Raw genomic sequence first — 121,896 nt, 5'->3', positions numbered from 1 at the left:
TAAGTGTATGTGATTACACACAAGACTGTAGTGTTTTGATTGGATCTTTTTTTTAAAACTGTTTGCCGTCTCTCCGACCCTCCTCTGCAGTTGTCTCAGCTTCATTCTCACCCTGCAACTGATGCCATGTGACGACCGCTTGGACTGACAACTGACAACAGCTGCTACATCCACCTTATAACAAACACGGAGTGTACAACAACAACAACTGACCCAGAGCTCATGAATGTGTCCATCATATTTATATGAGTTTACATTTCCATCTATGAGATATAAACTGATAAAAGAGTGTTTTTATTTTTTAAAGGGATATTTCACCTAAAAATGAACAGTCTGTCATCATTTACTCCACCTCATGTTGTTCCAAACTCATATGACTTTCTTTTTTCTATAAAAAACAAAAGGAGATGTTAATCAGAATGTCCAAGCTGCTCTTTTCCATACAAGTGGATGGTCATTTATACAGCACTATCAAGCTCCAAAAAAGGACAATAAAGCACCATACAGGTTTAAGGAAATTAGTCCATATGACTCATGCACTAAATTCAAAGTCTTCTGAAGTCATATGGTAGCTTTGTGTGAGGAACAGACCCACATTTAAGTTGTTATTCACTGAAAATCTTCCCCTCCATCTAAGATCTCAAATCTCATGTGCACTTGTTTTCAATTATATAATGGCATATTTACAAAAATTTAATTGCCGCAGATCAGGCAGGTCATGTGACTGATTGCAAGTTGGAAAAAATTTAATATACATGACCACACATTTTTAGATTAAAAAAATGTGTGAATAATGACCTAGATTTTGTTTGGGCAGATGCTCTCTCAAAAAAATTAAAAAATAAATATATAAAAAATAATTGCATTACGCATTTCAATTTATTAATAATAATTATTTTAAAAATTCATCAAATCTAATTTTTTAACAAAGTAAAATTATTAAAACTTAAAATATTTTGATTATTGTTGGAGCTTGAGCATATAAATCACCATATACTTGTGCTGTACAGAAAAGAGCTGCCGAACATCTCATTTTTGTGTTTCTCAGAAGAAAAAGTTTTGCAGGTTTGGAACAAGTATGGCATATTATCATCATCATATCATCATGATGGCACCTCGGATGGCTGCCTCGGTGTGGAGCTCCTCAGTTCTTTTGTTGTTTTTGTTTGTTTGTCCTGTGTTCAGTAATCTTTTTCCAGTCAGTTTTAACAGAGACGAACTGCAGAACATTCAACAGCATGTACCAGACAATCTTTTCCCGGTTTTCGCATATTCAGACGTTTTGCTAGACATTTTAGTTGGAGGCGCAGCTCTGCTGTTCAAGAGACGCAGGCGAGGGAGATAAGCCGGTGCGCTGGTCAAACTCCATTGGCATGGATTTCGAACAGCGCTGACGAGTATTCACTTAGCGAATCTCCGCTCTCTTCCTAACAAAATGGACGAACTACATCTCCTCATCCGCACAAACAAGGACTTTTCAACCTCTGCTGCCTTGTGCTTCACAGAAACCTGGCTGAGTGAAGCCATTCCAGACAGCTCATTACATCTGCCTGGCTTTCAGCTGTTCAGAGCGAATCACATCGCAGAGTTAATGGGGAAAACGAGAGGCGGTGGAACATGCTTTTATATCAATGAAAGTTGGTGTACAGATGTAACAACGTTAAAGAGGATGTGCTGTCCTAATTTGGAAGCGCTCTTTATTAACTGTAAGCCTTTCTACTCGCCGCGAGTGTTTTCCTCGTTTATTCTGGTGAGTGTGTATATCGCACCAAACGCGTGTTTGAACACAGCGCTGCAACAGCTGGCTGATCAAATCACAGACACAGAACAACAATACCCAGACTCAGATATTATTATTCTTGGGGATTTTAACAAAGAAAATTTCACACATGAACTGCCCAAATACAAACAACACATCACATGCCCCACCAGAGACAAGAACATACTGGATCATTGTTACACAACAATAAAGGATGCATATCGCTCTGTCCCTAGAGCAGCTTTGGGACTCTCTGATCACTGGCTGGTTCATCTTCATCCAACCTACAGGCAGAAATTAAAATCAACCAAGCCAGTAGTAAGGACTGTAAAGAGATGGACCAATGAAGAAGAACGGGAACTACAAGCCTGCTTCGATTGCACGGATTGATTTTGAGGTTGCAGCCACAGACCTGGACGAGCTCACAGATACTGTTACATCATATATCAGTTTCTGTGAGGATATGTGCATTCCTACTAGGACTTATTTAAAGTTCAACAATGACAAACCGTGGTTTACAGCAGAGCTCAGGCAGCTTCGTCAGGCCAAAGAGGATGCTTACAGGGGTGGGGATAAATTATTGTACAATCAGGCCAAGAACACACTGAACAGGGAAATCAGAGTGGCTAAAAGGAGATACTCTGAGAAGCTGAAAAACAAGTTTTCAGCTAACGACCCTGCATCAGTGTGGAGTGGCATGAAACAACTCACAAATTACAGGACTCCTACCCCCAACCCTGTGGTGGACCAACAACTGGCTGACGACCTGAATGTGTTCTACTGCAGATTTGAAAGGCCCAATCTCACACCCCACACCCACTCTGACCTTCAATTCACACAAACACCAACACCTCCTGCAACCCCCCTCCTCCCCCCTCCTGCTACTCAACCTGCACTTAAGATCTGTGAAGTTGATGTGACCTGCGTCTTTCGGAAACAAAAGACGAGGAAGGCTTCAAGCCCAGATGGCGTCTCACCAGCGGGTCTTTGATCCTGTGCTAACCAGCTGGCCCCCATCTTCACACAGATATTCAGTAGATCACTGGAGCAGTGTGAAGTGCCATGCTGCTTCAAATGCTCAGTCATTATTCCTGTCCCAAAGAAACCAATAATCACAGGACTTAATGACTACAGACCTGTGGCCCTGATGTCTGTGGTCATGAAATCATTTGAGAGACTGGTGTTGGCCCACCTGAAGAACATCACTGGACCCTTTCTAGATCCCCTTCAATTTGCTTATCGAGCAAACAGGTCTGTGGATGATGCAGTCAACATAGGATTGCATCATATCCTGCAACATCTTGAGAGACCAGGGATATATGCAAGGATCCTTTTTGTGGACTTCAGTTCAGCTTTCAACACCATCATCCCAGCTATACTCCAGAATAAATTACACCAACTCTCTGTTCCCTTGTCTATCTGTCAGTGGATTACCAGCTTTCTGATGGACAGGCAGCAGCTTGTGAGACAGGGGAAACTCACTTCTAGCACCTGTACAATCAGCACTGGTGCCCCCCAGGGATGTGTGCACTCCCCACTACTCTTCTCCCTCTACACCAACGACTGTATTGCCAAGGGCCCCTCTGTCAAGCTCCTGAAGTTTGCAGATGACAGCACTGTCATCAGCCTCATCCAAGATGACGATGAGTCTGCATACAGAAGGGAGGTTGAACAGCTGGCTATCTGGTGCAGTCAAAACAACCTTGAGCTGAACATGCTCAAAACGGTGGAGATCATTGTGGACTTTAGGAGAAACACCCCAACACTGACCCCCCTCACCATTCTAAACAGCACCGTGGCAGCAGTGGAGTCATTCAGGTTCCTGGGCACTACCATCTCACAGGACCTGAAGTGGGAGACCCACATTGACTCCATTGTGAAAAAGGCCCAGCAGAGGTTGTACTTCCTTTGCCAGCTGAGGAAATTCAACCTGCCACAAGCGCTGCTGATACAGTTTTACTCAGCAGTCATTGAGTCTATCCTCTGCACTTCAATAACTGTCTGGTTTGGTTCAGCTATGAAATCAGACATCAGAAGAATACAAAGGATAGTTCAGAATGCTGAGAGGATTATTGGTTGCCCCCTGCCTCCCCTTCAAGAACTATACACTTCCAGAGTGAGGAAAAAGGCTGGAAAAATCACTCTGGACCCCACTCACCTTGCCCACTACCTTTTTGAACTGTTGCCTTCTGGCCGACGCTTCAGATCTCTGAGCACCAGAACCGTCAGGCACAGGAACAGTTTTTTCCCTCAGGCTATCCATCTCATGAACAGTTAAATTGCCCCATTGAGCAATAACTATGTGCAATACACAGTTTTTCATATTTATCCAACACATCCAACCTCTTCTGCCATTTCATTCCTATGAAAAAAAAACAAAAAACAAAAAACACTTGCACTGTACATAACAGATTTGTATTTGCACTGTACATAACAGATTGTATTAGATTTGCACTACCCATGTGTATGTATGTATGTGTGTGTCTGTACGTATGTGTATAATTCATTTTATTTTTTTATTTTTTATTATTATCTATGTCTTGCTGCTGTTTTTGTATTGTTTTTGTATTGTTGTACACTGGAAGCTCCTGTCACCAAGACAAATTCCTTGTATGTGTAAGCATACTTGGCAATAAAGCTCATTCTGATTCTGATTCTGAAGTATGAGTGAATTAAGAGAGAATTCTCATTTTTATATGAACTATTTCTGTAAAAGTCTGAAATGTCTCACATCATGATACACATTGGCACAGTTTGTGTTAAAGTGCCTCATTCAGGTTTGCAACCACTTGAGCACCTTTGACTTTCTTCAGTTGAATGTGTTTTAGTCGGCGGTTTGGACACATGGAATCTATACAATCTATGTCCAAGACACAATCAACCGTCTCTCAAGGGAGATTAATGGAAATAATAGTCAGGTAATGTGCACCTCTGAGAGAACTTTCCACCAATTACAATCATCATGGTTACTTGTGTAACCTCCATTCCCTGATGGAGGGAAAGAGATATTGTGTCGATGTAGTGACACTAGGGGTCACTCTTGGGAGCCCGAGACACCTCTGATCATTGATAAAAGGCCAATGAAAATTGGCGAGTGGTATTTGCATACCACTCCCCCGGACATACGGGTATAAAAGGAGCTGGTGTGCAACCACTCATTCAGGTTTTATGCTGAGGAGCCGAGACAAGGTCCGGCCATTTCAGTGGGTAGTTCAGTGTTGTGGCAGGAGGGACACAATGTCTCATTCCCTCCATCAGGGAACGGAGGTTACACAAGTAACCATGATGTTCCCTATCTGTCACTCACTCGACGTTGTGTCGATGTAGTGACACTAGAGGTCCCTATACAAAACGTTGCAACTTGCTGAACTGTGTTACGTGAACTGGTGGTGTGTGACGGGCAGACAACTGTGTGCCTCGTAGCCAGCGCACCAGGCCGACACGTACGTAACCTCACCCAACATAGTTATGAGTGTCGAATGGCCCTTTGGGGACAAGTCGACTACCCAAAAGATAGAGACAGGCTAGCCCAGTCGTGGACTCTTTTCCCCTTTTTTTTCACCCCCTAAAAAAAAGGGGGAATATCTGACTGGGTCGACCAGGTCTAGTCGGGGGGTGTCCCTCCCAAGGGGAGGACACCGCGGAGACCACACCTCGCCCAGAGAGGGGGGGATATTTAAGTGGAAAATACCACATGGTCTTGCCGAGCTATGTCAGAAGTATGTCATGTGGAGAAGTCTCATGGTAGGTCCGACCCAACGGGAGAGGAGTTACTACAAACATGGAGACTGTGGCAGAGGGGCCTCTGCCCAAGGAAGACGCAGTTTGCCTACAGGGAAACGAATTAGCGGAAGATATACATCGCATGGGGTTACCTACAGGGAACCGCCACATGCGGAGCACCTACCCCAGAACAGGGCTTTTAGTTAGCACTAAAAGTAGTTAGTAGTGTACTGGGCTGGCTGCGAGTCTCTCCGAAAACTCAATTGGCACAGGGCTCAGAGGAAGACAACCAGGGACCATAGTTTGTGAACACTACTGGGAGTTAATGGTGCATGTCTTCAGCTCAGAGGAGGTGAAAGGCGCTATGTGCAAGCAATACACCTGGCCAGCTATCCCGGGCTTATCCGCTTGTATTGCGTGCCACTACCCGGGACGAAACCGGTTCCACCCGGAGGTTGTAGAACCTCGCAAAGGTGTTGGGTGTTGCCCAGCCCGCTGCTCTGCAAATATCTGTTAGAGAGGCACCCCTGGCCAGGGCCCAGGAGGCCGCTACACCCCTGGTAGAATGGTCTTGTAGCCCTACCGGGGACAGCACGTCCTGGGCATGATATGCCATAGTTATTGCATCAATGAGCCAGTGGGCGATCCTCTGCTTGGAGACAGTGCTTCCTTTCCGCTGTGCACCAAAGCAGACAAAGAGCTGCTCAGAGATCCTAAAGCTCTGCGTGCGATCCAAATAGATGCGTAAAGCGTGCACCAGACACAGCAACGACAGGGCTGGGTCTGCCTCCTCCTGGGGCAGCGCTCGCAGGTTGACCACCTGGTCCCTAAAAGGGGTGGTGGGAACCTTGGGCACATAGCCCGGTCGGGGTCTCAAGATCACGTGAGAGTAGCCCGGACCAACATCCAGGCAAGTTTTGTTGACAGAGAACGCTTGCAGTTCTCCTACCCTCTTGATGGAGGTGAGTGCAGTCAGGAGGGCAATCTTCAAGGAGAGTGCCTTAAGCTCAGCTGACTGCAAAGGCTCAAAGGGGGCTCTCTGTAGACCCTGAAGAACTACAGAGAGATCCCATGAGGGAACGCTACATACACCTTCAAGGTGGAAGGGGACAGCCACCCTTCCAACCTCTCCTGCAGGAAAGAAAGCACCAATCCGACTGCACATCTTTGGGGGTCTTCCTGTTGGGAAGAACACCACTTAGCGAACAGACGCCACTTAAAGGCATACAGGTGCCTTGTAGAGGGGGCCCTCTCCTGAGTGATTGTGTCTACCACCGCGGGTGGTAGACCGCTTAGGTCTTCCGCGTCCCGTCCAGGGGCCAGACATGGAGATTCCATAGGTCTGGTTACGGGTGCCAGATGGTGCCCCGTCCCTGAGAAAGAAAATCCTTCCTCAGGGGAATTCGCCGGGGGGTGGGGGGGGGGAGTCTGTTGCGTGGAGCGTGAGGTTCAAGAAACATGTCTGGGTGGGCCAGTAGGGTGCTACCAGGATAACCTGCTCCTCGTCCTCCCTGACGCATATTTGCGCAGGCCAGGGGGCCAGCTGTGTGCCAGCGTCTATACCGAGAGGTGCCTCGGTCAGGGCGTACCAGAGCGGGCAGTGGGAGGATTCTTGGGAGGCGAACAGGTCTACCTGTGCCTGTCCGAATCGACTCCAGATCAGCTGGACCACCTGAGGGTGGAGTCTCCACTCTTCCCTGAGGGTAACCTGCCATGACAGTGCGTCCGCTGCAGTGTTGAGGTCGCCCGGGATGTGAGTGGCTCGCAGCGACTTGAGGTGCTGGTACCATTGCCATGTTGTCTGTCCGAACTAACACGTGCTTGCCCTGGATCAACTGCGGAACCTCCACAGGGCAAGCAGAATTGCCAGCAACTCGAGGCAGTTGATGTGCCAATGCAGACGTGGGCCCGTCCACATGGAGGTGGCTGTGTGCCCGTTGTAAATGGCGCCCCAGCCCGCCTTGGAGGCGTCTGTCATGACCATAGCACGCCTGGAGACCTACTCTAGGGGAACGCCTGCCCATAGAAACATGAGGTCAGTCCAAGGGCTGAAGAGGCGGTGACAGACTGGTGTGATGACCACGCGATGTGTCCCACGGCGCCATGCCCATCTCGGGACTCGAGTCTGAAGGCAGTGCTGAAGCGGTCTCATATGCATCAACCCGAGCGGGGTGGCCACCGCTGAGGATGCCATATGACCCAGGAGCCTCTGAAAGAGTTTCAGTGGAACCGCTGTTTTCTGTTTGAATGCCTTCAAACAGGCCAGCACCGACTGTGCGCGCTCGTTCGTGAGGCGCGCTGTCAATGAGACTGAGTCCAACTCCAAACCGAGGAAAGAGATGCTCTGAACCGGGAGGAGCTTGCTCTTTTCCCAGTTGACCCAAACAAGGACAGACCGAAAGGGAGGACCTTGTACTGATACGCCCGACCCTCGAATGTTTGAATGCCTTCCGCAGGAAGGGTCTGTGTCGAGGTAGAATCGAGACGTGAAAGTACTACCTTCAGGTCTACCGCCACGAACCAATCTTGATGGCGGACGCTCGCCAGAATGCGTTTTTGCGTCAGCATCTTGAACGGGAGTCTGTGTAAAGCCCGGTTCAGTACTCGCAGGTCCAAGATTGGCCGCAACATTGGCCGCAACATTTTACATTGGGGCTGTAAAACCCCTTCTTCATCTCGGCTGGAGGGACAGGTTCTATTGCACCCTTCCGTAGGAGGGTGGCGATCTCTGCGTGCAAGGTAGCGGCATTTTCGTCCTTCACCAAGGTGAAGTGGATACCGCTGAACCTGGGCGGACGCCTGGTGGACTGAATCGCGTAGCCGAGTTGGACGGTCCGGATCAGCCATCGCAACAGATTGGAAAGCACAAGCCACGCATCCAAGCTCCGCGCGAGGGGGACCAAAGAGACAATCTTGTCGGACGTACCGGCAGGTGGGGCCTCGCGGCGGGGTGGAGCTTGAGGTGCCACACCATGTCGTGGCCGTGCTGAGTCTAGGGACATCGAAGCACTTACATGGCTCCTTGTGACCACCCCCATAACAGCCTGGGACGGGGGAGGAAGAGGCCTGTCCTCGCGACCCGTGGAGACTGTCACATCGGGGGTGGATCTGTGCCACAGCTGGGCACGCAGGGGCAGGGAGACCGCCGCTGGAGCGCCAATCCTGCAAGGATAAAAAGGTGGACGGTGGTCATGATGACGGGCATGCACACCGGGTATGTGACCCAGGGAACGAGGAAACCGCTCTTTTGCTGAACTGTTGGGTACCGCAGCTACTTGGGCATGTGGCGAAATCAAATGAAAAGGCAACAAAAGATTCTCCTCCCAGCCCTCCACCGGGGGATGGAGTGGTCTTCTTACCAGCTCCAAGGCAGTGGGTTTCGTCGACCCTGAGTCGCCCATCTCAGGGATGCTTTGAAGTATTTTGTGGATTCTTGGCAGCCTGCCATTTCTGCTTCCTACAGTGGGCTCCACGCCGGGGCCGGGCCGAATGGGCGGGCTGCGGCGGAGCCAATGCAGTCACCTCAGGGGGACGCCCTTGGCGACGAGCAGGCGGGGTGCGGGATCTTGAGCCGTGCCGAGGCAGGATATGCCGGACAGCCTCCGTCTGCTGCTTCACCGTCGAGAACTGCTGGGCAAAGTCCTCGACGGTGTCGCCATATAGGCCAGGCTGGGAGATAGGGGCAGCAAGGAACCGTGTCTTGTCAGCCTCACTCATCTCGACCAGGTGGAGCCAAAGGTGGTGCTCATGGACCACTAATATGGACATCGCCCGCCCGAGAGACCATGCCGTGACCTTCGTCGCCCGGAAAGCGAGGTCGGTCGCCGAGCGCAGTTCCTGCATCAGATCTGGGGCGGAACTACCCTCGTGCAGTTCTTTTAGCGCCTTGGCTTGGTGGACCTGCAGGAGAGCCATGGCGTGCAGGGCAGAGGCGGCTTGTCCAGCAGCAATGTAGGCTTTGGCCGTCAGGGACGACGTGGACCTACAGGCCTTGGATGGGAGCTTTGCGCATCTGCGCCAGGTGGCGGTGCACCGCGAGCGCCTTATCCACCAGGGGAAACACCGTATAGCCCCTGGCCTCCACCGAGGGTAGGGAGGGCAGGGGAGCTGAGAAATCGGAACCGGGCAGTAAAAGGTGCCTCCCACGATTTTGTAAGCTCATCGTGCACTTCCGGGAAGAAAGGCACTGGAGCGGGGCGAGGCTGCTTTTAGTGGCGTCGCGAGCCCAGGAACCAATCATCGAGCCGCGAGGGTTCGGGGAAGAGCAGAGGGTTCCACTCTAGCCCGACGCTCGCGGCCACCCGGGAAAGCATGTCCGTCATTTCCGCATCAGCCTGTGACTGAGCAATCGTCCCCGAAGGGGGGAGCCCAGCTGAGGCTTCTGCATCTGACTGGACAAGCCTGCTCTCCGATGCTGCGCTCGAGAGCTCATCAGCTTTGCGGGCTCCGAACAAGAGGTCGAACTCGCTGTGAGACGAGCCGGCGGACTCATCCGGAAGGCCGATCGGGGCAGACCCGTATGTCCGGGGGAGTGGCATGCAAATACCACTCGCCAATTTTTCTTGGCCTTTTATCAAAGACCAGAAGTGTCTCGGGCTCCCAAGAGTGACCCCTAGTGTCACTACATTGACACAACGTCGAGTGAGTGACAGATAGGGAACTATCTTTAACATGCATGGCAGTTTTTGAGTAATCCTGATGCTTTATAAAAATGACTCAAATGTACACCTTAAAGGGATATAAAGTGTCTCACCCACACCTATCATATCACTTCTGAACACATGGATTTAACCATTGGAGTCATATGGATTACTTTTATATTTCCTTTATGTGATTTTTGGAGCTTCAAATTGCTGGTCACCATTCACTTGCACTGTATGGACCTACAGAGCTGAAATATTCTTCTAAAAATCTTCATTTGTGTTCTGCAGAAGAAATAAAGTCATACACATCTGGAATGACATGAGGCTGAGTAAATGATGAGAGCATTTTCATTTTTGGGTCAACTATTACTTTAATCAACACACATGCTCATTGTGTTTTCAGTTTCATTATGAACGTTTAATTACACTTAGGTTTTAGTAATGCTTTAGTTAACTTTTACTAACAACACTTGGCCAAAAATGTAAATGGTGAATAGATGTCATTTATGAAACAAGAGCAGAACCACAGTGTAAACAATTGTTGTGCCATTCTGATTCACAATTTAAGCAAGAATGGTAATTTGTGCTCATGTTTCATAAAGAATGCCACTGTAAGCAAAAAAGTTGACCTGACATGAATGTTTTGTACTATTATGTTCAGTGGTGGATTTAGGCCTGGGCGACCTGGGCAGCACCCCTCCCAGTGAACAAATGTTGTTGGGGGGAGTGGGCTCTGTGGTTCGCCCAGGGCGCCATACAAGCTATGTCCTCAGGATTTGCTTATATTATTTTCAGTTGTAGTTTGTACAGTATTTGTTTTGTTTTTGAATTTATTTTTTTCTTCCTGAATTTATTTGAATTTCCGCTCACTGTAACAATGACCAAATACTGTATGAGCAATGGAACTTGTTTGAGGTTTAAAGTAGATTAGGAATATTTTGACATGCTAACTTTTATGCTAACATGCATTTAGCCTTCAATTGTATAAGTAAAGAATTTAAAGTTAATTGAAGAAATCTGTGCCTGTGATCCAGCTACTTTTCTCACTAGTGCTGGATTACTTGCATTTTTACTTAAGACAACAATAAAAAACACCATAAGAGTTCAAATATCACTTTTTTTTTCAAGAATGCGAAAGGAAGTACTGCATGTGCTACTGTTCTGCATTCACCAATTTTTTTCATCACGTTTTTGATGAGACTGCACATAATGTTAGATGTTACATCATCAAACATAAAACGTCTTTGACAGCTTGTTTTGTCCAGGACTATGTTTAATAAAAAAACAAAAAAGTGTTTTCAGGAGTAATAGCAGTAAAGACATTAGCAGTTTGTGATCTAAAAGTTTTGAACTGAAATGCCAGCTAAAAATCCCTAAAACTTCTGCCGTGTAACAGAGGTAAACAACCAAAACACATAGTTTTTCCAGCATGTTTGTATTAACGTTATCTGTATCACCGACAAACAGTGTCGTTTAGTGCGAAAAGGGGAGAATGCTGTGCACAAATTTACGTCAGAATATCTTTATACAAAAACACGTCGATTATCTCTCTTTTAGTTTGTTGATCCAGCAGGCGTAGGCAGTGTCTCATCTGAGCACAGGTGCCGATGTCCTCGATAAAGCCATGTTTGTAGGTGTTGCGAAGATTTGCACTGCCGTTTCAGAGGTTTGCCTCGAGGCACTTTAAAATGCCAAAGAAAATGACACATTAAAAACATGGAAAAGTTACTTCAAACATCAGACTGGAAGTCCGAGGGAGACGTTTGGCAGCGCAGTCATCTTGAAACAGGACTAGGTCACGGTCATGCTCGCAGACGCCTGGCGCTCCGGGGTTTGGATGTAGGTGAGAAGGATGTACGGAGGTATTCTTGAAGAGTCCAGTTCTGCCCTGCGCCCTTCAGTTTTTACCCTCAAGAGTCTGAACCCTCAGCGGGGTCTCGAGACCCCTCAGCTGCACTTGCAGGATTTTACGATCATGTTGGAGAGCTGCTCCACTTTTGGTGTTCGGCCCACGTAGTAGAGGATGGTGAGCGGCTCCAGGTCTTGAGGAACGCAGCAGGGGGAAGCCGACGCCTCGGGGTTCAGCGTGTTGTACAGACTCAGCAGCTGCAGACAGAGAGGAGATGATGCAGAATGTTATCCAGTGATGTTGGGTGAGTTGCTCAAGAGTAATCCACAACAAATTACTACTTACTTCTCTCAGATTGTAATGAGAGAAGTAATTACTAATTACTTTTAAGTCACTTTCGAAAACACTTGCCTCAGAAAATGTATTGTTTTTCTGCTCAATGAATATCCACTAATTCAGCTGTCACAGAAATGCAAACAGACATTTCTACATAAATAATATCATTCCAGAAATACACAACCAAATAAATGTTACAAGTAATTATGTGTGAAAGTCAGTAACAAGAATTTAAAATGTAATGCATGACATTATAATTTGCCTTTATAAAAGTAATTAGATTACAGAAATGTGTTACTCTGTAATCAGATTACACCTAACATTGCTGGTCATTGCATGTTTAAACACCGTAAACCCTAATGTTGTCATTACTGTAAAAAAATAAAGTTGTCTTTATTAAAAATTAATTGAAATGTCAAGTTTTGTGCAAAAAAACAGGGAAGAACCTCAGAATTAAAATGCACTTGACCCAGCCCATCTGCACGCACGATTTCGCCAAACCCAATTGCACCTAGACTTAACACATGCTTGCACAAAAATACCAAAACTTCATGGCCATGCATATTTTCCTCTGCACGTATGAATTATTGCATAGTGCTGCACTTCTCTCAAAATAGTGCCCAGAATCTTCTTTATTTGAGCTGTGTTATTGTATGATGGAAATTTGAGTCCCTTCAACAACATTAAAATAGCAAATCTGATTTAAAGAAATATTCCGGGTTCAATACAAGTTAAGCTCAATCAGCAGCATTTGTGACATAATGTTGCCACAAAAATTAATTTCGATTCGTCCCTCCTTTTCTTTAAAAAAGCACAAATCTGTGTTCCAGTGAGACACTTACAATGGAAGTCAATGGGGTCAATCTGTAAACATTAAAATACTCACTGTTTCAAAAGTATAGACATAAGACGTAAACAATATGTGTTAACATGATTTTACTGTGATTAAATCACTTACTATCCGCATCTGTGTAGTTATAGACAATATACAACTTCATTACCATGACGATGTAATGTCAACAAACCCTAAAACGACTGTAAAAATGACAATTAAAACAACTTTACAGCTCAAATAATACACGAGTTTCAACAGAAGAATTAATGTAAGTCTTTTATAAAATTATAATCTTCACATTTCTGCCTTTAAACCTCCAAAAATGGACTCCACTGACTTCCATTGTAAGTGTCTCACTGAACACAGATTTGTGCTTTTTTTTTTAAGAAAATAATTTTTTGTGGTAATCAACATTATGTCACAAATGCTGTCGATTGAGCTGAACTTGTATTGAACCCGGAATATTCCTTTATGTCTGCCTGCATCTACCTTAACTTATAAAGGTACGTTCATTCTATATGAACACCAAGCTGAGTGAACTTCATTACACAAGTTTTGGAAACACCATTACTCAATTCAGTTGAGAGAACGTGTTTACTCAATTAATTAAGTAAAGGCAACAAATAATGATTTTCAGTGAAGGAATAGTTCACACAGAAATAAAAATTCATCATCATTTCCTCACCCACATGTCATTGCAAACCTCTTTGTCATTCTCTCTTCTGTATAACACAAAAGGAGATATTTTAAAGAATGTTCAAACTGCCCTTTTCCATTTAATGAGAGTGAATGGCGACAGTAGCTGCTGATCTCCAAAAATGACAATCAAATCAATGTATCAATGTATTTGCTTTTCTGCATATTCAAACTTGGTGTGTGAAGATTAGGTTGTCAAACCTGATGCAGCATGACTAGACATGTGCCGGTATTTGGTAATACGGTATATATCGTGATCATGGACACTTCAAAATACCGTGAAATTTACCTATTAGCCAAATTGTTATGATTTTTCTGAACACAGTGTAGCTTCCATACACAAGTCAAGATTCATAATTAGGGACCAACATTACCACTTGACAAACACCAAATGGGAAGAATTATTTGCTTTGGCGAGTAAATAAATCAACAAAGTGTCTATTTGCACCTTGGTGTAAATAGCATCTGCCACACAATCTGATTTCATGTTTCCACTCTTAATATTTACTTTAATACTACATAAAATAATAGAAAAAAATGAATATAAATGTTGATTTCTTCACAGTGATTGGTCACAGTGAATGTCGGGGAGTGCAGAGAAGGATTTGATCCGGAGGCGGGGTCTGTCGATCGCGCTCATGTGAAACCATGGTTACTGTAGTAAAACCAAGGATATTTTTTCTAATGTAAGGTTAGGATTAGGTTTAGGGGTAGAGGTTAATGTAGTGTTTCTGTGTGACTCTAAATAAACACAATAAACACACTGCTCTGATGCCCATACTGTATGTTAGTATTTAAATATGGGTGCAAATAGTATCTGACACTATTTGCACTGGGGTGTAAATAGCAAATGCCATTATTTGCACCAGGGTGTAAATAGCATCTGCCATAAATAAATGGCAGTGTTAAACCAAACAAAGAACATAAGTCAAACTGCAAGAACATTCAGACCCTTGCTAATGTATTTGTGAGCTATTCAAATCAAAGACAAACCTCAAAAAGTTAACAGAGACTTTAAAACTTTATAAGGGACTGCAACAAAATAGATCATAACATAATAGAAGTCAAATTGTAAGATATTTTGTAAATTGTAAGCATCTGTTGTGTTACACATCTTCTAACAGCTTATTTATCATCAGAAGTTTATCTAGAACTCCTTGTGGCAACACATATGTGGAATATTCCTTACATTAAAACACCAAAAAAAAAATATGAGGAACAAATTCACAACTTGTCTTCACGTTTTTGTGTCAAAAAGAGACTGGCGTATAATGCGGTAATGCAAAATACGGTTTAATGGCTGGTAAGAGTTATCCACGGATGGTAAACTTTACAGTCATTTATAAATAATGTATAATATTTAAGAATGAAGTGTGGAAATATTTTAAGGCATAGTGACCACTTGATTTTATATATATATATATATATATATTTAATGTTAATTTAATTTTTTATTTGCTGTTCTAAAATGTTCAAGGTTTCAAAGTGTCTTTGTAATCTTTCAATTTCAAACGCAAATTATTATTTTTAAAAGCAATTAAACGTATCATTTAGAACAACAATAAACAATAATTTTTCAACCTGTTTTGTAATGTAATAAGCTACAATACCACAATAAAAGCTTCAGCAATTAACATGATATGAAAATTTTATAGTGGCACATGTCTAGTCTTGATGTGTTTTATCATACACAAATGCAAATTAGATTTAACAGCTGCAGCGGAGATTATTAATAAATATTGACTTGAAATTGGGTCTGTTCATCACACAAAGCTATCGTATGATTTCGGAAGACTTGAGATACAGAGCATGACTCTTATAGACTACTTTTATAGTACTTTTGCCATGCTTTTTGTAGTTTTGGAGCTTAACAGTGTCCGTCTCCATTCACTTTCATTGACTGAAAAAGAGCAGGGTGAATATTCTGCTAAATATCTCCTTTTAATGTATACATGTTTGGAACGGCATATGGGTGAGTAAATTATTTTCTATTCCATTCATGTCTAGTTTACAGTCTGAACGAGACACTGACCGAGCTGTGTGTAGTGTCAGCGCTGCGGAGGTACGGGCACGGCCCCGAGCAGAAGTTGGCGTGATACCCCTTTGGCTCGTGGATCCACCTCCAGCCCAGATCCTGCCGGAAATCAATGTACAGCGGCCGGACACAGCAGTTCTCCTCATAGTTTCTGAAAGACAAACAGAAGCCATGAGTTTCTGCACCTTTCTATTCTCATCATACCACTCTTGGCACGGATTCTGCATTCATTTAAAGACATTTCCATACACTCCAGTTATACGGCCAACTTTTGGTTTTGTATGCTCTTTTAAACATGTCAGACGGTCTTTTGAGTCCCAGAAATTCCACTATAAGGTGTGTCTTTTTCCCCTCCTGGATCAGACCCAGGTATCGAGTGCTGACAGAGAGCCACACACTATGAAGCCAGTGCACTACATAGTGAATGGCATCTCGAATCTGAATTCTGGGACAAATCTGAACTTGCAAGGCGTTGCAGAACCTTCCCCAACGCTTCAAGCTGTCAGGTGCCAATTAAAAGATTCATTCCTACATGGAAAATATCTATAGACAAATGTTGAGTGCTACTCCTTACTGGAATGTCAACTACGGCAAAAGGACCAAGGGCCTCCAGAAAAGTTAATAAAATGTCATGTTATGTCGTAGCATTGAGATTTGTCCTCAAATATTTTTCCGGGGTGTCTGCATACTTTTGGCCATATAGTGTACTTTCAGCATCTTATATTGAAGAAAACGGTGAGTGCTCACGAGAAGCAGTAGTTGGTGTCCAGAGCCCGTTTACGTCGTCTGGAGGTGGGCAGTACATCCAGGCGGTGCGGTGGCAACATCATCAGGATCAAATGAGGCATCAGCTGTTCCTTCTGCTTCTTCAGTCGACTCAAATCCAAACGGTACAGATCCTCGTACTCGCCGTCCATCCCTGAAAACATCAGAAAACTGTGAGTACAACAGCACAAAATGCGGTGTTTTGAGCAGGACTATTATAGGAGGATCTGAAACATTAGAAACCTTATCAGCCTGGCTCATGAATATTAATTAGGAAGTTCCCAGTAACTGACTGGCTGCAAGGCAGGTAAGTGGGCTCTTGCCATAGTAGTTCACATTCGTCCAGTCCACTGCTGAAAACGCTGATTGGCAAAAGTTGAAGATCAGGGCTTCAATTTAAAAAAAAAAGAAAGAAAGAAAAAAAAAAGAAACATTTAGGAGCCAAATGACTGATTTTAGTTGCCAAATTAAAGAATTGCTCGATTTAGATGGTTATTCAGAAACTGATGTCAGCCGATAGTTTTCAAAATCAAAATATGTACCAATATTAGGGCTGTCAATTTAACAAGTTAATTAATTGCATTTAATTTTATAAAAAATTCTGCGTAAAAAAAAACAAAAAAAAAACACAATTAATCATGCCCCAGGACCGTAATAACGAATATTACTACCATCGGAGCACTTCAAGCTTGAAGTAACACCTGTTTGTCTGTCCTAATTTCACATCCATAGCAACAACTTCAACTTCACGTTACTCTTACATTAACATTTCCATAGTAAAACTTGCTCTTAGCAGTGTTTAGCAAAAACTCTTAACTAAGAACTCTTTGGAAACTCCTAGTGGTAAATAAAAATCTTTGTGATTAGTTTCTTGAATCTTTTTGACTAAAACATTCAAAAGACCTGGTTCAAAAGAGCCATTTGTCCGTGAATCGATCATTAATGGCTCACGCTGTTTGTTGTTGCATGCAGCGAGCTCATCTGAACATGATGCGCTCTCTGAAGATGTAATTCCGTAACTCACAAGATGATATCTGATGAAACACAAAGTGTTTCAGACTGTAACCAGAGTCGACTATATTTTAAATTATTGGCATGCACCGATCAGCCACAACATTAAAACCACCTGTCTAATATTGTGTAGGTCCCCCTCGTGCCGCCAAAACAGCACCAACCCTCATCTCAGAACAGCATTCAGAGATGATATTCTTCTCACCACAATTGTACAGAGTGGTTATCTGAGTTACCGTAGACTCTGTCAGTTCAAACCAGTCTGGTCATTCTCTGTTGACCTCTCTCATCAACAAGACATTTCCGTCCACAGAACTGCCACTCACTGGATGATTTTTGTTTTTGGCACCATTCGGAGTAAATTTTAGAGACTGTTGTGTGTGAAATTCCCAGGAGATCAGCAGTTACAGAAATACTCAAACCAGCCCATCTGGCACCAACAATCATGCCACGGTCCAAATCACTGAGATCTCATTTTTTCCCCATTCTGATGGTTGATGTGAACATTAACTGAAGATCCTGACCCGTATCTGCATGATTTTATGCACTGCACTGCTGCCACATGATTGGTTAATTAGATAATCGCATGGATGATTGCAAAATAACGGAAAACTTTTTCTTTCTTTTTCTTCGGTAAAGTCTAGTGCACACTACGTGACTCAAGCTTGTCACCTTTGATGTTTTGCGCATTGGCGACTAGTGTGAAACTAGAAGTCTCAGATCACAGAGCATGCCCGTCTTCGATGGCTGTGTAGTGTGCGCAGTTCCGTGATGACGTTACAATGGATTTGAAACCTGTTTGAAATCTGGCCGACAAGTCATCAGGTGTTCACACTGTCCCAAAGCGCGAGAGACCGGCAATTAGCAACAGCGTTCAGCGAAAGAGCACAAGAGTAGACAATGCATTGGAAAGCATAAGTCAAGTCGGTTGCTATGTCCAAGTTTGTAAGAATGAATTTCAGAATTGTAATTTCAGTCAGGGACGAACATTGTGTAGATGACAGACACTTAGGGGCTAGGATTAATTGGCAATCAGTTGTGTAGTGTGCGCACCAACATGAAAACAAAAGACCGCGAGTAGTTAAGTGTGCGCTTGGCTTAAAAGTCATTTTAATGAAATCTCAGTTTAACATGGCAGTAGTTGACCCTTGCGGCAATGCTAAGAATGCAAAATGAACATGCGTTGTGTTATGAAAGCATTACACGACACACTGAGCTAGCATAACTAGAAGCATCTGCATTCACGCAGTTGAGTAGAGTATGTTTTTGCCGTAAGCTGCAAAGTGGACCAGACTTTGGGCCAATAGTCAAAAGTAAAATGTCTGGCTCCTGCGGGACTAATGTAGAAGCATTAGGTTATCTTCTTGCCGCATTTACATTTACACAAGTCCCAGTGTTCCTGAAGACTAGTGCCTTGACTCAGACTACAGCTTCACATACTATCCCATCAGCCCATGCTCACAGTCCACTCAAGCATTCGCTTATCCAATCTGTGAGTGATAGCAAAAGCAGCTCGGGTCCCAGGAGACGTGTTGCCAATGGATACGGACACCCCTCTTTCATTGAGAGCCAAGAGTCTGAGTGCCTGCCGCAGTGGCGCATACCTGCAAGCGCATTCCCAAAACCCCAGACACCCCTGAGGCCCCCAGAACTAAGTGAGTTTCCATAGTATACTGCACTTTATTCCCAGGATCTGACTCCAGGACAGAAGCATTATCTCCATGTAGAGACACATAACTGGTGCTGAAGACCTCAAGATGCGTTTATGTAATCACACTTCAAACGTGCGTTTCACAAAGGTAAGCAGAGATGAGGTGGCGCATCAAAAGAGCTTTGAAGACACCAGAGAAATCTATGCAGTGATTCAGCAGTTATAGTTCAGCATATAATTTTTGTGCCGTAACCTAATATATAATAATTTCTTTAGTCAATCAGCAGCTAAAAAAATTTAGGCAGCGCATGAAATAAACAACACTTAAGCTGGTACAATTACTTCTTCGTGATCTTCTCTCTCTGTGCATTGTTTGCATAAATTGCTTAACTGTTAGCATAACAGCGTTCATTCTCAAATGTACAATTCATAGCATTTTAAGCTTAAAAGTCATAGCCTAAAAGAAAGACGCAAATAAATATGCGACCATTAAGATCACACAACAGCAGAAATAAGACAATAAAAAAATCTGTTCATAAAAAATGAATTGGTATTGTCGTAAATAAAACAACATTGAGTGTGTTTACATGCACTTTAAAAGTTCGATTTCAGTCATATGAAAGCAACAATTCATCTTTTTAAAATGTCATGTAAACTTGTTAGTCAGAATAAAATCATACCAGTCCAGTTTTTTTTAAATCGAACTTACAGTCTGTAGATTGGTTCCATCCAGCATGTATACATGTCAATCAGTCCACAATAAGCCTCAGCGTTATGCGCATGCTCCAAAAAACTTGTGCCGTGCGACATGTATTTAATCCAGAAGTCGATCGCAACACAAAACTTAGAAGAAGAAGACTTTCCCTTTGAAGACTTTACCATTCACTGTGAGAGCTTTGGAGGGCTGAACAGTGTGAGGCTCAAAAATAAAGTTTATTCGGAACTCAACTTTTAAGTAATTTTTATTGGAAATAATTTCTGAAGCGATCTTAAAGCGTGGCTATTATGATTATTTTCCCTTCTCCCTCCTTTCCCTTTTGCAGTAGTATCAAATTTCTTCCTTTATAAAAAGAAACAAATTTGAACAAAACTTTTAATAGACTTTTTTCACACATTCAATCATAAAATACAAAAAGAGGTAACGGATGCAGACTATTGCCAAGGTTAGCAAGCTAGTGTTCGCATTAACGCCATGAATGCAGTAGGTAAACATTACTAATGACACATTATCTACTGCATATATATTACTTTCAATTATCATTGAGTGGTTATAACAGCTTCTTTTACTGATCTCATGTGGATTCCATACATAGAATGAGGTAGAAAACATTATATTTATTGAATATGCAGCCAGAAGCAAATGACAGCTACAGATGAGGAAATGTTTCAAGTATTCAGACAACAAGCCTATTAAATACCAGTGATCTCTAGGAAAATATAGTCAAACCATGTTTTCTTTACTGTCAATTTATTCATGCAATCTCTCCTTTGTGTAACGCGTAATAATAAAATTTAGACTGAGTTTATGAAAGTGAAGCAAAGCAAAGCTTGTGTAGTTGGGACAATTCAGGATCAAATAGCGTCGTCTTCTGAATTCGGACATCACCATAAGCACAATGGATCATATATCTGATATGCACCAAAATCAATGCGTTAAGAATGTAAGAAATGCACATGACTGTAAAGTTAAATGCACGTCTCGCTGTTGACAAGCTAGTTAGTTGACTTCTTCGATGCTCTACTATGACGCAAAAGGTCAACCGGAAAACGTCTCCGTCATTTCCTCAGCTGATGTCTTTTCTTCACCTAGTCAATTGTGCATGGCATACTTTATACTTGGACAGAGAGATGAAGACTGTAATGCAAAAACTGTAGTTTGATTACAACTGCCTATGTAAACGTACTCATTGGTCGATTTCTAGAAAAAAAATCTGAAAACAATAAAACTGTGTTACTTGGCTCACCTTTGAATCTGACCTCCAGCACCTCGTTGATGTTCTCTCTGATGTCACCGTTGGGGTTAAAGGTGTGACAAGGGCAGTGAACGCTGATCTCCAGACCAAGATTCGTCTCTGAGCAGCCGGAAAAACACAACAACTTAAGATTAGATTTCTCAACAAAGTGGAAACTTCATACGCTCTAACTGTGATTGACAGGATGCAAGCGTTATGATCAGCATTAGCACTGTTGAATGAACCACATGTGAGATAATCACTAAATGGTGTAGATAATTGAATTCACATTTAGCATTACTAAAGCATTACTTGCTGAATAAACATTTTTAAAAAGTGTTTGATATTTATCAAGTGAATCTGGAACAATGTCATTCACAAGCGAATTACTTTTACTTTCTGAATGTTTCCCTTGAATATGGGTTTTCAGATTCTCATGATTTTCAGAGAAAAGTGCCAACTCATCGTTGGTGGTTCACTGTCTCCTTTGTCAAGTTCTTAACTACCCAAACTCTCAAAGCTCTTATTAATCCATCCAATTAATCTAGTTTTTTGTGGTACAACATTAGGTTGGAAAGATTATTAAGACAAGCCTTATTTTCTTTAGAATAATATGCACTGGTCTGCATTAAAAAGAGTAAATAGGGTAAACTATCGATTTTAACACTGCCCTTTTGAGCCCCAGGATTTACCTCTAATGTGATTTTTTTCCAAGAGATACAGTATTTCACCCAAAAATGAAACTCACCCTCATGTCATTCCAGACCCCCATATGACTTATTTTCTTCCATGGAACAGAAAAGGAGTTTCTATGCAGAATGTTAAGGACTGACTGCCTTATTTATTGGGTGAGCCATCCCTTTCATTGAGTATTGCCTTGTGATACTGTAAATATTAATGTACCTCTGTACATGAGCCACTCTCGTACGGTGTCTGTAACATCAAAGGAAACCCACTCCGGCGTGCCTTTAGTCAGAATGTTCTTGCCACCGATGTAGCGCTGTTTGGCGATGTGCTCGTCAAGACGAAGAATCTGCCAACCACAATCAAAACACACATGCAGCATCTGTTTAAGTGACAAGATCAGTGTGTTGAATCAACACTCCCGGTTTTCTATTGGTTGCCAAAACAGTGATTTCCTACAAGCAGCACAAACTCACACTGAGAAATAAAGTGCCTCCTTGATCCAAAGAATTCAATCGCCATGGTAGCAAAAAAATGTGAGTAATTGAAAAAGCTCTGAGTGAGAAGAAAAGGATTTTGGTGATTCAGTCTACACTATACTGAAAATTTTGTGTGGCGGATCTAAAGGTGTCACAAGAGAGTGTCATGCTTGGGAAAGCCGCTGGCTTTGACGGAATAAACCCAGAGTCTATAAAGAACTTTGGTTTCAAAACCCAAGAATGGTTGGTGGCCTTTCTCAACTACATCCTGGCTTCAGCCAGTCTCTCAAGGTTCTCACCAAAGTCATCGCCATTTTGAAACCTGGTAAAGACAGTAGTGATCCTGTATATTATCCACCTATTACTGTAACGATGAGGTTAACGAAGAGATGATGACGATGACATGATGAACCCAAGTGCAGTTTTATTTTTCAAACGTGGAATCCAGTAACCCTAACTATAAACATGAACTAAATATAAATATTAACTAGACTTGACTTAAACATAACATGACATGACATTACTTGATTTCAAATGATACAAAGTTACATTTACAATACCTGACAACAGACAATGGTAAACATGAGGGCTTAAATACAAGGACATGGTTAACAAGTAAACAAGACAACCAATCACAAGACTAAACTATAAACAAGATAACAAGACTAAATAAACTTTAACCAATGAAAAGACAAGACTAATAACAAAGTAATCAAACAACGAACCAATGAAAACAAGACACATGAACAGGGGAAACACATGACAAGATCACATGAGGGACCAGGAAATCACATGACATGACACCACATGACCTGAACAGGAACTAAACTTGAAAATAAAAGACATGAAAACAAGAACAAAACACATAAACATGACATATCCCCCCTTTAGGGGCGGCTCCCGATGCCCCAAAACATAAAAGTTAATTAGGGAGCTGGGGGGTGGGGGGGAAATGTGGGGTCCTTGAGACATGGCCTGTCGAGACAGGGCGTGGGGCGTGGGAACAGGGCAAAGCCAATGGAAAGTGGGGACCTGAGAGCCTCGAGGGGCAGAGCCGATCGGGATAAGGACCAAGGCGGAGCCGCAGGGATGGAGGTCCCCAGTAGAGCGGAGGCGGGCCTGGACCGTGGAGCAGAGGCAGGCCTGGACCATGGAGCAGAGGCGTGACATGGCATGGAGCAGTCTGGGGCTTGGCTGTGACATGGCATGGAGCAGACTGAAGCTTGGCTTTGACATGGCATGGAGCAGACTGAGGTTCGGTTGTGACATGGCATGGAGCAGATTGAGGTTCAGCTGTGACATGGAGCAGACTGAGGTTCTGCTGTAACATGGCATGGAGCAGTCTGGGGCTTGGCTGTGACATGGCATGGAGCAGACTGATGTTCAGCTGTGACATGGCATGGAGCAGTCTGGGGCTTGGCTGAGACATGGCATGGAGCTGGCTGAGGCGTGGTTGTGACATGGCATGGAGCAGGCTGAGGCGCGGTTGTGACATGGCATGGAGCGGGCTGAGGCGCGGTTGTGACATGGCATGGAGCGGGCTGTGGCACGGTTGTGACATGGCATGGAGCAGGCTGAGGCACGGTTGTGACATGGCATGGAGCATGCTGAGGCGCGGTTGTGACATGGCATGGAGCAGGCCGAGGCGTGGTTGTGACATGGCCTGGAGCTGACTCTGGCGTGGCTGTGACATGGCCTGGAGCTGACTCTGGCGTGGCTGTGACATGGCCTGGAGCTGACTCTGGCGTGGCTGTGACATGGCCTGGAGCTGACTCTGGCGTGGCTGTGACATGGCCTGGAGCTGACTCTGGCGTGGCTGTGACATGGCCTGGAGCTGACTCTGGCGTGGCTGTGACATAGCCTGGAGCTGACTCTGGCGTGGCTGTGACATGGCCTGAAGCTGACTCTGGCGTGGCTGTGACATGGCCTGGAGCTGACTCTGGCATGGCGGTCATGACGTGGAACTCGGGCTTGGTGGCCATGACATGGAGCAAAGTCGTGGAAGGTGGAGCCATGGGAGGCTCGATACTAAGAGTCCTGGGTGACTGGGAAAAGACCTCAGTGGTCGTGTACATGGGCAGAGACTCGGAGACGACCTCTGTGGTCCTCCTCCTTTGGATGGCCGAAGTTGGCAACGCTGGCTCTGGGATGGACGAGGCTGGCAACACCGGCTCTGGGACAGACGAGGCTGGCAATGCTGGCTCTGGGATGGATGAGGCTGGCAATGCCGGCTCTGGGATGGACGAGGCTGGCAATGCCGGCTCTGGGATGGACAAGGCTTCCAGCTCGTTGGCCGTGGCAGGCGTGGGCTTTGGCTCGTTGGCCGTGGCAGGCGAGCGTTGGCTCGTTGACCATGATGAGGGACTCCAGCTTGGCATCCGCCTCCCCCACAGTGAACGTGGAACCAGTAATCTGCAGGGCTAGGTCGATATACTGAACCAGACTGAGGGAACTGCGACCACCAGGCATCAACGAGGAGATTGGCTCACTCAATCCAAAACGGAAACAGTCTTTGAGGGTGACCTCATTAAAGTCAACCTCGCTGGCCAAAGTGCAGAAGTCCCCCACATATTCCTCCAGGGATTGATTCCCCTGACGTAGGTGCAGGAGCCGGACCGCTGGGTTCATGGTTGGCGGTCAGGTATTCTGTAACGATGAGGTAAACGAAGAGATGATGACGATGACATGATGAACCCAAGTGAAGTTTTATTTTTCAAACTTGGAATCCAGTAACCCTAACTATAAACGTGAACTAAACATAAACATGAACTAGACTTGACTTAAACATAACATGACATAACTTGACTTAAACATGAGATGACATGACATGACATGACTTCAAATGATACAACAAAGTTACATTTACAATACCTGACACCAGACAATGGTAAACATGAGGGCTTAAATACAAGGACATGGTTAACAAGTAAACAAGACTAAACTATAAACAAGATAACAAGACTAAATGAACTTTAACTAATGAAAAGACAAGACTAATAACAAAGTAATCAAACAATGAACCAATGAAAACAAGACACATGAACAGGGGAAACACATGACAAGATCACATAAGGGAACAGGAAATCACATGACATGACACCACATGACCTGAACAGGAACTAAACTTGAAAATAAAAGACATGAAAACAAGAACAAAACACAAACATGCGATAACTCTCCTCAGCGTAGTCTATAAATTGTTTGAGAGAATGATCCTCCATTGCGTCCAACCCATCATCGATGAAGTGACACCAGTAAACCAGGCAGGGTTTCAAAAACACATACCAGCAATTACCACACACACTGGAGCTGGTTTTCAGCATCAACCCAAAACTGGAGTAGTGTTTGTCGACCTCACAACAGCTTTTGACATTGTCTGGCGAGATCGATTGAGGCTGAAATTCATGGAGATCATTCCTTGTATAAAACTATGCAATCTACTAAACAACATTCCTTCTAATCACTATTAGAGAGGCGGTGGGTTGCGACCAATCCTGGACCTGCGAGTACTGAACTGGGCTTTGCACAGACTCGCGTTTAAGATGCTGACGCAAAAACGCATTCTAGCGAGCGTCCGGCATCAAGATTTGTTTGCGGCGGTAGACCTGAAGGACATGTACATCCACGTCTCGGTCTTACCTCAACACAGACCCTTCCTGCGGTTTGCGTACCAGTACAAGGTCCTCCCCTTCGGCCTGTCCTTGTCACCTCGCGTCTTCACGAAGGTCGCAGAGGCAGCCCTTGCCCCGCTAAGGGAAGTGGGCATCCGCATCCTCAACTATCTCGATGACTGGCTAATCCTAGCTCACTCTCGAGAGTTGCTGTGCGCACACAGGGACCTCGTGCTCCAACACCACAGCTGACTGGGGCTTTGGGTCAACTGGGAAAAGAGCAAGCTCTCCCCGGTTCAGAGCATCTCTTTTCTCGGTTTGGAGTTGGACTCAGTCTCGATGATGTCGCGCCTCACGAACGAGCACGCACAGTCGGTGCTGAACAGTCTGAAGGTGTTCAGACAGAGGACAGCGGTTCCACTGAAAATTTTCAGAGGCTCCTGGGGCATATGGCATCCTCAGCAGCGGCCACACCGCTTGGGTTGATGCATATGAGACCACATCAGTACTGGCTTCAGACTCGAGGCCCGAGATGGGCATGGCGCCGCGGGACACTTCGAGTGGCCATCACGCCGATCTGTCGCCACCTCTTCAGTCCTTGGACCGACCTTGCATTTCTACGGGCAGGAGTTCCCCTAGAGCAGGTCTCCAGGTGCGTCGTGATTACAAAAGACACTTCCAAGACGGGCTGGGGCACCGTATGCAACGGGCACACAGTCGCCGGCTCCTGGACTGGCCCGCGGCTGCATTGGCACATCAACTGCCTACAGTTGTTGGCAGTACTGCTCGCCCTGCGTAGGTTCTGGCTGTTGATCCAGGGCAAGCACGTGTTGGCCCGGATGGACAACACAGCGACGGTAGTGTACATCAACCGTCAAGGCAGTCTACACTCCCGTTGCATGTCACAACTCGCCCGCCGTCTCCTCCTCTGGAGTCAGCAGCGCCTCAAGTCACTCACATCCCGGGCGACCTCAACACCACAGCGGATGCGCTGTCACGACAGGTTACCCTCAGGGGAGAGTGGAGACTCCACCCCCAGGTGGTCCAGCTGATTTGGAGTCGATTCGGTCAAGCACAGGTAGACCTGTTTGCTTCCCAGGAATCCTCCCACTGCCCACTTTGGTACGCCCTGACCGAGGCACCCCTTGGTATAGATGCACTGGCACACAGCTGGCCTCCTGGACTATGCAAATACGTGTTTCCCCCAGTGAGCCTACTTGCACAGACAAGGTCAGGGAGGACGAGGAGCAGATCATCCTAGTAGCACCCTACTGGCCCACCCAGATGTGGTTCTCGGATCTCACGCTCCTCGCGTCAGTGGCGTCTGTTCGCTAAGTGGTGTTATTTCCAACGCGAAGACCCCCAGAGATGCGCAGTCGGATCGGTGCTTTCCTTCCTGCAGGAGAGGCTGGAGGGGCGGCTGTCCCCCTCCACCATGAAGGTGTATGCAGCTGCTATTTTGGCTCATCACGATGCAGTAGATGGTAAGTACTTGGGGAAGCATGACTTGATCATCAGGTTCCTGAGAGGCGCTAGGAGGTTGTATCCCTCCAGACCACGCCTCGTCCCCTCGTGGGACCTCTCTGTAGTCCTTCGGGGTCTACGGGGAGCTCCCTTTGAGCCCTTGGAGTCAGCTGAGCTTAAGGCACTCTCTTTGAAGACTGCCCTCCTGACTGCGCTCACCCATCAAGAGGGTAGGAGAACTGCAGGCGTTCTCTGTCAGCGAATCGTGCCTGGAGTTCGGTCCGGGTTACTCTCATGTGATCCTGAGACCCCGACCGGGCTATGTGCCCAAGGTTCCCATGACCCCTTTTAGGGATCAGGTGGTGAACCTGCAAGCACTGCCCCAGGAGGAGGCAGACCCAGCCTTGGCGTTGCTGTGTCCGGTGTGAGCTTTACACATTTATTTGGATCGCATGCAGAGCTTTAGAAGCTCCGAGCAGCTCTTTGTCTGATTTGGTGGACAGCGGAAAGGAAGCGCTGTCTCCAAACAGAGGATCACCCACTGGGTCATTGACGCCATCGCAATGGCATATCAGGCTCAGGACATGCCACACCCTGCGGGGTTATGAGCCCACTCTACCAGGAGTGTGGTGGCCTCCTGGGCCCTGGCCAGTGGTGCCTCTTTGGCAGACATCTTTAGAGCAGCAGGCTGGGCAGCACCCAACACTTTTGTGAGGTTCTACAATCTCTGGGTTGAGCCGGTCTCATCCCGTCTATTGGCAGGCACGAGCAGGTAAGTTCCGGGACAGCTGGCCGGGTGTACTGCTTGCGCATTGCACCTTTCCCCTCCTTTGAGGTAAAGACATGCACTCTTGACTCCCTGTCATTTTCACAGACTGTGATCCCTGGATGACTTTCCTCCATAGCCCTGTGGCAGTTGAGTTTGCGGAGAAACCCGCTGCAAGCCCAGTACGTGCGCTAATGAGCCCCTGTACTGAGGTAGGTGCTCCACATGTGCTGGTTCCCCGAAGGCAACCCCATGTGATATCTTCCACAAAATTGTTTCCCTGTCAGTAAACTGCAGAGGCCCCTCCACCCCCGGTTGCCATGCTTTGTAGAAACTCCTCCCCCTTTGGGTAGGACCTACCATGGAATCTCTCCACATGACATGCTTCCGACAAGATTCAGTAAGACCATGTGACATATTCCACTCAAAATCCCCCTCCCCCCCCCCCCCCGGGCGGGGTGTGGTCTCCGCGGTGTCTTCCCCTTGAGATTGACACTCCCCCGACGTAGACATTTATGGCCCCAGTTGGTTAACAAGTTCCACTCTTTTTTGGGGGGAGAAAAAAAGAGGAAAAGAGGCCACGGCTGGGCTAGCCTGTCCCTATTTTTTGGGCATTCGACGTTCGATGCTCATAGTGGTGTTGGGGGAGGTTTATAGTGCATTATAACAGAGCCAAGTCTCTGTCATTTCAAAATTAGAGTCCCCAGTGTCATGTGGGCTTGTGAATAGTTAAAAGTCCCGCGTTGTACACCAATTTATGGATTTTGGTTGCACAATAAACTGCTTTTGTTTTTCATTTTTCATTTTGGAGCCTCAGTGTCCACGCCTTTCATAGTATGGAAAGACTAAGCATTTTTATAGCATTCTATAAATAAATTAAAAAAAAAAAACCTTTTGGCTGATTAATCGGTTATTGGCCTTTTCCACCACCATAGTAATCGGTATCAGCAAAATCCACTATCGGTCAACCTCTATTCACTACAGTTGCTCTATACCTATCAAATTCTCTGTTCTGGTTTGCAGGTATATTTGGATGTACTGTATGCATTATTTGCATACAGTATATTATTGCATATAACTGACTGATTTTCATGACGTTGAGTTCCAGTTCTTCAATGTCTGCATTCTTCTGTTGATGTGCACACTTTACAATAATGTTCCATTCGTTAATATTAGATATTGCATTAGGTATCATGAACAAACCATTAACAATATATTTTTTTACAGCATTTTTTAAACTTTGTTAATGTTAGTTAATAAAAATACAACTGTTCATTGTTAGTTCATGTTAGTTAATAGTGCATTAACTAATGTTAACTAATACAACTTTTGATTTTTTAAATGTGTTAATATACAGCTCTGGAAAAAATTAAGAGACCACTGCAAAAGTATCAGTTTTTGTTTTATTCTATAAAGCACTGACAATATTTCTCCCAAATTCCAAATAAAAATATTGTCATTTAAAGCATTTATTTGCAGAAACTGGTTAAAATAACGAAAAAGATGCAGTGTTTTCAGACCTCGAATAATGCAAATAAAACAAGTTCATATTCATTTTTAAACAACACAATACTAATGTTTTAACTTAGGAAGAGTTGAGAAATCAATATTTGGTGGAATAACCCTGATTTTCAATCACAGCTTTCATGGCATGCTCTCTACCAGTCTTACACATTGCTGTTGGGTGACTTTATGCCACTCCCGGCACAAAAATTCAAGCACTTTGAAAATGTCATTGTTTGTTTAGAGTGATCCACTTAGACCCTCCCCAACAACGTTACTCAGTCCTGCCCCCAACTCATGGCATTGGTTATCTCTTTGTTTGACCAACAGCAGACAGGGGGCGTTTTCAGAAATCTGTTTTGTGGCACTAGTGTTGCGGGAATAACATACTGTACTTCAGCTGTAACTTTTAGCAAATGAACACATTTCGAATTTACAGACTCTTTTGGAAATATTGATGATCCAACCAGCACTACACAAATTTTTGTCCAATCCAATTTAGCAGTAGCGGAGGGGCGCTTCCTTAAAAATACTAAAGGAATCATTAAGGTACCAGAATTGTTCAATTCCGAACAATTCCCGCGAATAGTCTTCAATGTAATTTCAACATAAAACCATTGAAGAGCCTTCAAAGTAACCCAAAGAATGCTGCCACACCATTTACTCTGTACCACGCTGTGTAACACTTCATTCTGCCAGATAAAATTGCCACACGCTGTTGTTTAGAGGTCTCAAAGCGACTCAGCCCATAAAAGCAGACTGGATAAGTGGCTTCTTGTGCGATGTGAGGAGCTAATCTAACTTCCTGTGAGACTGGAGCTGTGGGCGGGAGTCCACTGAGAGCACTCAAGCAGCCCACGGTAAGCTTCTCCAGGCCAGCATGTGGGGGCAAAACGCTCGATCTGCGCCCCTCCAACCTTTGCGACGGACCCTGTGGGGTAAAACCATCTGCGGGCCAATGCTTCGGCCTGGTTCTGATGGCGAGGAGAGGCAGAATACGAGACCCAGAGACAAAAGTCTCCTTTACAGGAAATGCTGGAACCCGTTCAGGTCTCTCAGCACCTCACAGGGGATTCACGAGGAAATGGACTGAAAATCCACCGTAAATACAACACTTATAGAATATACACTCAAAAATGGAGTTAAGAATACTCTACACTTATATTATATAACAAGTCTCAGAACTGTGAATCTTTTTTATTGTTTTAAATTGTGGTTAGAGTCATCGGTCTGTGAAAGTCAAGCTTTGACTTTCTCAGAATGCCTCTTTTGTTCAGTTCAGTGGTGCAAATGTTCTTCTGTATAATCCGTCCAGCTCCTGGAATTCAGATCAGACCCATAAAAGACTGAGAAGCCTGAGCGAACACACTTAATGTGAATTCAATACAGTGTCATTGTCTTTTTGTGTCTTAAATGTTCAGAATCCGAAGCATAACACTTTGGATATGTATTTGTTATAAATGTTTTGCAGCTTTCAGTTCATGTGCGTAGCTTTGAGGTCATCTACATGCTAGTGTACTCCTAAATGTTGACAAAAGTTGATAAACTCATTCAAAATTAACAAACTTTCATTTCCGGGAAAACAAACTGCACTCCTCATTTTGTCCAATCATATTCTCTCAAGAACAAAAATGCCCCTCCCCCTAATAACACTTGCTTCTGAATAGTGACAGCAAGTAGAAAATCATGATTCATGGTGGTGATGTAAACTAAAGGCTATTGGCTATTTAAAAAAGGGGGATGGGCAGGGCTGGACTGGACTGGGTCTGAAAATCCGCCCTGGAAAAAATTCAGTGGTGTAATTTTGTATTCGCACCAGCTCGAAAAACGCTTGCAAACTGCAACCATTCAGTCGCCTCAGTTCACTACTCGACTGACTGGCCCACCGGGAAAACTCCTGGTGCTCCCGAGGGCAAGTCCATTTATCCATCTATGATGGTAGCTAAAGCTCTAAATTTCAAATTGTGTCCTACATTATGCATTTTCATTTAGACGCAAATGTACAATGTTCAACAGTTTATCGCTTTCTACTGTATGTTATTTTTACTTAATACTGCTTTTTTATCTTACTCTGTTGCAGACCACACACACCCACAAACACTTATATAATACTCAACTAATCATTCAAATCCATTGGTTCTTACTGCAGGCTTTCTAGCAGACTATCTAACTAGCATTGCAGAGGTCCTTGGAATAATAATGGAATATCAGTCCATCTGTCGTACTGGACATTATATTGTTCTGATGCCTAAATTAAATTTTCTCTTCTTTTTTGACAAATTTGCATAATTTTAAGACATTGGTCAATTATTGCTTAGTGGTCATAATAATAATAATAATAATAATAATAATAATAATAATAATAACAATAATAATATCCAGTTTATCATTGGCAAGAATTGTAATATCAGTGCATCCCTACAAATTACATCCTGAGATTTAAATGCGGTACAAAGGTGAATTGCTTAAAGAGAAAATCTAACAGCTGAAAAATGTTAGTAGAGCAATTAAATTTTATATTTGCATGTTCTCCCCATGTTTGCATGGGTTTCCTCCAAAAACATGCAGGTTAAGTGAATTGGAGACTTTAGGTGTGAGTGAGAGTCCCCCAGCTACTAAGGTTGCGTCAGGAAGGGCGTAAAACCTGTGCCAAGTCAAATATGCGGATCACGGATGAGCATCCGAAAGAAGAAGAAGAATTACATTTTATATTCACTATAGAAATTTCCATGACTATTTCCATGTTATTAATTAAAGTGACATTTATGGGCCTTAAAATGTTACAATTCTTGGATATTTCCAGGTTTTGTATGACCACTGGCACTGTATATAAATGAAAGCACTTACGTAACATAACAGTTGAGTTTTCATGAGCGCACAAATGCCAACAGCCTCTAAAATGGATAATGAAACAAATCAACTAAAGTAAAGAAACACACCTGATAGAGCTCGATGCGCTGTTCGTTTCTCTTGGCGCTGGAGTTTGGCACCCGCAGGGCACGGAATTCTGCCCGGAACAGGTTGGTGGCGTTCTTCTCCATGCTGGAGACGTTGAAGCGGAACACTTTAGACGTTATTCCCTTGGGACAGTAGGAAAGGTCATCTGTAAATCGAGAGGTAAATGGTCAGTTCATTGTAGCTCAATTTTAAGGCGTGGTTACATTTGCCTTCGGTAGGTGAAATTCCATGGGCGAAATACAGTTATCTCAATGGGAATCCACTCAATTGTGAATTTCCCACGATGGACTTTTGATAGCTAAGAATTTACTCACAGAGTACAAAGTGCAGCATTAAAAAGAGGCTGCTTGGCAGTTTATTTTATTTATTTATTTATTTATTTTTTTGCTTTTTTCACATGCACTTAACATAGCCCACGCCTTCTTCACTCACGAAATTTCGCTGTGCAAAGGTAAATATGACCGTGCCTTTATATTGAGTTTTTGAACCTTGTGACAGATCTGAATTAAGCCTGAATTAAGTGTTAAATCAGAATTATTAATGAGTTAATGTTGATATTTTGTGACGCGATAGACCAAAGATCAAAGTCAAATGTTGATGGACTTAAGTGCAAAAGTCCAGAGGATAACAAATAAAATTTCTATACAAGTGCAAGATAACAATTCTCTCTCAAACATCTTATCAAATTAGTATGTATTTCCATACAAAATATATAATATACCGTACTGTATATGTCATATAATATTTCAATATATTTGCAAAACAAAATGATGTGCCTTCTTTCACGTTTCGCTTCAGTTTCATAGTGAAATGTCCGGAAGTGAAAAAAGGGAGTGAAATGGTGTCATAATCAGACGAGGTTTTTAAGGTGAATATTAGATGCAAGTTTCAAAGAGCAAAATGTTCCTTACTACCCTAAAACTTTATCCTAAAATTAACTAATAGTGATCTAAAAGCAAATGCACTACCCATGTGTATGTGTATGTGTGTGTATGTGTGTGTCTGTACGTATGTGTATAATTATTTTTATTTTTTATTATTATCTATGTCTTGCTGCTGTTTTTGTATTGTTGTACACTGGAAGCTCCTGTCACCAAGACAAATTACTTGTATGTGTAAGCATACTTGGCAATAAAGCTCATTCTGATTCTGAAAATTGCGACATGAAAAGCACATTATCTGAAGCAACCACGTCATTTTGTGTCACTTCTATGACACTCGTCTCACATTTCAACTTATGTACTTGACTGTCCTTGAACCGTGGTCTATCAGGTGAGCTAGCATGCATGCTAATCACATTGGAATATGTGTGTAAATGTAGGTGAGTCTGTAATACAAGCGTTAAAATGTGTCATTTTTTAAATGATGTGCTATAGTAAAAGTGTTTCGATATCGTAACATAGCAGTATGTGAGTAATAGAGCGAAAAATACGTGTTTATGAAGTCATAGTCAACTGCTGTAGTTATGATTTGAGTTTATGTCAATAAAACGCACAGTTGTAGCTCCTCTAGTGTTCATTTCAGCAGGAAACTGTGACGAAACGTAGAACGTGGCACGTAAATGTCAGTTTGCAAAAATGTAGTTATAGTAACGTTCATTCTATGAGACTAGGTTGATTAGTTTACTTGTAGACTGACAAATACACAGTGTCACTTGCTTTGATATTTAGTAATTTAATGCAGTGATATTCAGACAATGTCAAAATAAATTTGTAACTATTTAATGTCATATATAGTATAATTCAGGCAGAGGTTTTTTAATCTGTTTTAATCTGTATTCCTTTATTTAATACTTTAGTAGTAATAAAGATAAAACAGCAACTGTAAGGATTTTCTTTTGCTCTGTCTAAAGTCCTGTAGAATGTGTGCATACTGACGATGACAGGCCACAATCCATTAGCAATCAACCACATTCCTTACTGGCTGGATGGCGAGTCAAATGTGGAATATTTATGTAATATTAACAGATGATGCCAGCTGAGCTCCTGCAGTACACATCACACCAGACACGCCGTGCATGCCGCCTGCAAAACCACACGCTTATGCAACATTCAGCTGGCTTTGCTCTTTTACACTTCTACTTTTTTTACTTTTTTTGTGTTGTGAAAATCAATTTAGTACAGAAGTGCACGACTTATGCATCAAATGGTGAAGCGTGTAATTTGTTTAGGTTAAAATAATTTCTCGTATCTCAGTTTAATGTTCATAGTCATCTGTAAGCCATTGGTTGGTTGACTTTCTGAAGAGTTTAATCACTGTGTGGTGCTTTTAAAACTGTTCTCTGTCTGTTTGAGCAGTAAGAACATGTCTAAAACAACCAATGGCATTAGTTTGGGGCGGGACAATCTGTTTGACCAACCAATGAGAGAGGCTGTGTGAAAACCAGCCTGATCTCTATAAAAATTAAGTGTCTGTGGCGACATTTTTGCAAAATGATATTACATGGCTCTTAACATGTATCACGTCAGTTCTGAGGTGAAATATCCACTGTGTGGTGCTAAAATGAGTTCTCCCAAACAGAGGAGATTTTTAACGTTGTTACGACCCCAAGATGGTCTAGGGGTGTAAGGGTGTAACACTAAATATAGATATTAAATATGTTTGTGTGCTGGAAAACATGACAACAAATGAGAGAAAATATGGTGCAATAATCAAGAGGTTTATTCTGTACAAAGAGGTGTATGAAAGGTGCAATGGTGAAAATAAAATAAATATGTACAATATATTTACAATATTATATACACTGGTGGCCAAAAGTTTGGAATAATGTACAGATTTTGCTGTTCCGGAAGGAAATTGGTACTTTAATTCACCAAAGTGGCATTCAAATGATCACAAAGTATAGTCAGGACATTACTGATGTAAAAAACAGCACCATCACTATTTGAAAAAAGTCATTTTTGATCAAATCTAGACAGGCCCCATTTCCAGCAGCCATCACTCCAACACCTTATCCTTGAGTAATCATGCTAAATTGCTAATTTGGTACTAGAAAATCACTTGCCATTATATCAAACACAGCTGAAAGCTATTTGGTTCGTTAAATGAAGCTTAACATTGTCTTTGTGTTTGTTTTTGAGTTGCCACAGTATGCAATAGACTGGCATGTCTTAAGGTCAATATTAGGTAAAAAAAAACTCATCAGTCAATCATTGTTTGAGGAATGAAGGCTATACAATGCTTGAAATTGCCAAAAAACTGAAGATTTCATTCAAAGGTGTACACTACAGTCTTCAAAGACAAAAGACAACTGGCTCTAACAAGGACAGAAAGAGATGTGGAAGGACAGATGTACAACTAAACAAGAGGATAAGTACATCAGAGTCTCTAGTTTGAGAAATAGACGCCTCACATGTCCTCAGCTGACAGCTTCATTGAATTCTACCCGCTCAACACCAGTTTCATGTACAACAGTAAAGAGAAGACTCAGGGGTGCAGGCCTTATGGGAAGAATTGCAAAGAAAAAGACACTTTTGAAACAGAAAAACAAAAATAAATGGTTAGTGTGGGCAAAGAAACACAGACATTGGACAACAGATAATTGGAAAAGAGTGTTCTGGATCTTAACCCCATTGAGCTTTTGTGGGATCAGATTGACTGTAAGGTGTGTGAGAAGTGCCCGACAAATCAGCCACATCAATGGCAAGTGCTACAGGAAGTGTGGGGTGAAATGTCACCTGAGTATCTGGACAAACTGACAGCTAGAATAACAAGAATCTGCAAAGCTGTCATTGCTGCATGTGGAGGATTTTTTGATGAGAACTCTTTGAAGTAGTTTAAGAAGTTCTGAACATTGTTTTCAAATTGTAATAGTCATTTTTCATGTTATTAATGTCCTGACTATACATTGTGATCAGTTGAATGCCACTTTGGTGAATAAAAGTACCAACTTCTTTCTATATTTTCTATCTGTACATTATTCCAAACTTCTGGCTGCCAGTGTATATGGTGAGAAAGGACGTGAGTGGTGCCAAACAAATGAAATAAACAAAACAAAACACACTCTAGCTATATGTAAAATTCTAGTCTGACCAGAAAACAAGAGTAAAATAAAAAGTTCTTCCATACCTAAACTACTCCATCTAGCCAAAAACACAAAACGTACAGTGGATGGCACTCGCTCCTTACCAAGTGTTTCTGTACAGTATCTAAATCCTACACGTGTGCACAATGTACGTCACAAGACCTGCTTACCTGTCTGCTTCTCCCCGGTGTAACAAACAAAAATAATTAAAATTAGGCCAAACATAAACCAAATAATGAATAATAACGAAAATGGGACAAGGAAACAAGATTGTAGACGTACAATAACAAACAAAATGAAATGGTTTGAAAATAATGTCTAGCAATGAACAAATTGTAACATCTTAGCATTCACCTCACACTCCTCACCACCAGAGGTCACTGTCTCCTGGGTTCTTAGACTGAGTTGAACTCTAAGGTTCACTGCCTGTTTTACCAGATAAATAGTCTAGCTGCCCATGCTTGAATTGAGAAGTATTGCCATTTATTCTGCTTTACCAAGCCTTGTATCCTGTTATCTGTCTTTTGGATTATCTCGACCCTACTCTTGTCTCTTGGATTACGTCTTTGCCTTTGTGATTCTGTTTTGGATGCCTGGTTTTCAAATGTTTATCTGGTTTATGATCTATCTGCCTGTTTACTGGTTTGCCTATTGGATTACCCTCTGTTTAATAAAACTCTGCAAATGGATCATCCTCAGGATTCCTCGTCTTATAGCTTACACCAATGAATACAGTTCTTCAGCAGAACGCTGAAGTGAATGGATTTTGGCGGGGTTTTAAACTGAGCTGTCTGTCGGGATTGGTGGAGGAGATGGTGACGTCATAGGGGATTTCAACAGAACAACCAATGGGAAGAGTCTGGGAAAGGTGACAGTATGGAAAGCGGGAGACAACGCAGAATGATACACACGTAAGAATGTAAAGGTACAAGTGCAAAATACATCACAAGTGCAACGCTCTATCAGTTGACCGCAATGTGATTTAGATGTCATAAGATAGCACTGAGTGAGGAACAGGGCAAAAAGTAAGTGTTTATGAACTGATAATCTGCCTTTTTACTCGTGATTTGTGTGAATGAGAATAAAAGTATTTGTTATTGTAGCGCGTCTAGTGTTCATTTCACTAGGAAATTGCAGCAATACGTACAATAACACACATAAATCTAATTTTGTAAAAATGTAGGTATAGTAACGTGATTCTATGAGTCCAGGCTGATTAAAACAATTGCATTTGGTAATGCTATTGGCACAGAAAATAAACACTTTTTGTACATCTGTGGATAACAAGAATACCTTCAAAGGTTGCAGTGCAAGTATGCTGTCTTAACTTAGCAGCTAGCCATCAGATAAACTGAGCTCTGAGAAGAGAGCATAAACCTCTCAACAATGTCCACCAGAGTTTGAATTGAGATCTTCATCATTATTGGCTTCTTTCAGTGACTGCATTCCTCTGCAATATTTTCTAAATGTTGTCTGACAATGGCTGTGTTCACAAACCAAGTGAGCTGCCTACCTAGTTAGCATTTTAAGACATCATGGTTGCACTTCTGATGCAAAGGCTGTTCTAAAAGTTAGGCAGCAACGTTATGCTCCCTTCTAAGATACCTCGATCTACGCTAGCATCACATGTATCCAACATTTAATACCGAAAAGTATCACTAAATTTAGTTCTGTCTAATTGACCCTTCTCTAAGCCCTGCCTAAAAAGCATTTCTGACCAATCCTGTCTTAGCAATTGTTGCCCAGTGCCATTACTCTGACATGCGTTTGCTATTTTCCAATGAGAGTCTATGGGAGTAAAGTGTGTTTGAGTACTTTTAAGCGGGATTTTATCAAAATAAAAAAATTTAAAACACGTTGTTTACGGGTCATTTGTAATAGTGACACGAGTTACCCAGAGAGGACACACGCAGAGTTTTTCTATCTTTTTTTAAACAATCTTTAAATAAATCTGGAGAAGAGCATGTTATGGATTAAACTGTGTCAGTCCTCATTCCCAAATGAACATATAACATCTGCAACGACACCTACATTTGCTCCAAGATAAATGAAAGCTAATAACTGAACGTTAATTCATGTATGTATTGATTCATGTATTGAACAGTTCACTGCATCAAAATGAATGTGTTATGTGACATTATAAACAGCTCTATTCCCTTATGCTAATGTTATTAGATGTGTAATCAGTATTAAATTATGTTTTTCTCTTTTCTCTGATTCACAGTCTCCACAGTTTTTAATCAAATGACTGTGTAATTTAACAATTTCTTAGATAAAAAACTTCAGATGAATATGCATTAATGTCACTCTTCATACCAGCCCATGTAAAATATTATCCATTCCGTTTATGAGAATATTTTGTCAAAAACCGTGTCGTTCACAGCAGTCTCCCATTCATTCCAGTGGGGAGTTCTGTAGAGCTTGTCAGAGCGAGCAACAGTAACTAAGGGGGGTGGAGCTTAGCGAAGGGTCAATTGAAAATGGAATATTTTACCCAATATTTGTGTGTGCTGTGTTTTGTTATGCTTATTAGAAGTATCATGTTATTAGCTTAGCAACATGCTAAGGCCAAACCATAGACTGTTCAGGTCAAGGCGGAACACCCAACATGGCGGATATAGAAAAGCAAGTCTGGCCTTACAGGTAAAACAGCCAATCACCTTTTAGATACAGACATTGCCAGTTAACTCGAGAACGTGCATGTGCAATGGCTGGACCAGCCGGAAGAATAGCATTTTTTAGCATGATTTAGCAAATTTTACTGCTGTTTTGAAATATGTTTTTTGATCATAATCTTGACCAACCATTTTGGAGATTGTGGTATTTCCCTATTCAAGTAGATAGGAGCTGCACTTTTATGCCGCTTGTATTAATAGAAAATAGCTGGAAAGGGACTTTGGCAAAACTCTATTGAAATAAATTGAGTCGAGTCTCTTGTGCACTTCATGTGAGGAGCTATTCGTATGACACACAGAGATGCTGCCTGTAGAGTGCTCCAATCAGACACTTATGAGCTTCCATTTCATTTTGGATGCTGACTTAAAATGTAGCTGCCTATATAGACAGTAAAAGGAAAAGAGTTTGAGTTTTTTTGTCTCTCAGTCACCCTTTCATTCTGTTCTCCTCTCGTGAGTTGGAAAGCCCCACTCTCGGAGATTTGAAATGCTAATCAACTCTTTTGAGTTTTTTTCTGGATGATGTCATTTTTCCTACTGCAATGTTTTGAGGTGGATTTCACATTATGGCTGATGTTTGCCAGGACTCTAGTGTGTAGTTCATTTGTTCCATGAATGTTAGTAGAGGGATTGCTTGTATAATTGAAGTCAAATACAAAGATTAGTCTTGGGTTATCATACAGGTCAAATGGCAACAGAGTGACATCACAACTGTTGTAATACAGCAAAAAACCATCCAGGTTTTTCAAACTGGCCAGAAAGACAAACTAGGATAGCAATACAAGTTATTTTTACTAGTATTTTATTGTCTCAACCACAATGTGTTTTGTGTCATGAATTATCGGCTTAATAAATAAAAAATATACACATTTATTCATTAAAATGAAATCATTTAAACATATTTTTATTTTAAAAACATTTTTGTACTTTTGTACAATAAAAATATTTGGTGTTGTGTTGTGTCACCACTTGATGTCCAATGTAAAATCTGTATCCTGAAGTGAAACCAGTTGAGAACCACTGATCTAGCACAGGGGTTTTCAAAATGTTTGATGCCAAAGACCCCCAAATATAATGATCTTTTAGCGAGGGACCCATTTTCGAAATGTAAAGACAGCTATACCGCATATTTTCATGTGTAAAGACCCATTTATATATAGAAAAATAGTAAGAATGTTGTATATATATATATATATATATATATATATATATATATATATATATATATATATATATATATATATATATATATATATATATATTGTACTAAATCCACAAGAAATGAATAAAATATTATCTGTAAAATATGTTCTTTGTATTAAAGCTACACTATGTAACAACTGGTCTTCCAAACCATGTTTTTGCCTTACCCCGATTCACTATGGTAAACCTATAAAAATGATTTATATTAAAGAGCTGTCAGGACGGATTTGGCGGGAAACTTTGCATACTTCTGTCAGACATCCGTGTGTGTTTACGTCATGTCTGTAAATAAAGAAAAGAAGGTCTGGAGCTACTATAGGCTCATGTATGTGTGTGGTGATATGTGTGGTAGTTGTTTGAAGCTGAAAGCTTGTAGCCATGACAAATGAGTGACACTGACCATGGGTCATTCAAAAAGGCAGTCAGTCTGGGGAATCACCTGTTCCCTATCTGTCACTCACTCGACGTTGGTGTCGATGTAGTGACACTAGGGGTCACTCTTGGGAGCCCGAGACACCTCTGGTCTTTGATAAAAGGCCAATGAAAATTGGCGAGTGGTATTTGCATGCCACTCCCCCGAACATACAGGTATAAAAGGAGCTGGTATGCAACCACTCATTCAGATTTTCTCTTCGGAGCCGAACGGTCATGCTCATTGAGCTGAATACTACTGTTCATTCACCTGCTGGATCTGACGGCGCATTTCAGCGGCTTCTCCCTCCTCTGCACTGGTGCACTGCAGAGAATGCCCCTGGGCGCTTCGGCAGAAAAACTAGAGAGTATATTTTCTGAAAGAGCATTTTTCCCCTCTAAAAGAGTATATATTTCTCTAAAAGAGCGCACACACGGAACTTCTTTTTAAAGACGCGTCTTTTTAAAGATGCTTTTCCGATTGTGTGTTATTCCTGGTTGTGCTCGTTATCTCTCGCCTTCTAACGGTCACGATCACTGTCTTTCGTGTCTGGGCACTGCTCACGCGGAGACAGCGTTCGTGGATGGTCACATTCTCATTGCGAGAATGTGTCCATGGCAACGTTGCGGTCGCGGCTCGCCTTCGTAAGGAAGCGAGCCACCCCAGAGGCTCCCGCCTCGGTCCTTTTATCCACGGGTATAAGGCCAGCGCGGCTAGCACTGGGGGCGATTTGGGGACCCCAATGGGACCGCCTCCGCCGGGTATCCCCCCGCGGACCTCCCATTCCCCAGCACGCTCGTCTGCCCCGATCGGGCTTCCGGGTGAGTCCGCCGGCTCGTCTCACGGCGAGTTCGACCTCTTATTCGGAGCCCGCGAAAGTGATGAGCTCTCGAGCGCAGCATCGGAGAGCGGGCTCGTCCAGTCGGAAGCCTCAGCTGGGCTCCTCCCTTCGGGGTCGATCGCCCAGTCACAGGCTGACGCGGAGATGACGACATGCTTTCCCGGACAGCCGCGAGCGTCGGTTAGAGTGGATTTCACCGCTCTTCCCTGAACCCTCGCGGCTCGGTGATTGGTTCCTGGGCTCGCGGCGCCGCTCAAAGCCATGCCCTGCCCCATTCCTTTCTTCCCGGAAGTGCATGAAGAGCTGACAAGGTCGCGGGAGGCACCTTTTACTGCCCGGTCCTGATCTTTTCAGCTTCCCCGCTCTCACTACCCTCGATGGTGGGGCGGCCAAGGGTTATTCGGCAATCCCCCGGTGGATAAAGGCGCTCGCGGTGCACCTATGCCCGCAGAGCGCCGCCACCTGGCGCGGGTGCCCAAAGCCCCTGTCCAAGGCCTGTAGGTTCACGTCGTCTCTGACGGTCAAAGCCTACGGCGCTGCTGGACAAGCTGCCTCCGCCCTGCACGCCATGGCTCTCCTGCAAGTCCGCCAAGGCGCTAAAGGAACTGCACGAGGGTAGTTCCGCCCCGGGATTGATGCAGGAACTGCGCTCGGCGACCGACCTCGCTCTCCGAGCGACGGAGGTCACGGCGCGGTCTCTCGGGCGGACGATGGCCACACTAGTGGTCCAGAAGCGCCATCTTTGGCTCAACCTGGTCGAGATGGGTGAGGCCGACAGGACACGATTCCTTGCTGCCCCCATTCCCCAGGCGGGCCTATTCGGCGACACCGTCGAGGACTTTGCCCAGCAGTTCTCGATGGTAGAGCAGTAGATGGATGCTAGCCGGCTTGTCCTGCCCCGGCGTGGCTCAAGATCCTGCACCCCATCTACTCATCGCCGAGGGCGTCCCCCTGCGGTGACCGCACCGGTGGAGCCCACCGCAGGAAGCCGACGCCACCCGTCTCACAGCCGGCACCGAAGAACCCACGGAGGTCTTCGAAGCGCCCCTGAGACGGGCGACCCAGGGACAACGAAACCCGCTGCTCTGGAGCTGGTAAGCAGATCTTCTTTTTGTTACCTTTTGCATTTAATTGCGCTGCATGCCCAAGTGGCTGCAGTACTCAAGAGCTCCGCAAGAGTGGTTTCCTTGTTCCCTGGGTCACATATTCGGTGTGTACGGCTGGCATCACGACCACCGTCCACCACTCCATTTGGCAGGTTGGCGCTCCAGCGGCGGTCTCCCGCCCTGAGCGCCCAGCTGTGGCACAAATCCGCCCCCGATGTGACAGTCTCCACGGGTCATGAGGACAGGCCTCTTCCTCCCCCGTCCCAGGCTGTTCCGGGGGTGGTCACAAGGAGCCAGGTAAGTGCTTCGATGTCCTCGGACTCAGCACGGCCACGATGTGGTGTGGCACCTCAAGCTCTGCCCCGCCGCGAGGCCCCACCCGCCGGTACAGTACCGAAAAAAGGCGGTGGGTTGCGGCCAATCTTGGACCTGCGAGTACTGAACCGGGCCTTACACAGACTCCCGTTCAAGATGCTGACGCAAAGACGCATTCTAGCGAGCGTCCGGCATCAAGATTGGTTCGCGGCGGTAGACCCGAAGGTTGCGTACTTTCACGTCTCGATCCTTCCTCGACACAGACCCTTCCTGCGGTTTGCGTTTGAGGGTCAGGCGTATTGGTACAAGTCCTCCCTTTCGGCCTGTCCCTGTCTCCTCACATCTTTACGAAGATCACAGAGGCTGCCCTTGCCCCGTTAAGGGAGGTGGGCATTCGCATTCTCAACTATCTCGACGACTGGCTAATCCTAGCTCACTCTCGAGACGGGTTATGCGCACACAGGAACCTGGTGCTCTTACACCTCAGCCGACTAGGGCTTCGGGTCAGCTGGGAAAAGAGCAAGCTCCTCCTGGTTCAGAGCATCTCTTTTCTGGGTTTGGAGTTGGACTCAGTCTCCTTTATGGCGCACCTTACGAACGAGCGCGCCCAGTCGGTGCTGGCCTGTTTGAAGGCGTTCAAACAGAAAACAGCGGTTCCACTGAAACATTTTCAGAGGCTCCTGGGGCATATGGCATCCTCGGCGGTGGCCACCCCGCTCGGGTTGATGCATATGAGGCGCTTCAGCACTGGCTCCAGACTCGAGTCCCGAGACGGGCATGGCGCCACGGGACACACCGCGTGGCCATTACGTCGGTCTGTCACCGTCTTTTCAGCCCTTGGACCGACCTCTCGTTTCCACGAGCAGGTGTTCCGCTAGAACTGGTCTCCAGGCGCGTCGTGGTCACGACAGACGCCTCCAAAATGGGCTGGGGCGCTGTTGGCAACGGGCCCGCAGCCGCCGGCCTCTAGACGGGTCCGCGGCTGCGTTGGCACATCAACTGCCTCGAGTTACTGGCAATTCTGCTCGCCCTGCGGAGGTTCCGGCCGTTGATCCAGGGCAAGCACGTGCTAGTTTGGACAGACAGCACGGCAGCGGTAGCATATGTCAACCGCCAAGGCGGTCTGCGCTCCCGCTGTATGTCATAACTCGCCCGCCGTCTCCTCCAACGGAGTTAGCAGCACCAAGTCGCTGCAAGCCACTCACATCCCGGGCAACCTCAACACTTCGGCGGACGCGCCGTAACAACAGGTTACCCTCAAGGGAGAGTGGAGACTCCACCTTCAGGTGGTCCAGCTGATTTGGAGTCGATTCAGTCAGGCACATGTGCACCTGTTCACCTCCCAAGAATCCTCCCACTGCCCGCTCTGGTACGCCCTCACCGAGGCCTTCCTCGGCATAGACGCGCTGGCACACAGCTGGTCCCCTGGCATTCGCAAATATGCGTTTTCCCCAGTGAGCCTGCTCGCACAGACCCTGTGCAAGGTCAGGGAGGACAAGGAGAAGGTCGTCCTGGTAAGCACCCTACTGGCCCGCCCAGACGTGGTGCTCGGACCTCACGCTCCTCGTGACAGCTCCCCCCGGGCAAATTCCCCTGAGGAAGGCCCTTCTTTCTCAGGGAAGGGGCACCATCGGGCACCCGCGCCCAGACCTCTGGAATCTCCATGTCTGGCCCCTGGACGGGACGCGGAAGGCCTAAGCTGAAGGCCTGAGTAGACACGTTCACTCAGGCTAGGGCTCCCTCTACGAGGTGCCTGTATGCCTTTAAGTGGTGTCTGTTCGCTAAGTGGTGTTCTTCCCATCAGGAAGACCCCCAGAGGTGCGCAGTCAGATCAGTGCTTTCCTTCCTGCAAGAGAGGTTGGAAGGGAGGCTGTCCCCTTCCACCTTGAAGGTGTACGTTGCTGCCATAGCAGCACACCATGACGCAGTCGACGGTAAGTCCTTAGGGAAGCATGATCTGATCATCAGGTTCCTAAGAGGCACCAGGAGGCTGAATCCCTCCAGGCTACGCCTTGTTCCCTCATTCGGACCTCTGTAGTTTTTCAGGGTCTACAGAGAGCCCCCTTTGAGTTTTGCAGTCAGCCGGGCTTAAGGCACTCTCCTTGAAGACTGCCCTCCTGACTGCGCTCACTTCCATCAAGAGGGTAGGTGACCTGCAAGCGTTCTCCGTCAGTGAAACGTGCCTGGAGTTCGGTCCGGGCTATTCTCACGTGATCCTGAGACCCCCGACCGGGCTATGTGCCCAAGGTTCCCACCACTCCTTTTAGGGACCAGGTGGTGAACCTGCAAGCGCTGCCCCAGGAGGAGGCAGACCCAGCCCTGTCGTTGCTGTGTCCGGTGCTTGCTTTACGCATCTATTTGGATCGCACGCAGAGCTTTAGAATTTCTGAGCAGCTCTTTGTCTGCTTTGGTGTACAGCGGAAAGGAAGCGCTGTCTCCAAGCAGAGGATCGCCCACTGGCTCATTGACGCCATAACCATGGCATGTCTCGCCCAAAACATGCCGCCCCCGGTAGGGCTACGAGCCCACTCTACCCGTGGTGTAGCGGCTTCTTGGGCCCTGGCCAGAGGTGCCTCTCTAACAGACATTGCAGAGCAGCAGGCTGGGCAACACCCAACACCTTTGCAAGGTTCTACAACCTCCGGGTGGAACCGGTTTCGTCCCAGGTAGTGGCACGCAACACAAGCGGATAAGCCCAGGATAGCCGGCCGGGTGTATCGCTTGCACATAGCGCCTTCCACCTCCTTTTGAGCTGAAGACGTGCGCTGTTAATTCCCAGTAGTGTTCACAAAAGTTGTTCCCTGGTTGACTTCCTCCGAGCCCTGTGGCAGTCGAGTTTTCGGAGAGACTCGCTGCCGGCCCAGTACATGCGCTAACTAAGGCTAACCCCATGCGATCTATATCTTCCGCTAGTTCGTTTCCCTACTGGCAAACTGCGTCTTCCTTGGGCAGAGCCCCTCAGTCTCCATGTTGTAGTAACTCCTCCCCCATTGGGCAGGATCTACCTTGAAGGCTCTCCACATGGTTGGAAAGACCATGTGACGTATTCTTCCACTTAAATATCCCCCCCTCTCTTGGGGCGAGGTGTGGTCTCCGCGGTGTCCTCCCCTTGGGAGGGACACCCCCCGACTAGACCTGGCGGCCCAGTCAGATAATCCCCCTTCTTTTTTAGGGAGTGGAAAAAGAGAAGGGGAAAGAGGCCACGACTGCGTTAAGCCTGTCTCTATCTCTGGGTAGTCGACTTGTCCCCAAAAAGGGCCGTTTGACACTCATAACTGTGTTGGGGGAGGTTACGTGTCGACCTGGTGCGCTGGCTATGAGGCACACAGCAAGTCTGCCCACCACACACCGCCAGTTCACGTAACACAGTTCAGCCTTGTGGCGTTTTGTATAGGGACCCCTAGTGTCACTGGTGTCGATGTAATGTCGAGTGAGTGACAGATAGGGAACGTCATGGTTACTGGTGTAACCTCCGTTCCCTGATGGAGGGAACGAGATGTTGGTCCCTCCTGCCACAACGCTGAACTACCCGCTGAAATGGCCGGACCTTATATCGGCTCCTCAGCGTAAAACCTGAATGAGTGGTTGCATACCAGCTCCTTTTATACCCGTATGTTCGGGGGAGTGGCATGAAAATACCACTCGCCAATTTTCATTGGCCTTTTATCAAAGACCAGAGGTGTCTCGGGCTCCCAAGAGTGACCCCTAGTGACACTACATCGACACCAACGTCTCGTTCCCTCCATCAGGGAATGGAGGTTACACCAGTAACCATGACGTTTTCAAAATAAAGAAATAAAAAAGTACTTCCTTAGATAGCATTAGCCACTTTAATGGGCATTTTATTATGGATTGTGGTACTGCAGTGCTTGATTTCATTTTCGAGTAAAGACAATGGAACAAAAATAACTTTATGCTGGTAACAATGCCAATCTATAAACCAGTTACTACCTTAGTCTATTTGTCTGCTAGCTAAGTTATAACAGTTTCCACCGTTTGACTTTATCTGATATGACGCAATCGTTATGTCTAATGTCATCGTTGCATAACTTTTGTAAAGTCAAAACAACAGCGGAAGATACTTACCTGCTATTAAGATCCGTCTTGTTCTTCCTTTCGTTATTTATTTATTTATTTTTTTAGGGGAGGGGCGAGTTTTGTTGTTGATAGTGATGTTCGCTCTGATATAAGATCACCTGTAACCATGGTTACACCAGTACTCCTCAAACTATCAGATTCATCCGAGAAGAAGAGCAGAGCCAAATCCCGACTCACGGAATTACCAAAACAATGTTCCTCCGCAAGTAACTTGCAGTTTTACGCTTCAACCACTAGAGGGACAAACATCACATAGTGTAGCTTTAAGCTGACGTATCTATTTTTTTTTTTTACCCTTTGTTAGAGTACTGTTACATTATATAAACCTGAAGAAAAAAAAAAACTATTTCAAATTGAAATGTGTTTGTTGCAGGATGAAACAGGAATGACAGTAATCAATAATGAAACCCCTGATATAGCACACCTTTTGCAGTCTGACTCGGTTACATTGACAAGCTGTTCCACCGATGTGTCCTACAGTATATACCCACACTGTTCACTTCAGAGTTGGTTGTGTATCCATAAAGGCCATTTGCTGATTACATGCCAGTTTTGGGTTCCCAGTAGATACTAAGACCCCCATCCCCCCTCCACATCCCTCCTCACAGAGCTGTCTCCTGCCAGGTGACATTACCCAGAGTTCCTGAGAATTCTTCCTGCAATCAGAGCACTAGTGATGTCACAGGAATGAGGTAAACACAGGAAACGGAGGAGAGGAGTGCAGACGGGTAGGTGCAGGGCAGTTGTGCTCCATATTTAAGACATGAAACAGAAATAAGGGTGCCAGAAGATGCCGATTTATTAAAGTACAGCAGAGATTAGAGTTCACAGGATTAGCCTACTGTAGGTAAAGCCGAATACTGCAGAGTAACTACATGGAATACTTCAGGTAAAAATACAAATTCTGTCATTATTTACTCACCCATATGTTTTTCAAAACATGTACAACTTTTTTTCTCCCATGAAACACAAAACATGCAGTTACCAATGGCTTCCAAAAAGGGCAGAAAAAGCACCATTAAAAGTAGTCAATACAACTTGTACCCTATGTTCCTTGTGTTCAGAAATCATACTATTTATGACTTTTACAAGAATATAGTCATAATGTTTTGTTAAAAAGTAGTCGTTTTATTAAAAATTATAGTAAAATTATAATACAAAATTATAGTAGTAATATTTTGAGGATAATGTCAAAATTATGAGATTAAAGTTACAACATTACAATATTACATTTCATAATGCTACAACTTTATTTTCATAATGCTGACTTTAGTCTTGTCATTTTGACTTAATTCTCAAAATATTACTTCTTTAATCTCGCAATGCTATGACTTTATTCTCATCATTTTGACTTTATTCATATAATTTTTACCCTATTCTCACAATATTACACTAATCTTGTAATTTTCAGACTTTATTCTTGAAACTTTGACTTAATTCTCAAAACAGTAATTCTTTAATCTCACAATGCTACAACTTTATTCTCATAATGCTGACTTTATTCTCAAAACTTTGACTTTAGTCTCGTAAAAGTCCTATTATGAGATTATTCTCAAAACATTACAATTTAATATCCGTAATCTTTACTTTATTCTCGAAATCATAGATTTTGTTCTGTTTTAATGTGGCACTAAATTGCCATCGCAGGTTTGTGAGTGGAACAGACAAACATTTAAGTCGTTATTCACGGAAAAAATGTCCACTCCGCCTTAGCTCGTAAAATCTCATTTGCACATCCACATATTCAAACTGGCTTGTTGCGTTCAATTAGGAGACATATGAGAATCAATGGCATTTTTTGTCATTCATGCGCAACACAGCATTTGTGCATGCACAAATGAGATTTTAGAGCTGCAGCGGAGTGCAAGATTTTCTATATATAATGATTTACATTTCTGTAAGGCTTCAGAAGACTTGAAATATAATGCAAATGTCGTATGGACTACGTATATGATACCTTCATAGTGCTTTTTGCAAGCCCCTGGTCGCTGTTTGCTTTCATTAAATAAAAGAAGATATTGCGATGAATCTCCAAGTTGCTCATTTTTGTGTTCCAGTATGAAGGAAGTCATAAGGGTTTGGAAGAACATGAAGTGACTCTTTAAATAAATTCTAACCACCAAAAAAAAAAAAAAAACACAGAGATCACTGTAAATAATAGTAAACTGAATGCTAAGTGTCAGATTTAGAAGATAACTAAACTGAGAAGTCATAAAGTGTACCTTGTAAATCAAAGAAACTATCTGTGAGGCACGTTGTGTTTTCATTCAGGTCCTGTGCCGCCTTTTTTCTGCTTACAAATGGTATGTACAGTATGAAATGAGGTCATGCGGTTAATATTTTGTGGTCATTTCTACAAGAACTTCACTGCTGGTTATGATCCGTATTAAGTGGCCGTTTGACTGCATGATGCAAGTAGTTATTTTTAACTCTTTGAGTAGCACTCAGTGAATGTGGAAGCCCTCGAATAAATTACACAAATGACTAACGGGTTGAGACTTTGAGATGAGATAATGCTCAAAAGTCTCGTCTACTTCTCACAACGGCTCACGTGACCACGAAATAAGAGACGAAGATGTACGTGTGTTTTGGCCAACGAATGTGTTCTCTGTTTTGCTTGGAAATGACATCACCTTCTTACTATTACACAAATCAGAAATGCGGTGGCCTGTGACTCTGATTTACACTCGCCCCTCTCTGCTGATTTACAAACACCAGATACTGTTAACAAAGAGACTGTCACCATCTGCTAACTGACCCGCACCAAGCCCCGGCTTAAAAAAACAATCCTTAGCAACTTGCTATTTATCAAACTATCAGACATGCTTTTGTTCTTTTCTAATGCAAGTCTCGGGCAGTCCTGTGCATTTGGACTGAAAAGAAAAAAGAAAATATGCATCCAAGATAAAATTCCGATGGCAAATTTTTCACTGAGGCCAAAGTTCGAAGAAGAACAAGCTGCAAGCAAGTAGTGTTTTCTTTAGTAGACCATTTGTCAGACTCTCATTCTTAGAATTTGATATAAACCATTTAATAATACAGTTCCTTATAAAGGTACCAACCAAATGGAATTTTATTTTACTCGCCAAAGCCAATTTTTACTTGCATTTTGTGTTTAAGCAAGTGTTAATTCTGGACCAAACAAAGACAGTTTTTGTTTATCCTTGTGTGACCCCGTGTCCACATGTGTGGACATTGCATTTAAGCTTCGCTATACACAATGCATAATTTAAATGAACTAAAGCTGACTGAGTACTGTTCACAAGACTCTACACTGTCATTTAAGGGTTAAACTTCTGGTGCACCATGTCACGTTACACAAAAGCATGATGTCGATTTCCATGAAGTGTTTCAATCGGCGCAGCGCCAACAAAAGTGCCTCTGGTAAGAAACCTTTTTAAGTTTTTTAATTGAAACCTGTTTGGTTGTCAAGAGTAGTGTCTCTAGTAAGTGGGGGAGCATCCTATAGCTCTCTATGCAGTTAAGTGCATTCACTCCTAAAATCTGATCAAAAGTTCAGTTTCAGGCTGCAGATGATGTTTGGATCACTCAACATGTTTGACAGACATGTGACAATGATAATCAGTACATAGATTCAGAATTTATAATGTATCATTTTATTTGAACATGGTTGGCAGTGATTGGATGATGCTGGACATTACTTTGAATCAGAATTAATTATGCTAATTTCTGATGTAATGCCTGTAACATCTCAAAAACATGAATAATCAACACTCCTGGACATATAATAAACTATTTGATGGAAAAAATCTTTCTATAAGTATATATTTGGTATTTCTTAAAATTTCACAACATAGTCTCGCTGTTCACATACTGTATGTGCACATACATTTTTAGGAAAACTCTTTGCTCTAGATTCTAGATTTATTTATTTTTTTTCTTATTTATTAGGTGCTACTAGTTACAAATCAAAAAGGGAAAAGGAAAATGCACACAGCAGTCATACGGGGGTCTCAGGAGGTTAATATTTTTGTTCAGTTGTTGTGTTCATTTTGGACTCTGGCCATCAATGTGAACAGCCTTGGTTAATGGACAAATAAGTCTGGAATGGCAAAAATGCCATCCAGTAATGTCATTCACATTCCGTAATTTCTGGATGTAAATATACACAGAGATACAGGTACAAATGCATAACCTGCTGTGCTCAAAAAACCTTGAGAGCTGGGACACTTTCTTGACCACAGCTTCAATGAGAAAATGCATGGAAAAACAAAAATGTGTAAATGATTCCACACGCTGCAACCGTCCAAAGTGCAACTCATGCAAAAATCATTCGTTTAGCTGACGAGAATGGAACGTGAATATACATTACTCTATCACCGTGGTGACGGCCATCACAATCTCCCGTACTGGATTTACAGAAACTGAAAACCGCATAATGGAAAGGAAAGAGATTTCTCTGCCAATCCAGTGTTAAGGCCTCGAAAACGGCTCCTCTCGCTTGAGCTTACGTGCTAAAATTCCTCTTGGTATACTGCAGGGAAACGGCTCTGATGGGACTTTATTTAAATATATCATTCTGAGAGAGCAACTAGTTTGAACAAGGTTCTTTTTTTGGTCCACTTATAAAAAGTCTCCGCGTTTGTTCACATTATTAATATAGAGCATTATTTTATATATTTGAATTGGAAAAATATAAATGTAAGTGGCCAGTAAAAACTGGCATCATGGCTAGTGGGCAAAAAAATAATAATTTGCCACACTGGTGCCTGAGGAAGCAATATGAGGTACTGCAAATTATGTCTCAAGTATCTTTTTACAGTGGTAGAGTCAATGAAGACAATTTTAACAGCATAAATTCTACTAATGAATGACTTTAGAGAGTTAAACTGCAATAATCTGGTCGTTGAAAAACACACTGCTCTTAATCTGATTGGACTGTCTGGTACTGGACTGACTCTTGTCTCATCTTTGGACAGTATGACAGCTTCACCGTACTATCGGCCTGTCTAGAGCAGAAGACGTACAAAAAACTCACTCTGTCCTCAAATAATCTGGGGCCCATCTCAACTGGGACCAAACCCAGAGACTCATGGAAAATTGGTGGAGATACTTCTGCATTAACCCTCAGATGAACGAGGAGAACAGACTAATCATGTGAAATCATTTTCAGATGCCAAGATGTTCCCTTTATTAACAAGAGGTATTAAAAACTTGTTCTTTAGTTCTATTTCTTCATAGTGTGTGAATATGCAGTGGTGTAACACGAGCATCTCAACAGACCTGCAATAAACGACTGCTCTATTATTGCATACCTGTTGTTCTGATGGATAATACAGTCACAGTTTATTATATAACCTAAATTAACATAACATTAACAAACATTATGACATGATATAATTTGTGGTCGACCGAAATGGGTTTTTTAATGGCTGATATCCAGATAGCAGGGTGGCCGATAGGCCAATACAATGCCGATATGTCACACAATTTAATATAGTAAATAACATAAACATAAAATCGCTAAAAAATTTTATAATAAACTCTTATTTAGCACTATATTTACTCAATTTCACACAAAACTTTTTTAAAAAGAATCTAAAAAAATAATATTGCATTTTAAATTGTAGACAGCAGTTTCTTATGATTTCTGTTTAGTCATCAAATCTTAGTAATTTATTTGCTCATGAAGAAATTGTTAATATATTAGGAAGAAGGAAATAACAGTACACACAGGCCACTTCTATTAAAATGAATGGGAGAAATTAGAATGCCCAACTGCATCCAACAGTCACCGGATGTAGAAAGGAAGTCCCGCCTTACAGGTAAAAAAGCCAATCACCTTTTAGATACAGATATTGCCTGTCAATCAACTCGAGAACGGGCATGCGCATTATCTATAAAAGCTGGGAAAATAGCTTTTTTTTGTGTAATCTGAGGTAAAGAAGCACCATTTATGATACTAGTGTTGTCAGATTTTACTGCTGATATGAAATATGTTCTTTGATCGTAATCTTGATCAACCATTTTGGAGATTTCGGTCTTTCCCCATTCAAGTAGATAGGAGCTGCACTTCCATGACTGGAAATAGCCTCCCGGCCCTATTCCAAACAGGGCCAACTGTGAACTGACTTGCTAGAGAGACTTTGGTTGCACTCATGCGCTCGTGCTGATCCAGCACGAGCAGAAATCTCCTGACAGTTTAAACAGCCTGGATCATCTGCTTGGATTGTTATGATTGTCGTGACCTTCATGATTTGTGAATCAGAGGAACTTTTGATCTTGATCCTGAAGTTTTGATTCTGGCTGAAAGAATACGTGCTTCAGAGGAAGATATTAGATGAGAGCTCAACGGGAAGAAAACGCTGGATTTTAGTGAGGTTCGTCATCTGTTTAAACGAGATATCATCTGTATATTTGCAGATGGTATATGATATTAGTTTATTGATATTTGCCTTTTATCATTAGAAAAGAAAGTTAAAAGTGACAGGTAACTGTTGAGGAGAGACTGTTAGAATACGTGCTTTAGAGGTAAATAAATGAGCGCTCCACAGATGCTGGATCTGCTGAAGTTTTGTGAGGTTTGTTTATTACATCTGTTTAAATGAGATATGTGCATATTAGCAGACAGTATTTATGATATTAATGTTATTGATATTTGCCCTTTTATCATTAAACAAGATAGTTAAAAGTCACTTCACATGCAAGCAGGCGATTTTCACCGTCCTCAAGAAAAATTCGGCCAAACAGGAAAATGTATCGCCCGATGCCAACAATTAAAAAAGTCAGAATATCGTCCGATTTATGGGCCTTGGCAATAGATCGGTCGTCCACTAGATATAATGCTCAACGGATCAGCGAAAGTACATTCAAAGAATCTGAAATGTCCAGAAGCTTTCATTCAGATATTCTAATTATGGGTTTGTGTTGATAACTGTACATGGAAAGAAGAAGGACAATTAACAGAAGTGGTCATTTCAATGGATATTGGACCAATTTTAAGGTGAATTTTGAGTACATTTTGTCTAATATAAGTGAAGTTTATATTCAGCCATTTTATTTGCTATCATTAAATTGCATTATTTATATCTGCCATCGCCCATCCTGATCTCTTGAGGTGCATCCCAAACCACACATTTCTGCACTATTTTATGTCATTTTGAAGCGTAAGTAGTGTGAGAAGTATGTTTACACTGAAAATACAACAAAAAGAAGTGTACTACGAGTCCCTGGATGATGCACTTTTTCAACCATCAAAACGGATTGTGGAATGTTGGACACTTTGTGTACTCGGTGCTCGCGGCTTGCCGTATATAGCGGAAGGGGTGGAGTTAGAAGCAGCAATGCTGCTCTGGCAAAACAATTGTAAATAATGGAGAATATGTCAACTAGCAAAACTTCTGTGAAGACGGCACCTTACAAAAGTGAGTTAAACACTTTACCATCATACCATGCTGTGTGAATATGTATATTATTGAGAAATAAGTGTTGAACTGAGGGTGGATATTGTGCTAAAGCTAGCGACAACACAACGTTTGGGTTTGAAACGTCACTTCCATCAGCTGTTAAATGGTGAATGCTTTCATGTAGTAAAAAAAAAAAAAAAAACCTTAAGTGTTCCATTTGGGATGATACTACACTTCATACACTATATGGCTAAGTGCATAGTACATTTTGTTAGTGCATGGTGTGTCGTTTGGGGCACTGCATTGATATCTCCATTGGCCATTAATAACTTGTATCAGTTGACTTATAATAAACATTATAAGTCTTATAATAAACATATAATTAAACATAATTTATATGACTTATAATGAACATTTTAACAAACATTTCATGTTTAAATGTACATGAACTACTAATCACCATGTAATGTTTAATGGCTTATTATATAGTTATTATGCAGTTATTATTACTATAGTTGCAAGTGTTACCATAAATACACTACTGCTTCTCCATCTATTTTAATTTAAAACCTTCATGAAGTACTAATCTGTAAAGTATTATGCAATGTTTGTAAATGATTTGTTATACAGTTATTATACAATAATTAATATATGGTTATAATAGTGTTATAAAGTGTTACCATCAATACAATATCCATGTCTATCCATGATTTCATATGAAAATGTACATTAATTACTAATTTGTAAAGTATTATGTAATGTTTGTTAATTATTTTATAGTTATTATATTGTAATTAATATAAAGTTATTAATCAGTGTTACCATTAATATAATTTTCCCTGTCTGTCAATGAGTTCATTTTTAAATGTACATGAATTATTAAGCTGTAAAGTATTTGGTAATATTTGTTAATGATTTATTATATAGTTATGATATTGTAATAAATATTTAGTTATTATTAAAAGTTACCTTTAATATAATATCCCCTGTCTATCTATGATTTCATATTTAAATGTACATGAATTACTTATCTGTAAAGTATTAGGTAATGTTGTTAATGATTTATTGTATAGTAATTATATTGTAATTAATATATAGTTAACAGAAAGTGTTAGTAATTTCAATATCCCCTGTCTGTCTATGATTTCATATTTAAATGTACATGAATTTCTAATCTGCAAAGTATTAGGTAATGTATGTTATTGATTTATTAGATAGTTATCATAAAGGGTTCCCATAATAAATACCCATATCTCCAGTGTTAGAGCTCTTCATATGACTGCCATTAGTCACTTACTGTTTTCAGGGGAGCCCTGGATCATGTTGAACTTGTGTATTTCTTTAGCGTAGTACTCAGTCTCAGTGTTGTCTTGTCCGCAGCTCTGCTGTCTGTCTCGTCCTAACTCTTCCAGCAGTTCCCTAGTGCTGTTATAAAGGGCCAGCACTTGATATGGCACCTGACTAGGGCCCAGGGTCTGTGGCGGGCTGGTCAGTCTCAGTTTGCTGAGGATCTGACCCCGGATGGCCTCCACCCTCTTCTTCTTGATGTGGTCGATGTCCACAGTGGTGCAGGTTGATAGAGACAAACTCATAGTCACACTGTTCAAAAGAAGCACAAACAGCAGTCCTCTTCCCAAATGCATGATTTATTCTCTGCACTTTACACTTGACAACAATGATAAATAGAGTTCCAGATCAGTTAAGATAGGTTTAAATGCAAAATGAAGGTAAATTCCAGGTTTTCCTCAATATTTGCTGGAGTTAAATCAAGTGCTGAGCCTGTTTTCCCCATGAAATTCCATGCTGAAACCTTATTCCACATAAGCATCGCACAATAATCCCAGAACATCCTTAAACCTCCATCATTAGAACTTTAAAAGAACCCCAGTGGTCACTATCACGTTGTCCATTTGCATTTCCCCCTCAAACAAGCGCTCTGGAGAACTTTTTCAAGACTTCCCTGACAGTCACGCACACGCTGGAGCTTCACTGGACTGCAGGCTCGTTTCGCTCCAGCTGCGCTTTATAGTCAGAGCTTCAGTGACGTATGCGGTGGGAGGAGTCAATCTCACCCAAACTGCTCTTTGCAAGTTTCCCATTCATGCAATTACTTTCTACAGTTGCTAACGCATAACAGAAAATGTAAAAGCATGTTACGTAATTTACAGCAATGGAAACGAATCGAATATTATAGAAATTAGTTTCTCACACACACACACACACACACACACACACACGCACACACACACGCACACACACACGCACACGCACTTCCTAACAGCTGGGTTTTATAACACTTGTGCGTCCCCTGCTGGATGTTCTCACTAATTTGAAAAAAACAAACAAACAAACATAAAAGCCACTGATATTATTCAACATTGATTATCACTGACATCTTAATTGTATATACTAGGTTACAGGTCCATATAGTGAATAACAATCTGTGTGCACTCCAGTCTTATTTATAGTCATTCCATGAAAGGAGTTTGCAAATTTAAATAAATTTTATTAATTTAAACTAATTACTAATGTATCCTATTAATACAGTTTTCATGTGGTGATGCTGTATTGTATTATAAATATTTAAAGGAGTATTTACACTCACATAATGTATTTGTATAGCCAGTCACACAAATTCTATTTAGCAATAAGAAAGTCAACACTTTGCCAGGATTAAATGTGTATTGCTTACACATATGTACATACTGCATATATACTGTATATTTAATCATTTCAGTTAAAACAAAATCATTTATTTGTGTCACTAAATTTTTATTAGCACTTATTTAGCTCAATATTCCACCTGTCAAAAGTTCAGAATAACCTAACATATGACTTTTTATTAATTTAGCTTGAGATGGCACAAAACAATTATTAGCTCTTAAAGTAGGCTACTAAATATGTCCTTACTAAATATGTTACACAAATGTATTTAAATATCACCTTTCTAAAATGGAAAAGGCACCCATTTCAGAATAATTTAACAGTCGTCCTGAAATGATGTCTGTACCCTCAATGGTGTGTTATAAGGTTCTAGTGGAATTAATTGTGAAAAAGCACAAGGATTAGAAAGTATTCATGATTATGTTATGTCATCAATATTTATTATGCTATTTTACCCTTTAAAGTCACAAATATATTATTTGTGTCTCAAAATGACTATTTTACTCTTTGTTTGAGTAGACAGAGCTCCATGAAAATCTCTTCAATGTTCTACTGTTGTGTATGTAGATGCATTATTCCCGTTAAATGTAATTCTGATTCCACTGTCCATCACATGCTTCCGTTTGCATGAAATAACTGATATGAAGTAGCAATGGAAGTTGCAGCATATTAACATTTCTATATATGGCAAGGTTTAAGTCCCTTAAATCAACATCCATAGTTTATGACCTAGTAAACCATACAAGACCCCTGATTACTGGCAGTCATGCCACTGCACCATCACTTGAATACAATACAAATAAACTGTAGAGGACCAGTAGATGTCAAGGTTTTAACAGCATTATTATTATTATTATTACATTTCCCAGAATGTCAGGATGACAGAGACAAAACAATTAATGTCCAGCACGAATAAAAAGAATAAGATGACATTAAAAAAAGAGAAAACAGAGAAACAAAATAATAGTAATAAATAAATAAAAAGTTTTGGTACGTATTTTTTTTATATTGAATAGTTCGAACACATATATTCACATAGACTTTCAACACAAACAGTACAAATACAAACTAAAAGAAAGAAAGAAAGGGGCATCACAAACATATATCAAATTCAATTAAATAAAGACACACTTTTCCTGGCTTTCTTGTTTTTTGAAAATGTAAATAACATGCTTTTGTTGTTGTGGGACGTCACTTCCGGTACGAGGTTCTGTTAGAAATGGACGACACACTTCAGCTCGCGGACGGCGGATTCACAAAGAATGTGAGTTTAATGCGGATTAAACTGTTTTAATAGTTGAATGCATTACATGAACTACACAAACATGTTGTGTAGAGACCAGACGCGTCAGGTTTGCTTTTGTTTTTACGCCGCGTTTGAAACTAAACCGCTGGGGGATAAACAGTCCATTAAAACCGACGTCTTACCAAATTAACTAGTCCTGTCGATCACTCTATAACTCAGTTATAATAATCCATGATATAGTGTCGTTCCTGTGTTGAAAGGGACGCGTACATTGCGTTTATTTCTCCAATGACGTAAGGCGAGTGTAGAGGCGCGTCGTGTTGCCATGGCAACAGTGATGGCGTCTATTGGCCATGTGGCAGTCTTGTCACAGTTAAACATGCATGATTTGTGTTTGTCTGTGATATATTGTGCTGATTAGGTGGCTCGATCCGGAAGAAGAGCTCGTCAGGCTGCAGAGATTGTAGACTCTCGTCAGAGGAGATCATCTTCATCACTCACCACTGCAACAGAGGTCAGTATGCATTGACAATTAAAGTGTGGAATAACAGTAATGCGGAACACAGTGTTTGTCATTTGTCAGAAGAGAGAAAGATGCCAAAGATGTCAGAAGTTTACATACACTTAAGTTAACTGTGCCTTTATGCAGTTTGGAAAATTCCAGAAAATGATGTCAAGACTTTAGACAATTAGCTTCTGATAGGAGGTGTACTGAATTGGAGGTGTACCTGCGGATGTATTTTAAGGTCTACCTTCAAACTCAGTGCCTCTTTGCTTGACATTAGAGCCCGACCGATACCAATTTTAGAGAGGGAAAATTCACCGATTACTGATTTGGTGGCCGATATAGTTAATTTTTGAGCTGGAATGAAAACAGATCTTTTCTATGTGGATTTTGCACCGATATGACTATGAAAAGGTACTCAGAAGACTGCTTTATTAAATATTTTTATCAAAGAATATTTGACATTATTATTATACATTATCAACAAATTCTAGAAGTGAACACTGAGAAAATAAATAATAAATAAAAATACAATAAATAGCTAAATAAACATCAGTATTACTGTTTAGTATCAGTCAAATGCTGACTACCTTAATACTGCCGAGTCAAGATAAACAGTGGCAGCGGTGTTACACAGTATTCTGCTATACAAGTTCAGTGGAAACTTTTAAATATTATATTTTGTAAATGCAGTGACTGGAATTGTTTGATTGAAGGGGGTACCAAAATGTGAATCCTGAACAAAACAGTTTGGTGAATACATGTTTACTCATTAGCTTCCATTCAGCTGACAACAATGAAAGTAGCTACGTGATTAGCTAGTTAACTATAAGCTCGTCATCACGGAGAGTAAAAGACGGATGTTGTTTATTTTACTTTCCAGCATTGTGTCTCACCAACTAGGTAATAACATAGCATGAAATAAACACTCACCACACACAATCCACCACCGCACCGTTGTCTGCTGAGCTGCAAAAAGATGCTCTGATGTTTACCTTTCACTCTGCTACATTACTGACTGCACTGACAAACTATAGCTGGCTGACAGCAAACAGACATGAGTGACATGGTTGTCAGGGACAAGGTTAAACGTTATATTAATAATACTGAATAGGGAAAATGATGGGGTCATTGTTTATTAACTTTCCAGTATGTATTTCACAAACTAGTTAGCAACTTACCGTGAAGAGACACAGCTTAACTCCACCCTATCTGCAGAGCCACCGTCAGTTCACAGTCAGCTCTGTAAACAATGGAGTCGGAGCACGCTCTGCTGGACAAACTACGCTATGACACCAATTCTAAAGCATTGTTTTCTGCATTATATGTTCTGAAAAAAAGTTTTCATATCGGTAAACATATACGCCGATACCGATATAACGGTGAAAGGCTAATATCGGCCGACTGATATGTCGGTTGGGCACTACTTCACTTCATGTGAAAATCAAAAGAAATCAGCCAAGACCTCAGAAAAAGAAAATTGTGGACCTTCACAAGTCTGGTTCATCCTTGGAAGCAATTTCCAAATGCCTGTTCATCTGTACAAACAATAGTACGCAAGTATAAACACCATGGGACCACACAGCCATCATACCGCTCAGGAAGGAGACACATTCTGTCTTCTAGAGATGAACGGAGTTTGGTGTGAAAAGTGCAAATCAATCCCAGAACAACAGCAAAGGACCTTGTGAAGATGCTGGAGGAAACAGGTAGACAAGTATCTATATCCACAGTAAAACGATTCCTATATCGACATAACCTGAAAGGAAAGGCTGCACAGCAAGGAAGAAGCCAATGCTCCAAAACCACCATAAAAAAGCCAGACTACAGTTTGCAAGTGCACATGGGGACAAAGATCTTACTTTTTGGAGAAATTTCCTCTGGTCTGATGAAACAAATTGGCCATAATGACCATCGTTATGTTTGGAGGAAAAAGGGTGAGGCTTGCAAGCCGAAGAACACCGTCCCAACCGTGAAGCATGGGGGTGGCAGCATCATGTTGTGGGGGTGCTTTGCTGCAGGAGGGACTGGTGCACTTCACAAAATAGATGGCATCATGAGGAAGGAAAATTATGTGGATATATTAAGGCAACATCTCAAGACATCAGCCAGGAAATTAAAGCTCGGTCGCAAATGGGTCTTCCAAATGGACAGTGACCCCAAGCATACCTCCAAAGTTGTGGCAAAATGGCTTAAGGACAACAAAATCAAGGTATTGGAGTGGCCATCACAAAGCCCTGACCTCAATCCGATAGAAAATTTGTGGGCAGAACTGAAAATTCAAATTCATCATGTGCAAGCAAGGAGGCCTACAAACCTGACTCAGTTACACCAGTTCTGTCTGGATGAATGGGCAAAAATTCCAACAACTTATTGTGCGAAGCTTGTGGAAAGCTCCCCAAAAGTTAAACAATTTAAAGGCAATGCTACCAAATACTAACAAAGTGTATGTAAACTTCTGACCCACTGGGAATGTGATGAAAGAAATAAAAGCTGAAATAAATAATACTCTCTACTAATATTCTGACATTTCACATTCTTAAAGTAGTGATCCTAACTGACCTAAATGTCAGGAATTGTGAAAAGCAAGTTTAAATGTATTTGGCCAAGTTGTATGCAAACGTCTGGCTTCAACTGTAAATAGATGATGCAGTTAATTCTTGTCAACACTACTGCCACAATTAGCATACTGCATTTCTCACACAACATTAAAATAAGACTAGCTAACTTGGTAAAAACCAAAACAAGAAAATAATTACATTCAACCTCATATTTTGAAGACCTATCCCTCATAAAAGATGTATGTTCGAAGCCCTTTTTGTTATTACCAATAATCATGGGAATGTCGCTGTGGTGATGTCACAATCTCTATCACAGCAATGTTATCTAGTTAGCTAGATTTTATTATTTTTTTATTTTTAAATTAATGCCAGGGTAATGAAGTGGCAGACCAAGAAACACTAAATTAGACAGGCAGAGAAGTCTAACTGACATGTAAAGCGATCAATTACAGTTGATTTTGTCATTATGTGCCATTTACAGGTGGGGTTTTTGGAGATAAATTAGGCCTATACCAAAAATATACTGGCATGGCTTAAAAATTACTATATATAATGGCGCTGCAGTCCATAAGTGATTGCACAGAAAACACATGGAAAAATAGTGAAAATGTGTTGAGGATCAAGTACAGCACAGAAAACCTCAACATAGAGTATTTCACAGACATAACTAAGACAGCAAGTAAGGGATAATGTACAGTCAGCTGGTTGTTATCACACAATAAACACAGACAGGATGATCAGGACCCCAACGTGAAGTGTAAGACTCTTGTATCACCCTGAAGGTGTATTTTGTGATAACAACCGGCTGACTGTACATTATCCCACTTATTACACGACTACAAAACAAATAAATATATACAAGAACACAAAATATTGATTTGTGTTGAAATAATGTAATTATGTGAGAAGAAATAAATTCTGTTTTGTTGGTGTTTATTTAGTAATTAATGAATGCCTGACTCCTCATTCAGATTATTACAAGACTACTTGCCAAATTAATAAATAAATGCACATGAAACATTGATTTGAGTTTAAATTATTTATTAGCTTACTTGTAGAGAACACACAGTGATTGGAGAAGCAGGAAAGATGACTCACAGAACCCGGATAAGCAGTCTGATGTGTGGATGTGCGGTTGTTACTGAGAAATATCAGACTGCTAGATGGTGCCATTGACCAATCAGAATACAGTATTCAAGAGAGCCATGTAATAAAGCAGAATATGCAATTATTCTTGCTTTATATGCTACTGTGTGCTTCAGATGAAATTCTATTAAAGTATTTAAAGGATAAAGATTTGATTTTAAGAAACTGGCAAACACAGAACGTCTACACTATTTTTTCGCTGTTTTTATCTCCCCAACATTTCCTGAACAAATGTTTGTAAAGACTGTGGTGCCTTTTTTTTTTTTTTTTTTTTGGGGGTAGGGTTAGTGTTATGCTTTGTTTACTTTGTTTGTTATGTTTGAGTATTCGGGTAAAAATTAGAACATAATATACTCAGGGTGCTACACATTCTCGTTAGGGCATTAGTATGAGAAATCAATCAATGCAGGTAATATTAATAATTCCTTACATTTATATAGCGCTTTTCTAGGCAGTCAAAGCGCTTTACATCATAGCGGTGGACTCTCCTCAACCACCACCAGTGTGCAGCATCCACCTGGATGATGCAACAGCAGCCATAGTGTGCCAGAACGCTCACCACACACCAGCTATCGGTGGAGAGGAGAGAGTAGAGTGATACAGCCAATTCATATGTGAAGGGGATTATTAGGAAGCCATGATGGACAGAGGCCAATGGGCAAATTTGGCCAGGGGTTACACCCCTACTCTTTACGAGAAGTGCCCTGGGATTTTTAGTGATCACAGAGAGTTAGGACCTTGCTTTAATGTCTCATCTGAGACGGTGCCTTTTTACAGTATATATGCGATACATGTAGTTAGCGGCATATGTGATACACTTGTGTATAGTAAATTATAATAAATATAATAGAATTTTAATTCTAATACATACAATGTATGTACTTATAGACTGTTTCAGTCTGTTGTGAAGGTCTCAAAATTGCATTTAAACTAAAATGAAATTAGGCTAATTAAACCATAACAGCAAGTATAAAGGTTGATGCCCTGAGCATCGGTATCTATTTTAAGGAGTTTTCACTCAGTGAACTTTCCCTCTTACACATGAACTAGGTCATTTCAGGCATATTTTGCTGAGGTCTTCATGGAGCATTCTGGTGTATTACTGCAGGGCATTGGCATCTCTGGCATGCCATCTTTGGTTTGTTCCCAAGAGTGCTGAGAGCTGTACATGAATTCAGCCCAGAATTCCAGCTGTTTTTTTTCTGTTAACTTTCCAAATTAGGCTAAGTTTTCCGATGTAAAACTCAGGATTCTCGGCTCCCATGTGACCTCACATATACTGAAATACATTTTTCCTGGATGACGAGTGACAGGCCATTTTTTGATCATGTGTTAATAGTGACTGTTTAATCTTGCTTCTTATAAAATAAATATCTTTCACATAGCAACTACACATGAAAGTGATAAAAGTATAATATTGTTACTAGTAGTGTAATAAAATCATAAAAGTAGTCCACATGACTTGTACACTATTTTCCAATTCTTCTGAAGTCATACAAAAGCTTTGTGTGATGAACAGATGCAAATTTAAGACCTTTTTTTACTGATCATTCCCTCCACCGAAACTCACATCTAGCCCTACCATGAATTAAAAAATGAGTTCAGGGTGTCATGTGCAGCATATATTATCATATATTATTATTATATTATATTTTGGGCTGTCAGTTGATTACATTTTTTATCAAATTAATTACATGAGGTGCTGATTAATCAAATTAATCGCAATTAGTCACATATAGTGTTGTCATGATACCAAAATTTCAGTAGTCGTACCGATACCAGTGAAGTTTCACGGTTACCAATTGGTATCTTGGTTTCTAGATACCAATTTCAATACTACAGCAAAAATATGTTAATATGGTAATGTGCTGTTGAACACAGTCCTTTAGCCTATTTCAAGTTAAATTTCAATGTAAATAATAAATGAAAATAAATGCATGTTTCCTTCAAGTGTTTCTCAATTAAGTATGCATTGCTTAAGTGTTTTTAAGTAGGGCCCTACTGAAAGTCACACCAGCACAATTTAAATTTGATTAATTGTGCATTTCAGTGTAAAATGAGTAACAGAGCACACGCTCAAATAAAGATATGAACATTTGGAAGCAGTCGTGTGTCAGTCAGACAACGCGCTGGGACCGGATTAAGTCAGTGTTGGGTACTACCGGTGCTGCAGAAACACTGGTATCGTTACATCTTTTTTATTTTAGTATTGACATGGCACCGAAGTACCGACACTTTTGATATTGTGAATCGCATACCAATATTTACTGAGAAAGGCCCCCAAATAAAGGTAATTTATAATAATTAAAATAATTGTGAATTTAATATATATATATATATATATAGGCCTAATAAATATTATAATTCAGATAAATGCAAATAGATATAATAATTTGGCAACAGACAAGTAACACATTTAGACAATACAAAAAGTGGCTTTAAAAGTGAAAATATTGTTTGTTTTATTTCCATATCATTGAACATATATCTGCTCTATTTTTAATGGTTGGTCTATGTACTCGTGTGTCAGATGGACGCTTTTGGAGCGTCTCTCTTTGGTTGCGTCGCATCTCAGTTTTCAGCATCTCTAGTCATTAGAGCTGTGTTTTTAAGACACTGTGTTGAGTTAAATGTAGTTTGAATCTTTGAAATACTCGTCTCGAGATCCCTGCATTCTGTTGTGTTCGGTCCAGCTGTCTTTGAGCACAGGAGCGCATTATCTGTAGAAGGTGCTGCTGTTTCTCTTGTTGGTTTGATGAGGTGTGTTGTCTGTACAGCTGGAGTCACGCTGACTGCCCCCTACTGACACATCAAGCTGTTACATCAAGCTTGGATTGCTCTGATTGTAGAAATATTCGTTATTACAGAATTTACTTATGCTGTCGGGGGCATGATTAATTGCGTATTATTATTATTATTATTATTATTTATTTTTTTATGTGTTATTTTCCATATTAAAAAAATCACACTAAATTAACGTGTTATATTAACAGCCCTAATTATATTATGTTATAATATTATTAAATTTTTTTTTTTTTAAAAGTCATTTGTTATTGTGTCGTAGGCATGAGTGCTGCAGCTAGTCACAACTGTGACCGTGTTGATATTCAGAAAAACAGCACAATTGTGAGTTTGATATTGCTTTTAGACAACAATTCGACAAACAAGTGAACAAATATTAAACCAGAGGTTTTCGAACTGGGGTCCCAGGGGGCCGCAATGGTGTGCTGGGGGTCCGCAAAAAAAATCAGAAAAAAGGGTACAAAATATAGACATTATTTGACATATTACCATTTTATTCTGAAACCATAAGATTAATTGTGATTATTTTATTCTATTGACAGTCAATGTTTTATACAGTAAGAAATAAATTAAGAACTTGCGTGTCGAGCATCTTTAAAGGAAACACCCCGGCATTACATCTTTAATGCACTTATATTTAATGTGTTATAGCTTTATTAAAGTTCTAATAATAAGGAAGCAGATCATGTAAATAACTACAAACTCTGAAACTGGCATTTCTCTGTGCAGTCAGCGCCTCTTCTATGAGTTGTGTGAATGTCCCGATCTAAATGGGAGAGATTGAATCTGCACCCTGCTGATGCACACTCTGTCACAGGGACACTCGTCCCTTGAGCGCACACGCTTAATGCAGCTAGATTATAACGTGATGACTTGTGACTTATTGAATCATAATATATGTGTCACTGTGCATTTCTTATCTTGAAGAAAATTGTCAATATGCAGCTTTATTAATAAGAGAGAGTTTTTTTGAGAGTTAAAGATGGATTGAAGTGAACAGAAAGGTGAGGGAGGGTAGTCTTCACCCCATTATACACTGCAACAAAATATGTTTTTGATTTGTTTTTATTTTGGCTTGTTTTCCAATATAAATATCTAAAACTCCTTTAAAACAATGTACATTTACTTTAGCAGCTATACTGCAGAAGAAAAAATTGTTATCTGAGATCGTTGAATATAATATTTAAAATACAGATATTTTAAAATATCTACAAATCCTTTAAAAAAAATGCATTCCCCTGAGAAGCAGCATATAAGATATTTAGACTTGCTTTTAGAGAATAGATCTTGAATAGAAGTATATTTTGTCTTTACTACATTTACTGCAGAAGTATAACCAAGTGAAAAATACACTTATATACAAAATACACTTATATTTAAGATACATTCTCTTAAAGCAAGTCTAAATATCTCAAATGTTGCTTCTCAAGTAAATGTATCTTGTTTTAAGGATTTTTAGACAATTTTAAATGGAAAACAAGACAAAAACACTTGATAACAATAGGATTTTTTGCAGTGAATTTTTTACTGAATTAAATTTAATTACAAGTATTTTTTCCTTTAATTCAGTGAATGTCATTTAGAGGTATTTTTAAAAGATGATTTTGTCCTTTTTATTGTTAGTAAGCACATTTAATACAACCTTTTAACTCGGGCACAAGCTGAATAATCGGTTAAGAGCTAATGATTAATCGTTGCAATAATCACTGAATAGTTGAATAATCATTCTAATAATCGTTAGCTTAATTGACAACTTACCACGCGCCACATTGAGAGCAAGAACCACTTAATCGAGACCACGAGGAGGTTACCCCATGTGACTCTACCCTCCCTAGCAACAGGGCCAATTTGGTTGCTTAGGATACCTGGCTGGAGTCACTCAGCACACCCTGGATTGGTAGTCAGCGTTTTTACTCGCTGAGATACCCAGGCCCCCCCCAAGGTGAGGTCCCACTGAGATCCGTTTGTGGATTTTGATATATAAATCCACATATAGCACGAACTCTCACACTTGCGGCCGGTTGCACGTTGCCCAGATACAAAACTTGCTCTTCGATTTAGTGCTCTCACGAAAATTGGATAAGATTTAGCATATGTGTATAGGGCATACCAGTTCACCTAACAAGGGTGCGGAAATAGAGCCCATAATCTCGAGTATTTTTTATATTAATTGTGAAACTTTAATTGACATTATTTCAGTCACTCTTTTGGAATGCCCATTTTTCACTAATTGTATGAAATGACTTGTTCACTTGAAGCATGTCATTGCAATAGGAATGCACAGACAGCCGTCTCCAAATACTGACATCAGAATTTACAAATGGCCCTGCTGATGGACCCCAGGAACGGAAGTTTATTTGCTCTTGTGTGTTTTTTATGTTGAAAGTAACTGAATTCCTTTAGGCCTCTGGCTTCTTTGCAGACCCAATTTGGTAATGAGTCTTTTTTTTTTTTTCTAATGCATTTGTGGGTTGCCAACCCTCACTGTCCCCCGAGGAATTCCATCATTTAAAGTTGGACGGTTATTCAGTTGCTCACAGAACCGCCATCGTAGTTCAATTGACTATTTTCAGAAAGAAGGTCTTTTTTTTTTTTTTTTCAGGTCATGCCTGACTAGAGCAGTTCCCACACTTTTAACACCCCTCATACTCTTACGTACACTTATATACTGTTCAAAATCGTACAAACACTTCATACACTTCATACACTTATAGGGGCTAGTTGTGTCACAAGCGATATCTCCGTAATGGTAAGGTTTGGAGTCAAAAGTCCATTTACACAAATGTGTGTTCTCTAGAAGAGGTTTTGTATGTTGCTTTCAAACAACTAGTACAAGCTCTTAAATTAGAATAATTTTTGTGAATTCTACCCTCCATAGTAGATTTTTAGCTCTTGGGTAGACAAGAGAACACAATGAAACCACACTGGCATTAAAGGGATAGTTCACCCAAAAATGAAACTCTCACCCTCATGCCGTCCCAGATGTTTGTGACATTCTTTCTTCTGCTGAACACAAATGAAGATTTTTTTAGAAGAATATTTCAGCTCTGTAAATCCATACAATGCAAGTGAATGATGACCAGAACTTTGAAGCTCCAAAAATCACATAAAGGCAGCATAAAAATAATCCAGATGACTCCAGTGGTTTAATCCATATCTTCAGAAGTGATATGATAGGTGTGGGTGAGAAACAGATACATTTTTAAGCCCTTTTTTAATATAAATTCTCATCCCTGCCCAGTAGTTGGTGTTATGCATGAAGAATGTGAATCGCCTTAAACAAAAGACGAATGTGAAAGCAACAGTGGAGATTTGTAGTAAAAAAGGACTTAAAAATAACCTATTTCTCACCCACACCTCTCATATCACTTCAGAAGACATGGATTAAACCACTGCAGTTTTATGGATTACTTTTATGTTTCCTTTATGTGCTTTTTGGAGCTACAAAGTTCTGATCACCATTCACTTGCATTGTATGGACCTACAGAGCTGAAATATTCTTCTAAAACTCTTAATTTGTGTTCTGCAGACGAAATAAAGTCATACACATCTGGGATATCATGAGGGTGAGAAAATGATGAGAGAACTTTAATTTTTGGGTGAACTATCCCTTTAATACAAGGCTCAACTATATTTTGAACACAGATTTCTATCGAAACGATTAAATATGTCCTTAGGACAAAGGTATTTTTCATGAAAGTCAGGTTAGGGCATGTTGTCATGCGTGTTGTTGTGAATGAACTGCTAGAATGTGTGTTTGATCTCAGGGGCCGCCACCTAAACCAGCTCGCCGACAGGGAGGATGGGCAGAGGAGAGCACAGGAACTGCATCGGCCAAGTGAGTACATACTTAACTCCATTCCTCCGTTTCTCTGTAGGGTTTCCACGCTCATGCCAAACCTGGAAACATCAACCTGGAATTTTACATTTGTGATTTCCAGGCTTGGAAAAGTCCTAAAAAATGAGTATTATCTTATTTAAAATGTTCTTAAAGATTTTAAGAGCTGCTCTAAAATATTTAATCGGGTAGATGTTGCCCTTTATTTATGTTCATTTACATCCATTACATCTGCTGGACAGATCATGGAAATTCATTGTGGAACACAAATGGTGAATTTTGGGAAAATATCCTGGCCACTCTTTTTCCACATATCTCCGTGCGACTCTGCGTCCTCATGCACGTACATTGTGTTTTGTCTTCGCTATATGCTACGCATAATTAGGGCTGGGCAGTATATCGATATTAACTATATTATTGCAATAATTTTGCAGGCGGTGTAAAATTGACCAGTATCGTGAATATCACGATGATTTTACTGTGTTTTCATTTGGCCATTAAGTTTCATAAAGAGCGCATCAGTAGACTAATTTCACGATCCTTCAGGGCTGCACAATTAATGAAAATAACATCAAAATGGCTTTATGGGCATATGTGATTATTAATCCACAAAAGGCTGTGATTTAAAGACAGATAAACATGGACTGTGTGTGATTCAGAACAAACCGGTGACATTCTGATCTGTGTGCACGCGCATGGTGGTGCTCTCAGATCAGTTCAGGTGCATTGTGATATCAAAGTAATGCAGGTTCAAGCATTCCTGCAATTCCAAACATTAGTAACCACTACAATTTATTATACAAACTTACAAACGCGGCACAGAATAACAGAAAATGAGAGATTACCGACTTTCAGGAAAAGCAGGACATTGTAAACTGTCAAATACACACTTTTCTGTGTCACAATAAAAGCTCCTTTGGTGTCAAAATGAAAGCCCCAGGTGAAGGTGAAACAAGACAGAAATATATCACTTTTATATAACGCAAATCTAATAATCAGAATAATAATGATAATTCAGCATTATATTATAATATTAAACCTGATGTGTCCCAGTAATAATTTAGTATTATGCAATGTTCAACTGGGTTTCAAAAACAAGTCCTTGTTCATTCACAAAAATGTATCAGTAAAAACATTTGAAGGTAAATAATGTTTTTTATTAAGCTACTGTGAATCATTGTACATGAAATATAAATATAAAGTGCATATCAATGAAAATGATTGGACTTCATTCTCCCTTGTGTTTATTTAATGAAAAACTAATTATTTGAAACAGATTTTTATTTAAGGTCTTTAAAATATTGAATTGGCTACAATGGCTGTTTGGATGAAATGATGGTTCCTCTAATAAAAAAATAATAATTAAAAAACACGAGCCTTTTCAGAGCAAAATACACAATTATCGATATAGATATCGAATATCGTCAAAAGGCTGAAAAATATAGAGATCTCATTTTTTAAATCATATGACACAGCCTTACATGTAATTAAATTAAATTTAAACCGACTGATCTCAGTTCAGGACACTCTGGGCTGTCATTAAAGGGTTAAACTTTTTACACACCGAGTCATGTGACAAAACAACACGGTGCCGATCTCAGTGAAGTTTGTCTTTGGGAGAAACGGCAAGAAAATAACGACATCTGATTATAAACCTCATTAAGTTTTTACATTAAAACCTGTTTGCATCAAAAGAGTAACATCTCTAGTTTCATTTAATATGCCATTTCGAAAATGTCAGCGATTGTTCACGCAAGGACAATGAGCCTTAATTACAATAGAAATCTTTTATTTACTGTGTATTTTCACATTGAGAATAAATGGGTTCATCCAAAAACTGGAAAATGTTGCTTTCAGAGGCTTTATATGGAGTTGGGATGAAAATAAGATGCATTTCAAACTGTTCTGAGACCAGTGCAGACAGACAGCACACTGGAGGTTAAGTCATTCACTAAATAGGGAACAAGGGAGCATCCTATAGCTCTCTATGCAGTTAAGTGCATTCACTCCTAAAATCTGATCAAAAGTTCAGTTTCAGGCTGCAGATGATGTTTGGATCACTCAACATGTTTGACAGACATGAGACAATGATAATCAGTACATAGATTCAGAATTTATAATGTATCATTTTATTTTAACATGGTTGACAGTGATGGGATGATTGTGGACATTACTTTGAATCTGAATTATTTATTCAGCTTTATAGAAAATCAGCTGTAATGTCTGTAACATCTCAAAAACATGAATAACCAACACTCCTGGACACATAATAAACTATTTGATGGAAAAAATAAAAAAAATGTCTTTCTATAGCTTGGTATTATTTAAAATTCACAACTTAGCCCCGCTGTCTACATATTATGTCAGTGGTTTTCAACCTTTTTTTTTGATGAACACCCCCCTACTTCATTCTATAAATTCTACTTCATTTCTATAAAACAAAGTATGGCATTTTTGTAATTATAAACAGTAGGCCTACTCTAAACACACATAAAAACTAAAAATACAAAATAAATATTTAAAAGTGGATTCTAAATGTATACAAAATTGTATTCTATTCCCTCACTCCCCTAATGTAGCCTATGACAAATTAAATAGAGCTGAAGTAGTGATATGATAATATTTATTATCAATCTGTTTCTTCCTAAAGTACATTTAGTGTTACTATAGGAAATTCAAGGGTGGTGATGTAGAATTCTGTGCTGAATTCAAATGGTTTCTGCTTCTCACTGATTCTCACAGAGCTGCGAGTTTAAGAGCTCGAGCTTTAAGAGCTGCTCTGTCCATTGAGCCGTATCCATCAACAGAGTCATACAGGTGCATTAGTTGAGCTGTGTCTCTGTCTGTGTATTTGATGCTGCTAAACCAGATACTTCAGTTGCGTCACTAGACTTCAAAATCAAATGAACTGTGGTAGAAATGCGTACTAACCTGAATAATTGAGAACCAACTGATATACTACTCATCGCTTTTATGCAAAGAGGAACTTGACGATTGATTTGATTATTATGACTGATAAACACCCCCTATTTGTAACCTAACACCCACCTCTCTACTAATTTGCTCACAGTGCCCCCTGGCATCCTTTGAATGCCCCCTGGGGGGGGGGGCGGTGGTACCGCCCCTGTTGAGAACCCCTGTACTATGTGGACATTAAATTTTTTTTTGCATGTTTATTAAGGGCTACTAGTTAGAAATCGAAAAGGGAAATGGAAAATGCACACAGCAGTCACCCTCGGGTTTCAGGAGGATAATGAAAGTGGAAGAGCGGTGCTATCAGGCTCCAAAAGGACCATAAACATCATAAAAGTAGTCCATATGCCTGTTGCGCTTTATTCCAAGTCTTCTGCTGTCAAACAGGAACTTTGTGTAGGAATAGACCCAAATTGAAATGCTGTTCAGTGATAATCTTCCACTCTGCTGCAGCTCTCATACCTCATTTGAAGTTGTGCATATTCAAGCTTGCCAGTGACTGTTATTCACCACATGATGGCAGCATTTCCTGCTAAATGTGTTTTTCTAGAACGACCAAAACGCATCCAATGTAACGACCAGAAACATCCATATTTCTATATTCCAAAATGAAATTTCATCATCATTTACTGACCCTTATGACTTTCTTCTGTAAAACACAAAAGCATAATTTTTGGAAGTATATCCTGACTGCCTTTTTCTGGGACTGGATCTGTTAAGCACATTGCATTGTAGAACACATAAAATACACTGCACAGTATGCATACTATATGGATAGTAAGAGTATTATGTTAGTATGCTATTCCAAGCATATACTCACAGTCTCAGTTACTGGAAAATTAAGTAAACTCGAAATGTCTCACTAAAAAGGGTCAAAGTGTCACTTGCTGAACGTAGCTTGATTCTGTTGAAGGGCTTCTCAACACATCGATCCTTCAGAAGAACACAAGGACTTTCTTCATGTCAATGTCACCTCTGGCACTCAATCACCGGTGCTCTGCTCCCGTTAATCCCAGTGCAGAAATCCTGGGATTTGCAGATCTATCACTCCTAATTGACACTAAGTGATCTGTCAGGTTATTGATGAAGCTTTGAAGCCGGCTTGTCACAATATATTTTATCCAGTTTTAGCTTGTTTAATCATGATGCGTTACACAGGTGTTAATAGCGAGCGCAGTGATGAGGACGGGGCACATGTCACGGGCTGAAGCGTGAGTGGCCGACAACCACTGTCCCACTGTACACGCTAACACGTGTGTGATTTATTAGCATCTACAGTACTGTTTACATGTCAGCTGCTCTCAGTTGACAAAGACAAACAGCAGATTTTGTGCTTTAGCAGAAGCAGAAAGTGTAAATGTGATTTTGTGTTGTGCTATGCAAAAGTCTTAGGCACATTAGATGTTTCACAAAAACATTTGTGTTAAGATAGTTATTTTACATCTACTGCTTTAGTGTGACAATAGAAAATATTAATTTAATGTTTCCAAACATTTCTTTTGCATTATAAGTAGTCCTGCAACAGATGGATCTCAACATCGAGTCAGTTTGGGATTATATGAAGCTTACAGAAGCCCAAATGCATAAAACTGTGTTCTGCAAGTTCTCCAAGATGCTTGAACAACCTTGAAAAACCGTGCACAAATGTACTTATAGTAGGAGAATTAGTGCTGTTTTAAAGGCACAGGGTGCTCACACCAAATATTGACATTATTTTTTTATGTTTACTGCACTTGTTATGAAGTTAATTGATAAATAAAAAAATAATCAGCCTGCTCTCATGAACATTATGTAACCTTGGCAACATTTTTGCAAAGCAAAATTACATGTGTTATTTAATGTTTGGCTGCAGTTTCCCAGTGTAATGTCCAGCGAGTGGTTGGAAATTCATTGGTTAAAATTGTGGTATGTGTGCACTGCATTATAAGCATACAGTAGTTCACGCTCTGATTATGCAATATGACAATGCAGTGGCATCAAGATATAAATGCAATGGAAAATGAACTATTTGTGGATTAAAGTTCATGGTTATTATGTTGTGGTCAGTGTAAAGCATTGACTTTAAAGCTATGATTATGTTCATGATTTTGGTGTTTTGTGAGATGAATGGATTAGTGCGTTCCTTTATGTGAAAGCAAAATTATTGTTGTCAGGATCCATTAGGTGGAGCTCAACACCAGCAGAAAGATTGATCAGTCACCTCACGTCTCGTAGATAGACAGTGAGCTATTGTATGTGTTCAAAAGAACCAGACCTTAGTGCACATTGTGCTGTATTTGTTTTTTATTTGTATTTTGCATTGTAATGTACAGTACAATGAGAAATTGTGTGAATGTGCAAATGCATTTCTTAAAGGAATATTCCGGGTTCAATACAAGTTAAGCTCAATCAGCAGCATTTGTGGAATAATGTTGAGTACCAAAAAATTTATTTTCGTGTCATTCCTCCTTTTCTTTAAAAAAGCACAAATTTGTGTTCCAGTGAGACACTTACAATGGAAGTCAATGGGGCCAATTTTTTTTTATGTTAAAATACTGTTTCAAAAGTATAGACACAAGACATGAACAATATGTGTGTTAACATGATTTTACTGTGATTAAATCACTTATTAATCGCATCTGTGGAAAGTTATAGACAATATACAACTTCATTACCATGACGATGTAATGTCATCAAACCCTAAAATGACTAAAAATAACAATTAAAACAACTTTACAGCTCAAATAATACACGAGTTTCAACAGAAGAATTAATGTAAGTGCTTTTATAAAATTATAATCTTCATATTTCTGCCTTTAAACCTCCAAAAATGGACTCCATTGACTTCCATTGTAAGGGTCGCACTGAACACAGATTTGTGCTTTTTTAAAGAAAAGGAGGGACGAGTCGAAATAAATTTTTGGTAATCAACATAGTCACAAATGCTGCTGATTGAGCTTAACTTGTACTGAACCCGGAATATTCTTTTAAAGCAGTTCCTACAACAGTTATAACAGGCCCTGTCAAATAGCAATAAAAATTCTGTTCTACTTTATACAATTTTCCGCAGTCTTTCAGTCCATGGTGTATGTTCATGATAAGTTGGAATTAACATAATAACGGTATCCTGACTTGTAAAAAGCATTCACAACTTCTTTGAACTCATAATTGCAAGTTATAACATCTAAGAAAGCTCTGACTTGATCGTCATGACGTCACGTAAAAAGAACCAATATGGCAACGGCCTCAAGAGTTAGAGGTAGTTTACACATGGAGCACTTGCTTTGTTCGTGAACCTTTTGCGGTGAATTAATGTAGTGATTAAATATTTCACTGTAATCAACAACAAAGCCACACATGGATCCGTTTTGGCATTATGAGTGTTGCCATAGAAACAAACCATTTCTGAGGTTCCAGGATGTGAACAGCTTCGATTATTAGAGAAAGTAGAGTTACCATCTCGTAACTACAGTATCTCCAACATGAGGTGAATGCAGCATTATTATTCATCACATTAATGAGCTTACCAAATAAAAGCTCATTATATAATCATACCAATGCTGATCTATTTCAGCTGGTCAAATTATTCTGTCATTTATTATGTACACATGAATCAGAATAATAATACATACACATATTCATAATGACTGACTGAATTCATGATCATTTCTACCCAATACAGGAGTTTGTGATTGTGTTGTTGATTGTTTTAACCTTTAAATTTGTCGTGTCCTCTACAGATCAGGAAGACGATTGGCTGCTGAAGAGCTGGAGGAGTGAGTTTTGTTTTCTTCATGTTTGACTTGATTAACCCCTGAGAAATACAAGTAGAAACAGTTGAAATGTTTGTTTAGGCTTGAAATTGCCCTCGCAGTGAAGATGTCCTTGCTTGCGCAACTAATGCAAGAACAATCACTCTGATTAAAACTCATGATGGTGCAGTTTACACATATTACCTGAGATTAGAGACTAGATCACTGAGATTTGCCACTGGGGCCAGAAAAGTAAAAAATATCAGAAAAGTTTTCTGTTATTAGACTAGTTTTAGGATCCTTTCTTATTTAGCATCACACGAATATGAAAGTGTTAAAGGCGAAGTCAAAAGTCTGTAGTATCTGGCATTTTTTTCATTAATACATTAAAAGAATATTCCGGGTTCAAAACAAGTTAAGCTCAGTCGACAGCATTTGTGTCATAATGTTGATTACCACAAAATTAATTTTGATTCGTTTCTTTAAAAAAAGCAACAATCTGTGTTCCAGTGAGACACTTACAATGGAAGTCAATGGGGCTCCGTAAACATTCAAATACTCACTGTTTTGAGTCGAAATAAATTTTTTGTGGTAATCAACATTATGCCACAAATACTGTCGATTGAGCTTAACTTTTATCGAACCCGGAATATTCCTTAAAATGCTTAAATAAAAATAAATATTTACCTACATATATTTTTTACTATATTTTTTTATTACTAAATATATTGTTATATTTCTGCATATAAATACAAAAATTATTCAGTATAATTCTTTCTTGTGTTCATTTAGTGAAAAAACATGTGGAAAGCACAACTTTTATTGATTTATTTTTAATGCATTTTATTCGCATTCAACATTTGGAATCTACATTCTGACTGTTGAAGTGACAGTTCCTCTGATGGAAATACAATATATTTTTTGACGAGCCTTTGACAAGATTTTTTTACCGCTATATTGCCCAGAGCCATTTCTCACCCACAAACTGCACTGACTGATAGCTGTGTGTGTGTGTGTGTGTGTGTGTGTGTGTGTGTTTTGTTTAACATGGTGTCTATTCTCGTGTGAAGCCATCGGTTGAGGCCGCAGACCCCCGAAGGCTCTGACAATGAAAGTGGTGAGTAGATTAGACCACTCAATCACTGTATTTAACCAGCAGACACCAGCATCTCCACCACACACACAACTGAAGTTAACAGAGCTGATAAACTAATATACAACATTCTAGAGATTGATACATTTCTTATACATTGTTTCATTACATACACTAGCAACACACACACACACAGTAGTCTGTCTTGATAGTTTGAGGTTCAGAAACATATGCTGCTCTCACTGTATAAACTCACAGAATAAATGTAACAGACCACATACATATTTATGTTAACATTCATATTTATTTAATTTCATTAGATGTAGATCATAAGTATATTGGATTGCATAATATCCAAGTTATGTTTAATTGTTTGAGTGATTTTACTTTTTACATAGCAGTTATTCATGTTTAAAAATCTGCACATTTTCTGTAATTCTGTGAAGCTCTATGAGAGGGTACTCCTAAAAGTTGCCAAATTTCATTTTTAGCAGATTTTAGCTCATTTCAAATTTACAGTCTCTCTTTCAGACTCATCTTGCACTGAACAGTATTTTGTCCAATCAAAAGCGCCCTAGAATTAGAATGTCCCTCCCCCTAATAGCTTCTATTTCTGACTAGCAGTAGCTAAACCCTAATGGTCTAAAAAAAAAAAAATTATGTCAAACCACAATGTATTGTTTGAATAAAAGATACATCCTCACAGGTAAGAAAACTGCGCTCATCACACCATTTCATGGGGTCTTGAAGTGAAATACAGAACTACGGAAATACATAAATATTTGTTAAATATATGATCTGCTAAATTTATTTAAATTAATTTATGCTAAATATTAATATTAATAATTAGTATTATTATCATTAGCAGCAGCAGTATTTGTATTAATTAGTTAATTTATGTATTAGTTAATAAATTATACTAATAATAGTAATAATAATAATTGTTGTTATTATTGTTAATAATAATAGATTATTTAGTATTAGTAGATAATAATTATAATATTTATTATTATTATTATTAGCAGTAGTAGTTGTATTAAGTAATTAGTTAATGTATTAGTTAATAAATAATAGTAATAATAACAATTATTATTGGTGTCGTTGTTGTTTATACATTGTAATTATTATATTAATCAATTTATTATTATTATTGTTATTATTAATATGATGTCAAAAGCAGAAATGAAACAGTAATTAAAAGTCAGTTCTGGATATAGGTCATCATACACTTGAACGAAGTGGTTGATTTCTAACAAATGTCACCTAACACCAGTAGCTCATATGTTAAAAAATTGTATGTCCTATATGCACTTTTTCCAGATTATTCATAAAAAATCTCTCATGTTTTCTTTTTGTGAACATTGCTTTGATTCATGATTAAATCAGAGAATTATGTGATGATCTTGTAGAGACTGACACATGACTTTATGATGAAATAATCCTAACAAACGCTTTCTGCTACACGTCACCTTTGAGTCTCTCTTGACCTTGTGTAACAGGTCACAACCTCATTAAAAAAACGTTGTTTTCTCTCGCCACTTAATCATACCGCAAGCTTTACCTCTCCACGCATTACATTGAACTCCAGCGGAATTGTGTCAATGGTGCATTATTTGGCGAGATGCGGGGAGGGGCGCAAAAGTTCAAATCCAGGAAGCTGTTTGCGAAGGCTGGACGAAGAGGCTTTCTGATGTCATGCGCTAAGACCATTAAATGTGACTGGTGGTCCGCTGGGGGCCCGAATGTGCTGAACGCACCGCTTTAGAAATGAGGAGACAGTGTCACCTCACGCTCATGAATATGAAGCAGCGCTTGCCTGCATTTATTTATATATCAGGAGCGCAGATGAATCTTGTCAGTGACTAAACGAGGCTGGCATTTTTTATTAGCTTTAATTAAAACTGAGAGAAAGGGAAGAAGTTATCAATGCAGGATAACAGAGCTTGTTATGAGGGTCAGGAGATGAATTAAATGTGGCTTTTGTGACGACTCAGATATTCAAGCGAGGATGGAAGTCTGACAGTGAATTAAAAGTTGCTTCAAAATGTCCTCGTTGAGACTGTACAGAACTAATTTTCCATCTTTAAAGTATGTGACCTTTTTTTTTTTTTTCAAACACGCCTCTCAAAATTGGCACCATTTTTGGTAGTACTTAACTATAACTTATATATAAAAGTAATAGGCAAACATTAAATATTGATTAACAATTTTATTCAACATTGGCTTCGTTCACACTGCAGGGGATTTTTTTAGACTGACTGTTTAAACTGCAAGTTGTATGTGGCAAGATCAGATTTTTTCTGTCGCTTTTCACATTAGTTGCTATAGTAATGATGCAAACTTGCGTATGTTCTCCATGCATGTGAGTTTCGCTATAGATGTTTTGCATTTGATTATGTTTTTCATGAGTGCAGTACCCAAATATTAACACATTCATCACAGAGAGCGGCTTAAAAAATGGGAGGGTTTACAACTGTCCCGGGACTTCCCATATTTTGGCCAAAGTGACGAAGTCACAATAGACGGGACGCCTATTGTCCTGTATTTTAGCGGACAGCGAGACGTCATGTGTTGAAGCATTCTAAAAGGGTCAGGCGGCGAGACGCTGTATTGAAGCGCTCAAAATGCTCAAAATTTCTGTATTCGTGTAAGACATTAAATTCTTTATTGTGTTTTGGTGGCACCTTAGAGCATCTCTTTGGGTGGGTAGAGCCAATGTCTCTATTATTTTAAAATCGGTTTGAACTGCTTTGGCTGCCTTGTAATACAGTTCAAGTCAGAAGGTTACATACACTTAGGTTTAAGTCATTAAAACTAATTTAACCGCTCCACAGTTATAATATTAGCATGCTATAGTTTTGACAAGTCATTTAGGACATCTACTTTGTGCATGACATGAGTAATTTTTCCAACAATTGTTTACAGACAGATTGTTTCACTTTTAATTGACTATATCACAATTCCAGTGGGTCAGAAGTTTACATACACTAATTTAACTGTGCCTTTACGCAGCTTGGAAAATTCCAGAAAATGATGTCAAGACTTTAGACAATTAGCCATTTAGCTTCGGATAGGCTAATTGGAGTCACTTGGAGATGTACCTGTGGGTGTATTTTAAGGTCTACCTTCAAACTCAGTACCTCTTTGCTTGACATCATGGGAAAATCAAAAGAAATCAGCCAAGACCTCAGAGAAAGAAATTGTGGACCTCAACAAGTGTGGTTCATCCTTGGGAGCCATTTCCAAATGCCTGAAGGTACCACATTCATCTATACAACAATAGTACACAAGTATAAACACCATGGGACCACACAGCCATCATACCACTCAGGAAGGAGACACATTCTGCCTTCCAGAGATGAACGTATTTTGGTGCGAAAAGTGCAAATCAATCCCAGAACAACAGCAAAGTACCTTGTGAAGATGCTGTAGGAAACAGATAGACAAGTATCTATATCCACAGTAAAACGAGTCCTATAGCGACATAACCTGAAAGGCTGCTCAGCAAGGAAGAAGCCACTGCTCCAAAAAAGCCAGACTACAGTTTGCAAGTGCACACAGGGACAAAGATCGTACTTTTTGGAGAAATGTCCTCTGGTCCGATGAAACAAAAATTTTACTGTTTGGCCATAATGCCCATCGTTATGTTTGGAGGAAAAAGGGCGAGGCTTGCAAGCCGAAGAACACCATCCCAACCGTGAAGCATGGGGGTGGCAGCATCATGTTGTGGGGGTGCTTTGCTGCAGGAGGGACTGGTGTACTTCACAAAATAGATGGCATCATGAGGAAGGAAAATTATGTGGATATATTGAAGCAACATATCAAGACATCAGCCATGAAGTTAAAGCTTGGTCGCAAACGTGTCTTACAAATGGACAGTGACCCCAAGCATACCTCCAAAGTTGTGGCAAAATAGCTTAAGGACAACAAAGTCAAGGTATTGTAGTGGCCATCACAAAGCCCTGACCTCAATCCGATAGAACATTTCTGGGCAGAACTGAAAAAGTGTGTGCGAGCAAGGAGGCCTACAAACCTGACTCAGTTACACCAGTTCTGTTCGGAGGAATGGGCCAAAATTCCAGCAACTTATTGTGAGAAGCTTGTGGAAGGCTACCCAAAACGTTTGACCCAAGTTAAACAATTTAAAGGCAATGCTACCAAATACTAACAAAGTGTATGTAAACTTCTGACCCACTGGGAATGTGATGAAAGAAATAAAGGCTGAAATAAATCATTCTCTCTACTGTTATTCTGACATTTCACATTCTTAAAATAAAGTAGTGATCCTAACTGACCTAAGACAGGGAATGTTTTCTACGATTAAATGTCAGGAGTTGTGAAAAACTGAGTTTAGATGTATTTGGCTAAGGTGTATGCAAACTTCTGACTTCAACTATATATACATGACATACGGGTGCGTTCCATTCAGAAGTGATCATCCCTATGCCCTGTTCACCTTATAGACTTTACCATCCACTCTCGGAGGGCAGAAAGGTGTAATAAAACAGTCATTTTGAACTGACTTTAAGTCATTTTATTGAAAATGCTGTCTGTAACAATCCGACAGCGTGGCCATCATCGTTTCCCTTCGAAGTGGCTTGTGAAGGCATCATTTATGCCGTTTAGAACACAGTATATGCAAAAAATGACAAACAACAACAACAAAAAAAAAAACACATGAAATCCAAACTGACCGTTCAGACTGAGACGCATTAACAAAAAACTGATTTTAATCTGATTTCAAGCCATCAATGAATGAGGTTTGGATCAGGCTTGTAAAAATTGGATTTTATGTGTTTTTCAAATCAAATCAAATCACTTTTATTGTCACACAACCATATACACAAGTGCAATAGTGTGTGAAATTCTTGGGTGAAGTTCCGAGCAACATAGTAGTCGTGACAGTGATAAAGACATATACCAATTTACAATAAACATCAGATTTACAACACAATTTAAAATCTAATATACACATTATTACACACAACACAATATACAAATAATAACATACAATGTACAGTATACAATACACACAATATAGAATACACATTATACAATAAAAAAAGTATATATAGAATGTACAGTAGGTTGTATTGTACTGTATTGACATTCAGGCTGTCGGCTGATAGTAAGTTGTTAAGAGAGAATATAATATAATAATATAATTTATGACAGTCCGGTGTGAGATATAAGAGTACTAAAGTGCAGTGCTGATGTATTTGATCGTGGGAGATCAAGAGTTCAAAAGTCTGATTGCTTGGGGTAAGAAGCTGTCATGTAGTCGGCTGGTGCGGGTCCTGATGCTGCGATACCGCCTTCCTGATGGTAGCAGTGAGAACAGCCCATGGCTCGGGTGGCTGGAGTCTCTGATGATCCTCCGAGCTTTTTTCACACACCGCCTGGTATATATGTCCTGGAGGGAGGGAAGCTCACCTCCGATGATGTGTCTGGCAGTTCGCACCACCCTTTCACACAAGGGCTTTGCGGTTGTGTGCTGTGCTATTGCCGTACCAGGCGGAGATGCAGCCAGTCAGGATGCTCTCTACAGTGCAGGTGTAGAACCGTGTGAGGATATGGTGGTTCATTCCAAACTTCCTCAGCTGTCTCAGGGAGAAGAGACGCTGATGAGCCTTCTTCACAACGGCTTCAGTGTGGATGGACCATGTTAGTTCCTCAGTGATGTGGACACCCAGGAACTTGAAGCTGCTGACTCTCTCCACTGGTGCTCCATTGATGGTGATGGGACTGTGTTCTCTATCTCTTCTCCTGAAGTCCACCACAAGCTCCTTTGTCTTACTGACGTTGAGGGAGAGGTTGTGCTCCTGACACCAGTGTGTCAGAGTGTGCACCTCCTCTCTGTAGGCTGTTTCATCATTGTCAGTGATCAGACCTACCACCGTCGTGTCATCAGCAAACTTAATGATGGCATTGGAGCTGTGTGTTGCCACACAGTCATGTGTGTACAGGGAATACAGGAGTGGGCTGAGAACACAGCCCTGCGGGGCTCCAGTGTTGAAAGTCAGTGATGAGGTATTTGCTGATGATGGGGGTCAGAGCAACAGGAAGCCAGTCATTTAAGCAAGTTATTTTGGATTGCTTTGGAACAGGCACAGTGGTGGACATTTTAAAGCATGTGGGGACTACAGACAAAGAGAGGGAAAGGTTGAAAATGTCCATAAAAACACCAGCCAGTTGGTTCGCGCACGCTCTGATGACGCGGCCCGGAATGCCGTCTGGACCCGCGGCTTAGCGGATATTCACCCGTCGGAAGGATCGGGTTACATCCGCTACAGAGACGGAGAGTGAACTAACCTCTGTAGCTTGGCTGCGAGAGCTCTCTCCGTGAGGGTGGTATTATTTCCCTCAAAACGAGCATAAAAAGTAAAAAGCTCAACTGGGAGAGAGGCAGCGGTGTTCGCGGCGGAGTTTTTATTCACTTTAAAGTCTGTGATGATGTTAATTCCCTGCCACATGCTTCTAGAGTTGGTGCTGTTAAACTGTCCTTCAATCTTGTTCCTGTACTGACGTTTTGCTGATCAGAGGGCATAACTGGCTTGTTTATGCTCCTCCGCGTTCCCGGAATTAAAAGCGGAGGTCCGCTCATCAAGTGCCGCGTGAACATCGCTATTAATCCAAGGTTTCTGGTTCGGGTAGATCCGTATTGTTCTGGTCGGAACGACGTCCTCTATGCACTTTCTGGTGAAACACGTTACGCTATCAGCATAAATCTCGATGTCGTCATCAGAGGCGGACTGGAACATGTCCCAGTCCGTGTGATTAAAACAGTCTTGTAGAATAGAGTCTGATCGGTTCGACCAGCACTGGATCGTTCTGAGTGTGGGTGCTTCCTGTTTCAGTTTCTGCCTGTAAGCGGGCAGAAGCAGAATGGAAGAGTGGTCCGATTTGCCAAATGGTGGGTGGGGGAGGGATTTGTAGCCATCCCGGAAGGGAGAGTAGCAATGGTCCACAAACCGGTCCCCTCGTGTGTTAAAACTAATATATTGGTGGTATTTTGGTGCAACTGATTTGAAACTGGCTTTATAAAAGTCCCCGGTCACAATGAACGCGGCCTCGGGGTGCGTGGTTTCCTGCTTGCTTATAATCCCATACAGTTCCTTGAGTGCCTAGTCTGTGTCGGCTTGTGGCGGGATGTACACAGCTGTGATAATGACCGCTGTGAATTCCCTCGGTAGCCAGAATGGTCGACGCAGAAGCATGAGAAATTCCAGATCAGGAGAGCAGAAAGACTTGATAGAATGTAAGTTCCTCTGATCACACCAGGATTTGTTGATCATAAAACATGCACCACCACCTCTGCTTTTACCTGAGAGATCTTTCGCAATGTCCGCTCGGTGCACAGAGAATCATGCGGGTTCAGTGGCTGAATCTGGAATCTCAGCAGACATCCAAGTTTCTGTCTGGCAGATAATGCAGCAGTCCCTCGTCTCTCGTTGGAAAGAGATCCGTGCTTTCAGCTCGCAGAGCTTGTTATCCAGAGACTGAACATTTGCCAGTAGAATACTGGGTAGTGGGGGTCGATTTGTGCGCCGTCTTACTCTGATGAGAACGCCGGCTCTGTTTCCCTTTTTCCTCCTGCGTTTCCGCGCCGGGCAGCCCAGACAAAGGGATCCGCTGGCGTGTTTGTAAACAGCGGGTCGGCATTGAGGAATCGCAACGCAGCAGCCATACTCAGCGTCATCTTGAGTCTCTTCATATATATATCATATATATATTTTGTCCTGTTCAGACTACAAAAACCCAAATGGATTTGAGTCAGATAGGCCAAACAATGTCTGTCAACATAGCCATAGAGTGCAAGTTTGTATTAGAATATTGTTATTTTCAGAAGTGTCATGGTGTAAGTTGTGAATGTGACAAAAGTTGTGTTCATGTTTTAAAAGCCTCTGAATAACAATGTATTTTATAAAGGAAAGGCAAACCTTTTATTATGTTTTAAGCACTTTCAATCTGTCAAATTATAATTTTGTAAGCTTTAAGTAAATATTTAGCAGATTGTCCAACCTGCTCTTTTCCATACATCAGAAGTTACCTAAATCTTTAGTCATTAATAATGTAATAATTAGGGCTGCCGATATGATGCAGTAATTTAGTGTGATTTATAATATATGAAATAACGCATTAAAAAAAAATTACCGCAATCAATCATGACGCCTAACCTGTAAGTAATAAATTATGTGTTATTTAGTGCTGTCAGTCGATTCATTTTTTTTTTTTTAATCGCGAATAATCTCATAATTTTTGTAGTTATCGCAGTTCATGGCAGATTTTGAAAATCTGAAATTTGACACCATATTTACTACTTTTCCTGTCAAAATGCATTTATTTCCATATTAGCAAAGAAAACAAAATGATATGTAACAATATAATGCTTTATTAACATTTTCCAAACAAAACCTTCCACAATATATAAAGAAAGAAATGCACTAAAATTGCCCATTCAAGTAACATTAAACATTTCCCAAAGTATAAGTGGGAGGTTGACGTATTGAAAGAATTTGTCCCCATAGGTTGTGTATTCATTCATATTTTCATTCATTTCATATTTCTATATTCATAATTTTACATAAAAAATATTCACAACATTATGCATTTGCAACTGCTGTGTAAATGCATTTATTCCTGCTCTGTGAAAATACACGTAAATTACATTTCAGATGCAGATTCTGTGCCACATTTGCTGTGTAAAGGTGGCTTTAGTCCCCATAGGTTTAGTATTCATTGCAATGGGCATCCTCCACAGTATTAATCTGCTGGTAGACGGTGGCTATCCACTTTCCTAAAGCAATCGTGAAGCCGCGTTCATGATTCGCGTCAGGGTGAATCATGACGTGAAAAGTGCTTGCAGACAAAAACGTCTCATTCAGCGCTTTGGTGATTGTTAAGACTTGCTGTGCTTCTGTGGGAAGTAAAATGTGCCTTACTTAGGCTGAAAAATACTTTTCTGTCACAAGTCCCATATGGGCTTGTTTTGTACATCAGATAGCATTAAAAGTTCCTTTCTCCATAATTTTATCATGGACAGAGAAGTGCTGATATTGTGTGTATGTTAGTGTAATGACTCTGGTCGGACATATTACAAAGGTTCCGCCCTCCTAATAAGCGTGTGTGCTGGTTTATGCTCTATTAATGGAAAATGTGTTAATTGCGATTAAGAAAAATTAATGCGTTAAACTTTAATTAATTGCATGCATTAACACGTTAATTCTTACAGCTCCAGTTATTTTCCTATGGGAACAATACAAGTTTGATGTACATGTAACTTTGTGTTTTCATGAGACGCGTCAGCAGGGGGCAGTCAGCACATCTCAACAAGCCTCACAAACAGCTCAGCCACGGAATGAGAGCTGCTCACACAGCTGAACGAATCACAACAGAATGCAGCGATCTCAAGACATGATTTTCAAACTTTTGACATGACACAGCATTTTAAATATGGCTGAAAACCAGTGAGACACTCCTAAAGTGTCCTTCTGATGCACATGTACATAGACAATTAAAAAGTGCAGGTTTAGCTGTGAAACAAATCTGTCAACATGTCATGTAATCAATTTGATTATACATTTTAAGACCTAGTAATCTTTATTAATACTGTATTAATAAAGGTTATTACAATGTTTTAACAGTTTTATTCAACATTGGTTGAATGAGACAAAGTTTTGTTCATGTTTTAAAAACCTCTGAATAGGAATATATTTTAACAAAAGAATTTACAAAGAAAAGGCATACCATTTATTATGTTTTAAGCACTTTCAATCTGTTGAATGGTAATTTTGTTTGCGTGCATTCTAAATAAATCTTTAGCAGAATATGCGATGTCCAAGTTACCTACATCTTTAATCATTTGATAATATAATAATTTTTGTTAATGACTTTGTAATAAAATTAATAATAGTTATTATAAAGAGTTACCTTTTTTCCTCAACATTGTTTAAATGCAAAATAAATGCAATTTTATTATCGTTGTAGTAGAAAGACTTGACAATACTTTCCACTTGGGTTGTTTTTGAACTGTTGAATGTGAAAACTTTTAATTAATTAATTCAACATTTTATTCAGAAGATTTTAGAAGCAAAAAAAAATTATACTGTCAAACTATGTCTGAAGGTAATTTTGTAAATGTGATTTCAATGTAAATAATTAGCAGAATGTCTAAACTGCTCTTTTTACAGAAATTAACTATATCTTTAGTCATTTAATAATGTAACATGTAAGGGATAATGTACAGTCAGCCGGTTGTTAAACCCTGACAGGGTGATCAGGACCCCGACGTGAAGCGGAAGACACTTATTTTGTGATAACAACTGGCTGACTGTACATTATCCCGCTTATTACACTGCTACTAACCAAATAAATAAATATATGGACATAAAATATTGATTTTATGTAATTATGTGAGAAGAAATAAATAGCTGAACATCTGAAGTGCACCTCCGGTTTGCATCTGAGTATTTTATTTTTTTCATTCCACATTATTCAGATTATTACAAGACTACTTGCCAAATAAATAAATAAATGCACATGAAACATTGATTTGAGCTGAAATTATTTTCTTAGCTTACTTGTTGAGATCGCACAGTGATCCGAGAAGCAGGAACGATGGCTCTTAGGACACAGATGAGCGGTCTGATATGTGAATGTGCAGTTGTTACTGAGGAATATCAGCCAGCTAGATGGCGCCATTGACAATCAGAATTGAGTATTCCAGAGAGCCATGTAATATAATTTTTTAATGACTTATTAATGAACGTCATGAAATGTATTTTAGTGTTACCATTTTTGTAATTTATTTTTTAATTTTATTCAGTTCAATGCAAAGTGTAATATTTGTAGTTCTTATAATATTTGTAGTAGAAATACACAATACATTCCAGTTGGGATGTTGTAAGTTGTGAAAGTGACAGTGATTTTGTTCAACCTCTGGATAACAATTCCCTGCCACTGTCTGTTGAGGCTGATTTTTTTATTATTTTTTTATTTTACTTTTAAACATAAGATTTGAGAAATAGAACTGGCTAAATATTTTGATTTTACAATTTTATGCACATTAGATGAAAATAGAATGCACTTTTATTAACAGCCAGGTGTGGTTTTATTTATTCTTTGCAAAAAACTGGACATAGGAGATCGATTTAAATTTCTGCTGATCACTGATGTCTTTTTAGCTTTCTTCTCCTAACTAAAATAAAGTTTCTTAAAATTTGAATATAATTTGAATTTTGGTCATATTGAAATGAAAAAGTAAAATTCAGTTTATCAGCCCTGTTAACTGCACAAATACAGTAAAGTTGTAAATGTGACAAAGTTCTGTTCATATTTTTTAAACCTCTGAATACCAATCCAATTAGTTAAAGATTTTAGAAAGAAAATATACACTTTCAAACTGTCTGACGGTAATTTCATAAACGTGCGCTCTGCGTCTCGTGTTTGCGCGGCACTCCTGAACACACTCCAACACGATGTGTGTGGAGAAAGGAAGGGCTGTGAAAGTTTGTCCTTCTTTGGGAGCGATGCCACGCTCTGTCCTGTTGAGTTTTGCCAATTAAAGCGGGTTCCCACTGTTTGGAGCAGCGGGCGTGCGGCTCTTGGCACTGCGGCTCCTGCCAGGGCACTCCGTGACTTCCGACCTCACACAGATGGGCTCGTACGCCTGGAGCCCGGCCGAGTCTGAGTGGACGCGGAGGTCGGCGCTCTGGCCTGACGGGTCCTGAGGGTGGCCGCGCTGACAGGGCCCAAATGCTCGCCACTGGGCGAGCGCGAGTGTGTGTGTGTGTGCGTCTCTTTCTGGGGAGCCCCTGGCCCGAGCGCAGCCTCACAGCAGGAAGAGAAACCGCCTGATCACTGAATATTCATGGCCGCATGGCCACTGTGACAGGGGGCAGCGTGGAAGAGGATGTCCGCACGAGAGAGTGAGCGAAAGAGAGGGGGGGATCAAACGCCATACAAACAAACCTGCACAGGGAAGACAGACAGCATCTGTGATGATTACAGGGATTGTGGGATATGCTGCAACTTGCAGTAACACCCTGCAGTTACTGCAGCATATGGATGCAGAGCGCATGTGTGTCTCAAAGAAAAACTTTATACAGTTTGAAATAATACACAGAACTCTCCAAACCCATTTCTGAGTTGGGGAAGATACTTTCAAACTGTCGCTTTCCAAGCTAATTTAAAGTTGTTAAACTTCAGACAAGCTACCTTAAAAAGTATTTAACTAAACTACATGCTATTAAAACAAAAAGTAGCTAATTATATTGAAAAGCTGGTATGATAAAATGCAGTTTTCTATTCATGGAAAATAAGAAATGTTCTAAAATGTCCCAGAAAATAATTAGTTGTCCTGCAAATAATGTAAGTATTATATGTAGGGCTGTCAGTCGATTCAAATTTTTAATCGAATTAATTACATGATATTTCGATTAATTAGTCAATTAATTAATTAATTGCATATATAAATGTTTGCTGAAAAAGCCCCTCAAATAACAATAAAGAATTATAAATAGCTATTTAAATTATTATTAATATATATATATATATATATATATTTAATAATTCAGATCATTAAAATGCACTTTATTATTGTGGCAGATGAGTAAAGCATTGATAAGACAATACAAAAAATGGCTTTTGAATGCAGTATATTGATTATTTTCATATTATTGAACATAAGCCTATCATTGTCCACAGAAAAAAACATTTTGCAACTGAATTGTTCAATCTGTCTAAGATAGAATTATTATAAGGGCTTTTCTGAGAACGGGTCAATGTACACATGCATCAGACGGACACTTTTGGAGGGTCTCACTGTGGTTGTGTCTCGTCATAAGCGCAGCATTTTTAGGTCACTGTGTCAAGTTAAATGTAGTTTGAAACTTAGAAAAACACATCTTGAGATCCTTGCATTCAGTGTTTAAACAAGAATGAATTCTCATCTTGTGCTATCACTAGTGTCAATCAAACCTGAAGCTGCGTCCAAAACCGCGTACTGTCACAGTATGTACTGTGTTTGATGAAGGACGCACTTATTTGCTGCCAAAACAGTATGTTCTTTTAGGTATGCGTGCAAGTAGTATGAATAGATTTCTGACATACTTCATCCAGGGACGTGGGCATTGTATCGTGACCCGAATATATGAGGTAACAACAACAACCACGAAAACTATCTGCTCTGGTTTTGTTAAACAAGCCCCATTTCAGCACAAGGAACAATTATCTTGGTATATATAAAACTTACAGTTGAAAATAGCGATTCACTGCCATTCTTTTAAATCCAGTGTTTTGAAAAAGACATATCCTCAGCTCCAGAGGGATTATGTGATGGTTAAGTGTCCATTTGATCCGTACTTCAGAATCTTGCCAGAAATAGTAGGTCATCCGTGTATTCCTTGCTTACTGCTTCATGACTACTGTGGATTCAGACATACTACTCCATTGGCATACTGTTTTTGGCATACTATATAGTAGAGAAGTATGGATATTCAGATGCATCAAAAGTGTGGTTTGATCCCTGTACAGCTGCATGTTGCCTTTACATCTGGAGTTTCGCTAACTGCCCCCTGCTGAAAACAGGTGGTACTTCAAGGTTAAATTGCTATGATGGTAAGAATATTCCTTATTATCGTCCAGGGACATGATTAGTTAATTTTTTATATATAAATAATCACACTGAATTAGCATGTTAAATCTACAGCCCTAATTGTAAGATAATAATTAGTGGTGTGAATGTAACATATTATTACGTTTTAACATCGTACATTTTTTAACATGCTATTTTTTTATATAATTAATCGTACTAAATGAACGCTTAAAATAATGAATGCAATTAATCATACGCCCTGACGCGTATGTAAATTCCATAATAAAAGTACGGATTTTCCTACCATACGAGCAATTCAAGCTTGAAGTACATCTGTTTTTACAATCTGTGTCAATAGGTGGCAGCACGTCTCAAACCACGAACCGCTCGGTTAGGAAGAATCACAACAGATGTTGTGAAAATCCTTGACATAGGAAAACAATTGAAAAACCAGTCCAACTCCCCATCTCCACCTTTATATTTTATAATGCCTATACCAGTTATTTAAAAAAATGTCTTTCTATTTCATGCTTTAGTCAAATAGTTCCAGTCCTGTGCTCAAACCCCTCCAGAAACAAAACAGGAATTTTAAGGCATGATTTTCAAAGTTTCCACTACTTTTAACTTGTCACAGCATCCAAAGGAATCTGACAACAGTCAGATTACCATTATTAAAATTTGATGTAAACCATGCATTTTGTTGCAGTTGCTAATAAAGTTACTAGCCAACTGGCAAGTACGGGACTGTTCAGAACAAATGCATTCATCTGCTAAGAAAAAGCTAGACACAGTGCAACAAATAGAACAGAACTCGGGTTTCTCAAGATTATCTCGACAGTTTTTAAAAGTTGAAGTTGAAACGGCAAAACAATTTGGTGGTCCTGTGCGAGACATTGAGAAAACAGCCAAATGCATTACAATGGTCAAAGATGTCTGTTTAGTGCACTTTTACATAGGATAGGGGTTTTCAAACTTTCTGATGTCAAGGATCCCCAGATTTAATAATCCCTTTGCGAGGGACCCCTTGTGTAGGAAAGGTACTAAACATGAAATTATAAAAATCTTGTTTGCCAAATTATATAAATGACTTTTATATCGTCATTGTACTACTGTCAAAAGAAATTATTAAAATATTATAAGAAAAATCTTTACTTCTTATTTACTTATTAAGTTGACAGTGCCTTTCTTATGCTGGAGTAATGTTAGATGTATGAACTCAAAGAGAAACATTTACAATTAAATTAAAAAATATTATATAATAAAGATACTTGTATTTATTGTGAAAAATGCTATATACAGTTTGCATACCCTTGGAGAACTGGTAATATATGTATCATTTTTTAAAGAAAACATGAGTGAGCAGGCAAAACACATTTCTTTTATTTCTTATGGGATTCATATTCAACTGTAGGTTATAACAGAATGGCACAATCATAAAAAATAAAAAAAACAAGGCAACAAAGAAAAAAATGACCCCTGTTCAAAAGTCTTCATACCCTTAGTTCTTAATACTGTGTATTGTCCCCTTTAGCATCAATGACAGCGTGCAGTCTTTTGTAATAGTTGTCTATGAGGCCCCAAATTCTTGCAGGTGGTATAGCTGCCCATTCGTCTTGGCAAAATGCCTCCAGGTCATGCAAAGTCTTTGGTCGTCTTGCATGAACTGCACGTTTGAGATCTCCCCAGAGTGGCTCAATGAGATTAAGGTCAGGAGACTGTGATGGCCACTCCAGAACCTTCACCTTTTTCTGCTGTAACCACTGGAGGGTCAACTTGGCCTTGTGCTTAGGGTCATTGTCATGCTGGAAAGTCCAAGAGCGTCTCACGCGCAGCTTTCCTGCAGAAGAATGCAAATTGTCTGCCAGTATTTTCTGATAACATGCTGCATTCATCTTGCCATCAATTTTCACAAGATTCCCCGTGCCTTTAGAGCTCACACACCCCCAAAACATCAGTGAGCCACCACCATACTTCACAGTGGGGATGGTATTCTTTTCACTATAGGCCTTGTTGACCCCTCTCCAAACATAGTGCTTATGGTTGTGACCATAAAGCTCTCTTTTGGTGTGCCAGAAGCTGTGAGGTGTGTCAAGGTGTTGTCAGGCATATTGTAACCAGGCTTTTTTGTGGCATTGGCACAGTAAAGGCTTCTTTCTGGCAACTCAACCATGCAGCTCATTTTTGTTCAAGTATCGTCGTATTGTGCTCCTTGAAACAACCACACCGTCTTTTTCCAGAGCAGCCTGTATTTCTCCTGAGGTTACCTGTGGGTTTTTCTTTGTATCCCGAACAATTCTTTTGACAGTTGTGGCTGAAATCTTTCTTGGTCTACCTGACCTTGGCTTGGTATCAAGAGATCACCGAATTTTCCACTTCTTAATAAGTGATTGAACAGTACTGACTGGCATTTTCAAGACATTGGATATCTTTTTATATCCTTTTCCATCTTTATAAAGTTCCATTACCTTGTTACACAGGTCTTTTGACAGTTCTTTTCTGCTCCCCATGGCTCAGTATCTAGCCTGCTCAGTGCATCCACGTGAGAGCTAACAAACTCATTGACTATTTATACACAGACACTAATTGCAATTTAAAAAGCCACAGGTGTGGGAAATTAACCTTTAATTGCCATTTAAACCTGTGTGTGTCACCTTGTGTGTCTGTAACAAGGCCAAACATTCAAGGGTATGTCAACTTTTGATCAGAGCCATTTGGGTGATTTCTGTTATCATTATGATTTAAAAAGGAGCCAAACAACTATGTGATAATAAATGGCTTCATATGATCACTATCCTTAAATAAAAGACAGTTTTTTTGTTTTGCATGATCAGTCATATTTTCAAAATCAATGCCAAAATTTCACAATTTCTGCCAGGGTATGCAAACTTTTGAGCACAACTGTAAATAATTTTGTAAAAACAATAAAACAACGAATATTGTTTTAAAGCAGCTTTACAAAAGATAGTGAATTGCAACCCTTATTTCTTACAAATAAGATTTTATTTAACAATAAATGACATTATGTGCCAATTTATTTTTATTTCTGTTTTTATTTCATACTATGGCTTTTAATGAAAATAATTGTAATTAAACCAATGATTTTAGAATGAAACTGTAACAATGTCAAATAATATAAAAAATGTTACACCTTTTTTTTTTTTCTAAACTTTTCACGGACCCTCATCACCCCCTTGCGGCCCCCTGGGGGTCCCCGGACCCCAGTTTGAAAATCCTTGACATAGGAAAACAATTGAAAAACCAGTCCAACTCCCCATCTCCACCTTTATATTTTATAATGCCTATACCAGTTATTCAAAAAAATGTCTTTCTATTTCATGCTTTAGTCAAATAGTTCCAGTCCTGTGCTCAAACCCCTCCAGAACTATATGAACCAGTGAATTAGTGAACTCTCATTTGGTGTTCATGTAGGATCTTATAAGTGGGCACAGATCACAACTGTCTCTGCTCCTAGCTCCAATAAATACTGTCACATATATTTTTTTCTCAAACATTACTGCAGGGTTAACTACAAATGCACCGTTGAATTGTTCACTTGATATTTTAGTCAGGTCAATATTTTATTGCTGCTAAGTTAGCCAACATGAATCATGAAATAAATTGAGGTGTGCAGCTAACATTAGCTAGCTGTGGATTTGAGTGCTCAGTCCTCAACACCAAGAAGAACGTTTCACAGTTCCCTTGTTTGTTACTACAAAAGCATTCGATGACAGCAATCTATAAAAAGCCCTCTACTACAGGTGTAGTGCGCATAAACAGTCCTGTCTTGAAAGAGTGTAAACCCTCACGGATGATGAATATCACCTGTGTTTTCTAGATATCCCAGTGATTCCAGACCTTGAGGAGGTTCAGGAGGAAGATCTCACCATGCAGATAGCTGCTCCACCCAGGTACCAATAATCAGCAGTAAACCGACTCTCATCTCATAAATGACTCGACTCGATGTAGTTCAGTGCATTTTCATTTCCTCATGATCAGTGCTGCTCTTCAAAGGCAGAACTGTCAAAAAAAAAAATGGATTCAAAGTTACTTGGTTTTAATGTGAATTTTGCAATATCTGCAACTGCAAATCAATCCCAATCATGTAGTTTAAAAATCACTGAAAAAAATGTCTCAAAGTTAGTTTAGGAAAAAAAAGTCCTTTTTTATCTAATACAATGACGTTCATGAATGTTTAAGTGTGTTAAGTTGTACACTACAATTCATGGTTGTAAACACACTTGCAGTTGTTGTAAATGGCCCCTGATGGAGAACATCACTAAACTAGTGGATCCCGGCTTAATTAAGTTTGAGACCCCTGACATCCACACTGTTTATGATGTATTAGTTATGGGATGCACAGTATGCAAGATGTCTAAATGGATTCGTAAATTGGAACGATGCTGCTGAAACTCACATTCAAATGTTTTCATTTGGTTGTGTATCAGCAATGTCCAATGAGGATTGTGTCAGGAACTAGTCACCATGGGGCATATTACAGAAAACTTCTTTAGTCTTAAGTTAAGATCAGATCAGTTAAGTTAGGATTTTTCACAAATTCATATTACAGAAGCAAATCCTAACTGAAGTTAAGATAGGATAATGCATTTAGAAAATGTTATTCTGTGATCGCTTTTGTCATAAATGAGATCCTAACTGAAATTGCCATGGTTACCAAACAGATAAGATAGGATTCTATAGTTAGGATCTTTCTGTAATGCGGCCCCTGGGTCAGAAAATAAGGGGGGGCATGGGTGTGGCGTCAGGCCTCGGAAAGGTATTTATTGGAAATAATAATAAACATGTCCAAAAAGGGGAATAAAGGGTCCAAAATAAAAAGGAATCTGTCATCTTTGCGATTCACTGGGGCTATGTGAAGGCAGGGAGTGCAGAGAAGGTAAGGTCCAGCTATAATGGGCGGGGTCCAGCGATCGTGACACGCTCCCCTCGTGGATCTGACATGCATGGTGCAGCGGCTTCACTCGAGCAGCCCAGCTTCCCTGGGCCTCTTCGCTTGAGGTGAAAAGCGGCCCAGCATCGTGGCCTGTCGGCTGCGACGCGTGCTCCAATCCCCTGTGACGCATATTATATTAGTATTTATTTGTAATAATTTATTACAAACAGTAATGGTACATTTTGAACAGTTGACTAAGGGCGTACTCACACTAGGCCCGTTTGCCTTGTACCGTGCCCAAGCATGATTGTCCCCCCTCCCCACTCCCCCGCTGACCTGCACTCACATTGCACTTAATGTTCCGGACCTGAGCACAATTGTGTCATTACGATGCGACTTTTTGTTTTGAAGAAAACAGGAAGAAAAATGCTCTTGCACAGCACAACGGAGTCCATCATTGTAACGTTACTTTGTGGCTTATTTGGAGTCGTTTGGGTCGTGGTGACACACGGCCCTCTCACATGCCTAATTGTTGACAGCATCGTACCACTGGAATTTATCCTTTTTGTCCAATGAGCTGCCAGATTTACGGAGTGCATACCATACCTTCAGATACTGAACCCGCAGTTTTTTCAGCTTGTCACGTCATTGCTCAATGGTTCTTTGGTATCCACGAGCACAAAGATAGTCGCAAATTTTACCAAATATCTCGGAATTCTTGTGTGTTCTTGTGTGTTGTATCCAGTTGGTCCTGTATACTCTCGTCTGCCCAAATTTCCAGTAAACACTGCACCTCTGCTGTAGACCAAAGTGATCCCTTTGCCCAGTCGCATCATTGACGTCATGTTTCGAGTTCTGTGCTCAGTCACTGTTAGTGATTACACTAGATGCGTACCATGCCTGAGCCAACTGAACTTTGCCCCAGCCTACCTTTTCAAGTGGGTCAAGGCATGGTTCAGCGTACCGTGCCCAGGCATGGAGCAATCACACTAGTCAGACAAACTGGACTTTGGCGGTCAAACGTGCTCAGGCACAGTACAGATCGCCTAGTGAGTACACACTAAATTAATGAGGACTATTGCTATTGTTATATACAGTATTTATTATTGTTATTATATAATAATAAGTATTATTATACAGTGCATTCAGAAAGTATTCAGACCCCTTAATTTTTTTCACATTTTGTTATGTTGCAGTCTTATGCTAAAATGCTTTAAATTATTTTATTTTTTTCACATCAATCTACTCCCCACACCCCATAATGACAAAGCAAAAACCAGATTTTTGATAACTTTTCAAATGTATTAAAAAGAAAAAACTGAAATATCACATTGACATAAGTATTTAGACCCAAAACTCAATACTTAGTTGAAGCACCTTTGGCAGCGATTACAGCCTCAAGTCTTTTTGGGTATGATGTGACACCTGGACTTTGGGGATATTCTGACATTCTTCTCTGCAGATCCTCTCAAGCTCTGTCAGGTTGGATGGGGACCGTAGGTGGACAGCCATTTTCAGGTCTCTCCAGAGATGTTCGATTGGGTTCAAATCTGGGCTCTGGCTGGGACACTTAAGGACTTTCACAGAGTTGTGAAAGATGAGCGGTGCCTGGTTTTCTCCAGACATGATGCTTGGAATTGAGGCCAAACAGTTCAATCTTCATTTCATCAGACCAGAGAATCTGGTTTCTCACAGTCTGAGAGTCCTTTAGATGCTTTTTTATGTGTCTTGCACTGAGGAGAGGCTTCCATCTGGCCACTCTGCCATAAAGCCCAGATTGGTGGAGTGTTGCAGTGATGGTTGTCCTTCTGCAAGTTTCTCCCATCTCAACACATGATCTCTGGAGCTCAACCAGAGTGACAATCGGGTTCTTGGTCACCTCTCTTGCCAAGGCCCTTCTCCCCCAATTGCTCAGTTTGGCCGGGCGGCCATCTCTAGGAAGAGTCCTGGTTGTTCCAAACTTCCATTTAAGAATTTTTTTGTATTCTTCCCCTGATCTGTGCCTCAACACAATCCCGTCTCTGAGCTCTGCAGGCAGCTCCTTTTGTGCTTGTGGCTTGGTTTTTACTCTGATATGCATTTTCAGCTGTGAGACCTTATATAGACAGGTGTGTGCCTTTCCAAATCATGTCCAATCAATTGAATTTGCCACCAGTGGACACCAATCAAAATGTAGAAACATCTCAAAGATAGTCAAGAGAAATGGGATGCACCTGAGCTAAATTTCAAGTGTCATAGCAAAGGGTCTGAATACTTACGTCAGTGTGATATTTCAGTTTTTTATTTTTTTATTAAATTTGCAAAGTTATCAAAAATCTGTTTTTTTTGCTTTGTCATTATGGGGTATGGAGTGTAGATTGATGAGAAAAAATAATAATTTAAAGCATTTTAGCAAAAGTCTGAAGGGGTCTGTATACTTTCTAAATGCACTGTATATTATTATTATTATTATTTTGATTAAAATTTAATTGATTAAATTAATATTGATGATATATTTGCTGGTTTAATCAAAATAGTAATATTAAATACCCTTCTCTATGTAAAGTAGTATATTTAAAATACCATGAATACCATTAAATCAAAGATTTTTAATGACAGAACATTACAGAAAGCAGCTGGAAATCATTTGTAACAGTTTATCTGTGATTTACTAAATAGCTATGTGAAGTTGCTGATGGAGTGTTAACATGATAAAACATAGGGTTAATTCACTAAACAGTTGTGCCACTTTTGCGCATGGTATTTCAGCGCAAAAAGCTGCCTCTTATTCACTAACCACTCGCAATTTTGCTTAAGCATGTGCAATCAGTGCTGTAAGTGCACTGCACCTTGAGTATTTAAATGAAGTCACTGTCATTCTTTACCGCACAAACATGCCTCTCTTCTATTTAAATTAGACTCATTATAGATTGCTCTTCAATCACAAAACTTGCCCCGTGCAATTTATATCGCACTTATAACACTAGTTGAAAGCAGACGGTAACACAAATTTTATTTAAAAGAGCTGTTTGTGTACATTTTCTATCGATCAGCAGTAATTCATCAATTGATGGAGAAGAGCATTGTGACCTGGCATATATCCAGGTGCGTAATGCAGTCATTTTGGTATGTTAAAGAGATGATTCAGTCAGTGATGCTGTTCAGTCCTGCTAAAGTGTGTCAGATAACGGTGGTCTGCTGCATCCTCTGCTATATAGCGATCAGAAAGTGATTTTTTTGGGCGCATTTGCACCATTGCCTGATCTGCAAAATACCTTTAGTGAATTGGGTGCTAAACCAGCCGTGCAAATAACCAGTCGCAGTTAATTCTTCGTGAATTCCTCCAGAATGTGTGTTTGTTGTGTTTAGAGTTGTCTTGTTTTTCAGTATCCAGGTGAATAGAGTGATGACCTACAGAGATCTGGACAATGACCTCATGAAGTATTCTGCTTTTCAGACACTGGTGAGAAAACAAACACACTGTGAGCACGACTCTCTGAGCTGACTGACACGTGACAACAATATAACTGACATGAAACTACACCAGTGACTAATTTCAAACAGTCTACCGTTAATCAATGTTTTTCTCACTTCGGTAGACTCTATTAGATGTTTTGTTTTTTGTTTTTTTCACACAATTTGTTGCCTGTTTATCCCAAAGAATGGACTTAGAAAGCAGCACAACCTTGCCATCTTTTTGCCATTTGTGATGCCTTAAATCGTCACTAGGTTTTGGAGCGGAGCTCCTGTGCGGCCTGAGATATTTTCTGTAATTGTTTGATAATGTTTGAATATTGAATATATTTCAGGATGGAGAAATTGACCTGAAGCTGCTCACGAAGGTTTTAGCCCCAGAGCAGGAGGTGAGAGAGGTAAATGCTGGTGTAAATATTACGTCTGAAAGAGGGTCAGCATTTTTCATCTCTGTCCCCTCACCTCAGTGTAAAAGAAAATAGTCATTCCCTCATGTCATTCCAAACCCATTTGATTCCTTTCTTGTGTGGAGCACAAAAGGAGATGTTAGGCAGAATATTAACCTCCTGAGACTCTAGCGTGACTGCTGTGTGCATTTTTCATTTCCCTTTTTGATTTGTAACTAGTAGCACCTAATAAACAAGCATAAAAAATCAAATAAAAAAAAAAAGAGCAGCATTCTAGAGCAAATAGTTTCCCTAAAAATATATGTCCACATATGTGGACAGCGGGACTAAGTTGTGAAATTAAGTAATACCAAGCTATAGAAAGTCAGATTTTTTTTTTCATCAAATAGTTTATTATGTGTCCAGGAGTGTTGGTTATTCATGTTTTTGAGATGTTACAGACATTACAGCTGATTTTCTATGAAGCTGAATACATAATTCTGATTCAAAGTAATGTCCACAATCATCCAATCACTGCCAACCATGTTAAAATAAAATGATACATTATAAATTCTGAATCTATGTACTGATTATCATTGTCACATGTCTGTCAAACATGTTGAGTGATCCAAACATCATCTGCAGCCTGAAACTGAACTTTTGATCAGATTTTAGGAGTGAATGCACTTAACTGCATAGAGAGATATAGGATGCTCCCTTGCTCCCTATTTAGTGAATGACTTAACCTCCAGTGTGCTGTCTGTCTGCACTGGTCTTAGAACAGTTTGAAATGCATCTTATTTTCATCCTAACTCCATATAAAGACTCTGAAAGCAACATTTACAGTTTTGGGATGAACCCATTTATTCTCAATGTGATAATGCAGTAAATATATGAATGCATTTATTAATGTTAATGAATAGAACCATATTGTACAGTGATAAAATAATATATAACAAAATGCATATTAAAATGAAGCGAAACGACCCACAGATGTGTTCATGTTGAAAATTATTCAAAAATAAGGTCACATTTTCCACGTATGTGGACATCATGTTTATCATCGCGCTGACACACGAAAAATTAATGGATTTTTTAAAGTGGGATATCAAACGAAACTAGAGACGCTGCTCTATACAACCAAACAGGCTTCAATGAAAAAACTTAGAGGTTTCTTACCAGAGGCACTTTTGTTGGCGCTGCGCCTGTAGAAGCGCTTCACGGAAATCGACATCATGCTGTTGTGTCTAAGTTTAACCCTTAAATGACAGTGTATGAGAGTGTTAATTGAGAGTGTTGTGAACAGTATTCAGTCAGTTTTAATTCATTTAAATTATGCATTGGATATAGCGAAGCAAAAATACAACATCCACACATGTGGACATGGGGTCGCACGAGGTTAATGAAGCTCTTTTATCTACAGCAAGAGTTCATAGTGACCACAACTGTCAAACTTCAAAAAGCACGACAAAAACACCATAAAGCACCATAAAAGGAGTCCATATGGCTCATGTGATAGTCAAATGATAGCTTTGTGTGAGGAACAGACTCAAATTTAAGATCACTGATAGTAGTCCCCTCCACTGAAATGGTTAAATCTCATTCACATTTGCATTCACATTCAAAATTGGTGCATCAATGGCAAACATCAATTGGTTCTCGCATGTGTTGTAACCAAAAGCCATCACAAGACTTCAGAAGACTCGGAATATCACGCTCAACAAATTACTTTTATGGTGTCCTTCTGTGCTTTTTGGAGCTTGGCGGTCGTGGTCACTAAAAATTCTAGTTGTATGGAAAAGAGCTGTGTGAAGATTCTTCACAAATTCTCTTTATTTGTTCCATGGAGGAAAAGAACAGCATAACAACAGAATTTTCATGTTCCTTTAATGCCTTTTCCCCACTTTTCATCCTCCTGTGTCTCTCTGAAGCTCATGCTATGTTTGATGGTCAATCCGTAGGAGGATGTTGGCTGGGATTGGGATCATCTGTTCACAGAGGTCTCGTCTGAACTCCAGACGGAATGGGATCAAGGAGAGCGTGAGGAGCAGTCTCCACTTCCTGTGAGCTGAGAATAGACTTACTGTATGTGTTTGTACACTCAAGGATTGTTCACATTGAATGTGTTTCGTATAAAATCATAACAACTTTAAATAAATATCTGTAAATAATGCACAACATTATAAACACTCTTGCTAGAATACTGATCTTTACTTCAGATAATAAAGCTCTTTACTGTATTGGTCAATTTTAAAAGGGTCATGACATGAACATTTGTTTGTTTTTTAATTATTATTATTATTGTCTTCCTTGAGGTTCACTTATAATGTTAGTAAAGGTGTTTTTTTTTTTTTTTTTTTGCACAAAAAACAGTCATAATGTAGTATTGCATGAGCTTTTTTTACCCTGTGTTTAGCCCTCTGAAACGCTTGTTTTTCTGTGTACTTCACCTTTAAGACTCGCCCATTGTTATGATTGGCTAATGTCATTGAAAAGCAAATGCCCTCCCACCATTACAGGTGTGGAATTGTATTTTCCATGAACGGAAACTTTGCAAGCGATTTACAAAATCCACTAAAAGCACTCAGTCCACGCAATCATTGATATGAACTTATGAATATTTGTCCCAATTTATGTAAAGCACACAGTCAATCTACAACAGTTGATCGACTGAAATATCAATAGAAAACTGAACAAAATTGTCACACTGTTTCTCTCCAATACTTATCAGTGATAAAATAACACTATTTAAACATTGAAAATAGTCGAACACAAGCTGCGAATGTGAAGGGTTCATAAATGTGTATCAAGTTGTAAGGAGTGTTATAAGGGACTGGCGGCCCAGGGATTCCTCTGTCTGATCTCCCAGCTTCAATACGCATCCCGTGTCAGGAAATAAGCGATGTTCGCTGGCTGGGGAAACTCCCTCGATAAATTCGCCACTTAAATACGGGAAAATGGGCGTTCCGATGCGTTCATTTCAGCCAAAATGCGTGACATCTTGGCTATAATGAGACAGATGAGAAAGCAGGCAGCCTTACTATCCTATACTTCATCATTGTTTTTTCGTTGTGCTCTGCGTTCTTCTGCCATATTTAGAACACTTAATCTCAAATCAGTATTACGTGAGAAATTATATATTTCTTTGTTAAGTAACCATGTAATTAGCACAATCTGCTCCCCTTTGGAGTCGAGATCATGGTTTGTTTTGTGATAAAAACAGCTGACTATACAATTCTTACATATCAAACAAACACAGACAGATGAAACAGTAGAATTACTCTTGTTACTCATCAGCATTCCTGTCATGTCCAATATTGTTGGCACTGCTACATCTTTCAATACAATTTTCTTTGCAAAGCCAGAATCCTTGGTTCTCAGAAGAATTCATCCATGATTCCAAAGAATCCAAACATTTATTCCCAAATTAATGTGTTCAGGAGCTTTGTTTGAATAAGCCACTTATTCCTAATGATACAGTTTTTCCACCACCAGGAACACAACTTCCTCTTTTCACTGGTTAAAATCAAACTACATTCACTGATCCTTGAGATAAGGGACAAAACATGTCCTACATACAAAAGTCATCTTTATGTTAAAAATTAAGGAATTCATAATAATAAAAACACTGAATAAGTTAAATCTAAAGGAAATGTGTATAATCAGGGCATTTATAACTTATATTTTTTAATAATTTCATTAGAATATTTTAAAATGCATGCTCTATACTTGGAAGATCATGTAACTTAACCTGTCCTCATCAAGAGGTCACAATGTTAAACCGCCAAACAAAGTGTTCAAAAATGCAACAAATTCATAAATATAAATATCAAATGAAAAGTAGGGATTTGTAAGATATCAATCAATACATTAAATGAACTTTATAAGTTCCATAAAAAACTGCCTATCAAAGTTGTGTCCTCGCTTTGTGTCAACTCCGTCAGATTTTTTTAATAATCCTGAATAAATCAGACAATGTCATGGTCAGCTGTAACTCTAAGGACCTCTTTCACACTTCCTGCTCATGGTGGATGCAACAGTAGGACACGTGGTCTGGTCATTTTTCATATTTAAAACAAACAATGTTTAAGTCTCTGCGGTCACAGCTTCAACATGTCAACTCCGTCATTGCGATATTAATTATTTATTTAAAATACTGTTAGAACTGTGGGACAAATTTTGTCATTTTAGTTTAGGTTATAGAGGCATATTCAACTGAGGAAAAAAATTAATGTCTCCAGAGTACAACACATGGTTAAGTGTAAAATATTACATTTTCTCAACTCCATCAGAATTTTTAGAGTAGTATGAAAACAGGAAAAAAATAAAATAATGTATAGAATGTATTTTATCACTTTAAACACTATTATTAGATAATTAAAGACTTTACACTCTTGTTGGATGGATCATATTAAAATAGCATGCTTTTAGTGTGTCTGACAGAGTTGACACATATCACTGATCTGGTTGCTGCCAGCACGCTGCACAAGTGTAGGTTGCTAGCCTGCGTTGCTTATTCATATTCTTATACGTGCATCGTTTTATCCTTTGCCATTATACCATGTGCTTCAGGTTTTTCCGCTTTTCTACTGTTTCAACTGTATTTTATAGCGCGCGCCGATTTTCTCTCTCTCTCTCTTTTTTCTTTTCCTGCTTGTCTTCATCTCACGTCTCGACTGCGTGCATTTTGTTTTTTCCACTGTGTTTTCCACGGATTAGTTCATCAATCTTAAACATCTTCTGATCAGGAACCACATCGATCTCAAACCCTCACCGCTCAAGAAAAACCATAACAACAACAAACAATTGCGGTAAGTCATGGCATCCGCTTGTCATGTTGTTTCTTCCTGCATTGCATGCCACATGTTTACTATAGCTTCTTCCTTAAGCAGTGGGGGATTTACATGTGATAAATGTAAGGAATTAGTCAGGCTGATGGAGAAGGTTAATGAGTTAGAGACACGCATTGGAACACTAGTGGAGATCAGTGAGAAACAGAAGCCGATAGATACTGTTTCGGATACGGGTAGTACAGCGAACAACATACACACTTTGGCTCTGGCTGTAGAGCCAAAACATCTTGGCAGCATACTTGCTCAGCAAAGTGACACCACTCTCCCGTTCCTTTTACGGTTTCCAATCGATTCTCCCCACTCAGTGATGCACCCACTGAGAATCATTTTGAAAAATAATTGGTGAGTCTATTGTAAGGAACGTGGAAATAGAGACTCCAGACACTATTGTTAAATGCATTTGCAGGGCTCAAGCGTCTGACATCCAGTCAAATTTACAACTGCTGGCTAATGCTAAACGTAGATTTTCTAAGATTGTTATTCATGTCGGCACTAACGATGTCCGGCTTCGCCAGTCGAAGATCAGTAAAGATAATGTTAAAGAGGTGTGTGAATTTGCACAAACGATGTCAGACACTGTAATATGCTCTGGCCCCCTCCCTGCTCATCGTGGTGATGAGGTTTATAGTAGATTAGTGTCACTGAACGGAGAATAGCACAGGATTAATAGACAATTGGAAGAGTTTTTGGGGTAGACCTGACCTGCTAAAGAGAGACGGACTCCCTCCAGGGAAGGTGCCACTCTCCTTTCTAGTAATTTGGCTCATAGTCGTAATAATGATAGTATCTGACTAACTGGGGCCCAGGTCAGGAAGCAGACAAACTGGTTAATCTGAATGTCTGCTAGCTGCCTTGAGACGTCACACAGGTCACATAAACTACAACACATAGAGACTGTATCACCTAGATATCATATAGAGTCTGTTCCCCGAACTACCAAACACAAACCCCTTACTAAATAATTTAGAAAAATGTTGATTAAGGTCAAACTTGAACAAAAAATATTAAACATTCTAATTAAATGTTCTAATTAAACATTACATCTCTTTCTACCAAAGCACTAATTGTAAATGAAATTATTACAGATCATAGTTTGGATGCGCTCTGTTTGACTGAAACCTGGATTAAACGGGATGAATATATTGGTTTAAATGAATCTACTCCCCCAGGTTATTGTTATAAACATGAGCCTCATCTGAAGGGTCGAGGAGGTGTTGCTACAATGTACAGTGACGTTTTTGGTGTTACTTAGAGGACATGATATAAGTTTAAGTCTTTTGAACTAATAATGCTTAATGTGACACCGTCGGATATAAATAAAAAATCTCTGCCATTTGCACTTGTTACAGTATAAATATATCACCCGGGATGTACTCAGATTTCCTTTTCTATTTGATCTAGTAGTTAATGTAGATAGAGCTTTAATTGTTGGTGACTTCAACATTAACATAGGTAATGAAAATGACACATTGGGATTAGCATTTATCGATATTCTCAACTCTCTTGGAGTCAGACAAAATGTGACGGGACCAACTCATCGCCATAATCATACGTTAGATTTAATTCTGTCATATGGAGTTGATGTTGATATTATAGAACTTCTACTGCAGAGCGATGACATCTCAGATCATTACCTCGCCTCTTGTTTGTTGCGATCAGCTAATGTCACTCAATCTACACCATGCTATCGTTCAGGTAGAACTATTCTTTCAACCACTAAAGATAGCTTCATTAATAATCTTCCAGAATTGTCTCACATACTCAGTAAGCCAAGAAGTGTAGAAGAACTTGATGTAATAACAGAAAATATAAATATAGTCTTCTCTAGCACTCTTGATAGTGTCGCCCCCCCTTCAATTAAAGAAAAAAGCCCCGCACCATGGTACCATGATCACGCTCATGCTCTCAAGAGAGCAGCTCGGAAAATGGAGCGCAAGTGGAAGAATACAAAATTAGGTATTTTGCAGTGCGTGGAAGGATAGTATCTGTAGCTACAGACAGGCACTAAAAGCTGCCAGGTCAGCATATTTGAGCAAACTCACAGAAAATAACCACAACAATCCTAGGTGTTTATTCAGTACTGTGGCTAAATTGGTTAGGAATAAAGCCTCAACTGAACCAGATATTCCGTCGCAGCACAAGAGTAATGACTTAATGAATTTCTTTACTTATAAAATAGACATCATCAGAAATAACATTGGAATTATGCAATCAACTGTCATAGCACCTCAGAAAACAGTGTCTCATAATTTTCCTCACAAGCAACTTCAATCTTTCGCTGTCATAGGTCATGGAGAGCTAACAAAACTTATCAAAAAATCAAATGCCACAACATGTATGTTAGATCCAATACCAACAAAGCTCTTAAAAGAGGTATTCACTGTAATCTCAGAACCTCTTCTTAATATGGTTAACTCCTCGCTATCCTTAGGACATGTCCCAAGAAACTTTAAAATGGCAGTTATCAAACCACTTATTAAGAAGCCGCAGCTTGATCCTGGCGAATTGGCTAATTACAGACTGATTTCAAATATCCCATTTATGTCGAAAATACTAGAAAATGTAGTGTCCTCCCAACTATGTTAATTTCTACAGAGAAATTGTATATATGAACAATTTCTGTCAGGATTTAGGCCCATCATATTACAGAGACTGCACTTATCAGAGTTACAAATGACTTGCTCTTATCATCTGATCACAGCTGCATTTCACCTCTAGAGCTTTTAGATCTTAGTGCTGCCTTTGACACGATAGATCCCAACATCCTCTTGAGTAGGCTGGAGAATTATGTTGGCATTTGTGGGCTTGCATTAGCATGGTTTAGGTCCTATTTATCAGACCGCTACCACATTGTCAATGTAAACAAGGAATTGTCAAATCAAACAAAAGTATGGAGTGTCACAGGGATCAGTTTTAGGGCCTCTGCTTTTCTCCTTATATATGCTTCCCCTGGGATATATAATCAGGAATCATGGAATAAGTGTCCACTGTTATGCCGACAATACCCAACGAAAATTCACAATTATCTAAATTAGCAGTGTATCAATGAAATCAAAGATTGGATGGCCAGAAATGTCCTTCTACTCAATTCTGACAAAACAGAGGTACTAATGATAGGACCAAAAACCTCTAAAAATAAGCAGCTAAAATATAATTTGACTCTCGATGAACGTACTGTTACATTGTCTTCAACAGCAAAGAACTTAGGTGTTATATTTGATACCAATCTGTCCTTTGAAAATCACATTTCCAGTGTTTGTTGAACAGCATTCTTCCACTTCAGAAATATTGCTAAGTTACGACACTTGCTCTCTGAAAAACTAATTCATGCGTTCATGACCTCAAGACTAGATTATTATAATGCATTACTGGGAGGATGTCCAGCAAGATCAATAATTAAACTTCAGTTGGTTCAAAATGCAGCAGCCAGAGTGCTGACTAGAACCAAGCAATATGATCATATTAGCCCCATTTTATCATCGTTACATTGGCTACCTGTTCAATTTCGTATTAATTTTAAAATTCTGTTAACTACATACAAAGCTTTAAATGGTCTAGCTCCGCAGTACTTAAGTGACCTTCTGACATGCTATATTCCATCACGTTCATTACGATCACAAAATTCTGGCCTATTAATAGTTCCTAGAATATCAAAATCCATAAAAGGAGGTAGATCCTTTTCATATTTGGCTCCTAAACAATGGAATAGTCTCCCTAACAGTGTTCGGGATGCAGACACACTCAGTTTAAGTCTAGACTAAAGACTCATCTAATTAGCCAGACATACACCTAATTTATCCATTAACCCTCTGGGGTCGACGGACGCTCCAGCGCGTCCTGCTGGATTTTTCTGCATAACAGCGGAAACAACTTAAAATACTCCGTCATTTTTGGGCATACAGATAAGTGTAAGACATCATTAGAAACTATAAAGGGTCTACTTTTATTTGTGTACACTCACAACAAAACCTTGTGCTTTTGTAAAATAAAGAAAATAAACGGTACGCTTTCAGCTGTCTCTGTCTCCGCGAGCATCTTTCTGAAACACGTCACAAAAATGAAGCGAAACTCCGCGAATACTTATCACACAAACATGAAACATATGTCTAAAGAATGCTTAAAATGTCTACTTTTAAATAAAACAATTCAAATTTAAAACAAATATTCTGCTGCAATGTAATCTGTATGAAACAAAGCGATGTACAGTTTCTCCAGGCTCAGCTCATTATCCCTAATGAGATCACACCCACCAGCAGAGCGCGCTATTCATACGGTAATGTGCTGAGATGATCAATGCAAATGGTAAATGCCCCCAACATTGCCTTAAAAAACATCAAGTTCATCATCAGATTCATTCACTTTCCTGCGCGTTTGGAAGATGGCACGCTAAAAAGGTGAGGAAGCTCTTCAGATGGTCCTGGATAGTGATGAAGAGTTCACATTTTCCTCAGAAGAAGAGCGGGAATCCGACGCGGAACGTTTGCATTTTGAAGAGCGTCTTGATCCAGCCGAGGATACAATTTCGGATGAGTAAGTCGTTTCGTTTTACTTACATTAGTTGACATGCTATCTTATATAAATGTGTACATATTTTACTAGTTGGACTATTTCCAGACTTGCCAGCCAGTATTCAAAGTATTGACATTTGAATGATGTCCTAATAGGCAAGTTTTAGTTACATATAAATGTTGTTTCGGCTAAAGCAGGTATTTAAATTGTATGCTGTATGATATAAATATGATATAAATAATATGAATGTTTAGATTATATTTTAACTAGTGTTTATGCTGCCTCATTATCATCAGTGAAGCTTGTGCTTGCAAATATCTGTTCGGGTGTAAATGTGTAAAATGTGCTGTAAATATGCCCATATTAGAAAATCAGCATATTAGAATGATTTCTGAAGGATCATGTGACACTGAAGACTGCAGGAATGATGCTGAAAATTCAGCTTTGATCACAGGAATAAATTGCATTTGACAGTATATTCAAATAGAAAACAGTTATTTTAAATTGTAAAAATATTTCACAATATCACTGTTTTTGCTGTATTTTGGATCAAATAAATGCAGCCTTGGTGAGCAGAAGAGATTTCTTTTAAAAACATTTAAAAATCTTACAGATCTAAAACTTTTAAATGGTAGTGTAGGTCTAAGTCTTTATGTAAAGAAAATGTATAGTCAGATTACTTTTTTAACTTAAACTAAAAACAGTACATTCAATCTTTAAGTCTCCTCACATTCATTCTCTCTCAGGGGAGGGGTCTTTGTCTCCTCAAGTGTGAATCACATCAATATTCATGATCATCCACACCTCCTCGCATATGGCCTTTCTAACACTAAAAGTGTCTTACAAAAGTTAAATGACTATATTGTTTTGTATGAATGAGTGATCAGGATGGTTTTCACATCATTTTGTAGCAAAAACTCTAGGCTACAAGATCCAGTTCTCAAAAGTCTTGTGACCAAATGTTTAGTATGTGTTAAATGGCCTTATTTCAGTGACTTAAATTTTTAGTTTTTTTTTCAAAAACCACGCATAAACGTTATTTTCTCAAAAATACAAACATGTACATACATGTTGCTCACATATTATTGTAGCTCAGTTTGTGCTGAATACAGTGTTATCAGACTTTAGCCATTAATATGTTTTTAAGTAACTGAAAAAAGCACAAATGTCAAGGCATGTCAAAACTTCTCCAGGGCCCAAAACACCCTCAGACCCCAGAGGGTTAACTCACAATTAGGCTGCTTTAGTTAGGTCTGCCGGAACCAGAAACTTCTATCATGATCTATAACTATGCAATAAATTGAATGGCATCTACGCTAATATTATTCTATTTGTTTCCATGTCTCAATGATTCCAAAATCAGCGAGTTACAATAGTACCACTTTCAGTGTTGCAGTATACCAGCCGGTTTCTCTCTGTGTCAGCTCACCAGCCGCGACGATTACGTGTGTTGTGAAGACGGGGACTATGCAAATGACTCTACACTTTGACGTCACAATGCAGCCGATTTCAAACGAGTTGTTTTTGCAAGATGGAAACAATAAATGCTCTTTTTGGACTGGAGAGGAAGCTTTGAGTTCTGAAACTTACAGTATGTTTTTATAGTACAACTCTTATGTGAAAATATTGAGGAAAATTTGATTCCTCATGTCATGACCCCTTTAACATAACACCATTTTGTTGTAAAATTTGTTATATATATATATATATATATATATATATATATAGTGTGTGTGTGTGTGTGTGTGTGTGTGTGTGTGTGTGTGTGTGTGTGTGTGATTTTCTTAAAGATTACTCAGTTCAATTGGATGGAAATTTGTCATGAAACTGAAATGCGTAAAATCTTAAAATGAGTAAATTTTTCATATTCTCAATTTTTTTTTTTTTTTAAAGTGCTTATTAACATACGCCCTGTTCACACATGCAACCAGGAAAATTACAGGAGAATTGTTGGGTTGCCTTTACTGGTAAATACACCTCTTGTGCTGTTCACACATACCATCAATATGGAAATGTATAGGTCATGGTACAACTTCTCATTAAGGGAAATTGCCGGGGCAAAATTTACCAGTATTTTCAAAAAGGTTTTTATCTGAAAAATGCAGTAAATTTTCTGGAAAAGGCTGCATGTGTGAAAGGGAATAATGTATGTACATGCATCACAGGAGATTTCTGTCATTCAAGTCATGAAAGTTCATTTCCAGCACATCTCAAATTCTGTATAGTGTTTAACAGAATTCTGTAATGGAAATTATGCTGATGGATTTTTAACGGTTTTCAAATAAAATGACATGCTAATGTCATTGCTAGCATTTGATGTGTCCTAAATACACTATTAAACCATATTTTACACTTTTTGTATAATTTGGCAAAACTAGAGCTTGATTGGAAATAATGTCCAATAAAAAGTTATATTTCCCTTGATTTGATTTTGTTTTGTCTCATATATCGTCTTAAGCATGCTCTTCTCTTGACACTTTTTTTTTTTTTTTTTTTTTTTTTTTTGTGATGTGGAAATGACACCACAACTATGAGAGACAGTCATTTTTAAAGAAATATTTAAAATAAAATTAGAAATCATTTTCACACAATAAATATTGAAATTGTTTATATTTAGTTTTCTCTTTGTTTAGCTGATCATAGTTTTAAACATAACATGACATATGGATTTTTATTATGGATTTTCATACTTTAATATTGAAAGTCTGGGTCTGGGACAAGGTGAAAACAGTCTAATCTAAATAAATGCTGAAGGCCTGGTTAGAAATTTCCAATTAAGTTTTAATGTTACCTTCATATAACAAAAAGAAAAAACAGATTTGAACTTTAATAAAAATCAACCTCTGGTACATGAAGATGTAGGGTATTTTTGTCACTTTTGTTGGCATTATTGCCACTGGTAAATCTGAGCCTGGTCACCATTATGTGTTGTGTTTTGGATGCTGGTCAACAGCATGTGTTTCTATCCTCAAATACTGTTCATATTGAATGTGTTTGTTTGTTGGCGGTATCACACGGCTTTGAGTTTTTCTCATTAAGGTTAACCTTGCAAACCCAGAAACGTTGTTTTTCTTAACTGGATCAATGTGGAGACATGGAGAAAGCGTGAATCCAAGGTTAATGATTAGGTAAACTGAAATCCAGTTGATTGAGTTAAAATGAACTTTGCTCATCAGAGCGACCCGGCCTTATCATTATTGAGCACAGCCATCGACCAACACGCAGCTCACGGACAAAGCTTTAAAACTTATTGAGCTCAGTCCTTGAGTCTCTATCTCAACATGAGAGTTAACATGATGAAATGTCTGATTTACATGTACGAGTAGTTTTTCATATTTAATATATGCTTTTAGATATGAAATTACCCAGAATCAAATTTTATATCAATTTTGTTACCATGTGTTTCAATGGCCTTTGGCTGGGCAATATAAAATTTTATCTTGAGATTTGATGCCTTTTGACAATGGTCAACATCTTGGTACTTCTTAATAGTTGTTTTTTTGTTTTTCAATCAGAGGAACATTTCAACTAAATAGAGCATAAAAGTTCACATCTACTTTTTCAGCAGTCTTGGTTCCGGAAGTATATTTTCCATTAATTTTTCCCATAGGGATTTCATTTAATCCTTCTTTAAAGAGTTGTGCACCATGAACCAAACCAACCAACTCAGAGCTGAATCACAACATTACAAACTTTGAAGTGAAAAAGTATCTGAAAATCAGACAAAAAGATAAAAGACTGTGTACTTAATATCTTTATTGAGGGAATGAACTACAATCCCATGAAGCATTGCAAATGATGCAATCAAATTAAAAACTATGACTGCTGATTATAAGTACTGAAATGTTGTATTAGAAGTTTATTGCAAAATTTTTCCGATAAATGCAAATATATAATTCGTTTGAGAATTTAGGGAGAGCGACTCTCTTGCATGATTCACAGTGCCTCATGGGAGTGGGCGGAGCTGCAGAGACGTGATTCCCTGATTGGTGGATTTCTCTTCAGGATCATGGGTAGTGTAGTTCTTCAATTGCAAATTAAAAAAAAATGAAGCTGAAATAACGTGGACTGATGCCTTCAACAGAAGCATATACCATCGATTAAAATCCTTGGAGCTCACAGTAGGTCTGTCTTTAAAGGTTTGTAAGCTATCATTAATAATAAATTCCATTTTAGAGAATTATGTAGTATTTTTAAATGTTTAAAGCAAGAAGTTCATGTATAGTTATTTTTGTGCATATATGAAAATGAATACATGGTAATAAACAGCAATATTTACCAAATAAAATCATGTGAGACTTCCATTTTTGAGTTGATGATGCAAATTCATTGTTGAAATAGAGTTTAGAATCGATTCATTGATTCGTGGAAATGAATCAAACTTACTGACTCTTAAATGTTTTTGCTACTTAAGTTTAAAACCAACATAAAAAAGCATTTGTGACCAATTTTACTTCCATAATGTAACATTTCTAAGTCAAACAGGAAAAAATTTTTTTTGAATGGGACTTGATTTTATTAGCATAAGGCAGCATAAAGGTTATCCATATGACTTGAGTGGTTTAATTCATGTCTTGTGAAGGGATACAATTGGTTTTGGGTGAGAAACAAACCAGTCTCTTTCCATTTTTGTTTGAATCCTTCACGGTCTTTCAATTATGATGCAAGATCTGTCTTTCTAACCTGTAATGTGTATAAATGTACAAAAGTACTCTCACACACACACACAGGCTGGATTTTGTCTCTCTCCTCACATGAGTTTTTTGGGCTCTTTTAATGTATTCTGCCCATATGCCCCGAGCAGCTGCTGCGATGCCCCTTCCTCCCCTCCCGCCGAGCTGTGAAGTGCCCGTCCATGTACAGACAACCTCTAGCTGTCTCACTCAGGGATGGCACTGCCCACCATTGCTCGCCTGGCACCGCTCTGCCAGCCAGTTTAGGAGAGCAGCGCGCAGGCGGCCACTCAGATTAAAGCCCTGTGATAGCTGATAACTGACCCACCTCACACAAGCACTCCCATAACCGACCCTTCGGACTGAGGATTAGGTGACAGAGAAAGAGAGAGAGATGCTTGGCATGAGGTGGCAGCCAGATCCTCAAAGTCACCTCGCTCGCTCTCTGTCTCTCAAAACAGTGTTTCATCTCACTCCATCGTGCTTTCTTTTATATGCAACTCCACCATACTGCACCTCTCCCAAACAGTTTCACTTAGTCACCCAAAATCCTGTCATTATTTACTCACCCTCGAGAATTTTCTTTCTTCCATGAAACACAAAATGAAATCTTTAGCAGATTGTCTGAGCTGCTCTTTTCCACACAATGAAATTAGATGGTTATTTAAAATATCAAGCTCAAAAAGGACATAAAAGTGTCACAAAATTAGTCCAGATGACTTTTGTTACTATCCACTTACATTGTTTTGTTCATTTAAAAAATGGCATCTTCAGTGTGTTGCAGCAGTTTTGCCATTGATGCTAAACACCATTAGTTAAAATGTGTCATGTGATAAAGGCCTTGAATGCTTGAACCATGTTAATTGCTGCTTGCAGCTATAATTAAAAGTACTACTTTATCTTTTAAGTACAAATGTAAAAGATATTAGGTATTAATAAGACAGTAAGGTAGCATCTAAAATAGAGATAAATTGCTGTAATTTTCAGAACCAACAGGACCACAATTCTAACTGTTATAGAACCACCTATTGTCCGATCTCCACCAAATTTTTGCATGAATGTACTAAATTTTATAAAAATCAGAGTTGTCCTTTTGGAGTTATAGGCTTTTGGGTTAACTAGGCCACACCCATTTTTTATTTATTTAATATTAACCTGTTATAGCCATGCCGAATAAAAACTTCAACATTTTTCAAATTTTGCACAGACCTCTTGGACCAAGACACAAATAGGCCCACCACTTTTTGTTCTGATTGGCGTTTGTTAACCTTGTCTTAAAGCTGCGGAAATTTGTCGATGGCGACCATGTTTTTTAAGGTAAGCGACTGTCCTCATAGACCTTGATGGAACCTTGAACAAAGACACTGCATGCAAAATGTCAAGTTGATTGTACCTACGGTTCCATAGTTAAAGCCATTTTTATGTATTATAGTGCCACCAAGAGGCAAAGGCACACAATTTCTGTCACGTGTCCTCAGATTGTCCCTGTACAATTGTGTCCCAAATTTGGTGAACATATCTTATTCCGTTCTAGAGTTATGACCATTTAAGTAAAAGTGGCCACGTCTATTTCTTACATTTTAGCATACTGTTGTGACGATGAATTGAAAGCACAAACTTTTTTTGATAACTATTGATATTTGGACTCCAGACAATCTTTCTGCTCTAAAACAGCCTAGGACTATATCAGATATATTTTGTTTGTCTTGTGCCAAGGATTCCAATTATACAAGGTACTTGAGTTTGTGACACGGTTTAGGAGTTATGGCCCAAAACGTGTTTTCCTTTGTTCAGGGGCGGATTTAGGCAGGGGCGACATGGGCAGCCGCCCGGGGCATCATCTTGCGGGGGGCGGCGTGGGGTTATGCAGGTTAAATGAATTGGAGACTCTAAATTGCCCCGTAGGTGTGAGTGAGAGTCCCCCAGCCACCGGGGGTTGCGTCAGGAAGGGCATCTGGCGTAAAAAATCTGTTCCAAGTCAAATATGCGGATCACGGATGGTCTGCTGTGGTGACCCCTAATGGGAGCATCCGAAAGAAGAAGAAATTAGGAATAGGGATTTGATTTTTTATTATCTGGCTTTGATATCAATAATGAGAGAATGTCTCTAGAGTTTAAATATAGATGTAAAATGTATAACTAAGTACTCATAATTATTCATGAGAAGGTGTGGCCTTAATCTCTGACAGGTGTTTTTTTGCCATCCTTGCGCTATAATTAAAAATGTAATCATGTGATCATTATTGATAAAGTTGTTTCATTGCAGTGGATAAAAAAAGGAACTTTAATTATTTTTTCATTATTTTTTAATAACATTTCATTAAATTGTGTATATTGTGATATTGGGCTGGTTATGATAGGGGGAAGTGATATCTCAGTAATGATAAGATTTGGTGTCAAAAGTCCAATTATACAATGTGTGTTTTGTCTAGCAGAGGATTTGTATGTTGGTTTCAATCACCACCTCTTAAATTACAATAATTTTGTGAATTTATGTTCTAGCTTTTGTGTAAACAGAAATTAACACGTTTAGGTAAGAAATGAAGGCAGAAATGAGTTTTTAGGACAAAGGTGTCACATGTCTTTTATACAATTTATTAATTACAATATTGCAAAACTGTTCTGACATTTTTGTACATTGACTTTTCCATTTTTGTTGTTTCATGAACTGTTTTGTGCCTCATAATGCAGGTAGAGGTTTTGTTTTGGTGGTTTTGATGGTGGGGTGACGGGGTAAAGCACTCCGCAAAGTTCACATGAAACCAACGGCTCTAGTTCAATAGCAGGTTCCATTGTGACAACATGCCCCATATAATGCGCTATTAGGGCAAGTTGCATTAATGCTGCATTTAACATGCATTTAATGTTTCTTTTTTCCTAGGCAGTAACTGTGAAAATGTTATTAAATAACGGTAAATAGCTTTTTTATTGCCAAGACTTTAAAGCTGATTGCAGAGCTGTTTGAAAACAATGTTTACTTTCGCAATTTCATTCAGTGGCATAGAAATAACACATTTCAGCTTTAAGGTATGTGGTCAATGTAAACATTGACTTGGAGTCCTTAACAGGAGTAAAACCAGTATAAAAAAAAAATAGAGTTCTGATAAACTAGCCGCAAACTTGCCACAAATTCGCAACTCATTATTTTCACATGCAAATGAGCTTGTGATTCGCCGCAAATGTTTGTCAGAATTTTGCAGCTCCTCACTGGTAGTGGTGAACCTGCAAATAACCTTTGGCAACAATGAAGAGTTTGCCACAAAGCTCATTTGCATGTGAAAATAATCAGTGGCAAATTTGCGGCGAATTTGCCATGCACTCTCGATTTTTGAAGGGAAAGTGTAGCAACTAGCCCCAACCTACCCTATATCATAATCAACCAAAAATGTCAAGAACATCGCACTATAAAGTTTTGCTGATATCACACACCCCTAGGTGTTGCTATGCAGTTGTTAAAGTGTTCTGCGTGTTACTATGTAGTTGTCAGGGTGTTGCTGTGCTGTTGCTAAGATGTTCTGAATGTTTCTTTAGTAGTTGCTCACTGGCCTAAAGAACTAATCCCCAAGTCTATATGATATTCTGGTCTCTAGTTATGACTTCTTCAGTGTAAATCAATGGGATTTTTCCACCTGTTTTATCATCTTCCAAGTGCAAATCATAAATCTGATGGTTTGAAAAGTAACCGCACACCTCTCCTCAATAAGACACATGATTTGATGTCACATTCATGTCTGGAGTTCAGATGCTGCAGGACGACATACACACCGAACGTTTCATGAGAGTTGAGCAGTTTCTGTTTGCATGGAATTTCAGTACAGCTCACCTTTCATTCTTGTGACTAGTTACAGTAAACAGACCAGGGGAAGTTGTTTTATTTTTTTTATTAAAAATGCCCTCTGGCCTTAAACCTGAACCCTGCTCAGAGATCCAGAGGTCTTGGTGTATCTTGATAGAGTCGGATGCTTAATTGTCATTGAGAATGGAGATAATTGGCTGTGGTGCCGTTCTAATATGTCTGGGTGCTGACAGAAGATTCTCCGTCTTATCTGCTCACAGTATCACCATCCATACGGGCCGCAGGCAATATAGCGTGCTGTAATTAAAGTGTTAGGAAAATGTGCAGATGCAGAGATAGCCATTGTCTGATATCAGCTCACAGAGTGAGGGGTGCGGACAGACGTGACCAAGCGTGGAACTCATGAGATGTTATGAGAACACGCTTATACCACCTGTGACACGTGCCGGGCATCAGGGTCCAGCGTTGGGTGCAACAGTGCCCGTATTGTTTCATTGCTCACAAGGGTTTTGGGTAAAGGAACCACCATCTTGGATTTTTGCATACGTTCACACATTTTGGTTGAAATCATGGTTATGGAATCAGCTCAGTTCATTTGGTGTGTGTGTGTGTGCGTCTCACATTGAAGATGAAATACTGTGAGTGCATTTGTCATGTATTTTATTATTTGACCCTCACTCTTCTCTCTGCTGGACATGTGGCCCCTTTCATTTTTCACATGACTGCTTTTCTTATCATGGCAATGCTCTCAGCTGCACGTGCCTCTGATTCTCCAGCTATAAAACACAAAACATTCTGTAAAACACGAAGCCATGAGAAATTATGATAATAACTCACTGGCTGAGGTGAGCAGAGCTGGATGTTGGGGGGTCTATGGAGGGACAGGTCAAGGTGGTCTCCGCCACACCACCCCTCTATAAACCCCCTCCATCAGTGGAGTCGCTCGGCTGCAACCGAGCACGCAGTTCTGACTGTCTGTCCCACAGCCGGTGGCAATAAAGTGGGATGGATAGGAAACTGCGTTTGCATGTGAGAGCGTGTGCAGGTCAGGGTTAGATGCGAATGCATAAAGAGTTGAAGAGATTGGAGCAAGTCATATCACATGATAACCAAATATACAATGACCATTGGAATAGTTCAGAGTTTTGTCTTTTTGTCACTTCCGTGAAACATGAAATAAGATATTATGCAAAATGTCTGAGCTGCTCTTGTCCATACAATGAATGTTGATGGTGTTTATACTGTAAAGATACAAAAAGGACCAAAAAAAAAAAGAAGTTAGTTCCTCTCAAGTTAACACGATCAACATGTTCCAATAATGTGCATTTTTAGTTTCTTAATACATGTTCCTGATGTTATTATGCACTTTATTCCAAAGTAAAAACGTTTGTTTGCACTTGAATCAAATGTAATTCACTGCTAAATGTATTTTTTACTGAGTAGTTTTGTCTTGTTTACATTAAAAATCTCTTAACATTCTTAACCCTTATGTTGTGTTCCAGTCATATTGACCCGGATTATTATTATTATTATTTTTTTACTCTAATTGGAATAAAATTCTGTGACTTTGTTCACATATGGTATCTGAAAACACAAATAAATTTGACCATTTTCTTTACATTTTATTGGTTTTATTTCACTTTGTTACACTTGTGTTCCCGGTCAAAAATGAACGGCCATTAGACTACAAAATACAGAAATATTAAGTGTTTAGGAGCATCCCAAACCTTTAGATGAGCACATATGTGGGTGTGTATTTGCACACACAAAGTCTTTGGACATGTGCACAGACACACACACACACACACACACACACACATTGTGTGTTGAACATCCTCTTGTGCATCGTCTTTCCATGTACACTCTTTGAGGAATATTTCAAGACCTACTTATCATATTTTGTTTTGTTTGGGCTAGTTTGAATCAGGATAGTCTGCTGTAAGTTGCGATATGTCATTGTCAATGTTATATGTATATGTATTGTATACTGTATGTATTAGAACGTGACAAAAAGACACTTTTGTGTATTATATTTACATGTGTCAGTGGGAATTTCATACACTAATACTCACTGCAGGTTGGCCTCTGAGTGAAACAAATTTGCTCATTGCATTCTACTTACTGAGACCTTTCCAACGATATATAAACATATAAAACATCTCATCTTTTTTATGGTTTTACCAACTCTGAATATAATTGTTGTGATAACAAATTTGCAAATAATGAGAACTAAACAGTTCTTATTTGTAGGCATAAGAAGGCATAGTAGGCATAGTTTCTTTCCCCATTGGCAAATAGTTTTTATTCTCTTGTAATAAGCAGAAAAATTACGAATTACGAAAAATTACAAATTTAGATTGCTAAAAGTTGACTGACTTGCGAGTAAAATTTGCAAAGAATATTTGTATTGTTGTTTAAGCCGTTGGTAGTCTTTTTCTCTTTTAAACATTTATTGTTTTGTTAGCTGACCAAAAATATGAATGCCAGGTAGTCCCCTACACTTTAAACCACTGGACTATACAGTCACTAAAATTAGTTCCTGTAGTATGACAGGAATTTTAAACTGCAAAATGTAATTTTAATGTTTTTTTGTTTTGTTTTGTTTTTGCATTGAAATTCATTTCAAATTTGGGGGAAATTCCCACCCCAAATACCCCCTGTCATCCCTCCCCCACCCCCTCTCCGCTGATCTGGCCCAAATTGAACCCAAGTGTTGTGGCTATTCTTAATGGCTTTAAGAGTTCTGATTAGTGTTCTGGTGGTGTTCTGTGTTGTAGATAGTCTATATTCTGGTTTAAGCATCTAATAAAGAAAGCAGGTACTGAAGCAAGAGGTGGATTTCACATCTGCTGCAGCACGAGCTTCCCACAGCCGCTGTGTTCTCCTTCCTGTCTCTCTTACCCTGTCCTGCTTCATGGCTTCCGGGGTCGATCGCTCCATCTGTCCGGCGGCGGCGGGGGTCTGGGCAGCCCAACAGAGGCCTGCTGAGAGGGTCCTGGACTCTTGTGGTGCGACTGCCGGGGTCTCTCTGTGTTCCTCCAATTCCAAACACTTCCATCATGAGCTTCTGCTGCCAGCTGGCCCGACTCACCTGCTAAAACCAGTGAGGTAACGTCCACCACCACTTCTGCTGCGGTCTCGCTCCTTCAACAAATAATCTGCCAATTTATCCTCCAGAACTCACCGATAAAAGAGTAATTACATAACAATTAGCCATTGGTGTAAGAAAAATTAACATAATTTTATAAAACAGGTTTTAAGAATGTTTAGATATGTTTATTGGCAAACAAGACAAAAATAAATACTGATTAGAATAATATTTTTGGCTGAGAATTAGACTGAACAGAAAATAAAACTATACACATTTTTATTTATTTATTTACATGGATTCATTAATATATATATATAGTGAAGGGGAAAATTCTAATCCCTCTTTGCTCTTGAAAGTTATATCTTATATTTCATAATCCTCACTTATTCTTATTATATGAATCAATGGACTGTTCTATTTTCCCAAAAGATACAAGTAACATGTATGTCACCTGAGGGGTGACTGAGGGTCTGGCCCATGTCAGGAGTGCAGTAACAGTGATTACTCATTTAGCCCAGCCTCCGGAGAATGTGCATTTTATGTTATATTGCATTTATTCCATTTCTATATCTATTTTTATTACATAATGAATCATATACCATATTTAACCATTTGATTATATTGAGGATTGATTAATCACAAGTAGTAATGTAAGAGAGAGAGATCGTAGTTATGATTTTTTGTTATTACCTTTGTTTTATGGTTTGTAAAAGTAACCATGACTGGACAACACTTCTACCTCATGTCATCAATGAATTGAAACATGAATTTACTTCCTGACTTTACTATAATAGTAGGCAACTAGATGCAGCAGTGGTGTGCTCGCTTGTGCTCTTTTGTTCCTCTCTGTGCTCTGTCCTAATATTCCACAGATGGTAAGGCCGAGCATTCCATCAAGGTTGGGGAGAAGGCCTCTATTCCCGAGAAGAAGATAACACCTATACATTGCATGCCTAAATAACTCATATCTCTGAATTATTTACGGTTATTGTGCCCCCTCAGGTGTGACATTGCCATAGTTGGAAACGACTTCCAAGGATTTTAATTGCTCTCCTTGTTACCCCCTTTGACGTAAAGAAATAAGGAGTAGCCATAACTGATAGCTAACCCCTGATATCTGAAAATAAGTTTGTTTCAACCAAGGATGGGACCTCAGTTCATGTTGTGTCTAACAATTATTGTTTGCATGAAGACGGAAACAGTCCATATTTGTAATATGTTAAAATATTTGAAGTAATTGACCTACCAGAATGCTAGAAATTGTGGTACGATGACACTCTTAATGTAATTTGCATATGACTATAATTGCTTTGGAAAGTTTGCAAAACTT

At 39.9% G+C, this 121,896-nt stretch overlaps 2 protein-coding genes across 2 annotated transcripts; one reads left to right on the top strand and one right to left on the bottom strand.

Annotated features, from left to right (window-relative positions):
- Positions 1-10,464: 10,464 nt before the first annotated feature.
- On the bottom strand, positions 10,465-56,746 carry LOC127410968 (transforming growth factor beta-3 proprotein-like). Its single transcript, XM_051646263.1, has 7 exons — positions 56,059-56,746; positions 32,702-32,865; positions 22,159-22,288; positions 21,268-21,375; positions 16,624-16,795; positions 15,874-16,027; positions 10,465-12,231 (listed from the first exon to the last, which is right to left on the bottom strand). Exons 1-7 carry the CDS (start codon positions 56,402-56,404, stop codon positions 12,073-12,075), a joined length of 1,233 nt encoding a protein of 410 aa, XP_051502223.1. The 5' UTR covers positions 56,405-56,746; the 3' UTR covers positions 10,465-12,072.
- Positions 56,747-58,624: 1,878 nt separating this feature from the next.
- LOC127410997 (intraflagellar transport protein 43 homolog) lies at positions 58,625-102,346 on the top strand. The gene is made up of 9 exons (XM_051646304.1): positions 58,625-58,689; positions 59,093-59,185; positions 69,453-69,523; positions 76,216-76,251; positions 77,298-77,344; positions 94,750-94,822; positions 99,172-99,247; positions 99,594-99,647; positions 101,606-102,346. Exons 1-9 carry the CDS (start codon positions 58,645-58,647, stop codon positions 101,714-101,716), a joined length of 606 nt encoding a protein of 201 aa, XP_051502264.1. The 5' UTR covers positions 58,625-58,644; the 3' UTR covers positions 101,717-102,346.
- Positions 102,347-121,896: the final 19,550 nt, after the last annotated feature.

This window comes from Myxocyprinus asiaticus, chromosome 20 (genome assembly GCF_019703515.2).
Source record: "Myxocyprinus asiaticus isolate MX2 ecotype Aquarium Trade chromosome 20, UBuf_Myxa_2, whole genome shotgun sequence".
NCBI classification, from domain to species: domain Eukaryota; kingdom Metazoa; phylum Chordata; class Actinopteri; order Cypriniformes; family Catostomidae; genus Myxocyprinus; species Myxocyprinus asiaticus.
Note: the sequence above shows the minus strand (reverse complement) of the source record. Positions and strands in the feature narration are given on the sequence as shown.

What these genes read in the sequence shown, in the direction of transcription:
- LOC127410997 (XM_051646304.1), top strand. Translation starts at nt 58,645, where the DNA reads ATGGACGACACACTTCAGCTCGCGGACGGCGGATTCACAAAGAAT. An exon ending in CACTCACCACTGCAACAGAG is followed by an intron (nt 59,186 to 69,452) that starts GTCAGTATGCAT and finishes GTTTGATCTCAG; the next exon opens with GGGCCGCCACCTAAACCAGC. An exon ending in ATTCTGCTTTTCAGACACTG is followed by an intron (nt 99,248 to 99,593) that starts GTGAGAAAACAA and finishes AATATATTTCAG; the next exon opens with GATGGAGAAATTGACCTGAA.
- LOC127410968 (XM_051646263.1), bottom strand. Translation starts at nt 56,404, where the DNA reads ATGCATTTGGGAAGAGGACTGCTGTTTGTGCTTCTTTTGAACAGTGTG. An exon ending in AGCGCATCGAGCTCTATCAG is followed by an intron (nt 22,289 to 32,701) that starts GTGTGTTTCTTT and finishes TGTGGTTGGCAG; the next exon opens with ATTCTTCGTCTTGACGAGCA. An exon ending in GACACCAACTACTGCTTCTC is followed by an intron (nt 16,028 to 16,623) that starts GTGAGCACTCAC and finishes TTTGTCTTTCAG; the next exon opens with AAACTATGAGGAGAACTGCT.